The sequence below is a fragment of the Lissotriton vulgaris genome, chromosome 9 (genome assembly GCF_964263255.1).
Source record: "Lissotriton vulgaris chromosome 9, aLisVul1.2, whole genome shotgun sequence".
In the NCBI taxonomy this organism is placed as follows: Eukaryota; Metazoa; Chordata; class Amphibia; order Caudata; family Salamandridae; genus Lissotriton; species Lissotriton vulgaris.
In genome coordinates this window covers 144,482,954-144,627,132 of record NC_141697.1, presented here as the reverse complement: position 1 = coordinate 144,627,132, position 144,179 = coordinate 144,482,954, and the positions used below count along the sequence as shown (strand labels likewise).

Genomic DNA, 144,179 nt, shown 5'->3' with positions numbered 1-144,179 from the left:
CGGGGCTCACGTCGCTGGAGGTACAGGTGCAGAGGCGTGCAGGGGGATCACCGATGAGCACGATGGCCAGGGTGCTGGTCGGTAAGGCAGTCGCTGGGCGGCAGGAAACACTCCGCCGGCGTGTTGTTGCGCCGCGTACGCTGAGCAGGGCGCACTGCAGGGCTGCAGGTGCTGGCTCGCGTAGGGCAGGGCGGCGGAGAGCCTGGCACGCGATGGGGGGTGGTAAGACCACCGTCGTCGCCAATGTAAAATACTGACTTGGGCCTATACTTAAATAACTGGAGGCCACACGTTGTATCAGTTAGTGGTCAGTATGAAAAACCGCCACGCCCAGAGCCCTGGGCTATTTATTGCTAACCTAGCGTGCCCTCCGTCTCCATGTAGGGCGAGACCACTTGATGCATGCTTGAGGGGGCGTGGAACAGCAAAGGCACTCCTGTTCTTTGGTTGCCGTGGTTGCGCCCACCTCCAGCAACATTACAACGCCCTCTAGAATCTTGGAGACTTTTGATGCGGTCTGCGCCATCTAGGAAAGTGTGACATCATTCTGGGCTCCGCATGAACGAGCAGGGAAAATGATGTCCGAGATGGGGGGGAGGGAGGATAATTCTCTTGACCCCTTACCCTGTGCGAATACGCATGCGTACTAAAACAGCGGGAAAGTCCAACAGTCTTGAAGTCTACCTGATCCATCTGAAAACTTTCACCTACCAAAATTATTTATTTATTTCTCCAGGGTATGTCTACGGGATATTTGAAAATCTCACTGAAGATCTCTGAACTGCTGTTAAATATGCCCTAACTTCTACATTGTCAATAGCTCAAATCTCCCTGCCAATATAGTCACCGGGAGTACAATACCGGTATAAAATCGTGCTACGGCATGGCAATTTGGAACCGCTCATTATTGTTTATGCATGTATAATGCTTTCTTCAGCTAAAAGATTATTTCTAATACCTTAAAATTCGGTATTTTAAGTACTAGACTTTGACGAACTAATACTATACGGAGCACTAACGCCAGGGCGATGCAAGTCTGCCATCTTGTGGTTAGTTGTAGACATGGCTTTGATTTTCATTTTGTAGAATGTTTGTATTTGCTGCCAACTATTTCCAGTTTCTCCCCTTATATGCACATCTTAGGTTTTTCACATTTCAAGTTTTTTAACTCCTATATTGTGTTGTAATTTCAGGTACTGAGAGGGACGGCTATATATAAAAGTACATGTACTTAATAACAACCTAAAATGTAGGCTCTTGGATACAAGATAATTCAGAAATACTAGGTAAGTCATTAAGCTCCCCAACCTTCGAGTTAGCTAAGCATTTGGACTACAGGTGCTTATTTTCGGGATAGGTGTTACTTGCAACTTATTTCCTCAACCTCAGAGGGGCCAATATCTTGTCGCAGAAACCGGTCTAGATTTACTTGTGTTCCTGTCCAGAGAGAATGTCACCCCTCACTTCGAACAGGACTGTTCCTACAGGAGCAGGACTAACTCTGATATGAATATTGCTGGGGCATGTTTGAAGTGGGACAGCAGGCAAAATTATGGACTGGAAAAAGGTCCAAGTAATTACACTAACTGGGATCAAATAAATCATTCCAGTTTCCACCTATCCAATGTTTTATTCAGAAGCAACCTCATTAAAGTGCAGAAATTAAGAAAGTCAATGATAGAATCTCGAGGATGGGTGAGAGTGGATGGAATGCATATTCTTCGAATGGCTGAGAGGTCAAGGAGCTGAAATACAGACAGTGCCCAGAGTGTGTAAGGGGGGCATGTGGACCTTTCCTGCACCTCTGGGACACTGTTATATTACATAAGGGCCCACGGCACACCTTCTGTAAGACTGCTAGCACTACTACACATACAAAGCACCTCTATCTTAAAGTTTTCCACCAATTGCAAGGTGGTGCACAGTTAGTATGCTCCTTGAATTTTCCTGTCTGGAGAGAATAAAATGAGCCGCCCCCCTCCAGGCACCCTCAGCAGGCATGTTCAGTCAGTCACTGAACCTGCTTGCAGGGGGCTCTCTGTTCCCTCACTGGAGTGCAGGTGAGGCCATCTGCACAGAGAAGGACAGGTAGGCTGCTTCAGGCTGTCACTCTGTCATCTACTAATGCTCTGCCTGGGCATGCATTGATGGTAATACAGTGCACTGCCCTGGTCTTGCACAGCGTGCTAAAGGTGCACCGCTGAACAGACTGGTGTTTGACACCTATTGGTATCTGAGCGCTTTATAGGTGGTTTTAACATAATATAACATATCATAACTGTGGCAGTGCACCCTTACAATATGCCACTAAATATGATATTCCATGATCATTTAAAGGCCATTTCGAGCTATGCTCACAATTTAAATCCTTTAGAACAGTTGGGTTAAGATTACAAATAGTTAGCCTTTTACCAATCTATGCCATGTGGTACCCTGAGCAAACCCCCGGAAAGAGGACGGCTAAATCTTCGTTTACATGCACAGGAGAGGTAAGGAAGAAAATCTGAGATATGCTTGATCAGTCTTGTATTGGAAGTCCAGCAGGCAGCCAATCTTCCGGCTCATCATTTAATCATTCATCATTTGTCAGTCTGGATAGGGTCTCAGCCCTCATTCCAGTTGGACCGGCATGACAGGAGATCATCCTTTTTGATAGCCTTTGGGAGCATGGATGGGGGAGCTAAACCCCTGCTCAAAGTTAGCCTAATTTAGCCCAGTGGGTCTAGTTAACATTTATGCCCCTAGCATAGCAGATATGCTCTGCTCATGTCAGCAACTTTGACTACTGTTCCACTTGTCAGCACAAACCATGAAGAAACACCACACACCAGAAAATAATAATGCGCGTTAACCCCATTGATGGATGTCTGGTAGAAACTATGTAAAGAAGACTGGTTTATAATGAGGATAGCAATTGAAAGAGTACACTGGAAGTCTCTTCTACGTCAGTGAAGACTTGGAGGTATTATGGCCGACAGTTAAAAGAATATCTGCTAAACAGAACACATTTCGAAAGGTGTACATGGAAACTGACCCTACAAGATTTAGGCCAAGGTGTGATTTGCGTCGATTCACTCTACATGAGCTGAATGGAAGGACAATATGGAGAAATTCAAGCCGAAAGCACCTAAATACTTCAGGGCTTATGTTATTAAATAGTAAACCCAAATGAGGTGCAGGTAACTGGGGCAGCCTGCCGCTCTGCACTTGCGACGTGGGTCACCGATCCGCCACAACGAATGGGGGGGTTGGGGGGGGGCGAGGCAAGGTTCGGGCCCCAACTGGCCCACACTCCCCGATACCATTTGTAGAACCTAACCTGCTCGGGTAACAAAGCGCCTTACATATCGCCACTCATTCCCTTTGGCCGGCTCGGGGAGGACAATTGAATTGGCCAGAATCACAGGATGTGCGAGTGAGCATGTACGCACAATACTATTGTAAATAACGCCACATTACAGTTATTACCCCTAAAACAGAAATGGGCAGTATGCTAACCTTCTGCTACCAGGTGGCAAACACGCACTACAATTCCGACCACCCGTCAGAAATTACGCGGCGTCTTATCAGCACACGTTGCCTGTACGATCACCTTTCTGTGAAGATATATGCACCCGAGTGAAACCTTCAATGCCCTGCGCAGTGCTCCCAGCTCCTGGGCCCCCGGTGGGTAGTGACCAACCTGACCGCGCCAAGTGCCTCCCTGACCAGGTCGCACTTCCGGCCTCAGCAGCAAGAGGGCGCGCGTTAGGAGGGGCCACCCATATAAACCCTTCCTAGGCCCCACCCCTTATCCCGCCCCCTATGGCTCGCGCCGCACCACCCCCCCACCCCGAGGATCGGCTGCCCGGCTGCCCATGGCCATACTAAGGGGCCTGCCCTCCTATGGGGTCCCCTGCAGGGACCTCGGGCATCCTGCATTCCTCCAAGGTCACACAACATTGCACCGCATGAATATATATTTTTACATCACAGCGGGCATCCCGGTCAGCCTTTTACACTGGAAGCACTGCGGAGCGTAGGACGGAGCTGCAATCCAGGTCAGTCTGTGATACCACAGCAAATCAGCAATGCTGCTCATATTTGGCATGTTTCCGCTTCCCTCTGGCACGCCTTTGAGCCCAAGTATCTTCAGAGGCGTCCATTCACTGTACTGTTGTTAGGGTCACCATTGGTGCAGTCTGTCCCTCTTGAATCCTCAGATTTCGCACTGGCTTCGGTGGCGACTTCGGTTCTGGTGCGACTCCCTTCACCAGTTCCCTTAACATCAATGGTGGTGCCAATTGCAGAGAATCATTCACCTATAGTGATATTTGACTCTGAGCCAGCTTCCATCATGGCCAGGATCTTATCCCACTGGAGTGCAGCCTCTAGCCAACCTTTTGTTTCCATATAAACAACACCACAGAGAAGAAAAGGGTCCCAGGGATGTTTAAAGACCTGCCCAAGTTTATATCCCCTCACTGTATATGACAATACATACAAAAAACGGGGGTCTAGTATAAGGCAAATTGAATTTGCTTCCACAAGGCAGGACTGTTTACCAATCAGTCAAAGACAAAAAATCCCAAAGAGCCTATATAAGATAAGACAGTGACTACAATCCACACCATAAGTGATTGTTGGTGAGACTCACAAATATGTACATAATTAGTGGATTATATGCTACATAATTACACTAAACTCAATGCAACATACACTCCAAATAATACCACTCAGTGCCACATAATTACACGCCACATAATTACACTCTACTGAATACAACATACACTCCAGTAACAATTCCAAATTTTAATTGAAAAAATGTCTCTTCCCCTAATTAAAAACCAGAACAGTGCAATAAGGCAGTTGTTAAACAAATAAAAATAACTGCCACGAGGAGCCAACAAGTTTCAGCCTAGAGGGAAACGAGGTCCCAAGGCTTTCTTCAGGGCCTCTGTTCTACACCACTATTGCTACCGCCAATGTGTAAAAAAGCAAAATATATAAGGTGCAGGAGGTTGGCTTGTGTACGCACAAGGTTAATTCAGTGGCTTTGCGGTGGAGAGTGTCCAAATCCCTGAAAGAAGGGTGCTCTTGTGGGCAAGGGGTCGGTGGTGATGGAACTGACTTGGTGGAGAGTGCAGTGGGCTTAGTGGTGTGGTTGAGACGACCAGAGTCATGGGTTCCAGTAACCCTGCGGTAGGGAGGTTTTAGGGTAGAGTGTGTAGGTAGGCTACTGATGGCTAGTGAGGGTGCCCTAGAAGACGAGCTGTGAGGTCTAGAGGGTTTGGCCGGGGGGGGTGTCAGTCGGCGTGGGAGTTTGGGTAAGTCGATCAGCGTCATGAGTTCCAGTATCCTCACAGTTTGGTGGATTAGAGGTAGCGGGATTAGGCTTAGGGGTGTGACTAAAACAACCAGAGATAGGAGTTCCCTTATCCTCCCAGAAGGGTGGATTAGAGGTAGAGGGTTTAGGGAGGTTACTGATGGCTTGTGTGGGTAGGCATATAGACGGGCTAGGCTGTCTATAGGGTTGGACTAAGGGGATAGTGTCAGGATCCATAAGAGAGGGAAGGGAATGTGGAGTGGAGGTAGTAGGTATAGGCTCGCCGGCGTTGGTAGGCGCTGGATGCATAGTAGGGGTGCTCTGTCGGTCTGCGTTTGGAGCCCTGTCATTGGTGGCTGGAGAGAGGGCGTGTTCCCTTGGAGGTTTAGGCGGGGGAAGGCACAGGGGGAGCGGGGATGCAGAGGGGTCATGTACATGTTTTTTTAAGGAGAGGGAAGAGGTCCACAAATTTGTTGAGGTCTTTTGTTGAAGCTTGGATCAGGATGATGCCATTTTTGTATAAGGTGATGGAGAGGTGAGCACGCAGGATTGCGGAAGGTGCAATCGTGAGCTTGCTGCCATGAGGAATGTTCCTGGTATTATGTACATTGAGAAGGTTCAGGAGTGTGTTGCGCCAGATGGCCGTTCTCCTGGAGTAAAAGATAAGGTCGTTGATGATTGGGCCCTTGTCCATGATGGTACGATGGTCAGACACTAGGGTCTCAGGGTGCCTTTTCAGGATGGAGTGTTTATAGGATTTGGCTGCGGTTTGGCCCCTGTGGTGCCTCAGAGGCATTCGCTGATCAAATGCCTCCTCGCCCTGGAGCAACTAGGGCAACTGGAGCAAACTGTGGTATTGAGTGCACGCACTCACCGGGGACTTGAAGTCTTGATCTTGATCCTTGAGCCTTAGGCTGCTTATGTTTGCAGGAGGGTGCTGGCGTCCATTGGAACAATGGGGTATCTCTGGACAGACCCCGTCTTCTGAGCAGCCGGCGGAATGCAAGAACAAGTGCAGGAGGGGGGCCAATGAAGCTGACAAGCAAGTGGGGGACACCAGGGGGGCCGTAAACCACACTGAGAGGTTTCTCAAGGCTCACCTACTTGTTATAGTAAGCAATACCCATTTGAATAAGTTCATCCTGTCATGATAAAGTCTGGTGAACGAATCTTAATGTGTTGACCTCCATAGCTTCTGAGGCTTGCTCAGCACTCTGAAATAACCGAACGGCTGCTAGCATCACTTTATAAAACTTACAAGTGAATAGTAAGCCCAGATTCAGAAATCTATGTCAAGTCACAAGCCATTTTGGTTATGATTGTCACACTCTGCTAAGTGACCTCAAAGCATCATCACTTCCTCCTGACCGGGAATCAGGTAGATGGGTTCAAAAAGAAAGTGATGACAAAGATCTTCCCTACCATCAAAGTGGTCAAGCTGACAGACAGCTTGTTGAAATGTGAAATGGAGCTGTAGAACAAACTGAGCAATCTACTTGCATTCTTAACCTACGACTAGCAACAAAGGGCAGAGAACCGCTTCTAAGACAGTACGCTTGCAGCGAACCATGGCCTCAGGTCTGACCTGAACATACTGCACACTGTATTTCATCAGATCAACAAAAAGATGGTCCTCCTTTAGTAGGCATGCCTCAATTATGACCAAGTATTACGGACATTTCACCTGACAGAGGTGATTTGTTTTTAGCAAACATGCACATGAGCCTACTTGAGTAATTCAAAATGACCAGGCAGAATCCTCAGACTCATTGACACTATTGTGTGAGGCAGAGTCTGTCCCAATCCAATATAGAGACGTATCACTTTATACAATCTAGCCCAGAGGAGCAGTCAAAGAGTTAAGGTAACTTTTCTATCCAAAACTAGAACATAGGCCAAGGAGAAGAGCATCCTAACACTGGAGCAGCAACAACAACAAAAGTAGGTTTGAATTCACTGGACCGCGCCACTGCACAGGGTGGAGCTACAAGGAAATTCTAGATCTCATGATATCATGTAGCAGATTGGTGTGCCGTGACCGAGGACACACCAGAGGACAAGGTAACAGGTTTTCAGGAGGCCCTGTATCCATGATTTGGACACCTTTTCCCTTGCCTGTTGGGTAAAAATTGCACTTAAGGGCAGCTCCATCTGCACTTCAATTTTTATTGCTTTGTACAATTGTGTTTATCTTTCTGCTTTGATGGTCAATGTGTAGGCTTGCTGAATACCCCTTTCTCTCCCTCATCGGGTACCCGTTTTCTCACACTTTTTCTTAGAGATTTTCCGCCGCTATGTGAATCTTCCCTTCCTGGTGACATAAGGGTGCTGGTGACCTGGCTCCTTGTTAATGTTCCTGACCTACTTAATTCCTCCTCCCAGGGTTTCCAGCCTGTACATCCATGTGACGACTGAATGGTTTGGGTGTCTTCCTGTGGTATCTTCCCATTTTGGCCTGTAAGAGACAGTTTGGTCATGGGACCAGTACCCTTGCATCCTCATTTCCCCCCAACACAATCCTTCTCAAAACCCTTTCTCCTCTTCAGTTCTTTTAACCTACTGGTATATACCCACAGTATTACCTTCTACCAGCACTGTCACTTAGGAGCCCAATTACCTCTTAGGTGTGCTCCAGGCGGGATGTTGTAGAGCATGCTACCCACGTTGCCTGCACCTAGTACATGGCCGAGGGTCACTCACCTGCGGCTCTTGGTGGAGCTAGTTGGATCTTCTGCTGTGACTGCTGGTATCCAGTGCAGTTCATGGGCAGCTCCTCTGTCACTCTTTGATAGCCTCCCAGAGTATTTACTATGGCTTTGCTTTCTCTTTGTATGCTTTTGGTTGGTTACTCTTCCATCACTCCTGGATGGACTCTTTAGATCACATATTATTAATGCATGTAATCACTGTATGACTGTGGGTTGTTACTCTTTCACTCTTGGTAGAGTGTATAGAGCCTGCAGTACGGCTACTCTTCTCCTGTGCATGACTATTGCTTAATCCGTGACTCTCATGGAAGGATTCTCAATAATTTGCCTCGTCTGTCTGCCTGTTGGTTGCTCATCTTCTGCTCTTGGTGGACACTGTAGAAAATATAATTTGGTTGTCTGTAACTTCTGCCAGTTACCCCGAAGGTGGTGCGCCCGTGAGGGGTCATTTTGTCCTTCACACGTTTTCTCACCTGTTGATGTACTGTATAACTTGTTTTACAGACATAGGTTCTTTTTTGACTGTCTTTTGGAAATCAAAAAAAAGGTTTTCCTTTTTAAAAAAAACTTTAAATAGAGGGCGATATACAGTAAACACCTCCAGAGAAGAAATGGTAATGGGAAGGTTGTTGTAGCAGAAGAAACTGACGAGGAGACATTCTTTCCGCGAAAAAGAAATAGATATACTATTCGCCTAAGAGACAAGGTTTTTGTTGTTTTGATGTAACTTATGCAAACCTGTAGTTTGACGACCTGCAGCTCTAGGGTGGACTCTATAAAGATTTTACCCAGGCTGCATGCCTGTAGGTCACTCACCCATCATTCCTGGGGTGACTATATAGATCATCTGCCTCAACAGCTTTATCCAGAATTTATTGTGAGCTTCCTCTCCGATGCCTCTGGGTGGACACTATAAAGACCTTTTCAACCAAGCACAACAAGGTCATGTGCAATGCATAACTTCTATCTCTACTCGTGCACAAATTACCAATTGATGGGCAGAATGCAGAACAATGTCATACATTCACCCCAGTACAGAGATCTGGGCCTAAATCCATCGTTTTTTTGCTCACCATGCAATTCTAGTTTGAACTCAGCCATATGCAAATCAGTCTTGACCCTGTGCCCAATGGGAACAGTCCAGCCAGAACTGCCAGGCCAGGTCCTCCCTGGACTGGAAACAAGCATCCTAGGACCGCTTTCGGGATTTCACCCCTCTTAAGCCAGGATAACTTGACTCCAGTGGCATGGAGAGCACGGGACACACGTCTGGGCATACCCATTCCACAAGGGGTGACGAATGTAAAAATAACAATTGATTGACAGAATGCAGAACAATGTCATACATTCACCCCAGTACAGATATCTGGGCCCTAAATCCAGCGTTTAATGCTCACCATGCCATTCCAGTTTGAGCCCAGCCATATGCAAATCAGTCTTGGCCCTGTGCCCAATGGGAACAGTCCAGCCCGAACTGCCAGACCAGGTCCTCCCTGGACAGGAAAGAAGCATCCTAGGACTGGTTTAGGGGTTTCACCCCCCTTCAGCCAGGATAGCTTGACTCCAGTGTCATGGAGAGCACAGGACCCACGTCTAGGTATGTCCGTCCCACTCGGGGTGACAAATGCAAAAATAACAATTGATGGACAGAGTGCAGAACAATGTCATACATTCACCCCAATACAGAGATCTGGGCCTAAATCCATCCTTAAGTAGTGGAGGGAAGGGCTTCTATGGAAGTACGCAGGCATACGCTATAGGTAACAGTGGTCCATAGGAGAATTAGGCATTCTCACCTACCTGCGTCTGCTATAACCGGAGGAACTTATCAACTAAGCGCTATATAAATGCAGCTATAACTCAATGCAGTTATGATTTCAAAATGTCATCTGCATGATTGCTCTACAAGAACTTCAACTAGTCAATAGATGCAAACCACAGGTGATTGGGAAGGTTCATCATCGACATTTTAAGCATGAAAGCTGTCCACAAATAATGGGCTTTTAGGCAGCACTGAATTTGTGGGGGAAAAAAAGAGCCAGCGCCCTCGTCAGGAGCCCACTACAGTAGCACCACCCATTGCCTATGCAAGCGCTGCCACTGACGGTACCAACACAAGTACTAACCATCACACTCTTATAAGTGTGGCAATTCAGACTATTTCAGGCCACCGAAGCTATAAGAATGCCTTATGCAGCAGGTTTTAGTCATTTTTAATGTAAATTGAATTAATAAAAAAAACTATTGTTGTGCTCATCTCTAAATTAGAGAGACAGTGCCACCATGTGGCTGACTGTCATAAGTGCACATGTGTTGACAATTTAGCACCGTAAACCACTGGTTCAAATTAAGCACTGCCTGTAGACAGGATCCAAAAAAGATGTCAATTAATTGCGAACCATGAACTATTCATCATAATGGATGCCCCCTTTCAGGTTGGGTCACTCACCTGGAATCCCTTGAACATGAATGATCTCTTATCCCCACAACCTGTGGAACTATCACAGTTGCACATTGGCTTCTTTCATTTGTTGATTTGAGGGACACAAGTTCTCATCAAGAGGGTCAATGCCATGACTACCACATTTTAGATCCACAAACAGGGAGCAAGAGGTAGCTCTCAGGAGCTCTCCTCAGACTCTTGTGAATTATGGAAATGAGTTCATAATCCTGGAGTTAAAAAGTAGTACAGCAGAGAATGTCAGCAGAAGCTTAAGACCAGGCCCTTAGTGGGCGAGGGACAGATGTGCATAGCTTATTTCACACCTGGGGAACACTGTTGATGGACACTTTGTCACCACAGAAAACGAGAAATACCGTCTCACCTCCAAGTGGTTCCAACCTTCTCGGATGGGGCAGTAACAAAAGGATGGCAGGAGGACAATTTAAGATGGTTTTCTTTCTTTATGTCTGATGCTGAAAGTGTTTATAAAGATCAAGTCAACTTGTTGCACCTTTATGGTAAGATCCCAGAAATGGGTGAGGCTGCATTCTTTTCTGCTCAGACCGAATTGGGCTATTAGAAGCCATTCCCTAGCCAATGTTTCCAACCTTGCAAACCAGAGAAGACAGAAAACCTTAAATCATTATGTAGCATCTTTAAACCTGGCTAGGCAAGACATCTGGGTTGGCAGAGAATTATTGGGAGATTCTGAAAGGAGTAAAAGGGAGTTTAACAAAAACATGCTGTCGACCCTGGGACAGCTTTATCTCTTATAAAAGGCAAAGTTCAGCCTACAAGAATATTCGGGAGCTGTGCATCTGGCAATGATAGACCCTAAAAGGAATCTGGCAGGTGAACAATCAATCAACCAATCGGGGTTTGTAAAGCGTGCTAATCACCCGTGAGGGTCTGAAGGCGCTGGGGCAGGGGGTGGGGGAGTGCAGCTCCGGATCATTTGAAGAGCTAGGTCTTCAGGTTCTTTCTGAAGGTGTGCAGGTTGGGGAAGCGTCTGATGTTAACTGGGAGCCCGTTCCAGGCATTGGCTGCGCCGTGAGAGAAGGTTCTTCCACATATTCTGTTTCTGCGGATCCGGGGGGGTCTCTGCCAGGGCCAGGTCGGCGGAACGGAGGTTCCTTTTGGGTACGTGGAAGGAGAATCTCTCGTCGAGTTATTTGGGTCTGATGTTGTGGAGTGACTTTTAGGCGTGGGTGAGCAGTTTGAAGGTTACTCTCTTTTAGACAGGGAGCCAGTGGAGGTCTCGTAGGTGTTGGGTCATTTGTACGTGCAGTGGGGTCCCAAGGACAAGTCTGGCTGCGGTGTTCTGGATAGTTTGGAGCTTGTGTAGGAGAGTTCTGTTGACTCCGGCATAGAGTGCGTTGCCGTAGTCCAGTAGGCTGGTTATGAGTGCATGGTGATGGTATTTCTGCAATCGGGGGGGGGGGGGTATTCATTTGAAGGTCTAGCGGAGGATGTGAAGGCAGTTGAAGGTGGTGGAGAACAGAGTTGGTCTGGCGAGTCATGGTGAGGGAATGTCCAGGATGATGCTGAGATTCTGTGCGTGGTCGGTAGGGGTGGGTGGGCTCCAGAGGGCGGAGGGCCACCACGTGTTGTCCCAGGCAGAGGTGGAGGGTCCAAGGATGAGGACCTCAGTCTTCTCCGAGTTAAGATTCAGGCAGCTATTTTTCATCCAGGCTGCGACATCCTTCATTCCTTCCTGGAAGCAGAGTCTGGTGTCTTCGGGGTTCTTCGTGAGGGAGAGGATGAGCTGGGTGTTGTCGGCGTATGATACAATGCTGAGCCCATGCTGTCGGACGATGGCGGCAAGGGAGGCCATGTAGATGTTGAAGTGCGTGGGCCTTGATTTTCAGATGGAAGTAGGAGCTAAGTTTGTTGCAGAGTTCTTGGTATGGTGTGATGTCTGTGGCTTCACTGGGGGGTTTGGTGAACTGCTGTATGAGGTCGAAAAGTGTTTTGCGTTGGTGTGGATTTTGTTTCCGATGAAAGTCCGCTTGGTGTCTCTTATCCGCTGGTGGTATCCCTTCAGGGCGTTCCTGAAGCTGTTCATGTCCTCCGTGGGTTTTCCGGTTCCGCCAGGTTTTCTCGAGGTATCTGCAGGAGCGCTTGGCTTCTTGGAGTTCGGTGGTGTACCAGGCAGCCTTCAGGGGGCGTTGTTTGCCAGGTTGGCGGAGGGGTGCAAGTTTGTCGGCGCAGCTGGAGATTCAGCGGTGGAGTTCTTTGGCTGCAGAGTTGGCGTCTGTCGTGGCGCAGGGGGGGTTTAGGAGGAGGGTGGTATTGAGGTGTTCCTCTGTGATCTTGTTCCAGTTCCTATGTGGGGGGCGCAGGGCGGGTTTGGGTGCGTTGGTGGTGTTGAAGGTGAAGTGTAAGCAGTGGTGGTCCATCCAGAGGGGCTGCGTAGGGTGGCTGAAATTGATGTTTGTCCCTCCTGCGATGATGGGGTCGAGGGTGTGTCCTGCTCTGTGAGTCGGTGTGGTGACGAGCTGCTTCAGTCCGAGAACATTACGTTTGCTTTTCACATTGCTTGTGATAAACCGATTTCTAAATGTGTTATTGTGAATGTTGCTCCCCTTGTCAAGATTGTCCTAGTCTTCGACTTTGAAATACTGTCTTATGCTGACAATACACAGTTTATAATCTCCTTTGACAAAGATCTGACCAAAGTGAAAGATAGCTTTCCTGACAGGATGAAAGCTATAACTGCTTAGAACACGGAGAATTGCCTCTAGCTGAACACCAGTAAAACAGAGATTCTGTTGTGCAGTAAGGCCCAACAGCTCTGGGCCCCCGATCTGTGGCCCATAGAATTAGGCCCGACTCCCAAACAGGTAGTCAAGAACTTGGGCATCCGATTTGATTAATCTCTCACCATGAAAGAACAGGTTCTGTCTATTATAGTTACCTGCTTCACATGATGCGCTTGCTGAGGAGAGCTTTTCCTTTGAGGAGAGCCTTTCCTTTTTCCCACTTTCAGCAAGGAAACCCTTGGTTCAGGCTCTTGTTATTAACCGTCTGATTATGGCAATGCCCTTCTGGCCTCACCAAATGAGACATTGCTGTCCAAGCTGCAAGTTGTTCAGAACCCTGCAGCCTGTCTCGTTTGTAATCTTCCTTCCGGGGCTGCGTCTTTTCCGCTCTTGCGCTCACCACATTGGCTGCCGGTTCAGAAAATAACTCTTTTGCGAATCTGTTGCCTCACTCATAAATCTCTGATGAGGAAAGGTCCCAGCTATTTATTTGCTAAACATATTAATTATAGCCCAGTCATACTTCTATGATCTAGTGACAAATCCCTACTTACCCTTCCATGGTCAGAAAGTCTCAAACAGGGGGCAGGTCTTTCTCAAACCTTGCCCCGCTCTACTGGAATGAGGTGCCATTGCACGTTTGCTTGTGCGCTGATCATTTTAAGTTTAGGAAATTACTCGAAACAGTGCTGTTTTAATGCTTAGATAGATTCCAGTTGCCTTCAACCTGCTCTGTGCCGAGACAACCCTCCCGGGGTGATTCGTGTGCATTTTAAATTAAATTAATAATAATAATGTTTCCGCCTATAGGAAAACATGCCTCTTATTTGGAATTGCATGAAACATTGCCTAGACTCATAAATAGTCAATTCAGATTAATGGACTACTGTGATACAAGACCAGAACTTAATTTGTGCTAGTGGTTTGAAGGTTTCTGGTGGGATGCAAGGCGCTCATTTTTTGTGACTGAAAAAGAACAGGTTCGAGTGAGATTGAGAAACCGGAAGTGTAGGTGGTAGAAGAAAGCAGCATGAGGTGGAGAATCAATACTAGTTAACCCTGATATTCGCCAACCCCGGCATTCTCCACCATAAGCAGTGGCCTTCTAAGCAAATTTTGGTCCCGAGCATTTGTTTATTCATCATCATTATTATTATCATTATTATTATTATTTTACAAACTAAGCACTGCATGAGACTCCTATACTGGCTATTTGTGTAATCACACATCAACCAGATGAGTAGGTCACATTCAGATGTTCTCAGCTCAGGGCCCTTTCTTTCGATTTTGAGTATTGAATAAAAATAGCTCCTAGAAACACAAAGTGGCAGTAATAGGTAAATGTTCGTGGTGGAACAGGATCTAGACGCTGACCGTAAGCAAGCACAGATCAGAGGCACCAACCAGGTTTGTCCTGGGGCAATGATTTTAGCTTCCAACTTTAGTCCTTTAGGTCCCAATTGGCCACAGGAGTACACTTATAAAGCCTCCCAGGACCCCAGGAAGGCACTTAGACACCCACATTGTGTAAGGTAGAGGCAAAAGCAGAGTCCATTCCTGATCAGATGGGCAATCGCAGGAAAAGGCCTCTTGCAGTTTGTTGTGTCCCTGTAGTTTGACAGGAGGTCGGCCTCATGACCCTTGAAATCCTGGGTATAAGTCCAGCCTTCAGTGCTCTTCTCAGGTCACAGACAGTAGGGCAGTCCTTCTTCTCAGGTCAAGTGTTCTGGCTTCTGGTTTTGAGGGTGCCACTTTTAAATCCAGTGTCAGCCTGTAGGTTGGGGGACAAACCATTTGTCTACTGCTAAAATGGTTCTGGTCAGTTCTTCCCTTTTCCCTGGGTTTGGCTCCTGCCTGGCTACTGAAACAAAAGGCGAGGGAGGCAGGGTATCAGGTTCCTTTATGTGTGCGGGGCAGATCCCTTTAATGTGTAATCATGGCAGGGCACAGCTAACTCCCAACTATCCTGTCATGAAGACCTACTCCCCTGTACACTCAGGCCCTTTGTCCACTGTCTGGTTCCAATATACATTTCTCAGTTGGGGAGACGTCAACATTCCAGGGGCAGCTGCCAACTTACAAAAGGCCCAGAAACTTTATGCCTGGAAATACCAACTTTATCAAAGTAAAAATAAAAACAATGATGGACGGAATGCTGAACAATGTCAAACACTCACCCCCAGTACAGAGATCTGCACCTAAATCCATTGTTTTTTTTGCTCACAAAGCCAACCCAGTTTGGACCTAGCCATATCAGTCTTGACCGTGTTCCCCACGGACACAATCCAGCCCGAACTGCCAGGCCATGTCCTCCCTGGACCAGAAACAAGCATCCTAGGACGGGTTTCGGGGTATCACCTCTCATCAGCCAGTAAAGCATGAATCCAGTAGCATGGCGAGCACAGGACCCACATCTGACATCTCCGTCCCACTTAGGGTGACAAATCCCCCCAAAATTTGAAGGACGGAATTCTGAACAATGTCAAAATCTCATCCCCAATACAAAGATCTGGGCCTAAATCCATCGTTTTTTCCCCTCACCACGCCACCACACTGGGGACCTAACCATAAGCAAATCCGGCATGACCCTGCTCCCAATGGGAACGGCCCAGCCCGAACTGCCAGGCCAGGTCCTCCCTTAACTGGAAGCAAGCATCCTAGGAGCGGTTTTGGGATATCACCTCTGGTCAGCCAGGACAGCTTGAATACAGTAGCCTGGCCAGCACGGGACCCACGTCTGGGCATCCCCATCTCACTTGGGGTGACAAATGCAACAAAAAAAACAACTGATGGACTGGATGTTGAACAATGTCAAACACTCACCCACGTACAGGGATCTGGGCCTAAATCCATTAGTTTTGTTTTCCTCATCACGCCTCCCCAGTTTGGATCTAACCATATGCAAACCAGCCTTTACCTTGCTCCCCATGGGAACAGTCCAGCCTGAAATGAAAAGCCAGGTCCTCCCTGAACCAGAAACAAGGAACCTAGGACTATTACGGGGTATCTCCCATATCAGCCAGGATAGCTTTAATCCAGAGGCATCGCATGCATGGGACCCACGTCTGGGCATCCCCATCCCACTTGGGGTTACAAATGCAAAAAAAAAACTATACGATGGACGAAATGCTGAACAATGTCAAACACTCACCCCTAGTATAGAGATCTGGGCTTAAATTCATTGTTTTTTTGCTTACCAAAAAAAAAGGTTTCTTTTGCTAGGTCAATATGAAGTTTAAAAGTGCAGTTTAGGCTGCAATGGCAGGCCTGAGACATATTGGTACAATGAGTCCTACGGTCCACCAACAGCATTTAATTTACAGGCCCTTGCTCCAGGTAATGTCATATATTAGGGGGCTATAAGTAAATTAAATGTGCCAATCATGTATATGCCGGTTTTGCCATGGTTAAAGGGACAAGCACATGCACTTTACCATGCACTTTACCACTGTTTAGATGAGATAAAGTGCACAGAGTACTATGGCCTACAAAACAGGGTTATGTAGCAATAGGCAAACATCTGTGGTGAGTCTGCAGAAAGGGCAAATTTCCAACAAAGTACCACTTTATTGGCCATGTGTACAGTACACATGCTAAACTGACATCTCTTGATTCACTCATGTCACTTACCAGGGCACTGGAGATGGGGAAAAGCTCATGTATAACAATTATTACCTTAACATATTTCAATGCAGTGATATAATCTAATATACTAAAGTGAAACAGGCAATAACATACTTTTGGTCCGGAAGAGTCTTTAGCATGTTCTACAGACCTTGTGCCGTACCATTTACAAATACATCTTTTTATGGCTCGACTCGTGCTTTGGCCATTAGAGGCTAGACTGGCCCCTTGCTCGACTCTTCCTATGAGTTTGGTGACATGCCCAGGAACAAGGAATATGATTTTCTCTTACATTATTTTTAATCAGAAGTTCAATACAAAAAACATTAGAAACTACAACGACCATGAACCATCATTGTAAAACCACCAATCAACAATACCCAAGTCATAACAATGCCATGACATTTCTTTTTTTTCATTCTATTTTTATTCAAATTCCAGTACAACCAACAACAAGTCTGTTACGCACATTTTCCGGTGTTCTCTGCCTCGCGCCTCCCCTCCCACTGCCATCCTTTCTTTACCCCTATAATTATCCAAATTATTAGTAGACATCAGCCATAGGTGGTGCATGCATGACAATCAAATTATCTAATGCTAATCACAGGTTATATATACACACATCCCAGGTCCCCTTCCTCTTCTGCACATTCAATGCATCTTTTGAGTGTCCCCATGCCCCTCAGTATCCCCCCTCTCTCACCAAAATCTTCCGTAATGGATCCCTAATTTTTTAAGTCATTCTGTAGTTTTTCATGTCTTCTACCCATTTTTATATGTATTGCCTCTTCCAGACACCACTCCCATCCGATGGCAATAAGCGTTTTTACCAGGAGCAGGGCCAATTCAGGAATTTACATTGCATTTTCGCTTCCTTTGGCCATCCCACAGGACCCTGTAATGGTTGGCGAGGCCATTATGGCAGCGAAATTCCCACCACCTCCCACACCACCTCCTCCACCTTATGCCAATATTCCAAGACGTTCGGACAGGACCAAGCCATATCTAGGAATGTTGCCCTTTCCGCCCCACATTGGCGGCAGTCCAGAGATCTAGTTGGGTAAATTTTGGCTAATACACTCGGGGTCAGGCATGTGTGGAGGAGAACATTTAAAGGCATCAGCTTAAACCGGGCATTTCCAGACACCTTTGGCACCAGCTTGGACGTCCTTGCCCATTCCTTGTCAGTCAACAGTTGTTCCAGGTCAACATCCCAGTCTCGTCAACCACCGTAATCAGGTTTAGGATAGTCAGATTTCAGTGCCCTATACTTCAGCGTAATCAATTGGCATCTCTCACCAATCTGTAGCATGCTTTCCAGTATATGAGCCGTGGGAGGGGCACTGGGGAAATCCATCCATATCTTTCTCGCTGTTCCAGCCAGTTTAGCATACTGAAGGAACTGCCCAGGGCCCGCTCCAAATAAGTCCTGCGCCTCCTGAAATTTAATAAAAGTATCCATTGGGTAGAAGTTACCAAGCAATTCTCATCCCCCTTCGGTCAATTCCAGCAATCGTCATATCACTACAAATGCAACTAAAAGGCTGCAAATCCTAGATAGTTGAGTCCTTGGCAAATGGAGGGCACCTGACAACCCTCTTAAGAATCCGCTACGATATTAAGGCAGTCTGTCTAACAATGTAAGGCACCGAAGACCTCTGAAGCACTGACCATGACTCTCCATTACACAAACCCCTCAGTAATCGCTTTTCCCAGTTTTCTTCATCCACTAGCCACTGTGTTGAATGTGGGAAGCCTAATAATACCATTCAAGGTTCAGTATCCCCATGCTTCTCTTTGAAGGGTCTCCTGTGCAACCCTAAGGTGCACCCCAGCCCAGACTACTGATAGCAAAATACAGTTAAGCTGCTTAAATACTTCAGGCTTCAATGGGCAAAGAGTGTTCTCAGTCATTTTTACGTTGAACATTACATTTGATGTTTTTCATTTATGCCTTTGTATAAATATGATCTTTTATAAAATGTTTGCTTATGGTGATCTGTCCCTTTTGCATTATATTATGTTATGAATTGTTTTTAAAAGATAGCATTTGTAATAACTTGGAGGAGAATATCGTGGAACAGTGCATTGATATCTTGTGTTTTTATTAAGAATCTGATTTTAATAGCTTTTTGAAACATTGGAAAATAAACATTTATACTTTTGGATTAATTGGCCAGTGTATGAGTGTGTGGCAATGGTCTCAGTATTGATGCATGTGGTATGATTATGACCAAAATGGGGAAAAAATTAAGATTGAAGATAGTATAGACAGCTCGGCAGCATTACCATCTTGGCTACCACCACCCATCCCATAATTGACAGTGATAAGGTACACCAGAAGCGCACTGATGCATGCAGCCCCTCGAACACTTTCCCTAGGTTATAGGCATATTGACGGTCAGTTGCAAGGGCAATCTTAACTCCCAGATATCAGAAGGCATCAGTTTCTGGCCACTGTCCCAATTCAGGGAGTCTCTCCCTCTCCAGCCCGAAGTTCACATTTGTCCCCCAGACTCATCCAGTAGTTGCAGTAAATAAGACAGTGATGTTCGGAGCACCTTCAGATAGAAAAGAGCATCATTTGGTGTACAGGACACCAAAAGTGCAGTCTCCCCAACTGTGAACCCCCGATCATGCAAATCCCTCCTGATTCTGAGTGCTAATGACTAGTGCTAGGGCAAACAGGAGTGGGGACAATGAGCATCCCAACCGCGTGCCCTATCCCACAGTCCAAGGTCCCGACACCGTACCACACATCCGCAAACGCACCTTGGGTCCCATGTAGAGCAATCGCGCCCAGACACAAATGTTTGTACCAAATCCCATCTACCAGAGAACTTACATCAAAAAAGCCCAGTTCAAGGTGTCAACCACCTTTTTGAGGTCTTTCGCACCAGGGTGAGCTCGTCATCTCGGTCCAACACTGAGTGCAGTACATGAGTGAGTTTCCTCAAGTTCATAGCAGTACTTTTGCCCGGAACGAACTCATAGTGATCTTCATGCATCAACTGTCCTATCCCGCTTGCAGTCTATTAACCAACACCTTACAGAGGACTTTGGTGTCTATATTGATCATAGTTAAAGGTCTATAACAGGTCGGGTATACAACCTCTCCACCCGGCTTGGGAAGCATACAGATCACGCCTAATAATGCCATGAATAGCTATCTTGTGTTTTTTTCTGTTGCTGCTTAAAGCTCAGATAAGTGCTATATATTTGGCTTGATTTATTACGTACATCATATCAAGATTTGTTTTTTCTTCGTTTGTTTATGATTACCGGCTTTCTTTCATACTAGCAACCTCGTGTAAGGCTTGCAGAGTCCCATCAGCCACATCATCCTTTTTCCTGCTCAAAGGGGCGAGAGGCTGTATCGATGGTTGGAGGCATGCCTTCCACGCTGGGACCGGGGCACATTCATTGTAACATTGCTTCTGATGTTACAGTGACGACTATTTCAAACTGACTGAGGGTATTGTTTTGGCGAACCCAATTTGCTACTGGTATTCCTTTGTGGAGGTGTAGAATTAAATTCATGGCACAGCTTTTAGGGAGACTGTAGGCATTATTTGTTCCTTGTATCTCTCTCCCCTTTTATGGCCTTGCAGCTGCTATCCTGAAAGGTGTCTATTCTTGGCAATGCTTAGAGCTTTAGAGCAGTTTACATTAGTTCTTCTCAAATTGTGTTGCTCGTACCGCTCCTCTCAAGCTATTAATGCAATGGTGCATGATCAAGTTAAACAGTTGGTGGCCTTGGTAGGAAAGCCATTGTATTCCAACATACTAGGCCTGCAACATCCACACAGTCATCACTACCCAGATGGGCAAGAGTCTGTATCAAAAGGAACAACCTCCTTACAAAGCCAAGGGTAAAAAAATAATGGTTAAGATGGCCCTTCAAAAAATTCAAAGAAGTGTTAACCAGGGCACAATAAATCCAAAGTCAAAAGCCCATGAGCTTCTTTTTTCCTACTGGCTAGTCTAATTCGGATATCTCGCTTGGAGACCGGAAGATCTGAGGCTTGATTTTGTCTGAATCCATGGTGATAATGGAGGCTCTGACGACTTAGCGGTAGAGGTGCAGAGATTAGATTTTGCCCCCCCCCCCCTTATTCTGGAGCAGAGGAAAGAGGGATTTTGAGGAGTTTCAAGATATTCAGACTGATTCCCTTCCTTTAAGCAAAGTTGTTCTGGAAGGCATATTCTTCCCAAATGAAATTGGGCACCTCCGGTCCGGACTAGGTATCTTCTCTAAGGCAGCAGCATACATGCCAACTATGCTTTGACACTGCCTAGGCAAGGAAATCAGACCTCACTTGTCGGTGAAGTACCCACATTTTTCCTTAAGTTTATGATCCCATGCACCTCAAAATTGGCACCAATATATCTGCCTTCCTGAGTACATTTTGCAAGGACCTGAAGAAGGACAGGGATCAGTCTTGATGTTTCCTGCCAAGACAAATTGCGGATCTAGCAGATCTGTTGACAAAAATCTGATCTGCCCCTGACTCAAGTCTCTCCTTCGCAGCAAATTGTTTGTACAAACCCAGGCTGCAGGGAATTTGGAAAAGAAATACAAGACCTTATCCTCAAAGGAGCAATTACTAAAGTGCGATTTGAAAAAGAAATTGCTTCTGAACAATGTCTTCTTAGTACAGAAAAAGCCCCAAAAAGTGTACAGCTGGGGGGTTAAACTTGAGGGAATTCAGTTGTTTCATCTCCTACTGTCACTTCAAGAGGGAGAGGACCCACATGCACATTTTTTCTTGAAGCAAAGGGTTTAAATGGCATATCTGGGCCTGAAAGATACTTCCCTGACTGTCCGAATTTTTCCGCCTCACTGTCAGTTCCTTCAGATTACTTAAAAGGACCTGACTTATGAATTTGCATCTCTCCCTTTTCAATTATCAACAGCTCCTAGGTGCTTAACAAAGCGCATGAAGGAAGTGGTTGAGTATCTCAGAGCCTTGGGGAACGGAATAATAATTTACCTAGACAATATAATAATCATGTTTCAGACTCAAACCTTCCTCTGGCGCCCATTGGGTGTGACAGTATATCTTCTTCAAAATCTATGGTTCAGTATCAATGGTCCAATTTAAGAGCGGGTTCCAACAGGGGGAATAGAATTTTTAGAATTCAAGATAAATTCAGTGTCCGTGTCTCTGCATACCCTAGAAAAATAAACCACAACCTTGAAACAGGAGTTAAAGAAAACCTTAGCCCACAAGCACATCTCATTGAGACATCTGAGGGCCGTATTATACATACGGCACATTTTCCTTGATTGCGCCGGGCGCACCTTTCAAAATGTGCGCCTAGCGCAATCAAGGAAAATACACCATATTAGGGTACAGCTGTGAACTTGCGCTGTCCTGGGGGCAGTGCATTCATGTGGAAAAATGCGTCACCAACCTGCACTTTTAAAGGTGATTAGAGTTTCTCCTGCAGGCGGGTGCAGTGAATGACTGCACCTGCCTGCAAGGGGATGTATGAGGGGGTCCATGGGAACCCTTTTCCCCCTGACAAAGGGCTGCAATCAGGGGGTGCACCGACAGTGCGCCGCCTTTTAGGTAGTGCACTGTCAGTGTGCCTCCTGAGAGCTTCTTTGCCTCTGCACCTGCGTCTGTAATATGGCACTGGAGCAGAGGCAAAGGGGTTCCCTCATTTGCATGGGGCCATTGAGGGAACGCTCTCTTGAGGAAGCGCTGGCGCTGTATGTGGACCAGTGCTTTCAGTATTACAGAAGGGGACGTACAAGTGTCTACTGCACCTTCTGTAATGCCAAAGTGCCCTGGGGGCGCGCAAAGAGGGCGCAAACACCCCTTGTGCCCTGGGCCCATCTATAATATGGCCCCTGGTGAGAATTGACAATATCTTTTCTGCATTGATTCAGGCAATTATCCCAGGCCACTGTCATTATTGCGCTCTTCAGAAACTGAATTCCTCCACCTCTGGAAAGAAGAAATGTATTGACAGAATCTGGGCAAGTTCTCTAGTGGTGGTTAGGACATAGGGATGCCTTTAATAGCAAGACAATATTTTGATAATCCTGATCTGAACATAGAATCTGATGCCAGCAAGTCACTCTGGGAAGCCAGATGTTGGTTCTTCTCCACATGAGCTAAATGGTTGGAGAAATAGATGAATTCCCACCTTAAATGCCTCAGACTCTTGACAGGCTTCTTTGTGGTCTGGTATGTAAACAGGTTGGGAGGCCCCAACTTGAGAATGGAAGCATAACAAGCCATGGATGTTTGGCATACTGCCTCCAATGCAACATCTCAGTCCCAGTGGAGTAGAGAATCTAGTTGCCAATTGGCACTCCAGGTACTAGAGGATTTCAGCGATTGGAGGATTTCATGAATTCTCAAAATAGTTCCTCAAGATTGATCACTCACCTGCCAAAGCTCTTCATGTGGCACCTGGATCTAGAAGCTTTGGGCATGGATGTGTTCTTTCTGGGCTAATCAGGACATCTTCCCAGTCTGTGATGAGTCCTCATGTATCCTCTCAAATGAGACAGCAGCAAGTTCACCTCATTTTGATCATCCATATAGAGAGATCACAGGTTTTGTTTCTGGTTATGCTGCAGTTGACCGTGCATCCTTCAGAGACAATTCTTTGCTTACTACATCTTCTGATGAATTTGCAATGGCAAAAACACCCATTGATTGTAAACGGTCAACTTCAGTTGATGGCAATGAAAGTCTTTAGAAACAATGGGATGTTAGGGGACCTTTGATGGAGCCTTCTTTCTACATCCACAAGGCTCAGACTGGTGGAGATATCAATCGACCTGGAACAAATGGTCTGTTTGGTGTCTTGAACAGGGGTAGGAATCCAGGGTGATAGATTAAATGCACGTTGCTATTTGTTTTTAGACATTAGCAGATGCTGGGATTGCATACAGAACAGTGATCCCCTAGAGATCAGCCATTTCGTTGGGTATTTCTCAGTTGATAATAACTAATGCTCCCAGCGTTATGTTTTTACTGATTTTTACAGATATAGACAGAAAACAATGTGTTTCCTGTCTGCATTTATTTTAAAAGCATAAAAATAGTGAAAACGGTGCTTCTTGTGAGAGACTCTTCATGTTGTCTTTCATGAATTCCAGGCAACAGCTAAGCAGATAGACAGTGTGGGTAGTTAAAAAACACAGGATTTGATGTCCTTAAATACAGGCATATGTTAACATATATATATATATATATATATATATATATATATATATATATATATATATATATATATATATATATATATATATATATATATATATATATATATATCTACTATTTACCTGTGGGTGGTGTCGTATATTGGCATATTTGGCAGCTTAATTTGCTAAAATGTGACAGGCATCAATGTATAAGTCCATGTCTAAGAGTTAAATAAATGTGGAAATATACAATTTTATACCTCTATTTATCCCCAAAACACAAAATAAAGATGGATAAATACAAATAAGATGGCCAAAACAATAAATATGGATAAATACAGAAGGACATGTTAAAAAAGATAAATACCATAAAACCAGAGGCCCTAATAACAACCCAGTAGGGGAACATAAATTGATCACAAAACTTAGGTAGGTGTTAGGTAGACAACTCCAACTGAAACACAATATGAATATCTGTGGCATAGACAAGGTTCTTTGGGTGCTATAACTATGACCTTGTGTCTAGGTTTTCTGTCTTGCAAGACAGTGTCAGATGTTAAAACTTAACATTTGGATGGTAGATATTTTAATCCCAAAGGGGTAACATTTATACAGGCTTGGAGAACAAAAACATGTACTAGGGCTATGTTATCTTTAGGCTTCCCAGCATAAGCCTAAACTGTGTGTGGTTAATTGCATGAAAGAGTATAAGGGGAGAATGAATGAGTTCAGACCCCGTAGAACTACATAACAACATATTTCCTTTTGTTAAACCTTTTCATCCAGTTACTAAAGATACCACAGCCAAATGGGTGAATTGGAATATGTCACTATCAGGAATAAATGTGATCAGTTTAAAAGCTGATTCTACTAATGGAGCTCTCGCCTCAAAATATGTATTATCTGGAGCACCTCTGGAAGAAATTATGAAGACAGCAGGGTGGCTTAGAGAGTCTCCTTTTAAAAAAGTTTTTTTTCAAGCCAGTCTCATCACTGGTCCTACAGGTAGTAGCTAATATTTGATTTAGCATAATCCTTCCCTACGGTCCTGTTATGGGATAAAAATAGCCTCGCTTTTGCGTCTAAAAGTTTTAATTCTGTTAAGGACACAGAAGTGAGGATTAGTGCACCCAGAATGATGCAGCCAGACTGGACATCATACGTTTTTAATGCATATGATGAATGATTTCCCATCTTCGTAGATATTTATGTTGCTGTAGAATGGATGTAGAATTAAAAATGATTTTTCTTACACTTGTTCTTGTAGGGAATTAGGTGAAACAGGATCAAGTCTACTCCAAGGACTAGTTGTCTTCACCTATTGCAGTAAAAAATGATGTCAAATGTGCTGTTATTGGCATTGTTATGGACTTAGTTGTAGACTGATTGGCTCATACCATGAAACTTATAGTTTTACCCTGATGTGTAATGGTTATTGTCATTTTAATATTCTTTGGTATAGAGCTGCTGATTAAAAGTAAAGGACAGACAGAAAGCCTACTTCTCGCCTCCATGAAATGTATTTCCTGGCTTGCCCACCTCTACCAAAAATTCTAGGAACAAACTTGGAAGGCACAAGCATGAGTATGGAAATTCACTCTCTGGAATTCCAAGTTTTCAGAGCTCTCAAGTTGCCTAGATCTTCTTCATTACAACAGGAAACAAGCATTGGCAAACCCATTAGGTCTCAGCAATGCTCGAGCTATTGGCCTTTTCAATGTAAATATGAATGCTCCTCCTAATACAAAAAGCGATATGACATGGCCTTCGCTGACCGTATCATATCGCTTTTTCAGTGACTTTCAGTCATGCTAAACAGCAGATGTGCTGCTAGACAACATAGCTAAAAGACATTCACACTGACAAGGCCAATAGATCGGGCATTTCCGAGATCTATTGGCTTTGCCAATGCTTGTTCAGTGTTGACGGGGTCTTGCTGAACAAATGTGGAAGTGATAGTGAAAAAGAGTTGAGGAGCTTAGAAGTGAAGTACGGATGTGGCGTAACAACCACAGCTGCCCACAGGGGAACTAGGTTCGAAACTCGGGATCAGCTGAACAGTTTGTGGTTCTGGGCAAATCACTTACGCTTCCCCCTGTGTACGACAATGAATGTGTCATTGTGTAATGTAACTGGTGAGCACTTAAAGCACTTCAATACCATTGGCTAGTGTTCGCGCTCTGGCAGGACGGAGCAAGCGCACCAGTACAATCTGATCATGCAAACAATAACAAAATAAACAAGTGCTGTTCATGTTTTAACAACTTTTTAAGAAATGCATTTGTTTATGTACATGTGCATGCATTTTAGTGGTATGTTGTGTATGGGTACAAGTGAGAAAACCTGAAAACACAAGTACTCCTAGGGAGTGCTTGAAAACAAAGAAAAACATAGCTTTGCAAAACCAGGAGAGTGCAAGGAGACGTGTACTTGGTCCATGGGCTATGGGAGGTCCAAATCCAAGAAGAGGGCATGACGCTTGCATGCCATGACGAATGGCATCAAAGAAAATGAGAGCGATGCTGAAGTTTACCAATGGTAGATGGGCTGGCCGTAATCTCACTGATAGAACACAACACGTCTCTTTGAGACAGCACATGCGCTGGCTAGCTGAGACCTAACAAAAAAAGGGTACCCTCAAGAACAGTTGATCTAAAACTGGCATACAAGGTATGTGCTACTTTGTATTTCAGGTCACCTAGTGACACTCAAGTATCTCAGCAGACTTTAGTAGGAGGACAAAATAATAACACTGTTTCAACTCTTCCCTACAACATACTCACTGTCCACATTTCATAGTTTACTCCATATAGCATTCCCTAAGAGTACACACATTTCCAGGTGTTGTGTTCATGTCGTATTTTTCTTATGCAACTTGCCTGAAGGCAGCAGATTGGTGCACATGGACAAAGACAAGCATAAAGTTGGGGCTGGGTTGGGGACAGTTAATACATTCTGATGTAGTGCTCATTAAAGAGGTGGGTCTATAACTCTTCCCTAAATTATAACAGCTTTGGGGCAGCCCTGGGGCATATGGCGATATTGGCCCAGATCCTGGGTGTACAGATGGGAAAGTCTTGCGGTCTTGTGGCTTTTTTTTTTTTACACTTCTTAGTCTGCAGTCTGATGGTTTCCTGGCTGCGGGTGTGCCGAGATCCACCAAGGATAGTTTCTCACAGTTGTCAGTGATTCATAAAGTTGTTTCGACTATATGCTGATCTAATCCGTAGCTTGTCTGCTGAGCGCACACACCGAGTGTCACACGTGCCAATATCATTACCATTTTATCAACAAAGTGTGTGAAGGAGGTACATGCCTGTCAAAATACTGACATTAGCAGTAGAGTGTGTGTGTGAGAGAGAGATAATGTGAAGTGGGCGACACAAAGAAGTGCATGCAGGAAGACAGCGTCAAAAGAAAGTCGTGAAGAGGAAGGAGATAACGTGTGAAATATACAGAAAGACTGGATGGAATGGTGTAGGGAGCAAAAGGGCATTTGTATCCAAGAGTGAGAGACACCGCAGAGCAAAGTGACGGGAAAGGGAGTTTATTGACATGGACCACTAGTCACTTACAGACATTGCAATTTTCAATTCACAGTATAATCTTCTCAGTATGGAAACATTTATAATTAATCATACAATCATAGTACTAATTGACGTCATACTGATAAGCATTGGAAACACCAATAGATCTGGATTGTTTAAGACATATATTAACTGCGGTGTGATATGTTTGGATGCTTTGATTTATTAGCGACTAAATGTCACTCCGAGTGTCTAAATTTTGACTGCGTAGCATGCCACTTCTATGCATGGTTAAACTATAGAAATGTCACACAAAAGCGGTCTGAAAACTTGGCACCTACGTTGCATAGTCTCACACACACGCGCGATGGCATGACATACCTCGAATTATAGTCTTCGCTATTACCTGAGATCTACGTTCTGAAAGTGATTTAACAAACGGGGGCTTTCGGTTAAGTTTTAGGAATTTTCACCGATGGCTCTTTCAGTTTTCACAAAATTATTGTTGGGTATCACTACCGAGAGAAAAATTATAGTTTGGTATTGCGAGGTCAAGGTTACTAAAACTCAAATTATTCCAATAGCGATTTCGAAGATATTTAAACTTTTAAATATTATCTTCGACGTTGACGTCGTTATGTAAATGAGGTGCGGCCACCTGAATGCCGCGCTGTTGTCTACATCCAACATGGCTTCCCATTGTAATTTAACCGCGGTCTAGTTGTTTGTTTCAGCAGTCAGCTAATCAGAGCTAGGCAGCAGTAATCGTGTACCGAATGCTGGCATGCGCCCGGTTACACATGTTGTATTTGGGATGGGATGGCAGAGGTGGAAGCTGTGCGGCGGTGTCTGAGAGACTTCTCTCTCGAGGCTCGGGGTGAGGCCACATTGATTGTCAGTCAGCTGTGGGTCGGAGAAGAGTCCTTGCATGGCAGCACGGTGCATGTTGTCGCTAGAAGTTTTAATGTTGTTCCTATTATCCTATATCCGGTCTTATCCCTTCCTATGTATATAGAGATAACTCTAATGACTAGTCTCCTATGTGACTTTTAGAGTATATCCATGTGTATCCCTTCCCTTTGTATATAGAGATAACTCTAATCACTAGGACATGCAGTAGTCCGCTTTGCTCTCTTCCATTCCTATGTGACTTTTAGAGTATATCCAGTCTTACCCCTTCCCTATGTATATAGAGATAACTCTAATCACTAGTTTATGCAGGAGTCCGCTGTGCTCTCTACCATTCCTCTGTGACTCTTAGAGTATATCCATGTGTATCCCCTCCCTAAGTAGATAGAGATATCACTAGTATATGCCTAGAGTTTATCCATTTGTATCTCCTCCTTGTGTGATTTTATCTCTTGTACATTTGCAATTTTTTCTGTTTGTACCTTTTTTATAACGCATGTAATCCTAAGTCCGTTTGTTTTCAACTGGTTCTTATGTAAGTCAAAAATTTGCAAATCTGTTTTTCCGATTGTAACCATCAGTCCTTATGGTTGAAACTGGGTCCTATGTAAAGCGCTCTGACACCTTCGGGTAAAGTTTGCGCTATATAAAATCGCATAAATAAAATAAAATAAAAATATTGGCCCACAAGTTCCAGCGTGCAAAACATTCCTGCTAAAAAAACAGATTAGGCTGAAGAAGATGAAGTGGCACAAATATGAGTGGGGTTCACTAGCTAAATTGGGGGTTTCAGACGCATTACAGCACGCACAGCTTGCGATCTCACATTCTAGGGCAGAGGTCTTCAAACTGGGGGACTGGTCCCCCTGGAGAGGGCTTAAGTGATTTAGGGGTGGTGGGTGCCAGTCTCTGGCCAAGAGAAGCATTATCCTTTGTTAAGAAGTTTAAAGACCACTGTTCTAGGGTGACAGAGTCTATGGGCTAGACTGCCGACGTTGGTGCTGGAAACCAGGGTTCGAGCTTCGGGGTCGCGTCCACATCCTGTGATTCTGGGCAAATCACTTAATCTCTCTGTGCCTGAATGTGTAATGTAAATACGGTGCTCATGTAAAGCGCTCCAATACCTCCGGGTCGAGTTCGCGCTATATAAATATGCAACAAAGAAAACTTCTTAAGGGTTCACTTGCTTAGGTCTGTTCTGCCAAGAGTTCTTTTGTGAACTCTCAGGCTTCCTGTTTCCAGGCATGATCAGATCACCTAGTCCATGTTTTTGTCTGTGTGTGTGTGGGGGGACTTGCAGTCTTGTGTAAGCCATTATAAAGCCACGACTTCAATTCCAAGAATTCAAAGAAAATGTCTGTATTGTTTGACCTACCCAAGTATGGAGTAGGGAAAATTAAGATCTCTGTATTTTGACTATACCGTCTACCATAATATCTTTTATGCTATAGATTAAGTTAATCTTACTGTTATTTTATCCACGTGTAATTCACTTTTCATGACTTATTTTATTTTTTATTGAAAGAGGCTCGGTTGGTTGGCTCATGTTTTCTGAGAGTCCGCCGATGGTTTCAGTGGAAAAATTAAAGGTGTCTGAGGGCTGACCCATGTATGGTTTCCACATGACTCCATGCTTTCTGCACACTACTTTTCCAGTCAAAGGTTTTATTTTTCCAAGTCATTCTTTTCAGGTGTATTAGTCCAGCTGGTTGAATTGACCTGAATCAAGAATACATCCCCCGAATTGCACTGACTTGTTACACGATAGCCCACGACAGGCAACCAGGTGTCTCAGTAACATGGAGTTGTTTGGTAACACTAGCTACATCGCTACTAGGTTTCCCCGGTACAGAAGTGACAACGTAAGCCAGTCTTTTTTTTCATAGAATTCATAGATACAACTACAAGTCCCAGAATTATTATAAAAAAAATAGACTAGTCTAACTAGTCAAACATGGACCTGGGAAACTTGCCAGCTATGTAGCTAAAGCATGCAAGAGTGGTGGCGGTGGTCCTGGAAGGATACTTTGAGATGTGGCTTATTAAGGATTACCTGATGGCCAGCTGATGGGCTGTAAGCAGGGTCGGATTGGGATCACAATTCGGCCCGGGCACTGACGAAAAAAGTGGCCCACATTCAAGAGGCGTGGCCCATATTTAAGGGGCGTGGCCCACATTCAAGGGGCGTGCCCTTTCATGAAACACCATTTGCACAGACAAGGAATGAAAGTGGGAGGATACTGTTCTTGCACACGACACAGGGCCAAGGTGACAATGGCCTACATGCTGAGCAACTAAAAAAAATAGCAAGGCCCCTTTTTGTCACAAAATTATTCCAGCCCTCCAGCACAGGAGGACCTGAAAAGCAGCAAAGCCCCTGCTATTACTAACCTACTCAGCCCTCCCCAGACCTTCAGCTCAGGAGCACATGAACAGAGGTAAGGCCCCTGCAATTAGTAAATTAATCAACCCTCCAGGCCTTGGGAAAATGTCCTGGCAGGGGAGCACAAAACACAGATTTCTGGGTCATCCAAGGTAGCCAGGTAGCCAGGGGGGAGGCTGAGGTGAAGCTGGTGCATGGGAAGTGCCTTCCCAGTGTGTTCTGGCAGTTTGAGTATTTAACATTTACTGTAGTATTACCCTTGTACCTGTGTACCCTTTTGTAACTTGCACAAGTCACTTTTCTCTTGTAACACACTATTTGCTACCTCTCACTTTTGTTTGCTTTAGATACTTGCACAAGTGCCACCATTGCCTACGTAACGTTTGTTCTTGTGCTGGAGTGTCTGCCATTAATTGCAGTATTATACCTCTACTTGTATTTTGTACGCTTTTGTAACCTGCACACATATCTCTTTTTCCTACTGTAATGTATCGTTTGCTCCTCTTGTATTTTGGTTGCTCACTATTGTCACTTTTGATTCATGTAACTTAACGTTGGCTTTTGTAATTTGTCCACTTATAATTTTCTCCTCATGTATTATTGCTGTTCCTAGTGTGAAGCGCTCTGACACCTTCGGGTAAAGTCCGCGCTATATAAAATCGAATAAATAAATAAAACAAAAAAATTCCAAACATCACCAGGCCCCCACAGCAAGACCCATTCTTCCTCGCCCACTATGCCCTGAATGTGAAGGGCTGTGGGCGAGGTGTTAAGACTAACACCGTTTCTGGGCTGCATGGGCGCCAGGGGGCCGAGGTGCAAATGGCTCAAAGGCCTGAGAAACACCTGGCCCCCTGGAGGCCGATTATTGCAAACAATCACCCCTCCCCAGCCCAGCCTCAGCTTGATTGCTTGGCAGGGTAGGGGTGAAGGAGAGCCCACAACTGACAATCGCTGTCTGGCCGCACAGCGAGGCTGCTTTCATTTTCTCAGTCTCCTTCTCTGTGCCCTCTGTGGGCCGGTTTTTTCACCCCTTTCCTAGTCCACTCTCTGTGGACAGGGACAGGGGAGAAAAAAAACGGCCCACAGAGGGCACTGAGGCACCGGCCCTTCGGCCCATTCCCGAATGCCCGCCTTGCCAATCCGCCCCTGGCTGTAAGGGCCCGCGGAGAGTGTCCAAGGGCTAGTTGAGGATGTCTGATGGTCTATACCAACAAGCTGAAGGGTTCTGAGGTTGTCAGAAATAGAAGTAGGTAAGCCACTGAAAGCACAAGCCTGAAGACTGGCTCTGGCTCAGCTCGAGGTCCTCTTGGTAAATCGAGCTCATAATGAGACAAACTTTCATGTGGCTTCTTCCTGCCACCCTCGCTCTAACCTTATGCACAAAGAGGTAAAAACAAAGCATTGATGTTTGAGGTAAAAGGAGAGACAAAAAAGATACCCATGTAGTGGCTGACTTGTACTGTGTGAACCAGAAAACCCACATTAATCGCGGTTTCCCTACTTAATCAAATTGTGTGATCTTCTTCGGCAAATATTTTATTTTACCAAGCCTCCTTTTTCTTCACTATTGCCTATGAAAGCCCGTTCAAATACGTGAGTTCAGAATACAAGATGCACAAAGACCTGTTTCTTAATTTTATACACTATAATGTAGCTGTATGTTTAAGAATCTAGGCCACATTCAGGGCTTAACTGTCTTGCCTCGTAGTTAACGAATGGCACTATCTTCAATATGGGAATGGGAACAGAATGGTTCTGAGTTTATGTTTAAAAAATATCACTTTTAATAATTTACTTCGCCGTGCTGTAATGTGACATATGAATGTCAAATTTTCAAAATGTTAAATTCACTTTTCTGAACTTTGAAGAGACTTTGTCATATTTTCCATGATGTATTTTGTATGATTTACATGTCAGACATTCTTAGGGCTTGGCTCGTGCATGGGCTCTAAGAGCCAAGCAAGACCCTAGGCTCAGCACGCCCTGTTAATTTGCTGGCTCACCCACCTCTAGTCAGATGGGCTCTGGGGGCCGAATGAGAGTCCATGAGTAATGGTTCAGGGAATGTAAGATATAGCTATGGGCATCTAAGGGTTGTTTAAAGTTGGTACTTTCCTATGAGGGGCAGACAATTTGTAGTTGCAAAATAGGTAAATATCACGTGACATATTTGGGTTGCACACACTTTTAATTAAAAGCATGGATGTATTTTTCCCTGCATGCAAAGGGCTGTTGAATAAAACACTAGTACTGGCTTTAGCTGTTTTTCCATGACATGGAGCCACTTGGCAGCTAGGAAGATAGACTCTGAGAATAAATTAAGGACTGTCTGATAGATGTTGCATTAGCTTAGAAGAAGGTGATTGTCGCTGAGGGTTGTTAGGCAACTGAGAGGCCCCGGTGGCAGGTTGTATGCCCCCAGGAGATGCTTAGTGTTTTTCTGGTTAAGATGTTGGTCTAGGAGAGTCTATGAATGCTGGTTGTCTCAAGTTAGCCAGTTCCATTCAAGAGTAGGTCATCCAAGTCCAGGTTTTTTGTAGTTGCATCCTTGGGCTTGTAGTCTTGTTCAAGCCACTATAAAATCAGTGCTATAAACCCCACAATTCAAAGAAAATTCCAGAACTAAATAACCTACTCACACTCGGAACAGGGAAACTTGAGAGCCTTCCGGTTGACATTTCTACAGTTAATAGAAATAGCTTTCCTTACTGACAGTTGTTGACTGGCAGGATCATTTGATATTAATGGAAGACGCAAGAGGTAACTGTTGTAATGGAAGTCTAGTGGGCGTTGTGTAGGTTGTAAGAACGTTTATTAGATGTTTGTTACAAGTAGGTAACTAGATCTCTAATCCCCACCTGCTGCTCAGCCCATATCTCCAACTGACATTCCAATCCTAAAAATACTCTCTACATTCTAGATGACCTCACACGCTGGCTGAGAATCAGGGACTTGGAACTCTAAGGAGGATGCATTAAGATACAACAGTAACAGAGTGGTTTTCTTGCGGGAAATCCCTGTAGGCGGTAACCCTCTGAGAATCGAAATAGCTGAAAGATTACGCTTGACTTGTAGCCAATAATTGAGACCTGCCCAAATTCCAGAGGCGGCTCTATACATCTCTGGGAAGAGACTGTCTAAGGTCGCATTTGAGTGGTGCCGTTAGAACCATCGGCTTCTTTTAGTATCATTAAATGTGATGTTTTATTGAACTGCCTCGAACGAGTGGCTGCAGTATCAGCATCTTTCCTCCTTTTGGTTTAAATTCTTCCCGACAAACAGATCATCACAGGTGATCAGAGATGGGGCCACATCTTCAGTAGTAGAACCTTGCCATAGGCTCCTACTGTCATATGTCATATGTAGTAATTTCTTGATGTGTTGAAAGCATGGGGATAGATTTTCATGTCTGTGTGGACAACATTGGAAGGTTCTGCTACTGAGTTGGTATTTCCATCATGATTCCGCATCCCTGACGGAGGTATTGTTGTAGATTAGAGAGTGGCTTGTAAAAAAGACCAGCAAGCAGGAGTTGAAATTGTTGGGGTTTGTTTATTATGGTCTGGCATGACAGTGGAGCGGTCACTAGATAATTATTTGAGTATCCAGAGGAGATGGGCATTGGTTCCACGCACATGTTGGGAGTCAGCTGTGCAGATTTTGATTGGATGCATCCACAAGAAAATATGCTTGCCCTCCACACAGCTGTGATCATTTTGTTAATTTCTCCACGTGCCTGAACTTGAACTTTTAGGGGCACACACATGCCTTTGCAATGTTATTAAAGTGTCTTAGATAACATATGGCGTTTCTCTCTGCCAGCAGCACTGCTGGAGGAGGGCAGTCAATAGCGTATTTTTAGGTGTGGCTTTAGAGTGCATTCATAAATCTACCAATTGGCATTGCCAATGCGTGTCCTTAAAAAGCCTGGAGAGCACATACCGTACTGATTCCCCGAGTGTTTTGGACATCAGTGCTTCCATATAAGTTTAAATCCATGTGTGGTGTTCGATAGCTGGAGGAACCAGAAAGGGCAGGTTAACCTGCTAGGTTATGTTGTTGTCATATACGCCTACTCCATAAACTTCAGCCTCTGCTCTCTGAAGCAGACAGAGCCAACATTGCCAGAGCCACACCAGACTGCAGGCTCGATTACTGTAGTACCATTTTTGTAGGCACCCCATAGAAGTCTAGGGCGCTTAAAGAGACCTCAGAATATTGCTGCTCAGGTGTAATTGGATAAAGTTGCTGTGTGCCAGTCAGGCTCATACTGAGAACTTCATGGATTCCTGATTGCAAAGAGTATTTACAGATCCATACTAATATAATAAAGAGAGAGCCCAAACCCCAAATCTTTGAGGCGGGTAATCTCAGGAACCACAGCACCAATCACAACACCCAATACAGCGTTGGAAAGGGCAGTTGCAGCAGAAGGACATAGGCTATGCAGACGCCCACCATATACATTTAAAAGCTAAAAGAACCGTGCCAGCAAAGTAGTCCCTTGTGGGCGTGTCTGCGTTGTGCTGTGGGCGTGTGGCGGGGGCGTGACAAACGCTGGGGGCGTGTGGTACGTTCCGCCCTCATGCCATGTCTCATATTGTGTGCTAATCCCACCCTGTTCCCTTTAAATACCCCTGCACTCCATAATCATATCCCACCCTTAGTCCTTAAAATACCCCAACACCCTTAAACACTAACCCATCTTAACCCTATAAATATACCCTGTACCCCAAAACCCGAACCTATCCCTAAACCCTAAAAATACCCCTGTACCCCAAAACCCAAACCTAGCCCTGAACCCTATAAATACCCCTGTACCTCAAAACCCAAACCTACTCCTGAACCCTAAAAATACCTCTGTACCCCAAAATCCAAACCTAGCCCTGAACCCTAAAAATACCACTGTACCCCAAAACCCAAACCTACCCCTGAACCCTAAAATACCCCTGTACCCCAAAACCAAACATAGCCCTGAACGCTTAAAATACCCCTGTCCCCCAAAACCCAAACCTACCCTGAACCCTAAAAATACCCCTGAACCCTAAATATAACCCTGTACCCCAAAACCCAAACCTACCCCTGAACCCTAAAATACCCCTGTACCCAAAAACCAAACCTAGCCCTGAACCCTAAAAATACCCCTGTACCCCAAAACCCAAACCTAGCCCTGAACCCTAAAAATACCCCTGTACCCCAAAACCCATACCTATCCCTAAACCCACCCCTGTACCCCATGACCCAAAACTATATCTGAACCCTTAAAATACCCAAACACCCCAAAACATATACCTCAGTACCCCAAAACATATACCCCTATAATCATACTTACCTTATCCAAACATTAAAAAAAAAATGCTTTTACCATTCATGCATTTACAATGAATTTAGTTGTAAATGTATGCGTGGTAAAAGCATATAAAATGTAATGCCATGCGTTATAATGGCATTGCGGAGTCATGGTACTTTCGTAATGAAAGTATGCAGATTGATGGTATGCGGAAAGAAAGTTGCGGAATAATGGGTGTTTACCCTCCCCCAGTAAGTACATTGGTGGCACGGCGGCCCACATCTCCAGCAACATACTCATATTTTTTCACCACCCATTTGAAAAATGCACAGGCGTCTCTCTTATTGATGGCCAGCACCGACATATACTTCTAGAACTTGTGGCGGGAGGTGTGTCTAAAATTGCGAACTTTAGAGCTGGGGAGCTACGTTCGAATCTCGGTATCAGCTCAACATCCTGTGATTTCAGGCAAATCGCTTTGTCTCCCCGTGCCTACCACAAATGAATGTGTTCTTCTGTAATGTAAATTGTGCTCATGCCATGTTGTCAAGTTCGCGCTATATAACATTGCAAGGAAAAATAAAGTAGGGAAACTAGAGTTCACACACTACTGAACGTGCACTCTTAAGTGCATCAGCAGTGCACTGTGAATCGGAGCGTTTCACAGGCCTGTCACAGATAAGAAATGCTATCAAAACGAAAGCCTACAAAACAATATACTACTGGCCGGCAGCAATTCATATCCTGACAACATCGGGACGGGCTGCTAGTTAGTTATAATTGGTAAAATGTTATATTTGGATTGTTTTGTAACTGGAAAACTAGATCCAAATTATATTGTCCACGCATGACATTGAAATCCCAGAATATGCACCTGCTTGCAATCCCTAAATACTGCACCTATTTGCATGAGATTCCTTTTATTCCTGGGCTTTTTTTGTTGTTATTTTGTGGTCATGCTGGGATACCTATGGCTTATAGCGCCCTACAAATCTTTTTTGTTTGGCGTGGAGGTGCAATCTCACAGGTTTGTACTATCTGACAGACTGCGCTTTCCTTGCTGGTAACAGTTGGCTAGCAGATCAATTTCCCAGGGCTCACTAAACTCTGTCTGTGGCAATAACCATATAGGCAGCATGTTCGGTCTGGGTGCGAACAGCTGACCAATTGCATTTCCGTTGCTGGCAATAGTAGACTCTCATTGTATTGTTTGATGGCTCAAACATGCAACAGACTGTGGTTCCCTCCCAGGAATTAGAAGACTTCCTGCTCAACCTTATCATCCTTAAATAGCATACAGTATACACTTCCTTTAGTACATTAGTGGACTGGCAGCCAAATCTGTTAGTGCTCTTTGTTTAAAAAATACAATTTCATTCTGTTGGGATGGGAATGTTCTTTGCATAGTGTGCAGACGTATTCTCCTACCCTGAGTGCGTGTATCTGGTACCCTGGCTTTTAAATGTGGCCCTAACATCACACCAATCTAGACTGCATGCAGAGTCCTAGGCCTTTTCCTTGACATGAGTGATGTCCTGGATCTGTCTTGTAACCTGCAGGGCTGCTTCAAGTCCGCCCTCATTGTACGGGCAGTGGACTACTGTCCCTGTCATGTGTTCAGCACTTGCAGTGGTGTTTGCAGCGTACTGTGTTTCTGTCACTGAAGTGGAGGCTTTCTGGCCCATTCGTGTAACGTTCAGCTTCTATGCGCTGTAACCCATAACCTTAGATCCAACAACTCAAGTGTATGTTGTGCATGTTTGTGTGTGTGTGTAGTCGTTATGGTGTGTATGCATGCATGGTGTGCATGAGTGAACCAGAGTAAAGGAGGTGTGTGTGACCCATTTTGGATACCTTGTGCACAAGATGGAGGTGTGGTTGTTTTCCCAGACAGAGCAAGGGTATTGCTGGCATAGCTGGAGACCCGCACTGAAGTGGAGAAAGAGGAGACAAGGCTTCTCTAAAAATTATATTATGCCTTTTGTTAAGAACACATGCTTATTAGTCTTCCTGGAGCACTGCCAGTTGGTGGATGGGGGTGGGTTAAAGTGTGATACTTTACTCTGGAGAAGTGTGGCTCAATTATTAGAGCGGCAGACCCTGATGCAGATGTCTAGCCCGGGACCAGGGTTCAATTCCCCGCCTCGGCGGGTCTTGGGCTTAAAAATTCCACGGACCTGATCATTCTCGCCTCGGTGCCTATTCCAATCATGGAGTCCCACTCTGCAACTCCGGGCAATAGCTTGCTTAATCTCCACAACGGCCCCCACAACGCTAAGGATGCCTGGCCTCCAACTTGGGGGTGCCCAGGAGTGGACACCTCACAGGGAAAGCCAGGATGGGCTCCACAGCGGTATTCGTACAAGCGCCTTGAGACCCTTGCGGGTGAGTAGTGCGCTACACAAGTATCAATTTATACTGTAGTCTCTGTAGTTCAAGGTGAAAGGACCTTCTCTGGTGATGTCAGCCTTTTGTCTTTACCTGATCATTCTTCAGTGTGACTGTTGACAGCCAAGTGCAGAAGCTTACAGCTGTTTGTGCCTCTGTGGTGGCTGCTATGAGGGGCTTCACTCTATGCAAAGGCTGTACTTGGAAGTCGGAAGAGGACATTTAAAAGGAGATCCAACCAGAACCAGTTTTGATAGTGCCAGCAGTGAATCCCATATTTTGAGTGTTTTTATTGTCTAAAAGTAAGACCCACTGACCCATTTGTTGTTCCAATTAAAAATGTTTTATGCTCAAGTATTAGAGTGCTCAGGAGAGTACGTGGAGGGATGCTGTACAAAGAGGGCTGGTGCTGGGCTAATGGCTGGCATCCCAGAGGAAAGGGGACAGAAGCAAAGCCCACCCCTTCCTACAAGAGCTGCTCACTTTTCCTGAAGGGCCTATATAACATCAATTCTGCTGAGAGAGGGAAGGAGTCTTGTTGTGAACGTATCTAGGACCCTAATTAAATATTCCCGATTCATGCCCTTATGTGGTTATAACAAATCATATCCTTATAAAGGCATAAGAATCATATCCATATTCAGTCATAGCCAGTGCAGTCCAAATACGGCAAGGTTACTTCCCTAGACGCCTAGAAAGTATAACGCGTTCTTTAAACAAACCAAGCCTCCAGTAGCCCGGGAATCCCCCCTGCTTCTGTTTTGATTTGTCCTAGAACTCCTGAGAGTCCTGAAAGAACTGAAAGTTCTTAGTGACGTCTTATGTCCAACCTTACGTCAAACTCGGCACCTTCCAGGTATAAATATACCAGCATTTGCCTTAAGCAAACACACGGTGGTTTGGAGCAGAGCGGCAATCTACTTACCCAAAGCCCTGCTGATGCGAGTGGCGAAGGAAGCCGACCCTCCCATTTGACGCTCTGAGAGAGACGCTGTCTTTTCTCCTGCCGAGAAATCCAGCTCCAGTGTTTCCAGTCACCCTTGCGGGTTGCTGGGAGATCGAATCCTGAGAAAGAGATACAAGACATCCTTCATTCTAAAACCAAGGTACGGAGCTGATTAAATCCTTAGAGAATTCTTAATTCAGATTCTTGGCTAAACTAACTTAATTTAAACTGCAGCTCACTTACTCCTTCCCACGTACTAGGCTTAGGTTAGGTACACCGGGGTAGGCGTATTTTAGAAGCACCAGTTGAGTTTAGTCAACTTTTATCATTGTATGTGTTGTATATATTTTATCAGTTTTAAGTATCATATGGCTCAGAAACCATATAAATGCTTTTACAGTATTATTTCATAATACTCCTTTTACTGTACGCACTTTACTTTATGACAAGTATTGCAATTGTGGCAATTCACTTCTCTTGCATGAGAAAGAAGACTGCTCAATAAATAACAACTTTTATTGAAAACGCCCATCTCTCTATTTCTCTGCACTCTGGTGAAACTAAGCATGCACGATTGACTGAGTGAAATAGCTATCTATTGTTTTCACACGACTCTGGAGATATACTCCTTATTCTGGAGGGAGCAAAGTTGTCTATTCAGGAAAGTTAACTCATTCCTGTTCACTCGAGAAAGTTTCTAGTGACCTCTGCGCTAGCTGGCATTCATAATTAGGTCTAACATATCCAAGACCTAGTCAACATCAGTCCTACGTCTAAACTATCATTTATGTTATTCCAATGCGCAGAGCCTATTGGGAATATAGGAACTACACTACAGTCTGCCATCTGTGCAAGAGAAGTGGCTGTCCAGGAGAAGTGAGGTGCTGCGTGACCCTGTTGCATGGGATCGGTGGAAGAGGACGACTGCTGCGAGTCATCTGCATGTATGGTTACTGAGGGCTTCAGACTCTCCTGTGTGATTCCTTATGGGAATTGTGAACATTGTGGGGTGACCTGAGCCAATGTGCCTCATCTGAGAAATGTGGTGTAACCTAAGCCTATGTTTCATATCCCTGAGGTGTCATTTGATCTGCTTAACTGTTACTGAGCTGTTGAAGATTACAGCATAACCTGAGCTGCTGCACCCGATTTGCGAATCCGTGGCATGTCCCAAGATGTTGCATCTGCCAGTGCCACCTCATGATCTAGAGCAATCAAGATCGCTGCATGCCTGAAGCCTTGGCCCAACATTGGACTTGACCAGTCTGTGCTCTGCATAAACTTCTGCTTCAGCCTGGCTGTGCTAGACCGCACAGATCCAGACCCGAACATCCCAAGGAGGACTACACCAAGCACTCTCTGGAGCAGCCAGTAAGGGGATCTAGCTCTCCCTAGGCAGCTGTTCCCTGTCCACAGCCCTATCTCCAGACGCCACCCCTGAGGAGGCTGAGGATTACTGCAGGCTTGTGCTCAGCCCAGAAGATGAAGGGCGTGCGAGCCCTAGAAGAGCAATGAATTCAATGAAGATGTGCCAGCCCCTACCATGGAATGGGAAAGACTTGAGGGTAAAAACCAAGAGAGGTCTATTTAAAACTGTGCGCTTACACTAAGTTATGGGAGTAATCTGCCTCTAAGCCAAATCGTGGTAAGTACCTGACCCTGGTTGGGGACCACCTTGACCATAATTGGGAGCGGATTTTGTCGCAGGAGGAGGCAGTAATCTGTGCCTGGACACTAGCATATGTTCATGAGTAGTATTAATTTCTAGTGTACATTAAGAGTACTTTTCTTCTTTCAAGAAGTACTTCTTCATCTTGAAAATCAAGCCATAGGTGGGAGAGTCTGTTATTTTATGGAAGTGTGTTTGTTGAGTGCTGAGCTGGACTAGCCCCAAACTACCTTCCTGAAAAGCCGGTGACTGCTCGCCATCGCTAGCACTGAGAGTCACCCAATTTGCAGAGCCATAGCAGGATAGATACCATGACATCGGAGGTAAACATTCTCATCCCCTATGGTTGAGGTCCAGTAGCACCTGCATTGCCCAAGGTCAATGCAAGCAGGGTCTGGCAATTGATGTCTAGCGGTGTGAAATCCTGCTAGTTCCAATGTACAGCATTGGTGTAGTATTCCAACTTGAAATCATTTGAAAGTATACAATAATATGTCTGGTACAAGGTTAGCAGGGGTAGAGCCTGACACCATGTCCTTGGATCAGTTGAGGTACTTGTTTCTGGATAGAAAATGGACGGCTCCCAGGAACAAGAACAGGTGTAATAAATGAGCCACTCTTGTGATTTAGGCACCCTACGATGACCCTCACCACCACCATTTATTTGACTTTAGTGTGTTCCTTAATGTAGGATGGTCCTGCATATGCCTGCTTCTCTTCTGTCCTGTAATCTTGCTGCCTTTCAGTGGGAGCTGTTACGGAGTGGAACAGTCTTGCCAAGAGCAGAGCGTGTGGGATGTGCATTTGAAGGTGTGATTGTATTGTGCATTGGTGAGAATTATGAGTTCTGCCTATTGGCTTTGACATTGTTTAATGTCATTCAGTTTTCTGACTTTACCGTGTTTTATGGCAGTGCTTAGCTTTGACATGCTTTCAAGTCATCTTGCTTTTCAATTCCATCTTGCTTTGGGCCTTTCTGTGTGCATGGCCTAACTAAAGCCATTTTCATGACTGAAGCTATTTTCTGTACTTGCACGTAGCTGCAAAGTGGGGAGGGCATCTCCTGCTCTCCCTCCTGTTTTTCACACTTTTCTGACTAGTGAAAACCGGTTCTTATCAGAGGAATGTACATAGTCCGTCTCGAAGCCATAGTAAAGGCCTGATCAATCGATGCAGTTGCCTTGGAGCAGACTGGTACGGGCTCTCATGAGAACGAGGGGACGAGGCTTGCTAGAAGCTTCGTTATGTTTGGATTTGTATTAAAAGGGGGAGCCTCCTTATCTAAGCTCACGTTGCCATGGTATGATGGAGGCATAGCCCTTCCGGACATCAAGCGCTACTACTGGGCCTCACAGTTGAGTGCGGTCAACCATGTGACGTATTCCCCGGGCCCCGTTCCTGCCTTCGCAATGGACAAATTACTGTTGCCGGGTGGCAACTTCAACAGGGCTTTGTATTCGAAGGAGCCATTCCGACTCCTGAGTGGACCTACAAAATGTGCTGTGCGTGCGTGGAGAGATGCGACTGTGACTACGGGCTGGGGTGATAAGATGACACGGCTGACTCCATTGTATGACTCTGAGAGATTGGGCAGCCTGTGGCGGTCGAAAGGGTTTGATAGATGGAATATGATCGGTATTAGCAAGGTGGAGGATCTCTGGTCCAAGGGTGCAGTTAAGTCCTTTGAGGCCCTTAAGGTGGAGTACCAGGTTGACGACAGGGAATATTTTCGATATCTTCAGGTGCGCCACGCTCTGATCTCTGTGTTCCCTCCCGGGACGGAGATTCCCCAATCGTCGCCGCTCGAGGATCGTATTCTGGATGGCCACGTGCCTGACAGTACGATTTCCTTGATCTATAAAAAGCTCATTAATACCAGAGCTGATCTTCTGGTGCGGCTTCGGGCCTCCTGGATCGCGGACGGCCTTGAGCTAGACGACGAGGATTGGCAGATAGCGATTGCCTCCCCTAAAGAGGTGGCTATTCCAGTTTGCCTTCGTTTTGTGCAGTTGAAGATCCTCCATCGAGTTTACATGACTGGTACGCGTCTGGTCTGAATGGGATACTCGAGTGATGGATTGTGTAAGCGTGGCTGTGGCATGAGTGGCACCTTTCTCCACATCATTTGGGAATATCCGGTGGTATCCGCTTTCTGGTCCAGAGTGCATGACATTATGGGGCGGGTCACCGGGGTCTCTCTTTTGCCTGAGGCGCGTCGTTGCCTGCTTAATGTCTGGGAGCCTACGGACTGCACGGCCGCTCAGACCTTTTGGGTAACTCTTGGCAACATGGTTGCCAAGAGGAACATAGCGCAACTCTGGGGTTCTCATAGACCGCCTGGGATAATAGCCTGGAAGGAAAACATGGACTGGTGCATGTTTCGGGAGAAGACGGTCTATGAGGCTCGGGGCCGTCCCAGGAAGTGGGGTAAGATTTGGTCACAGTGGAATGAGTACCGTGGAGATATCTGCTGCCCTCCACTCGAATACACCGCTGATATCCCTTTGTCCCCGTAATTGGCGTTCCTGAAGACTGACTGATAAATCTTATTTGTGATCCTCTTCACCATCCCCCCGCCCCTCGATAATAGTCACAGATTTTTTTGGGAAACTGACTCCCTCCTCCTCTCCGCCACACACCCTAGATATTGCTCTTACCATGTGAGTGTTTGTGTTGTTTGTTCTTGTTTTCATAAAAATTATAAAACGAAACCTGGTTGATCCTTTCTTTATGGTGTTTTGATGCCAGTGCACTGACATGTTGCGATTTATGGCCTCAATGATATACTGTGTTGTCTGGTATCCAGACCTTTTGTCATAGCGGCCGGCCCGATTGGGTTGTAGGCAGACGCTGTGTACTGTGCAATCTAAAAATAAAGGTTTAAAAAAAAAAAAAAAAAGGGGCAGCCTCCACTGGTCTGGTGGAAGTTTGGGAGTTTGGATTCCGAATGAGGGCAGACATGCCTATCTCAGACGGAACTCTGATTGCTGAGCTCTGATCCCCGGCTGTGTGAAGACTTCCCCCGGCCGGAAGTGGGCAGTGTATGCATCAGGTGATGTATTGAGTTTTGTGGTTATTGCCATTGTGATGTGAGCCAGTGGCTGTGATTGTTTAAAGTTTTTTCTTTGTGGTGTGGATGGTGCACATCCAGAGTGATCCTCTACTCTGTATATATATATTTCTGATCTCTTGCAGGACGTCCAGTGTATCTTATTTTTTATCAGTTATTGCTTGTTTATTAATCAGTATAATTATTGATTCATGCTATTTAGATTATAGGTTTGCTCAGTTATTGATTCATGCCTTTAGAATTTAAGTTTGCTACATATATTTGAATCCTATGAATTTATCTGAGACCGCCTTTGTTTAGAGAGTATTATGTAATAAACCCCAAGCCTTATTCCAAAAGTGATAGTCTTTGCATTTTGTTAAATAAAACCCCTTTTCAAAAGGTGCTTTTTTTGTGTTGAAGTCTTGCTGTGCCAGGGGTGGTAAGACATGCTCAAAAGTGTATATTATTCAAAGGTGCAGTGGTATATTTGCCTCCCAGGTGGGAGTGCAGTGATTGGGTGTGGCTTATTGGCGAGAAGCCACATTCAAAACAACAGGGAGGACCTTTTGAGTCACATTAAAGACCAGTTAGAGAAACTGGACTGGAGGGAAGAAACTGTGGACTCTGGGTATTGTACAACGATAGCAACCCAAAAAATGTTGTGGTATAAAGCTCGCTTGGCCCAGTAACACAGGTTTCCCCAGGCACACCCAGTGTCTCTAACCCAAATTTGTTTTGCAGTGTTTTCCTCAAGACAGTTACTGCCTCCAATTGCTAGATCATCATTGTCACAGACTCCAGGGATTAATACCTTGGGAGGCTTACATCTAGCTCAGACTCTGAACTTGCATTTCTCTTCGCCAGAAAGCTATGCCTGATGAAGAGAAGGCTATGCAGCTTTAACGGGAGAAGCTCAAATGAGCTAGTGAGGAATAAGGTGAAAAAAGGCGGGTGAGTCCGAAGGAATGGGTACATCAAGAGAGACCAGTATTTACAATGCAAAAGGTCTCGCAATGACATTGTTTTGAGCTATTGGCATTGTAAATGTTTTTTTCCCCTTAGTGAAGCACTGATCAAGTAATGGCGTTGTAAATGATAGCTACAAACAAGGGAGGGGGGGGGGGAGACAGCTGGCTGTGTAGGAGAGGAGAGATGGAAAGGAGCAGAGATGCTAAAGTGGAGAAGTAAGTGTTGGATTTGTTAAATTAGTGTGGATTTATTGATATTAGGAGGCGGATGAACTGAGCGAGCCCACATATATAGGAGCCTGTGTGCGCTGCTTCCTCTTTTCCATCAGTGTTTAGCATTTAAACATGTGCTTATAAGTGCATTTGCATGGAGTCTGGTGCACGGCAACATGGCGCTGTCTGGTGGTGACATAAATTAAGGGGTGAATATAGGGAAAGATGGCTGGTATCGTGTGAGCCTTAATTGTGTATGCAATTGAAAACTCTTGAGAATGATGCTCTGTGAGGAGCTTTCAAGGAACGACAAGTTGCATCTTCCGTAGACGCGCTCTGTGGTGGGGGAGGAGGAGGAGCGTTGAAGCAAGGTAAAGGCACTCAGAGCGTCCATAAAGTGCGTGCAAAGTAAAACAAGATGCGCGGCCGCAAGAGCAGTCTTCACTTTTTCAAGCACTGCACTCCTGCAGGGTGGATGCCACCACAAGCACGAGTGCAGTGCTTGAAAATTTGAAGAGCGACGGCTACAGGTCCTCCTATGTAGCGCATGCGCGCTGCGTAGGCAAGACCTAAAAAAGGGAGTCTGAGGAGCAGTAAAATAGAAGGCAGGGAAAGGAGAGAGAATTAGAGAGTGCGAGGATAGCTTTGGAGATAGAGAAACTCAGTATGGCACTGGGGACATCTAGGAAAAGTGATTGCACTTTCAACTCTACTGGAGTAAATGCCAAGGTTCTAAAAGAGCTTGTGCAAATGTATGTTGAGGCACAAGCTATTTTGGGATGGTTCTAAGCCCTGAGACTGCTTCTAGAGTGCAACTTTACATTTAAATCGGGTTGTCTTGCCTTCAAGGCGCTGCATTGTAAGAGCCCAAAGTTCCTCAACGACATGGTCACAAAGCATGTCCCTAGGTGCAACTTACGTTCTGCCCACTTACACCTACTGTCCACCCCAGCCGTCAAACTCAAGTGGCAGGGAGGCTGTAGGTTCTCCTACCTTGCTCCCAAACTTTTGAATTCTCTACCACTGACAATTAGGAGCTGCGACAACCTTCTGGGCTTCAGAAGGGCCTTGAAAACTTGGTTGTTTAAGAAAGCCTACTAACTGCCTGTACAATGCAATTACACAGGATCAGCGCCATGAAACCTTTGGGGACCGTGCACATTATAAGCTTCTGTTAACATATAACATAACATAACTTTGAGTGATGTGTCTGAGGCAGCCACCTTCTGAATCGCTTGCCTATCCAAGGTACAGCAGTCCTTGGAAGGATGGCTGCAGCTGAGAAAATTAATTTTGAGTGAATAAAGGAAGCTTTGATGAAACAGTTTGGACTGAAGTCAGCTCAGTACCTTAAGAGGTTTAAAGTTAGCAAGAGCGAGAATGAAATGTAGAGGAAATTGATAGCATGGAATGCACAAGGCATAAATATGTACCCTGAGAAGCATAAGGATTATGCCTACCTTACACTTCTTAGGACTCAAATTCCTATGCTTCTAGAAACCCATTAGCTTAACTCTGAGGTGGAATACGTGGAGGGGTATGCCTGCTTGGGCCCATTTAAAAAGCGGCAAGTAGTGTCAGACACACAGGACAGTTGGACCATTGTATTATGCCTTCTGGATGGAATTGAAACCTGCTTAATAAACACTTAAACAACAAATATTGACGTTGCGATATTTTTTGAGAGAGAAATATGGGCACTGTCATGAATGGCCGAATGACCAAATCTCCCTCCCCCTCAAGCCCCCCCAAACCTGAAATAAAACCATGAATAGGAACTACACTGCTAATGCAATGAGGTATTTAAACGTAATAGTTGTATGCAGACAGCAACACCTAACTCAAGAGTCTACTCTTAGTACTCCCACGTTCATCACAAGCACAGTAGAATATATTGGATTTTGGGGAGAATGGAGTAGCTGGTGAAATTATGTGACACAACTTTTTTAAACATATTCCTTTCTGATCACTCGTCATTACATGCTTGGCCCAAAATCCTGGTTAGGTCTGGGGTACTGACCGATCGAGCCTTCATCTCACACATACAAAATTATACTAGGCGTTTTTTTTCAGAGCAACAAGGAGACCACAGAAAGTAGAGCAACAAAATGGGAAGCATATAAAATGGCCCTTCGAGAGGAATGGATCTCCCAGGCTTGGGGAGTGAGGATGCAGTTTGACCTCACACTTCTTGAAACCGAGAAAACAACGATAAACTTAGAAAGAAAAGGTAGTATTTGACCCAACTAAAACAAAGCAATAGAAGGCACAAAACAACAGCTTAAAGAAACCTGAGCATATAACTTCCACACCCACTATAGACCTTACTTTTCTGGGAGGGTGACAAATGTAGCCGGATGTTGGCATGGTTATTAAAATGAGAAAGACCCCACACACCTATTAGGAGATTGCACCAGGAAGGAGAACAGGACACAATATCCAGGGAATTCATACATTACAAAATGTAGGGAATTTTTGGAAGGGATTATGCTCGACCTAATAACTTGTCAAGAGCAGAGGTTCTCAACTACTTAGGCGAGATGAAGCTCCCTGGGCTGTCACACGAGCAACATGCCAGCCTGAAGGTCTCGCTCAGTGTAGGCGATCTTGCGCACGGCATACCTGCTGACCTATATTGAGAAATGCCCACAGTGCTGCTAGATAAATTACTGAGAGTTTTTATGGAGGCACAGTAATTGGGTTGACTCCCCTCACACCCCCTCCCCCCCAAGTTCCCAAGAGAGCAGAAATTATCATGCTGATTCCCTAAGTGGGATAGTACCAAACTTTGGTGTTAGCATATCGACCCCTGTCAATGTTGAAGACATGAAGATCAAATGTGATTTATTCCTGGCAGGAGTACTTTGCACAAAATTAGGCAACTCATGCACATTATGCATTCTCCAGACACCTCGGCAAGACAACGATCTGGCGAACCTGGACATAGATTGCACCTTTAAAACAGTGTGCTGTGAATATAGCTCGCTCCTCATAGAGCAAATGGGATTTGGGTCTGCACTTCTGTATGCTGAGCTGAAGGCAAGGGTGCACTTGGGGATCTTGATCTTAGACTGCTGGACATTGGAGAGGGTCCCACCAGTATTGCCCTTTCTTTCCTATGCTGTTTGCGCTTGATGTGGGGACATTGGCCTGCAGACTGAGAGAGGACATGCCCCAGTGGGGCATAGAGTGTGGGCTCACAAAACACTTTGTATCGCGGTATGTGGATGATGTGTTGGTTTACCTAAATGACCCTGCACAGTTGGTGCCCCTAATCTCAACTGAATTGGAGAATTCTGGTCACATTTTGGGATTAAAAACAAACTGGAGCAAATGTAATTTTTTCCCTTGGGGTAGACTAGGTGGGCTGAATCTGGGAAGTGATTAGGAGGCAAATAAAAAATAAAAAGAAGAGACAGAAAAATGGAAAAGATAGCAAAAGAGCATATCATGATCTGTTTGAAACCTGGGTTCATGGTGTGCTGCATGACTGGAATCAGCAGGTGACCGGAATGGATGAAAAGGATTTTTATGCTCTTAACTAGTTGATGCTTACCGAGAGACTCTGCCAGCTCAGGTAGAAAGTGACCCAGAGAAACATGCAGTGTTAACTGATAATCTAACATTGTTAACAAAGGACTGGATCAGAATGGCCGTAAGCCAAAGGCAGAGCGGAACTCTCTACAGACTAGGCCAAACCAGGAAATAGGCACCAGGGCAATGTCCGAGGTTCCACGTAGAAAGGGAGTTTGTTTCCAAGTTGGGATCAACACAAGGAGAAGGCAGGACAGGGTGGTTCTCCCAAGCTCATGGTGATTGCTTGTCATAGGTGCCACAAGGGGGGGCATTGTGAGAGAGGCAGGTGAAAGACTCTGCAGCAGCTGTACCAAGGATAGTGAATGTGTTGACTTTAGGTGAAGGAACCTGAGATGGCCTATTTGCACTCAGCCTCTTGGCTATGAGCATCTGGGAGAGGGACCTAGATGCCTTGAAGTACATCCAGCCAAACACAATGGTGATTTTGATGGAATCTAGCACTGTTCCAGCAGTGAGAGAAATACAAGAGCTTACAAAATTATGGTTGAGAAGAAGGACCTCAGGCCTGAGGAAATTCTCCCTAGACCAAGGTGACACAGGTATGATATCCATTTAAGAGGACATAAAGTACCTGATTGCCAAACTTGAGGTAGAAATCGTTGACAAGTCTGCATTGTTTAATGTAGTGGTGAAACGGAAGCAAGGTGCTGGATGTCTCTTGGGCAATGAATTGAGTTCCCATGGTTTAGCACCAGGATTAGCTACCTGAATGGCTTGAGCCATGTCAGCACTGTTAACTGGCACTCCAGGCGCATGTCCGTCTCAGGAAGAAACTGGGACCATTCCAGGTTTTTCCTGAAGCAGAGCAAAGTAATAAGCAGATCAGAGCAGACTTCTGAGAAGGCTCTAGCTGTGGGATCCATTGCCTATATCCAGACTGCCAGGAGGATCAGACGCTCAAAGCTGACCAGGTGTTGGAGTCTGAGTCTGTGCCAGAGCTGGAGGGGTTGTTAGGTGCAGGACAACTTACCCAGGAGGTAATTCTGACAGGCACAGGTTTAGTGCCCTACACATGTGGGACTTCGGAAGGAAACCCAGCAACAGTTAGAAGGGATCTTGGAGAGGCGTGTCTCGATGAAGGAGTTACCTAGACTCCCTCCCCTCTGGACACGACTTGGGCGACGGGTGAGATGGAGAGCTGTGCACCCACCCAGTTGTTTCTTATCCGGTACCTGCACACAACACGCTGCACCTGCGTTGCATGATGCCACTGTCTCCCACATGGCAACGACCCCGCCCCCCCTTTAGCATAGAGGACTTGATGCTCATTGCCCATGATCATGTTGGACCCCTGCCACCCAACCCCCACACTGGCTTTCCCCGGGAACCAAGGACACACGCCCATGTACACATACGGACGCAACGCTTGCTTCCTTACACCTTTGCATTTTCTTAGATTTTTCTTCCTTTTGCTGTTTCCTTTCTCCTCTTAGTTCTCATGGCCTTCCTGTCTTCCTTTCTTTTTGTTCTTTAAATTTACCCCTCTCCCACTTGTTGGCCAAGTTTCGATGTCATGGCAGTTTTTCTACTTGACACGCTTGTTAAGATGTTTTGAATAGAGTATCGTAAATACATTGCCATTTGACTCAAAGCACCTATTTACGGGTCCACCTTAGATGACACACCTCATACCTGCTGTTAGACGAGGGCTAAGGGAACCACGCACATACAAGGCAAGGTCATATCATATCACATCCATGGACCCCAGGTTACATTCATACCTGAACTACACGGCTGTACACTCTCTAAAGCCTTTCTACCATATATATTGCTCATACCTGTTCAAGCAACGCCTCGGATATCACTATGTTCTCCCATTGCTTGACATATTCTCCCTTCCCGATACGGACGTATTGCTTAATAGGGAGGAGGCTCCTCATTGAGCTTAACATGCCCCCTTGAGAATGTTGATTTACTTCTTCTCTCTTTCCTCCCTTTGCCTTACAGGACGCGATGTATGACCAATGTCCCAAAGAACATTATTATTGCTTATGATCATCTTTGTAAATTTATGGGATTGTTTGTTGCATTTCCTGATTATTACCTTGGCATGTACTGTGACTTTGCTCTGAAAAACTAATAAAAGATATTAAAAAAAAAAATAGAAGGGATCTTGGAGTGGTGTACAATGAGCCTGTGAATCCTGAACCCAAGTTTATTTATTTTTTGTTTTTGTGGTCTATAGCACAAACTCAACACAAAGGTATCAGAGCACTTTACATGAGCACCAGTTACATTACACAAGGTCACATTCATTTTTGTTAGGCACCGGGAGCTTAAGTGATTTGCCCAGAATCACAGGATGTTGACATCGAACCCAGTTCCCCAGATTTGAGATCGACTGCCCTAGCCTGTTAGACCACATCCTCTCCCCAAGTGGACAAGAGGTTAGTGGCTCCACTAGTGCACATAAACCTCCTGTTTTCACTTGTCCACACAGTGCCCTTAGAAGGACCCTTGGGCTTTAGATATACCCATGATAGGTTGGACCTTGTGATTTACTGTCCATGCATGCAAAGAGCCACTTCGACGTCCTCTACAAATGGTCTCACTTGCCAATTGAGAGGTAAGTCAAGAGGAACGCCCAAGGCATTGTTAATGCCTCTGCTCGGAGTGTTACATTTCAGCAGCTAGGAATAGAAATTGTCGGTTCGTTTGACCCCCTCAACATTAGGCAACAAGTTCATTTTGGTAGTTCTGGAGAGCACTGCTGGGGTGGTCTTTTGAATGCAGGAGCCACCTTGCAGTGCAGACACAGGGCAAGGAGGTGGTGACTAATTCACAAAACTATAGAATGCTAACAGATTGTTAATAATGTATATGTATATATACTTTTAACAGTAATAATGATTTTATGATTTTTTTAATGATGTTTTATATGTCTTGTATGTTGTTGCAGTTTGTGTGTCTGTCTTAACATATTCACGAACTGTGATATAGTGTAAAGTGTAGTAATTGAATATTTATGTATAAGTTGTTTCTATTTATTTGTGTGTTTTTGTTTTTTAAAAAAGCTACATGAAATGAATTTCATGTTTAGACAAAATGGAATTACATTTTAATTTATAGTCTGTGGTGACTTTATTTTAGTGCTCATGTGCCCTTTCTTTTATGAGGAAAACTCTTCTGCAAAACCTGTCTAAAGCAGAAGTCTGGCCATCATTAAGAGGAAAAGGGCCTAACGACGAGAGAAAAATGGAGTAGGCCTAAAATGGCATAAATTGGTTGCTTGTTATTCCACAGGTCGGAAGACATATCGTTCCTCACTAAGTTGTTCTTTTTCCATTTGTATAGAGCTGAGCATCACAGAATCCCTGCCCTCCCTCAACGGCCCTCAAAAGCCTTTGCAGTTTTACCGTGATTGGATCTGTCCCAATAGACCTTGCATCATCCGCAATGCCTTCAACCACTGGCCGGCACTGGAGAAGTGGACCTTCTCATACTTGAGGTAAGGACTAACCTCGGGCTCCGGTCTAGATGTTGCTGGTGTAGACCTACCTCCTTACTGAGGTCGACTTGGCTTTCCGAGCCATGCTTGTTAACCAACAAAAAGTATACAAGAATAGGTGTGCACTAAAAAAGAAATGCGAATAAACCCTGATGTGGTTATCATTTCCATCCATGTCTTTGGACAGCTGTCTCACAGGAATCTGAATCCAACCAACATTGCTACTTACTGGCACCTCTACTTTGCCATGTGGCCATTCATTCCCCCCAAGACAAAGCTCTTTAAATTTAAAATGTAATGTGTAAAGTGTTTTTTCAGTCATTTGGCACAATATGGCCAGGGTCTGCCCTATGAAAATCTGTCATGTCACTGACTGCAGGCCTATTAGCAAATCATGGGTTTCATCACACAAAGTCATATCAAGCAACTTTTTCCCACCTCACCCCACTTCAGGGCTGCACAGCAGTACCACAAACGTTCCAGAAAGTGTCCTCTCCTTAGAAGCCAACCATCCTTTTCAAACAATTCAAAGACAATCAATCAATCAGAGAACTTGTAAAGCGCGCTACTTACCCGTGAGGGCCGCAAGGCGCTGCGGGGGGGGGGGGGAGGGGTGCTGCTACTGCTCAAAGAGCCAGGTCTTGAGGAGCCTCCTGGAGGTGAGCAGGTCTTGGGTCTGCCATAGGTGGGTGGGGAGGGTGTTGGCGGCGAGGATGGAGAAGGATCTGCCGCCGAAGGTCGTTCGCAGGATGGCAGCAGGGGCGAGGCTAGCGGAGCGGAGCTGGCGTGTGGGAGTGAGAAGTTGAGTCTGTCGTTCAGGTAGGCTGGTCTGGGGTTATGGAGTGCCTTGTGTGAGTGGGTGAGGAGTTTGAAGGTGATCCACTTGTTGACCGGGAGCCAGATCAGGTCTCTAAGGTGGGAGGTGATGTGGCTGTGGCGGGGGGACGTTGAGGATCAGTCGGGCTGAGGCGTTCTGGATGCGTTGTAGTCGTCGCAGGTGTTTGGCCGGGATTCCATCGTAGAGTGCGTTGCCGTAGTCCAGCCTGCTGCTGACGAGGGCTTGGGTTACTGTTCTTCTTGTTTCGGTCAGGATCCACTTGTAGATCCTGCGAAGCATGCGGAGGGTGTTGTAGCAGGAGGAGGAGATGGCGTTGACCTGCTTTGACATGGAGAGTGAGGAGTCAAGGATGATTTCTAGGTTGCGTGCGTGGTCCGTGGGTGTTGGAGCTGCTCCCAGTGTGGTCAGCCACCAGGAGTTGTCCCACGCAGAGGGGGTGGGACCTAGGATGAGGACCTCCATCTTGTCCGGGTTTCTTTTTCAAGCGGCTGCTCCTCATCCACTCGGCGATGGCTTTCATTCCCTCATGGAGGCTGGTTTTGGCGTTGTGTGGGTCCTTGGTGAGAGAGAGGATGAGATGGGTGTCATTAGCGTAGGAGATGATGTTCAGGTCGTACTGGCAGGCCACTTGTGCTAGGGGGGCCATGTAGACATTGAACACATGAAAGACAGATGCACTTCTATCTTCTGGTTTCTTTGATTGACATATTTGTCTCTGGTTGTCTTGTTTTTGATGAGTAAAATTAACTTTTGTTTCACCTTTTCTAAATTAAATCTTTTTTTTAAACTTTATTTCGGATATGTTTCAATCCATAAAAGCACAAAATCATTACATATTTCATAATTAAAACACCATAACATCTATACAAAGTAGATCATAATTCATAAATCATACACTTTTCTTGAAAGAGTAAGTAGACAAAATCAGTACCACAGATAAAGTGCAAGTAGTGCCCACGTACGACAAAGTGCATTAGTGCGTTAGACTTCAGCTAATTCATAATTACTCATCTAAACATTTTCTTAATCTCAGTTAGTTTTAAATCTTTGGTGGATCTTGACAACTACAGTCCTAACATATGCCTATATCTTTCTATTTTTTAAAAACGTTATTTTGGCCAATATGACCATATAAGTGTATGTATGATACAGTACTTTCATTCGATTCAAAGATAAAATAGTAAAAGGAAATCCATTCATCTCCCAGGAGTGCATGCCTATATCAAAATACCCTTTATCTCAAAATGGCACAACCTTCTGAATGCTTAAACTGTTCAACTTTCCTGCTCCAACCTACAGTACAAAAAGCAGACACGCGGGTGTGAGTTTCTCAATATATCAGAAATTAGCTCTCAGTTTATAATGATCTCTCCAAAGCTTTGAAAACAGTATCCTCCAAGACTGATTGTTCAGCATTGTTTGGCCATTGAGTTGAACTCAACTTTATTGGTAATCGCTCCCCTGCAAGGGTCTTGTGTATATATTGCCTCTAAATGAACATTTCTTGCAGTGCAAAAAATCCCATTGCCGCTCTTTTGCCAGTTTCCGCACTTGCTACATTGTCATTGGTGTCGGTGTGACGTCACACCTAAGTGATGCTCACCCATCTGTTCTTGTACCATCTGTTCTGATGGCACCCAACTATACAAAGACAACTATACAAAGCCCATATGTGCTGAAAAGACACACCTTTTACTGGTATATGTTGTCTAACTGCTGTTTTAAGTGTCTCTTTTTCAGAACATCCTATCAGAATGCTGGGAAGATGGAGGCATGCTAGATGAAATGACTAGCCACGTTTCTCCACTAGATGCCAAAAATATAAATTTCTCCATCATCTGATTGGTCCTTTTAGACAACACAGCTGATACCAGCATCAGCCTTTTCATTAAACTCTCCAAACATTACACACAAACTTTCTATAACCCAAACCGTTACGAGCTCAAGAAAACTGCAGCAAGTGAAAAGAATCTCGGATATGCTGAATAGATTCTTGATAAGGATGCTTGTAGCTCACCTTTCACAAAGCAGACACACATTTTTTTTTTGCGGTGGCCACAGTTAGGCTGACGACATGTGTAGGAAGAGAGATGCTGAACTGCTCCATTGGTTGCTTCCTTGGTCTTTTCTCACTCCCAAAAGTTTGCCACTTACTGAATTTCTTCACTTGACCTTGGTTCTCTTCTACCTAAAATGTCAGTCGTAATGTCCTCGAAATCCACAGTTGCTTCCTTGACTAAAAGATGCTCGCAATGGGGTCCTGAGATGGGCGGAGGCTAAAAGCAAAGTATTGACTGGCAAAGAGAGCAGTGCACACGTAAAAAGCCAATAGCGTCTTTGCGGGCCGAAGTATTACTCTTTTTTTTTTTTAAGCAAGCCAAAATGAGAACAACACACTAGTTCATCCCGATGGGCCACATCCAGCATCCCCAGATTCGCTAACCTTTACTTGTACAACATGGTAAGGGATTCAATGCAACCCAATTGGGAGTTAGATAGAAATGTGGTTATCAATATACAAAAGATAATCTCACCCGTATCAGCAGTTGACCTCTCTCCCTCTCCAATACCCCCCCCCCCCCAAGAACTTCCTGATAATTTACCCTACAATCCTTCATCTGGAAGAACACACCTTTCTGCATGGATGTGCCTCTAGAAGTTACAAAAGAAATGTGACCTTGAGGTTAAACTGTTTAAAGTTGAGGTTCCTTGGTGGTTATATAGTTTGACAGCAAGAAAACATTAAGCTAACATGAATTCAATGTTTAAAGCAATGACACAGAATATTTGTAGTTATTGAACAGTAAATAATGTATATGTGAAAAATGTCCTTTTTAAAACTGTAGAGTGACATCTTTTTTCAAGAAATATGTTTCATACAGAATGACACTGCACATATCGGGATAACTTTATTCCCAGTCTGTAACCTCTGCAGAATGCTAATGATTGCTGTGTTGATTATGATCATGTATACTTTCAAATGCCAATAAAATTGTTTAAAGAATGCTGTGCATGGAAAATGCTATATCTACCTTTAATGACCACAACAAAGCCTAAATCATTGACAACATCAATTTTTCCATCATTTGTGTATTGAAAGATGTTTACTGTTGCCCTAGCAGTCCCTTAGTTTGGAATCAAACATCACTGTACATCACGTGCCAGTGTGGATCTGGGTGTAATCTCTCAACTGGTAAGGTGTTAAGAGTGCAGTGATACTGAAATATTCACCCATCTTAAGATTTCCATTAAAAGGCTGTGGCAGGGCTAGATGTTTTGTGCGTAAAAATGGGATTGGAATGAGGTGGGCCCCTAAATGAGGGTCTCTTGAGAACTCTTATTAATGGTGTCTGTAATGCCTGGTTTCTTCCCGAGAGTCTCTCTAGCACAGTCACATGGCGAGAGAGGCTGGTGGTAGTACCAGGGCACTGGGGTGAATTCCTACCTCCTTCCTCGTCATGGCCAATAGGATGACTGTCGACCTGTATTTGTCAGACTTTTGACTGGTGAGTTACTGGAGCTGGGCAAAGGAGGGAGAAGACAAGAAGCCGGATGTGGGAAAGAAAGAGAGAGAGAAAGAGCGAAACAAGCAAGAATAAGGACAAGGAGAAGGTACAGGAAAAAGGATAAAGTGCAGGGATGAGCAGCAGGGACATATGTTGACAATGTTATTAGACAGAACACCACTACGAGCATTCAGATGAGTTTAGATGCACAAATGAGGCTTTGGTGAGCAGTGTGAGATGCAGACACGGTGTGTACGGGCAAGGTATGGCCTTGGTGGGCACTGTGCGAGGATGGTACTGATTGGCATGGGAAGATATGACCCAGTGGTCCAGACTGAACTTTCCCTGCACAAATCTGGCATTGATGCGTAAGGTGAGGAGATGTCACTGCTTGGTAGTGTGAGACACTTGCACTAGTGGCCAATGAGAATACCCTGCCCTCATCTGAGATGAGAGAGCAACAGCCTGTAGCACAATGACAGTTGTGTACTTTTTTTAAACTTTATTTTCCAGTTTTATACAGTCATAGTCAAAATAGAAAGCATAGAGCGAAACACAGTACTGGAACAAACATAGAGAAATGCAATATGGTATGAAATACAGGTAACAGTCCAGGGCGTCAGTGTACAACGGAATGTGGGGGATATGTGCAGGCACAACATCAGACAACCAACAGGGCTGTCGCATTGCCAGGAGTGGTCTTTTTCCCTAGCACCCTCACATACAAACAATGATAAAATATTAGTGCACATAATTAAAGAAAACAGACAAGAAAAAGCATTCAAAACATGGGGGCGCAATGCCGCTCCATGCTCCTAACCGACACCCTCTGGAACAATACCATTGGCAATCCGAGTGTCCGCTTCAGTGCGGACACTCGGAATCAAGGAGAAGGCACTGGAATGGATCATCTCCTTCCTCGCCGGAAGGACACAGAGAGTCCGCCTCCCCCCGTTCAGATCAGAAGCCACGGAAGTCATCTGCGGCGTCCCTCAGGGCTCCTCGCTCAGCCCCACCCTCTTCAATGTCTACATGAGCCCCCTTGCGGCCATCGCACGCCAACACAACCTGAACATCATCTCCTACGCCGATGACACCCAGCTGATCCTCTCCCTGACCAACGACCCCGCCACCGCCAGAGCCAACCTACACGAAGGGATGAAAGACGTGGCCGAGTGGATGACGACCAGCCGCCTGAAACTGAACACAGACAAGACGGAAGTCCTCATCCTGGGCTCCTCACCCTCCGCCTGGGACGACTCCTGGTGGCCCCCCGCCCTGGGCAACGCACCCAAACCGACAGACCACGCACGCAACCTGGGCTTCATCCTGGACTCCTCCCTCTCCATGACCAGACAAGTCAACGCCGTCTCCTCGTCCTGTTTCAACATCCTGCGCATGCTACGTAAGATCTTCCGGTGGATCCCCACCGAGACCAGGAAGACGGTCATCCAGGCCCTCGTCACCAGCCGTCTGGACTACGGCAACGCCCTCTACGCCGGAACCACCGCCAAGCTCCAGAAGAGACTCCAGCGTATCCAGAACGCCTCGGCGAGACTCATCCTCGACGTCCCCAGACGAAGCCACATCTCCAGACACATGAGAGACCTGCACTGGCTCCCGATCAACAAAAGAATTACCTTCCGGCTCCTCACCCACGCACACAAAGCCCTACACAACCAAGGCCCGACTTACCTCAACAGCCGCCTCAACTTCTACGCTCCCAAACGCCATCTCCGCTCGACCAGTCACGCCCTCGCCGCCGTCCCCCGCATCCGCAGAGCGACAACAGGAGGAAGGTCCTTCTCCCACCTGGCCGCCAAGACTTGGAACTCCCTCCCGACCGACCTGCGCCTGACCCAAGACCACCTCTCCTTCAGGAATAAGCTCAAGACCTGGCTGTTCGAGCAGTGCGGACTCCCCCCCCCCCCCCCCCCAAGCGCCTTGAGACCCTCCGGGTGAGTAGTGCGCGGTATAAATGCCTATGATTGATTGATTGATTGATTGATTGAGTGCGCTTGCTAGTGATGTACGTTTTGTACGGTCCCCAAATGTCCACAGGTCTTGAGGAGCTGGGCACTAATGTGGCGTATTCTTAGCAATTTACATTACAAAACGCCAAACTGCGAAGCCATGACTTTACTGAAGGGACCCTCCTGGTACCCCATAGCAATGCCACCTCGCGTTTGGCCGAGAGAAAACCAAGCGCAGCCAATTTCCTGACTTTCCTGGGGAAATTTACCACATATCCCATCAGTGCAATCTCCGGAGTGGGGAGCAATGTCATGGAAAGGACGACCCCTAGTGTGGTGTGCACCTGAATCCAGTATTGCTGTATTTTTGGACAAATGGAGCCGAACATTTCTGGCAGTGGTGGGATCTAGCGGGGTCTATCTTGTGGGACCATGTGGGGGTGTGGTACAAGACAGTTGTGTATTTGTTGATGGCAGGTTTCAAAGGAGTGTTCTTAATCCTCCCGGGCTCTTTACTGCACATTTGCCCTTAATCCATTAATCCAACCCCTATTCACAGAAGGATGACTGTATTTTCTGTCTAGTTCACCAGGTACATTGATGAGCAGTCTTGAGATCTTCGCTTTGCCGTAATGTGGCTAAAATATTGTGGATGCTTCTGGGCATACCATGTTTTCTTAGTTCAGAAAATTTGGCATCCTGGTGTACTTCCATGCTTATTTATTTGAAAACTGCATAAAAGGAAAATTAGTATACACCAAATCTTTATGTTGGCCAGGACGAAACTTGCACAATCTAACTCAATGCGGAACCATTTCAAAGGTTGAAATACGCCAGACAAAATTATAGGAAAGTGTAAAACCTTTGAAGAAATACCATGCACATCTTAGGGAGTAAGCACATGTAAGGAAAAGAGAGCACCCTTTGTGCTTGTGGAATAGATGAGAATGGTGGGAACTCGGGTTAAGATTTTGTAGTAAGATGCCTTTTCATTGAGCTCTTCAAATGCTCTTGAATGTTTGTTTTTAATTTACATCGGTTTCCTTTTTCATAGAGAGGTGGTGGGTTCCAGGGACGTTAGCGTGGCTGTGACTCCCAATGGTTATGCCGATGCTGTATACGGAGATAGGTTTGTCATGCCAGAAGAACGGCGGATGACCTTCAGCTCCTTTCTGGACATCGTGGAGAAGAAGGTGACCCGGCCAGGAGTATTCTATGTCCAGAAGCAGTGCTCCAACCTGACTGAGGAGTTCTCCCAGCTCATCGATGATGTTGAGCCCGATATCCCCTGGATGACTGAAGCCTTGGGTACAAGCACAGAAATATCTTTTTTTACCTAGATTTAGCTCACTAAAGCTAAATGAATATGCATGAGTTATAGTCTGGGTCATTGCACTAGGGATTCCAGTTTAGGGTGGAAGGGTTGTATCAAAGTATGGTAAACAGCACACTAATGGAATTTGGCTGTCCAAATTATCTTTATCTGGAAGAGCCTTGTGGAGGAGGTGCCACAGGAACATTATGGTTTATAATGTATGAGCTAGTGATGAGTTGCTTATCAATTTAAAGGTGTTTTTCTTGTGACAAACCTAACTTTTTTTGCAATGAATATTTGATTCATGTCATCTTCAATTGTAGTGTCAATATAATATTTTCAATACAATTATTTAGGAGTTACCTGAAGGAAATTGTTGCATGCTTTGACCAGGCCGTTGCTCCAATTGAGGGGCAGTTCCCACAGGAATCCGACAACAGTGGACCAGTGAATGTGAAGGGCCCTCACTCAGACCTCCATTGGAGACTCCCTTGTTGGAATACTGCAGTGCACACTGGTCAAACCCTCCAGGATTTCACGATTTGGAAAATAATTTGCAAAGTCAGCAGTTTTGTAAAAATCTTCCTCTTCTAACAAAAATGCCTCCGAAATTCCCAAATTTGACAAAAAAATAAATAAATCCCTCCTGCGGTCCTCGCGTGCCCCATGGGCGGCAGTTCCAAAACTTGATCAAAGTTAATGCCCACCCCCCGGGGCCCGCCGTCCATGGGGCACCCGGGAGCATTACTTTTTAACCAGTTTAGGGCTCGCTGCCGACATGGCATGCAGTGGACCCAGAGGGCATTTTTTATCACGTTTTGGCTGAGCAGCCTGCCCGAAACTTGATAAAATTGAATGCCCCCTGGGCCGGATGCATGCCACGTGGGCCCAAAACTTGAATAAAAACTAATGCCCCCTGGGCAGTGGGCCCAGAGGGCATTATCTTTATCAAGTTTTGGGCCCGCCGCCCACATGGCATGCGGTGGGCCCAGAGGGCGTTTATCTTTATCAAGTTTCGGGCTCAGTAGCCGGCCTGAAACTCAATAAAAATCAATGATACCCGGGCCCGCCGCATGCCCCGGATCCCCAAACCTTGATTAGAAACCAATGCCCACCGAGCAGCATGCTCAGGGGGCATTATTTTTTTTTTATTATTTAAAAAAAAACAAAAAACTATATTGCACTTGTATAGTACACAGCGGAATGCCTACAACCCAACGGGCCGGCCGCTAACACAGTTCGTGATTCAAAATGCAGCATTTCAAAAATAGACATTAAACCATCAGCTCTGTATAAATCCTAAGAAGGTCTCTGCGAAAGAAAGGTGCATCTCAGATATCTGTATTGACGCTGGATGAGGTTTTTGATTTTACTTTTTTTTTTAAAACAACAACTTTCAACTTCAAACGTTAGGAATAGTATTATGATCTTGCATGAATCAACACAGTCTGAGTTACAAGTACCTCTTGGGAGAGGCCTACTCTAGTTCCATACCCATGTGCTCGATCGTTCCCCACTAATCTTACCCTTACATCCACCCCCTGCCTCCCACTTAGCAATTCAAATAGGAGATCCCGTACAGTAACCTTGGCTTCCCCACTCCTCGCTATTCTTACTTAGTTTTACCCCTCATCCTCTTCCTCGTCGGAGACATCCTGATCATCTTCCAGCAAGGGGTTACAAATTTCCCCCCTGTACACATTCCATTTCGTCCAAATCTTATTCCACTTCCCTGGGCAGGCCCGGTTAGAATATACTGCCCTTTCCGTTACCATTACCCTGTCCATATTTAGACACCATTGTGACTTGGTCGGCATGTCTGCCGCACCCCAGCGCTGTGCGATGTCTCGTTTTGCCACCATCAATCCTACCGTGACCCAGAGCTATTCATGTCTGGAGAGGTCAGTAGGCTTCCATACGTTTAACAAGCACCTTCGTGGGTCAGGCAACAGCGACAGGTCTAACGTTTGCGAGATTGTGCGGAGTATCTGTTTCCAGTATTCCCGAATCTTGGGGCATTCCCATATGGTGTGAAAAAATGTTCCTTCCTCCCCTCAACCACGAAGGCAGTAAGGATGTGGTATCCTGTGGATGCGGTGTAGCACGGTCCTGGTGTATTAAACCCTGTGTAGTATCTTGAGTTGTACTAGCCGCAGTCGGGCTGAGATGCCTACTTCCTTAGGGGACCCAAGCGCCTCATTCCACTCATGTTCGTCCATTTCGCTAGTGTCACCCTCCCATTTCGCCTTTAACAGGAGTGTCGGGTCTGGGAAGTTATTAAGCAGTTTGCGGTATGTGAGTGATGTTGCCCTTTCTATCATAAAATCAGTAAGGAGGCGGTCTTCTAACGGCGAAGACTCAGGCAGCGTCGTGTCAGGGGGCAGGGCTGCGAGCAATGCATGTTGTATCTGGATGTACCTGTAAAGTTCCCTGTCATCAAGGTCGTATAAGTCTTTTAGCCGGTTAAAGGGTATCACCCCGTTCCTCTCCTAGAGATCACCCACCGTGGAAATCCCTATAGTGTCCCAGTGTGTAAAACCCTTACTGTTTCTCATGTTGCCCAACATCCGAGAATCCCACAGCGGGGTCATTTTGGTGATCTTCCCTTTCCAACCCAGCGCTGCTGTTGCTGTATGCCACAACTGTACTGTCAGTCTAGTGGGCCCTAGTAAGGCACGAACTTTACGGTGATCATATAATGGACCCAACAGGCTGTTCGTGCCCAATTGCGCCCTGTCGGACTGGAACGCTGGCTCAGTTTGAGGTGCGTGAATCCATTGGTTGATCGGCTTAAGGTGTGCTGCCCAATAGTTATTGTTATTGTTATTGTGGATTTGTATAGCGCCGGGTCACCTACAGGTCTCAGGGCGCTTTGACCACAGAACATAACATCCGGGATATCGTATATCGTATATCGTATATCGTATATCGTATATCGTATAGTACAGTCTTAAGTTAGGTAATGCGATACCACCGTCGTACCAGCCTCTGTGCAGCTTGGATTGTGCAATGCGTGCAGGGAGGTTCCCCCATAAAAGGTTAGAAACCAGCGCTGCCACTTTCTGGAAAAACCTAGGGGCTACAGGATAGGGTGTATTCTCGAGGACATATAAAAAACGTGGCAACGCCATCATTTTATAGAGTGCAGCTCTGCCCAGGAGTGTCAACGGAAGACCCGACCAGAACGTAACATCTCGTTTAAGTCTATCCAGGTGAGGCTTCAGATTCCTATTCATGAATTCCGTTGGATCCCTAGTGACATGAATGCCCAGATATTTAAACGACGAGCCCGCTATCGCTAGTGGGCATGCCTCACCAAGGTTCGGGCCTGCCCCTGCAAAACATACAGTTCCGACTTATTCCAATTCAGCGTATAGCCGGAAACGCTGCCGTGTGTGTCACAAATGTGCAATAAAGCCGGCACTCCGCATTCGGGGTCAGTTAAATAAATCAACATATCGTCTGCATATAAAGACAGTCGATCCTCCCATCCCTCACTCCATGATATGCCCTTGAGGAGAGGTGAGGTCCTTATGAGGGTCGCGAGGGGTTCCAAGGAGATAGCGAACAGCAGGGGTGATAAGGGACAACCCTGCCGTGTGCCCCTCCCCAGCGGGAACGTGCGCGAGATATGTCCATTAGCTACCACGTGTGCCATCGGGTCAGTGTATAATAGTTTGACCCACGCAATAAAGCGGGCCCGAATCCCAAGCGCTTCAGTGCCTCAAAAAGATATGCCCATTCCACCAGATCAAATGCCATTTTAGCGTCAAGCGCCAAAATCACTGCTGATGCGCTGATAGAATCTGCTCTAGCCAGCACGCCGTGCAGCCTTCGCAGATTCAACACTGTGTTTCTGTGTGGCATAAATCCGGATTGATCCGGGTGTATAATCGACGACAGATGGGGCAGGATTCTGGTCGCTAGGAGTTTAGTCAAAATCTTAACTTCGGCATTTAGCAAGGATATGGTGCGATAAGAGGAACACTCATCAGGCGGTTTGCCCGGTTTAGGAATAGTCACAATGGTCGCCGCTCGCTGGTCCGGCGGAAGAGAACCCTTCTCTAGACATTCCCTAAACATTCCCAGTAGATGTTCACTGAGGGTCCCAGGCACTGCTTGGTACCATTCAATGGGTATGCCATTGGGTCCCATTGCTTTACCCGGGTTTATTGCCCGAATCGCCAGTTGGATTTCATCGGCAGTGATGTCCGCTTCCAACTCATTTGACGCTTCCGGTGACAATGTTTGGACCTCGATCGGAGCTAGGATGTCTTTGGCCATCTCAGGTGTGATCACACGTTCCGGGGTGTACACCCGCTCAAAGTGGGTCGCGAGTAGCTCCGTGATACGTCTTGGGTCTGTGTGTACCGCCCCATGTTCGTCTTTCAAGCGTTGGATCCCCCTGGAGTTACCCTCCCATTTATCAAGCCATGCCAACATTTTCCCAGCTTTTTCACCCACCTCGTAGATTCTATTTTGAGTGTCGGTTATGTGCCCTTTTACTTGGATGCGCAGGTGATCGTTGTATAGTTGTTGTTGAAGGGTAAGTGCGTGAAGGGTTGATGGAGAGGGGTGCTGTTCATGGGAAGTGGTCCGTTCCTGTAAAGCCACCTCCAGATTAACTAACTCCTGTGACAGCTGTCTTTTATGACCCGTGATGGAGTTAATGGCTTGTCCCCGCAGGACCGTTTTATAGGCTTCCCAAAGTGTCTCGGGGGAACTTACTGAGTGTATGTTTTCTTGGAAGTATTGCTTTGTTGTTCTTTTAAGGGCCTTGCGAACCTGTGGGACCCTAAAGTAGGTAGCGTGAATGGGGTAGATGCGTTTGCGTGATCGTGCCTGAGAAGAAAGTGTTAGCGTGAGTGGCGAGTGGTCTGAAATCCCTCGAGGGTGAATTGCCATTGTGTCTATGTATTGGAGGCCCTCTCCCAGCGTCAGGTAGTGGTCAATGCGAGAGAGACTGCCGTGCACAGCGGAGTGAAAAGTGTATTGTTTCGTACCAGGGTGCAAATGTCTCCAAATGTCAGTCAGTCCCATGGCCGTTGCAAACCGCTGGAGGTAGGGGACTCCCCCCGCCTGCACCGGCGTGGGGTGTCTATCAAGTTGTGTGTCCATGACTGCATTAAAGTCCACCCCCAGGATGATCTCACCCTCGGGGAGAGTCAGAAGGAAGTCACCTAATTTTGGGAGGTGAACCGAGTGCATTGCCGGTGGGATATATACTGAGACCAGATTAAAAAGTTTCCCCTCCCACTGCCCCTGCAAGGCCGCAAAGCAGCCCTGGTCATCAGTCTTAGTCAGTAAGGGGATGAAACGTGCGTTTTTCTGTATCAGGATAACGGTCCCCCTGGAACCGGACGTGAACTCAGAGTGGACCAACATTTTATATCCTCGCCTATCCAAGGCCTTGGTAGCCCCCCCCCCCCCCCCCCCACTAGATGAGTTTCCTGCAGTAGGGCTATGGTGGGTTTTTGTCTTTTAATTGCAGTCAGTACCAACCCTCGTTTGACCTTGTCCCCAAGACCTCTCACGTTCCAAGACAGCAAACGTAAGGGAGGGCACTGTGACTCAGGGTCCACCACCCCCCTTACCGGGACAGAATTATCAGCCATTAGGTACTACGGGATGCATGGTGTGTTGACCAAGAAGTGGGTCCGGTATGGTGGCTATGCCGGTGCATAGCGAAGAGCTAAGGGACATCACGGGGGCTTACGATCATTGTCTATCCCACCCATCTTGCATTGACTCATACAGAAATTCCAACATTGTCTTCGACCGTATATATACATTCCTAACTGTAACAATACAACCCCCCCCATCCCCCCTCCCTGCTACCCTGCCTAACGGACTTTCAACTGCCCGCCCCCCCAACTGAGCAGAGTGTTTAACCCATCCCGCAACCAGAGTACTTGCGTGTAGGGGGAGAGCGTCTCCCCGAGCAGGCGGCATCCCTGCGTGCTGTTGGGGTGTTTCGTGCCAGTGTCCAATTGCAGCTATAAAACAGTGTGTAAATGATCAGCGATTGCCCTGTTCATGAGAATTGGAGTATGGGGTTCATTCTTCACCACCGGCCCCCGCAAAACCACGGGACGGAGAGCTCTCCGCTCCTCCACGCCCTGACGTTTGTGAGCCAGTTCTGCTGTCGCCTCTGCGATCCTGGTTAGACGTGTGTCGCCTCCGCTGCCGGTCCACATTATGCCACCCCTCAAGCCAGTCCCGGGCCGCTTCTGGAGAATCGAAAAACCATACTTTTTTGTTCGCCACCACTCGCAGCCGGGCCGGAAAAAGCATTGAATACGGCAGTTCCTTTTCCCTCAAAGTTTTCTTTACCTCCAGGAATGTTCTGCGCTTTCTAGAGACCTCTGCCGTGTAGTCTAGGAAGAAGGCAATTCTTGAGTTCTGTATTTGGATCGGCGGCGCCACCCTCGCGGCCTGCAAAATGGCGTCGCGGTCCCTGAAATTGAAATGTCTTGCCAGTATTGGTCTAGGCGGACCACCTGTCTTTGGTTTGCCCCCCGGCACTCTGTGGGCCCGTTCCACTGAAAAAAAGTTTGAGAGTCCTTTGGGCTGGAGTCTGGTTTTGATTATTTCTTCCACATATAGGTCCATGGCGCCCTTGTCTTCAGATTCCGGCACTCCTAAAATTCGAGCGTTATTGCGCCGGGAGCGCCCTTCTTGGTCATCCAACTTTTCTCGGAGTAGTTTGTTATCCGTTTGTAGCCTTTCCATCGCCGTTTGTAACTCAGACACGTCTTGGACCAATGATTTAGTGACAACCTCCACCTGCTTTACCCTTTCGTTCATTTTCTGGAAGTCCGCCCGTATCAGGGTGACTTCCGTGGCTGTCGCTCCTACCGTTGCCTGCACCTGAGCCAGCGCCGCCAGAACGTCCTCTAGTGTGGCCTTCTTCGCCCCCTCGGATTCCGACGTTTTCCCCGCATTCTTGCGCTGTTCTTGGGGAGGAGTTTGTCTCTCATAAGCGAATTTGTCCAATTTGGCCTGAGTAGTGCTATTCCTGGGGCCTCTGTTGGACATGGCTTTGGTCATACGATCCTCTCGGACCAACGCAAGTCCGTGATCAAATCAAGGAGGGCCGGTGCTTCGTTGTCTTGCTGTCGTCTGTGGGAGGTCGCGTTAGTCGACCGTTGCAGTAGTAGCCACCTGGAAGGTCTCCAAGACCGCAGGTCTTTATCGCTCCGCCATGGCGGGCGGCTCCGCGGGGGCGGTTGCTGGAAGAGCCCGGGGAACAGCGTGCAGCCAACGCCCAAGATGGCGGGTCCGGCCGCCCGAGCCCCGGCATTATCTGCTGTGCCTCCGGGCGTGATCACACGAATATCCACTGCCACAGGCCGTCTCGGGGTCCCGCTTGTATTACCGGGCCGCCGGAGGACGCTTACGGATTGTCCTGGCAGTGCGTCCCGGGCACCGGTACATCCGGCCAACCACCGCCGCCAAAAGGTTACTTCCGGCCGGGTCCCAAGTATACTCGACTCCGCTGCCTCCAGGAGAGCGCTAGGCCCCACCTCTCACCGCTCTCTGCCAAGCGATGTCGCGCTGTTTCAGGATCTTCGCCGTCACAAAATTGGACCACCGGGTGCTGCACGGCCTCTGGGTCCGATCCACCCCTTTAAGCACCTCGAAAATCAGGATAAAAATGACGGATTTCAGTGGGAAGCCACCTCGTCACGGGAGCCTCTCTAAGCTGCGGCCGCCATCGTTGGCTGCTAGCCACGCCCCTGGGGGGGCATTATTTTTATCAAGTTTTGGCCCGGCTGCCCAGGGCACACGGCGGACCCAAGAGACATTTTTTAAAAATCACATTTTGCCATTTGTGCTGCAAAAGGTGCACATTTATGATGCAAAATTTGTTAGTCCATGCCGCAATAACCTAGAGGGTCTGACCAGTACCTACTGACAGCTGGTATCCGCATTGAAAAAGGGGCGTTATTATTGTTGATACTGTAAAGGTGCAGTCTCAGCCACCACGCACATTGAGTGCCTAGAAATTTTGTGAATCTTTAATCTGTCTTATCTCTGATCTTGTCAAGTCTGTAATGATCTAGAGGTATGTGGGAAACTTTGATCAAACACTGAAGAAATTATTAGTTGCAGGTATTCGAATTTGGTTGTGAATTCATAATGTCCCAGGGTCATCACCGTTGCCTTTGTTTCCTCCTTAGGAAAGAAACCTGATGCTGTAAACTTCTGGCTTGGGGAGTCGGCTGCAGTAACATCAAGTAAGCACAGTACTCTCTTGCTTTGGTAATTGTATTCAATCAATCAGGGTTGCTACTCACCTGCAAGGGTCTCAAGGCGCTAGGGTGGAGGGAGGGGGCGTCTGTTGAGTGCTGGGTTCATCTGAAGAGCCAGGTCTTGAGGTCCTTCTTGAACTGGAGCAGTTTAAGGACTTTGTGGAGGGGGAGGCCGTTGCAGGCCTTGGCTGCGGGGTAGGAGAAGGACTTTTCTCCTGTTGTGGTTTTGTAGATGCGAGAGATGGTGGCCAGAGAGAGGTCAGCTGATCGGAGGTGTCTCTTGGGTGTGTGGAAGGAGAGGTTGTTATTAAGGTGTGCTTGTCCGATGTTGTGGAGTGCCTTATATGCATGAGTGAGGACCTTGAAGGTTATTCTTCTTTCGATGGGGAGCCAATGGAGATCGCTGAGGTGTTGGGTGATGTGGTTGTGACAGGGGATACCTAGGATCAGTCTGCCAGCAACGGACTGTTCTGGAATTTGCGAACATACCAGTAACACTCTGTCAATGCACTATACAGCAAATTGTGGTCCAGGGCTAATAGTGTATTTCGGCAGTACACCCCTGTAGGTCAAGATTAGTGAATAAAGAATAACAAAAGAGTATTATTGCCTGTAGTTTTCTGATCTGTCACCTGGACCTACACAAATTTTATAAAATCAGTATTGGAATCCTTAAGTATGTAATTCGACAGAAAATGGGATGCATGAAACCTTAGGATTAAACCTATTCAAATCACTTCCAGTTATGACTTGCCACCATACATTTCATATGTACGTCCAAGAGCAGCCAGCCAACATGAAGGAGGTGCGACGAGCTAGCAATACAACAGGCTTCCTTTAAAGGTGTAAATTGTGCAGAATAGCAATGTCCTCATGCATTGTAACATAGGAAAACACATACATGAAAAAAGTGAATTAAGCATCATCATGAAAAAGGAGCCAGCTGACTCCACATACAGGACTGCTGAGCATTGCACAGAACTTACCCAGTCTCAAATATGCCTTACGCTAACCCTGTATAGGTCTATGGTATAACGGCAGCATGAACCTATAGTGAAGTTTTGTCAAAAAGGCGCTTCTAGAGATGACACAGAGGATGCTTAGACATAGTTTCCCACCATTTGTGATTCTGAACATGGTCCGAGAGTGGTAAAATGAACTTCCATCAACAACTGCTCACCTCAGTGCCATCCCAGCCCATGTCGAGGCACTTGTTGCGGTATGCTTCCTACAGAGAAGCAGTGGAATCAGTGCCGGCATTTCACAAGCTGATCGATCCTGATGCTGGCACAGCGCCCCAACAATAGCAAGCAAAATATTCAGCACGGAGAGTCGAATTGTGGCACGGCTGTAGTACCCTGTGAATTGTATGTAGAGGATTCACTGCAGCATCTCTGCAGCAGGCATTGAATTCCTTGCTGTACAATTGGTGATGACATGTTCAGTACAGACGATTGGGCGCCCATTACGAGAAGAAACTAGATGTGGTGGTGCAGCTGGGGAGGTAGACTGATACCTGAAAGTGAATGAACTCGCGTACAAGCCGACAAAAGAGGTGTTTGGAAGGAAGGGGAAGTTAGATCCAGGATTGTGGGGCAGCTCTGTATTGTGTTTTGGGTTCATGGGGGGAGCCCTCTGCTTAAAGAGATGGAAGAGCAAGTGTACAGTTTGGGGAGAATGGGGATAACACTCGTGAATGCGCTAAAATGGTGACCTACCCTACTGTCCTAAAATCACTTGAGACCACTTTCCACATGTGCTTAGAACACCTGTTGTATTGCCATAACAGCCTTCAAGAGACATTGGACATCGATTCGTTGTCCCTACTGCTGGCTGGCAGTTCACAAGTCATCTATGATGCCATTGGACACATCATGCATTTGCCTGTCATTATACCCGGTGTAACATATACCAGCTACACCTTCTTACAGTCACTGAAGGTAGCACACCTCTTGGAAATGATGGCAACATGCGACTGCTTGCTGAGTATTTGTGCTAATGCAGGTCTACAGGTATGAAATGATCAAGGGCCCTTTGACAGTAGGTGGTGCATACATTTTGCTTAATCACTGATATTTGGTGGGTGCACACTCCAGAATGTGTGGAGGATCAGACTGATAAATGCATGTAGGTGATAATACCATACCCTAAAGCAAATCCTTTACAATGACTGTACCTACCCCTTTTAATCATTTCTCTTGACACCCTTTTGGTGGTTTTCTACAGAACTTCAACAAAGGTATAACTTAGCTCACATAAATTCCTGTGGCAACATAAAATGTACATTAAGTCTCTTGTAGTCATGCTTAAGGTTCCTGGATCAGACTTGTAGAGTACAGCGATACTCCCCTAGCGGTAGCGTGCAAGATTATTATGGCTTGTTGATTGTTGCACAAATTTTCACTGCATCCTAACATACATATTGGCCTCAACCTGGAATCCTTCAACATGCAGGTGCTGCTGAGGCGAGGAATGGGACTAGAGGGTGCAGGCAGGAACAGTTTGGTGGCATCCGTTTTCATGCAGGCTTCTCTTCCCCAGGCTTGAGTCCTGCCATTGACATCTGGCCGTTGTGTGCCTTTTATCACAAGTGACTTCTGCCACTGGATCAAATATGAAATAGTGACACCTTTGTCAAAATACCCTCTCAAGGCCCTCCTTTGACTGAACTGGGATGTGCTACATCAGCCAATATATACACAAAGCACACCAAAAGGACCCACCCACTGTTGTGTTATCCAGATGTTTTAGGGGTCACACTTGCTAGAATTCCTGGCTCCAAAAGCAAATTGCGATTTTTTTCAGAGCAAAGGAAAACTGGCATGTGTCTGTTACCTCTCCCATTGCCTGGTGCTCTTGTAGACTAGAAGTGTAAGGAGTCAGACAGACCTGTCAAAAAAATCGCTTAGGTGATTTAGCAAAGCCCTCCTGAACCCCAGACTAGCTCACACACCTGTTAGAATTAAACTACATTAGATACCAGGCGAATGCAAATTATCATAATAATAGCCCTGTAACTAAACATGATATAAGGGTGAAAGCTAGATACACCGCAAACACTGTTCGTCACACATCCCTAAGCTATTTGTAAAACATCTGATTGTATCGCATTTAACCGGCCCACAACTTGATGTATTTAATTTGCAATGTTTCCTAATGCTTACAGTCCTGGATCTCTCCCCCTCCTACACCCCTCCTCCCCGGCAATACCTGTATGTCCCAAAATGGAGCCCTAACTGGTCAGTCCGCTTGTGCCACTGCAGTTGGTGGAATCTTTTATACCATTTTAATGCATGAGGGTCAGTGGAACGAGTGAGTGCCTCTCACTCGGAGTCTGCATTTGTTACACAGGAGTATTAAGAGGCCTATGGCAGCTTCTGCTTTGTATTCATTTAATTGTGAGCACAATGCTTCCACAAGGTCAGCCTGCAAGCTGATTTCTAGATAGCGTTAAATGCTGCAGAGAATGCAAAATCCTTGTGCAATGAGCAGCAAAAAGATATGAATTCATTAAATACAGTTTCTTTTAGCAAACATTAAACCCTCCTTACTGAAAATCTGATTCGATGCTGTATAATTTGTCATGCGTTCAAATCCGTACAGTGCCCATACAAGGTCCATGTTAACATGCTTCAAGGCATGTGACCCATATATAAAAAGCTTGCTTACATACAACACCGCTCAGATCACTTTCAATACCAAATAATGCGCTACTTTGGAGTCTAGAAAAGTCTGTTCTGGATTGTCATCAGTGCTTGTAGCCTCTGCAGACATGTACACTAAACGTAGTTGTGTCCTTTCCCCCTGATGTCTTTAATAAATACCCTCACCCTGCTGTTCACGTAACTCCCTAATTGAGATCTAGATCAAATGTTTAAATTTCTGTACCAATACGTCTGACATGCAGTATTTGATTCGTTAAAGAACCAAGTTTGGAGAATGGAACCTGTAGTGACAGGTTTCATTAATTTGTGATTCTGTCTTTCCCAACAATTGCCAAAGATGGTGAGGAGGATTAGAGGTAAGGTAGACTATACAGTTAATGGCCTATGTCCTGGCGAATGCCGATGACCGTCAAAGGTAAACCCCTTGCTAAAAACATGCAAACACACTTGCATAAGAATTTGACGATAAAGTGGTAGTAATTATACCACTCCGAGGGCCAGATGTAGGTGGCCCAATACCGGTCCGTAACGGCCGAAATTACCGAATTTCGGCCGTTACGGACCGGTATTGGGCATTTGGGATGTAGGTGGCCTAAATTGCAAATTCGGTAATTTACAGATTTAGGGCCAGATGTAGGTAGGCATTTACCGGTCGGTAACGGCCGAATTCGGCCGTTACCGACCGGTAAATGCAATTTGAGATGTAGGGCCCTGTATTTTACAGAATCGGTAAATTTACCGATCGGTAAATTTACCGATTCTGTAAAATACCGAATCGGTATTTTTTCCGATTCGGTAAAATTGATATGTAGGTGGGACTCTTCTGAGTCCCACAAGCATTACAGAATCGGTATTTTACCATCAAAAACTATTTGATGGTAAAATACCGATTCTGGTGTGCATGCACATGTGTGCATGCACACCTGTGCCATATGACAGGCAGACCTGCCCTTAGGGCAGGTATGCCTGCCACATGGAACCCAATCCTGTTTAGGGGGTGCCAGGGGGTGTCAAAGTGACACCCCCTGCACCCTTGTGAAATTCGGTATTTACCGATTCGGTAAATACCGAATCGGTAAAGCCTATTGATTTCTATGGGCTTTGAAGCCCATAGGAATCAATAGGCTTTACCGATTCGGTATTTACCGAATCGGTAAATACCGAATTTTACCGATTCGGTAAAAGGGAACATCTGGATTCCCTACATACCAACCCCTCACATTTACCGAATCTTAATTACCGAATCGGTAACATTCGGTAATTTTCGGTAATTAAGATTCGGTAAATGTTACTTACCTACATCTGGCCCCTAGTATTTTAAGGAATCGATAAATTACAGATTCCTTAAAATACCGAATTGGTAAATTACCAAATTTGCAATGTAGGGAGCACTCAAATGAGTGCTTTTCCCATTTTAGGATTCGTTATTTACCACCAACGATAAGTTGGTGGTAAATAAGGAATACCTTTGAAAATGCAAATCTGTATTTACCGGTTCGGTAATTGCCATTCAATCCTATGGACCTCCAGGCCCATAGGAATGAATGGCAATTACTGATTCAGTAAATACTGATTCGGCAAATACCGAATCTTACCGATTCGGTAATTTTTACCGATTTATTTGCTACATAGCATTTACAGATTCTAAAATACCGAATCGGTAAAATTCGGTATTTTAGAATCGGTATATATACTTTACCTACATCTGGTCCCCAGTCTCCAAATTATGGGTGCACTCTGATATTTGCTGCAAGGAAACTCTCCAGGTTGGGATGTTAGTGATCGGGAAGTAATTTGGAGACTGGCAGTGGAATAATTACTACTACTGTATCATCAAATTATTATGCACACTTACAGATCATGCAGGAACAGAGTTATAACAGGAATTATGATTGCCATTAATGGTCTTGTATGACTCTACTCCCAGTTCACTTTGCAGCCCTTAGGAAGTCGATAGGCTACTCGCCATACGACGAAACACGTGTTGGCTGCTTGTTCTTGGCTGCTGTTTTTGTATCAACGTCATATGAATTACAGGATGGATATGGAATAAGAACACTTGAGAATAAAGAATACTTGAACATTTTGACCCTTCTGAAATTTGATGAATAATATTTTGAGTGCTCGGGACTCCTCCTTTGTTTATGATGACATTCACCCCTATGCGGGGGTTTATGTGTTGGGGTTGCTTGGTAGACAACCTTGTTCTAGAGCACCAGTTGATCATATTATAAGCATTACTCAGATCCCAGACATTTGGTGAGCTCCCTTTGTCAGTCTGGCTACCCCTCCTTTTGCATATATTAAACTTGTATTTAATAGATTTTAAATAATGTAATCATTTTAAATTAATATCTTATTTAGTAATTTAAAGTAAATTATAACATAATTGTGATTGATTTAGATCTATTTTCTAAATTGTAAAAAAAATAAGCAAACTGGTTACATTTTTGGGTGTTTATTGTTATTATTAGGAACAAAGATAAATGTACATATTCGGGATTTCAATATTAACTTTTAAATTAATGTTATAATTGGGGCAGCTTTTTGTTAATAGAAATGGAGGTTAGGTTAATGTGTAATTTAGAAAAATATAGATTTAAGTGAAAAACTGGGTAAAGGAACATAATAACTATGATGTTCAGAACTTTATTGCAATTTTATAAAAATGTTTAAAATGTTTTATACGTCACTAGCAGTAAAAACCATAATTTGACAGTAATCTGATGTTGGAGAATTTTGAACAAAATTTTAAAGTGTCCTCATGATAGGGATACCGCTATCGGTTTTTTAATACTTTTTTAAACAGTTCATATGGATACCATATTTGTACTATGACATTGTTATGGTTTTAAATAACTTAAACAATAAAGATTACTTACAATCATTCTCTGGAGGTTATTCCTTCCATCTCGCAGGATGAGTTTTTACTGCTGAGTGGTAAAGTTAAATCTGGCTCTCCTGTAGATCCTCTGAAGCCTACCCAGTTCAGGGACTCCCTACCTGTGCTCCTGGCACCTCTGTGCCAGGTAGTTAATACATCTTTTTCCACAGCTGTTGTTCCTAAAGTATGTTAGCAGGCTAAGGTATTTCCTCTCCTTAAAAAACCTTCACTGGATCCGGCTAAGTTGGAAAACTTTCGTCCTATATCTCTCCTACCATGGGTAGCCAAGATTGCTGAGGCTCACACTAATAACATCTTAACAGGGATCTTGAATATTAATGGCACCTTGGACCTCTCCCAGAATGGTTTCCGCGTCGGTCACAGTACGGAGACCACTCTCCTGGCTGTGACCGAACATCTGCAGACCATTCTCGATGCAGGGCACACTGCGGCACTGATACTGCTTGGCCTCAGTGCCGCATTTGACACGGTCTCCCACAAGATTCCTTTACGTCGTCTGGAGGGGTCCGGTGTCATTGGCCTAGCTTTTGGAATGGTTCAGATCTTTCCTGTCGGTGAGAATATTCCAAGTGACTGCCCCCCTCCCTTTCTCTCCAGTGTCAAGTCCATCGGCAGGGTGTGCCTCAGGGCTCTGCTCTGAATCCTGTACTATTTAATTTGTATGTTCTACCTCTTGCTGCGGTGGCTAAGGACAAAGATCTTCCCATGGTCTGCATGACGACACGCAGTTGGTTGTGGCTCTCTCTGACAACTCCACACAGGACACCTACAAATTTACAAGTGGCCTGGAGGCAGCCGCGGAGTGGATGACCGCCAACTGCCTCCAGTTTAACGCCAATAAATTTGTGGTGTTGCTGGTGGAGAAAGACAAGGGACTATGGAGTGAGCAATGGTGGCCCAACACCCTTGGTAGTGCACCCACCCCAAAGGCGGTGGTAAAAAACCTAGGGGTCTGGATGGACTCTACACTCCGCTTCCAGGAGCACACCAAGAAAGTGGCCGGCACTTGTTTCGGCCTCCTCCGGGAACTAGTGCCCCTGCGGGGGTTTTTTAATCCACTCACCCGTCAGTTGATTGTCCAAGCGGCTATCTTATCTGGATTGGACTATGCCAGCTCGCTCCTCTTAGGGGCTAATCAGGCAGAGGTGGTGCACCTGCAGCAAGTTCAAAATGCAGCAGCCAGAGCCCTGCTGGGGCTCCCACAAAGCTGCTCAACAGCCGGTGCCATTCAGCGTTAAACTGGTTGCCTATGGCCAAGCGGATCGAATTCAAGGCTCTCTGCTTGACCTTTAACATTTTGAAGCTTGCGTCTCCTGGGATTTTAGCCAACTTGCTGGTACCTTATGTTCCTAAGCGCCAGCTGCGCTCCTTGGGGCAATACTTGGTTGCTGTCCCTCGAGTGAACCATCTCCGTGCCAGGGGATGGTCCTTCTGCTGTTTGGCAGCCAAATTGTCGAACTCCTTGCCCTTTCAGATTCGCAATCTGGATAGCCTGCTGGCCTTCCGAAAGGCCATTAAAACATACCTTTTCCCCATGGCCTAGTTTTTAGCCTCTATGTTACACTGCTTTCAGCGCGGGATGCCTAGTTCTTAGCCTCTATGTTACACTGCTTTCAGCGCCGGGACGCCTCTTCGCTGAGGCAGATGTGCGCTATATAAGTCTAGTTAACATTAACATTAGCATTAACAAAAATGTTCATTACAAAATTCTTTTTTTAATTTTTCTTTGTAAAAAGTTACAATATATTCAGTATCATTTTTATTTTATTTTAAATGTATATACGTTTACATACTATTATTAAAAATAATTAAACATTTTTAAGCTGACAGTATTTTTGTACACTTTTTGTATTAGCTTTTTGGAAAATTCAGTTTATTGACATTTCTTTAATTTATTCTGTACATATTAGAGTACAAAGTTCAATTTTAAGACACTAACTACACAAAAGTATCTGCAACAATCCCTCTGGATCCCCATATATAAGAGCCTGGCCCTTGTTCTCAACTCCGCTTAATTCCCTGTCCTCCCATTGTGAGCATTCAAAAGTCCCTTGTCGTGTTGCATTGTCTCTCCATCGTCCGCTTGCTTTGTTTCTTGTGCATCTCCATCCCTGCACTTTTATCTAGTTGAATAGCTTCAAAGGTCTTACCTCGGGGAACAGATCAACTCTCTCTTTTCTTTGCCCATGTACTCTAGCACGGATGGCCAAAATTAACGTATGGATTTCCACCTCCCTTCTTTCTAGGAGAGAGGCCATTCGCTGTGGTCTCATATTCTGCAGCGCCACGTTTGCCAGAGGAGGCTGGTTTCTTTTATCCCACATTCTGGCCAAAGTGACCTTGCTATTAATAGTAATTGGTCCATTTATTTCCAGTCTCCCATGGTTAATGTCCCAGTGCTAATTGTATAGTGCCAACACCTACCCCTTATTTCCTTGGTAGGATGTCCAGTTTCTCTCCCAGTGGAAGGGGTCTGGTCGCTGCCTCCTTCACCCCTGGCTGTAGGATCAGTGTCTTATTCATGTGATCCCAGCCCAGAAGCTCCACCCCTCCCTCTCTCCTCTTACCCCTTCACTCCTCATCTTCTCTGCTTGGTGTTGCTCCTTGTCTGCTGTCGCTGGCATCTGTAGCGCCACTGCACCGCAGACAGTGAGAGACCTCCTTCCTTCATCTCTCACCACCACACTCTCTACTCGCGTACTGCAGTGCCGCTTCATTCTAGTGGGCCGTGGCTGCCACTATCTTGTACCTTTTGGAAGCCTCCCGAGGGGCATGGGTTCGGGGCTGCAAAGAAGCTGCCAGGGTGTTGCTGAGTTTGTTTTGTTGTTGTGGAGGTGTTCGGACATCCCCTAAATCCTTCTTCAGTTTGTCCGGACACCTCTTTATTACTTTCATCACCGACCCCCCCCCCATATTTTTAAACTGACATTTTGGTAATTTTTAAAGTTATATTTTTTATTCTATGTTTTGGTGGGAGATATATTTGATTTAGATATTTTAACCTACTATATAGTTTACATTTGATAAGTTTATACTAAATATTTTGACAACAATACTTTTTTACCAAAATATTTTTGTTGTCGATATTGTGACCTAAAATCACAGTAGCCGGTGAGACAAACCTCTGTTTTAATGCTCACGGGTAAATCACATAGAACATGATTTATACATGATCTGTCATGTTTTAAGTGTGTTTTGTTGCACTTTGTGAACAAATGCGTTATGTGGCCGCAGTGGGCTGAGCAGTATACTCCGCTATTTATCAAAGTTTGCTTTGACTGAATAAATAATGAGGCTCATCTAAACAGTTGGGTGGTAAAGCAAACATTGCTTTATTTGGGATGTGAAGTATTACCTCTTTTTAAAGAATTCAGGATACAATATGCCGTAAAACCTGCAGAGCAGTGGGTGAAAATGCTGCAAGAGCATTACATTGATAGTAACTTAAAGAAGTACTATGTCAATTTCGCATTACTACAAGGAGTCATCTGATTCTCACACATTTCCTCCACTCTAAATGAGGTTGTAAGTGTTTTTTGTCAGGTCTAAAATAGACTCTTTATTGTAAATTTCCCTGCTGCTCTGTTTGGAGTCTTGAAATATGAACTTAATCTCAGGATCCAGATTTTATGGAGTGCTACGGTTGACCAGAGCGTGTCAGGACAATAAGTCATCATCTCTAGTATCTCCAGTATCTGGTTCTTTCAGGATCTTGGATGTGCGGTTTTACCTTTTCGTCCGCCTTTGCCTTTCTTGTTTTTTTGTTTTTATATATAACTCTATATTTCCTATGTTCTTCTTCTACCCTCTTTTCTTCTTTCTGTCTAAGTGCACAAAGATCATTATGAAAACTTGTACTGTGTGATTTCCGGAGAGAAGCATTTCCTGCTACATCCGCCAAGTGACCGCCCCTTCATTCCTTATGGTGAGTGGCCACGCCCCAATTGCAGGTTTTTATGGGTATAAAGCTTTGCCATTGTTACTGAGATTTGAGGCAAATATTCAAAGTAAGCCTTTTACTTTGCATGTAGAGAAAGAAGGGATTTCTAATTTTTTTGCTTTTTTTGTAGTGTAGTTTGTTAGTTTTCTTAAGTTGGCAACCAATGTGAGGAAGGGAAATATTTATTTTCTTTGTTGTCATAAACTCCCACTGTTGTAATATTTTAATGCAAAATATAATGACATGGATACATTGAAGATACACTCCGGTGAATTCCATAGCACTGATCTAGAACATGACATTTACTGTGACATTTGGTGGTGCTGAGCTCCAAAAGCTGTCCATTTGGTACCTTATCTGCTTGCAGTTGCTTTAATGCTCTGCATGTTGTGGCAAATGCAGATGGTTTTGTTTTATATGTATTCCTTTCCTCAGAACTTTACACACCTGCAACATACTCTGTGTCTGAAGATGGATCTTTCCAAGTCATTGACGATGAGGCTGCGGAGCAGGTAATGCCTGGCTGTGTTTAACTAACTCTGCATGCTGATGGTAAGTGGGATGAGATAATAATTTCCCTCTTGGTTTCCAAGTTTCTGCCTGTTGCCTGGCCATCCTGTTATGAGTGTGTGTGAGACAACAGTGCACGTTTCAGTGTAAACTTTAGTGGTATAGAGTTCCGCGCTGTGGTGGAGGTTGTTGAGTACCCATCTGTTTGGTAAATCAACATGTACCGTACATTCAATTGGTTTCCTGTAACTAGTTTTTGAAATAATTTCACTAGTTCTGCGGTTTACTTAATAGCATTACTTATATTGTCAGAGCTTGCACAAGGATTTGTAGTCACCCCCGGCTAAGTGACATTTTGGCGACCCCGCCATCTGTCATTCTGCCTCTTTTTTTACTCGTATGGACAATCTGCCTCAACAACCTTCCACCTCCTACTACGCTGTTACTCTGCTGCCGCCCTCCAAAGCTGGTACTACAGTAGGAGAGCACATTGGGTATCTAGGACCTGCCCTCCATACTTCAGTTGTTTTCTATAGATTTGCATTTACAACTGTAATGTAATGCCACTATGACATTGATGATTAATACATTGTGATTAAGATAAATTAGTTTTGCACCGGAGACAAAAAAAAATATTTCTTAGTAAGGCTATATAATAGTAAACAAGAGAGCAACTTAATTTGGTGAGTCAAATGTACGTCATTGCTTTGTTCTACTAGGAGAAAGATAGTGCCCAGTGCAGTTTAATCTGTCGCTCTGCACCACATAATTGTTTCATGAGCACCATTCCATTTAAGAAATATTTAAAGGCAGGGTTATGGGACATGGGAAATTTTTCAGGCATCTATATGGGATAAACACTTTGCCTTAGTCTAAAAGGGATCTGGTATAAGAGGATCTTTCTGTTGCACTTAAGTAGAAAATATTCAACTTAAGATAATGCTTTTGTTGGAAGGCTTTAAGCTTTTGGTGTGGCTCACAGGAAGGGCTAGTAGTGACGATTCATGCAACGTGCCTCCTTGCCCTTTCAGGTACCCTGGATCCCGCTTGATCCACTGAACCCAGACCTGCAGCGGTACCCATCCTATGCACAGTTGAAGCCCCTACGGTGCACGCTGAAGGCAGGAGAGATGCTTTACCTCCCCTCGCTCTGGTTCCACCATGTCCAGCAGTCTCATGGCTGCATAGCAGGTACGAATGTTGGGCAAAGCAGTCTTCACCCCACAAATGGCCGCTCAAGGTCCTCTTTTTAGGTCTGCCTTAGAGGCAGCTCTAGGTGTCTTGCAAGCCACATGTAATGACACAAAATCATCAATAAAATACGTACACTTACATACATAGATTGTGTTTGTGCCAGCCCTCTTCATACATTGGTCCGTCCAACTTCGTTCGCATTTTGCTTTCTCCTACCACATACATACAGCATGGCGCAGTGGGTGAGCCCACGTCAGCGATTGGCTAATGTGAGTGATAGTATTTTGCTTCATTACTGGTGAACATCTGCTTAGAATGAAGTGCACTTCAGCGTCCAACCGAGGTTAATGTGTAAAATAATAAGTACCAGGGCCCAGTGTTTTGCTTAAAAGCCGGGGCTGGAGCTGTGGAAGGTCGTTGGTTGTTGACATAGCATTTATTCTACCTCCTATCTTTTTCAACCAGAAGCAGACACCCCTGTCCCTTTTTTCATCTATCCTTGTCCCTTTATCACAGTTTTTTGCATCTTCCTCCATCTTTGCCGTTTTTGTTTTTTCTCTATCTTGCTCTGGATCAAAGCAAACAATCAAGCTGATGGACGGCGTGAATGTTTGACATTGTTCAACATTCTATCCATCAATTGTTCTTTTTGCATTTGTCACCCCAAGTGGGATGGGTATGCCCAGACGTGGGTCCCTTGCTCTCCTTGCCACTGGAGTCAAGCTAGCCCGGCTGATGAGGGGTGAAACACCAAAACCGGTCCCTGGATTCTTGTTCAGGGAGGGCCTGGCCTGGCATGGCAGTTCGGGCTAGCCTGTTCCCCTTGGGGTACAGGGTCGAGACTGATTTGCATATGGCTGTGTTTAAACTGGAATGGCAGGGAGAGCACAAAAACGATGGATTAAGGCCCAGATCTCTGCACTGGGCTGAATGTTTGACATTATTCAACATTCTGTTCATCAATTGTTCTTTTTGCATTTGCTCTGGATCAAAGCCAGTTAAGGAAAAATAAGTGCTAGTAGGCCCCACCTGCGACCGCCTGCAAAATATTCAGCACAGGTGACAGGGCTGGTAAGAAAATGCTTTCTGTTGCCAATTCTTTTCTTATTTCTATTTTTTACAGCCAAATTTGTGTGTTTAAAGCGTGTTTTCTGGCTAGAGTAATTCAAAGCCAATAGTGCATTTTCCTTGCACCAGTAAGAATGATAATTTGCTATGATGTACGTTAAGATAAAAAACATTTTAATGCCTCTATTCCTGTTGTAAGTATACCTGCCTGCTAGGAAGCACGCCTGCTGTTCTATTAAAGTTACATGTGATGAATATTTTTTTATATTGCAAGCATATACCTAGACTTGGACCTATTGACTTTGCCAAAGCTTCTTGTACATGATTCACAGTGGAGCTCAAAATTGAAAATGGTTATTTCTTAATTGTATGCCTATTTTGTGTTCCTCTTTCTGCAGTTAATTATTGGTATGACATGGATTTCGACATCAAGTACTCGTACTTCCAGCTCTTGGAATCTCTTTCGAAAACAGTGGGGCATTTGTGATGACCTGCAACCTGATGAAGCGTCTTGTGGTTGGCAGAGCGCTTGAAATGAGAGATTGTCTCCCAGCATGAAGTAACGGATCATGGAGCCAGAAAGAGAATAGAATCAATGGAGGTCCTATTTTTTAAACCTGTTTACGCTCATCTCCATACAGAGAACAAGAGGTTTTACCAGTGAGTGCAAATTTTTAATTTTAGCCTCAAAGTTTGCAGAGCTGACTAGCTCACTCACCTGCGTGTGAAAATGCTGCTACCTTGTTTTTTTGCAGAAATATTTTCTGGTAAAACTTTTTCTGCTTGGATTTTCCCTCAGAGCCTACTTTTGAAGAATGTACTTCCTGCAAGTACACTTTTGCAACCTTTCTCAAACTTAATGTAGTTTGCAAGATTTTGAAAAAATAAATCACAAAGTCTTCGGAACGAAATCTTTGCAACATCACTCACCCCAATAATATACATTAGCTTCATAATTTCAGTGCACTCCGCCCGCTTGGATTTGTAGCCTGTGGGTCTGATTTCACTGACTCTTTGAAGGAAACCTGGATATTAAAGTTTCAAATGGAACTTTGTTTACATCTGTATAAAACCCCTGTTGTACCACTGAAGATTATGGATAACAAATATTGATGTTTCGGTATTGAATGGTACTAACTGGATTATTTGTTTACAACTAGGGTTTCACTGTTTTATACATGTATATAAGAATTTTCCCTTTGGCACTCAGTTTGTAGCACTGTAATATGGAGAAGTCTGAAATTCTGACAATTCCTTCAGCTGCATAGGCACCCACTCATCACCTGTTATTCCAAGATGGTGAGAAAAACCTTCCCATTCCTTAATGATGTAGGAAATCGACTAGTTTCTCTCAACTGGCCCTGCCATTCCTCCAGCATCACCAGAATCGCAATGAAGCGGGTGTCATCTCCCTCAAAGATGGCATCTTACTTTGGACAGCAAGCAAGGCTGTCTGAAAGCACGTGTGCCACTCCTCCATATTGGACAGGGAAAGAAGCCAATAGTTTGTGTTATCGTCGTGCCTTTTGTCATGCCTGGCCATCACTAGAGCCTAATCCCATCTCCACCCTGGTTGTTTGACCTCCTCCCGCCAGTCTTTTCTGGCTTCCAATTGTCTATCATACCTGTAAACACCTGTCTACTGTCCACTGTCTTGAACTTGGAGCATACACAATGCATTCACTACTGCCAAGCCATATCTATTGTACGGTGGTCGGTACAGCTTCTCTTGATTCCATTGCACCCCCCATCCAAACCCACCCAAGCCTGAGGCACTGGTTCCTTGGAGTCCACCTCACTCATCAAGACTACAATTGAAGTCAGCACCTGCTGAGGCCATCTTCACGACCAAAATAAATCATTAGAGGAGAGAAAATCTAGTACCACTACTAAACCTAAAGAGTTTTTCCAGACCATTTAGAGCTACTGAATCCATCCACTACGTCATACTCCCATCGAAAAGCAGTATGACAACCTGACTAGTATCCTTGTGACAACCATCCTCAAAACTATTAGGTTATCGCCTCCAAGGTACCGTTTCATGCAGAATTGGGTGATGATTCTCCAAGTTACTACTTAGCACTCACTCCTTACGGGTGTGTTATATTCATGTATTATTTCATCCGTAGTGCACCAAGGGAAGGGGAAATCCCCCAACCCCCTTAACCGAGACCGCAAGTGATTTCTCCATAACAACAATTCACTACCCGAGCACACACTAACTCGTTATTTAAATAACAAATCAACATTTATGACACATTTCTTGTATTTCTTCTTGGTCTTTAATTTTCTTTCTTTCTTGCCCAGCCAGCCAACACGTGTTTCGTTGTCTAGGGTATTCCCCACAACTTCACCTCCAAGTTACCTTTGACACCACTCCTAGAGTGCAGCCGCTTTCTTGTCCTTTCCACCCCTCAGCCCAATTAAAACAAATTACCTCAGACTATACCTCACTGAGTCCATCCATAATTGGTCATTCAACGCGTCACCCACACAATCCCAGCTTTCCTTGGAAAAGAATCTGCAGTGTACCTCAGCTCTCACCCCAGGCTTGCTGCATATACTGTTATCTGCCATCATGGTCTGTGAGATTTCAAATAGGTTAATCTCCCCTCCTGGTACCCTTTAGAAACTACAGGTTCTCATTGTATGTATGTATGCATGCATACATAGATTTTTGCAGCGTGAATCTTTCTGGATTCACTATGCTGTGCATATTCCGCGGTCTTCTGGTTGGGTCCGGATTCGTAGTCTTTTCTTTGTTTTTTTGGGGTTTTTTTTTTCGTCGCCCAGGTGGGCGTCGGCGTCACCCCTTCTTGGGTGTATTTCCGGTGACGTCGGCATGCTTCCTGCGGAAGCTCCCACCCTTGGGCGCCATCTTCAGATTCTTTTTTTTCCGCGGTCGGGTCTGGATCGTTCCCGTTGGGCTCCAGACATTTTTGGAGAAAGTACTAGGAAAAGATTGAAATTTGAGAAGATATCGAAGGAAGAAGACTACGAAAGACTTCGCCGAACACGGCCCGGCGAAAGGAAGGAGAATTCATCGAGGACTTCGACGATCGTCGACGTTCGCGTGGCCAGGGAGGCCTAAACACTCGATGATGGACAACACGCCGTTCAAGTTCTGCCCTAACTGCCATCACAAGTTCGCGCAGAGAGACCAGCACCCGGTTTGCAACCTTTGCCTACCGGTAGACCACAGAAGCGAAGACTGCAACGCCTGCTCCGTCTTCGCCCCGAAGACCCTTCGTGTAAGGAAGAGCCAGAGGGTAGCGCACGCCACCCTCAAAGGAAAAGGCCCGACGCCATCGCTGTACGAGCTGGGGATGTCCTCGGAGGAAGAGGACAACGCTGCCGCCGAAGACGACAGCTACACGGTCGTAGAGACAGATTACATGAAGACATCTGATAAGGTAGGAGACTCGTCGTTCCCCAAGAGCACGAGAGACTCCGAGTCTCGAAAAAACGAGGACAAGACCCCGAAAGCGCCGACGCAGAGACACCTCACGTCCGCGGCTACCCTCAGGCCCAGCGGATCCTCTGAGAAGGAGTCCCTGGCGCCGAGAGCTGCTGAGCAGCAGAAGTCGCCGAAGATCGTCCCCGAAAAGGACCGATCGACGTCGAGGGAGAAAGACCCTAAAGCTTCGACGCCGTACAGGGACCCGAAACCCAGTTTGACGCCGAAGCTCTCGCAGCCGAGCCAGGCGCCGAAGAGAGTGGCCGAACAATCCGGCGCGGACAACGCGGCCGAGATGGAAAAGAAAAAACGGCGACTAGAAGCCGAAATGGAAAACATCTTGCAGCGGAAAAAGGATTTCGACGCCAAGATGAGAGCCTTCACGATTCCCCACAAGACCAAGCCACCCATGCAGGAAATGGTCGAGGAGGAAGAGGAACAGGTCGAGAAACATGAGCCTGGCACCAAAATGGTCGACGACCAGGAAGAGGACGAGAATCCCTACGAGGCTTACAGCTATGAGGAGGAAGAGGACAGCAGGTTGGACGCCGAGTCGGCCACCTCTGACCCGCAGGAGGAGGATTACCTGGATGTCGACACCGAAAGCCCAGAAGAGGCGGTCGACACATACCCCTCGAGGCCATCGCCGCCAGACGACATCGGAGCTTACAACTCGGTGATAAGGTCGGCGGCAACAGCTTTCAAGCTCAAGCTCGACGAGGAGAAGCAGAAAGCGGACTTTCTCCTCGAGACATTACTCCCCACGCAAACAAGGAGCCAGTATCTCCCTATGCTCGACAGCGTCTTGGCGCAGGGGATGGAAGCATTCAGGGAGCCCGCAACATGCAAGGCAGTCACTCCCAGAACCGAAAAGAAGTACAAACATTCATCAAAGGACCCAGCCTACATTCGAGGCGTGGTCTCAGCTGACTCCATCATCACAGCCACAGCAAGGAAGAGAGCTAACGTGGCCACCACTTCTGGACCTCCTCCTGATAGGGAGAGCAAAAGGATGGACTTAGTGGGCAGAAGGATCGAACGGAATGCCGCGACCCAATGGCGCATGGCTAATTCCAATGCCCTCATAAACAGGCACATGTACCAGATCATGGAGGAGCTAGGAAAACTGGTGAAAGACCTACCCCAGGAGGCCAGGCAGAAGGCCGAGAAACTGGTGGAAGACGGGAAGAATGCGGCAAATTGTTGCCTCAAGACGGCCCTGGATGGAGCAGACACCTCCAGCAGGCTCATGATGATGGGTGTCACGGAAAGAAGACACGCATGGCTCAGAATCTCGGGCTTTAAGCCTGAGGTGCAACACAGCATCTTGAACACTCTGTTCAACGGCGAGACGCTGTTCGGGACAACAGTTGACGAAAAACTCAGTCAACTAAAGAAAGACAATGAAACTGCACGATCCATGGGAGCTTTGCAGTTCAGAGGCAACAAAAGGGGCACCCAGTCACGGAGGCCCGGCGGAAGAGGTGGAAACCAGCCAGGTACTTCACACCAGGCTTTCCAACAGACGCACCAGGCTGACTCGCAGGCGCAACAGAGTCAACCGAAGCAGTCCTGGCAGTACCAGTTAAGGGGCCAGTCCTTTCGAGGGAGAGGAAATGGACGTGGACAGCATAAAAGAGGGGGCCAGCAGCCCGCCTCTAAATGACTTCAGAGACACCCGTGTGCCCGCCCACAGAAAGGATCCCGGGGGCAGCACGTTCAAAGGGGTCAGGACACAATGGACAACTACCACCACGTAACACCAGTGGGTGGAAGATTAAGATTCTATCTCCAGGAATGGAGAGAGATCACATCAGACAAATGGATTCTAAACATCATCCAATACGGGTACTGCTTAGAATTGGAAGGGAGACCAACAACCAGGAGACCAAGGCGAAAACCACTAAGAAACGAACAGCTACAGCGGCTTCAGGAAGAAGCGAGAGAGCTCCTTCAAAAGGAGGCCATAGAACGGGTTCCCTTCAAAGAAAGAAACAAGGTTATATACTCAACGTATTTCCTCGTGCCAAAGGTCGACGAGACAATGAGACCCATTCTGGACCTCAGGTTCCTGAACACATTCATAAGAACACAAAAATTCAAAATGACCTCCCTGCAGGAGGTGCTACCGCAATTGCAGATTGGGGACTTCATGGTCACGATAGACCTCAAGGACGCCTACCTGCACATACCAATGAACGTAACGCACAAACATATGCTCAGGTTCACGGTCGGAGACAGCCACTACCAATTCACAACACTAGCCTTCGGTCTAAAATGAGCACCGAGGGTCTTCACAAAGTGCCTCGCGGCAGTTGCAGCGCACCTACGAAGGAAGGGAATACACGTATATCCTTACCTGGACGACTGGCTAGTGAAAGCAAACTCGTACCAGAAATGCAAGAAAGACGCACATACAGTGACGAGAACGCTGATAAACCTGGGGTTCTCCATCCATTGGAAAAAATCATCAATGGAGCCGGAACAAGTAAAGATCTTCTTGGGGGCACAGATCAACACCTTGCAGGGCAGAGTGTTCCCCAACAACAAGAGAGCAGGGGCCCTGGTGAGGGAAGCTCGCCTCTACCGGAAGGGACAAGCTCGGACAGTGAGGACTGCGAGCAAGATCTTGGGGATGATGGCAATATGCATCCACCTGGTACCAAACGTACGACTTCACATGAGACCCATCCAAGAATGGCTCCAGGAACAATGGTCACAAGCTTCAGGGAGTTGGGAGGATGTAGTGGTTGTGACGCACGCAGTGCAGAAGGAAATTACATGGTGGACCATGGAGAACATAGCAAAGGGAAAACTTCTTACACCCCCAACACCAACAGTGACCATCACCACAGACGCATCCCTGATGGGATGGGGCGCTCACATGGAAGAGCTCAAAGTCAGGGGTCTGTGGACACCAGCAGATGCGTCAAAGCACATCAATTATCTGGAATTGAAAACAATCTTCCTTGCATTGAAAGCCTTCCAAACAAGACTGTACAAGCAGAGGGTTTTGCTGCAGACAGACAACACCACAGCGATGTTCTACATCAACAAGCAGGGTGGAACACAGTCAACAATGCTTTCGACACTGGCGCAGGAGATATGGAGATGGGCCATCCCCCTCAGGATAGACCTACTGGCCATACACCTACCAGGGAAGGAGAACATTCAGGCAGACTGGCTGAGCAGACAGACATCAACATCCCACGAGTGGGAGCTCAATGCCAGGAGACGGGGGAACGCCATCAGTGGACCTGTTTGCAACACACCAGAATGCCAAAGGCCAAAGCTTCGCATCCAGACAACCCGAAGAAGGGTCCCTTGGGAATGCCCTATGGATAGATTGGTGCGGGACATTTGCTTACGCTTTTCCCCCGATACCACTGATACACAGAGTACTGAGCAAGTGCAGAGCGAGCAACATGACCCTGATACTGGTCGCACCACAGTGGGCCAGACAGACATGGTACTCGCAGATCATGGAGATGGCACAGAGTGCCCCCCACAGATTCGGCAGAAGAAAAGACCTGCTCTCCATGAACGACGGAGAGGTACTGCACCCAGAGCCAGAGAGCCTGAGCCTAGTGGCGTGGCTCCTGAGGACATAGAATTCGCACACTTGAGACTGCCTGAGAGCACCCTCAGGGTCCTTCGGGAGGCACGAAGGCCCAGCACACGGAAGTGCTACGGGGCAAAGTGGAAGAGATTCACAATATGGTGCAGGAAGGAGAGACTCCACAATAAAATGAAGGAGGACTCCACAGTGCTAAAATACCTCAAGCACTTACTGGAGAAAAAACTCAGCTCGTCCTCCTTAAGAGTCCACTTGGCAGCTATAGTGGCCTACACAAGGGGTGAGATGGGCAGGAGCTTCTTCTTGTCACAGGTTGTGAAGAGATTCCTGGAAGAAGCGAAGAGGATCGCACCACCCGAGCGGGTGCCACCACCGGCATGGAACTTGAACATAGTCCTGACGGAACTCATGAAGGAGCCCTTTGAACCGCTCCACAAGGCCTCACTAGAAATGCTGACCATGAAGACAGCTTTCTTGGTTGCAATAACGTCCCTACGCCGAGTGAGCGAGCTTCAAGCGCTAACTCTGCAGGAACCATACATACAAATACACAATGACAGGGTTGTGATGAGGACTGACCCACACTTCTTGCCAAAGGTGGTGTCCAGATTCCATATGAACCAGTCCATACAGATACCGAGTTTTTTCCAAAAACCAACAAATAGCGCAGATCGAGCCCTTCACACCCTAGACGCCAGAAGGGCGGTCATGCACTATATCGAGAGGACAAAAGGACACAGGAAGACAAAGCAGTTCTTTGTGTCATTCGCCAACAGTTTCATGGGTAAGGCGGTAACAAAGAACACTATTGCACGATGGATCGCGCAAACAATCAGACTCTGCCACAAACGGGCAGGGCAAGAACTAGCAGAGGGACCACGTGCCCACTCCACTAGGAAAAAGGGTGCGACAATAGCCGTCCTGGCTAATACACCCATACAAGACATATGCCTGGCGGCCACATGGGCTTCAGTGCACACATTCACGAAGCACTACTGCGTTGATGTTCAAATGAACAAAGAAGCACAAGTTGGACAAAAGGTGCTCCAGCACATACTCAAGAACCAAAGCTCATCTTCCACCCAGCCGCCACAGAAATGAGAAACCGCTACAAAATCTATGCACAGCATAGTGAATCCAGAAAGATTCACGCTGCAAAACGAATAGTTTCTTACCTGTCGGTGTAGTTTTGCAGCTTGATGATCTTTCTGGATTCACTAGCGAACCCACCCACCTCCGCCAGAAAGATGAGGCTGGAGAGAGAAAGAGGTGGTCAAAAAAAAAAAAGAAAAAACAGAAATGACTTTATATACAAAGCGGTTACAAGAAGTTTCACCTACATAGAACATTGCCATCACTTCGGAGACGAAAGAAACACGGAAAAAAAGAATCCGAAGATGGCGCCCAAGGGTGGGAGCTTCCGCAGGAAGCATGCCGACGTCACCGGAAATACACCCAAGAAGGGGTGACGCCGACGCCCACCTGGGCGACGAAAAAAAAACCCAAAAAAAACCAAAGAAAAGACTACGAATCCGGACCCAACCACAAGACCGCGGAATATGCACAGCATAGTGAATCCAGAAAGATCATCAAGCTGCAAAACTACACCGACAGGTAAGAAACTATTCGATATGTAGTATGTTCATAGCACCAACCTAGCCAAAAGGGCACAGCCCTGTATGGGATCAAAAGCAGGGATGCAATCAGTGAATGACTAATGGGGATCTGGGTTCTTCGGGTGGAGGTGGAATGTTACTTTGCAGTGATAGTGTTCTTTGAAGAGGTGGGTCTTCATTTCTTTTCTACACTGGTGCAGGGTTGGGCGGTCCTTATAGATATAGGGATGTTGGTCCTGACCCTTGGTCCATAAATGGACAATGCGCATTGCCTTGTTTTTTCTTTTTTGGACTTCAGCTCCAGTTTGATGCTGTCCTAGCTCTGGGTGTGGTGAGAGCCACCCGAGGTGGTGAGCTACTAGGCAGGTGAGCCAGCTGTGATGGCTTTGTAGACATGAAGCTGGTTTTAAAGATGGTGCGGAGTTAATGGAGTTCCAGCATGGTGGGACTGATGTGGTCATATTTCTTTAAGCCCTTGATGTGACATGCAGCAGCATCTACCAAACCATTATTGGGAGCTAGTAGAGTCCAGGAAGCTATGGAGTGCGTTGTAGCCATCATCCAGGTGCTGTCCCTTCAGTTGTAACACTTTGACAATGTCCTTCACCCCTGTCTTTTGATGACATCATTGCTTCCTGGGATGAAACCTCACCATGGCTCATGAGAAGGTAGCCTTCAAACTAATACACTCTCTGCAAACTTTGTAACCGCACAAGTGATCAGGAAGATCCAAGCTACTAATTGTGCCCAAGCCACATAATCAACTGTTTCTCATCCTACCTGAGCGACTGATCTCTTTAGTTCAAATGCATTCCTTTCATCTACCCAAGGTGCCATCCCTTGAAGAGCACTACACTGTTTCCCTCACCCCAAAACTGTTTAATAGGTTTATGATCTCTAATGTCATTTCTTAGAACCCGGAGGCGCTTTTCCCCTCTCCTTTTGTTCTTAATCTGCCCCATCTCAAAACAGTTTCTTTCGCACGGTTGGAAAATTCCACTCCATCTGAGACTAGGTAAGATGCGCTTGTCTGATACTAAGTGGGACATTGGCACCTGCTACAACCTTGGGGACCCAGGTTCTCCACTTGCTTAACGGTCCTGTTCTGCATCACCGGTGGCTAACCTATGAGTGTCCCACCCCCTCCTCACTCACTCTGATTGCTCCTGACAGAATGAATGCCTTCCACCCAACCAGATGCCTCGGCGCAGCACTACACATCAACCCTTCACTACTTGCTGTGGCCATTGGCATGCGCTTGTACTTCTTGTTTAACAGCTTAAACACTGTTTACTGGGGTATCCAAGAGTATCTTCTCGACAGGTTCCAGGTCATGCAGAGTATGGTTATATCCACTTTAAAGAAGAAAAGATGATATCTCCACTCAAAGTCCCCTAGTTGTACATTGAGAATTTACCTCAAACTCATGCCCAATCTACCAACATATCTCCTGCACCGTGCCCATCTGAAAGCCAACCGCCAACTTCTGCTAGCTCCCGTCACAAGGCACATCATAAGGGGCGAATGACACAGGCCCTCGTGATCTGAACAGGCTTCGTCTGGACACTAAAGCCGCCCAGTCCTTTGCTACAAGAAAGCTATTATGACCATTATTTTTCACACTATCTCTTCTCCGTCCTACAGACTGCCCATACTAACTCTCTAGCTTATAAACTCCAGCACTTCAAGGCCCACTATGAAGCCCTCATGATACCTGCTTTATCACCTGCTCAGAATTTTAAGTGTGATATTAACTTCATCTGTTACTGGATGTACTTCTTGCTTGCGCCTTGGGGCGATTCAGTTTGTAGTGTGCAGTGTAAAAGTGTAATAAATTAAACAAATAAATGTTTGAATATGAAGCTGGATGTTGCATATATGTGCAATATAAGAACTAGTTTTGTAAGGTATTGCAGTTGTCCTAAAGGAACATCCTGGGGAGAGGATGTAGCCTTACGGCTAGAGCGGTCGACCTCGGAGCTGGGGAACTGGGTTCGAGTCTCAGCAATGACTCTCAACATCCTGTGATTCTAGGCAAATCAATTAATCTCCCTGTTCCTAACAAAAATGAATGTGTTCTTGTGTAACGCAACTGGTGCTCATGTAAAGCGCTCTGATACCTGATGTCTTGTGTCTAGTTTGCGCTATATAAAACTTAAAAAATAAAAAAAAAAGGAACTACATTAGTTACTTTTTTCTCAGATCTCAATATAACTGAAATTTTGCCTCCACACGCAGGAAATTAATAGAGCAATGAGGTTCACCCTTTTGGAATTTCTTACTGGTTCAGAAGAAATACTTATAACTTGGAGGAATTATCAGTACTTTTAAGTAGACTTTTACTCCTTTTATAATTAACTGTAAAATATTGTTTTATGTCAAAAGCCTATTATTTTATTTATTTTATGCTGTTGCAGTTCAAATATAATTTCTGTTAAACTTGAATTACAGGGAAATTAAAATATATTTTTAAATTAAAAAGTTTGTGCGTTTTTAATTTTTCTCTCACTTATCTCTCAGTCTTCCTCATGAGGCTCTTTTCTCTCATGGCTGTTTGTCCTACCTATGTTATATACATTATGCTATGTTTCTCTCATACCCCTTATGATGTCTACGTTATTTACATCTTAGCGATCTCATGTGTTGCCTCTCATCTTTTCAATTCTTTCGACTCTGGGTTTTATGTTGTATTGCATTGTCCTAACTAAGGATGGATAACAAATTATAATTCTGGTGCCATAATTAAGCAATATCCTTCATTTTTCAGTTTCATCTATTTACAGATGTTTTCATTTTTCTTTCACCAGTCATCTCCCTGGTAACGTTCTCCTGTTTGTGCAAGCAGTATTGCAAAGGAAAGTACAAATTAAGATTACATGGACGGATATCTACTAAATATCCAAAGAAACAAAATGGAGCGAGCGCCTGTTTACCAACTACCACCAATCATAACATGCCTTATATCATCCAACAATTATAGAGGTTTTATTTGCAGGTTGATTTTAATCATCTAACATACCATACATTTAAATTGAATGTATTCATACATAAAATCAAAAATCTATAAATCATATTTTATAATAAAAAAATATTCATACTTCTTGAAGTCCCCTAACACCCATACCTCATTCATCCCATATAGCACCAAGGAGTTTCTGTTGTTCCCAATAACTTTGTGCAACGTTGAAAACGTTGAAAAGGCTATACTAAGGTCTGGGATCTCATGAAAGTAAGCTTTTAAGAGTTCACTCCAAAGCAAGGTTTCCATAGAATGACTTTTATTGAACCACCTTCATAAGGACACTGTGCATTTGTGACCGAATATATTGATGACTAAGATAGTGTGATCAGTTTGCAATCATTAAAACATTATATAAATTAAATATATATATATGTGTTTATGTGTGTGTGTGTGTATATATATATATATATATATATATATATATATATATATATATATATATAAATGTTTATCTCCCATTTTGTTAGTAGACGTGACGCAATTTTTAAAAGGCGTGTTAGCAGCAGAGCTCACCATGCGAACGTGTATAGCATGTGAAACCTACCTTGTCTTGATGAAAGACAGCAAGGAAGGTAATAGTGACTTCTCCGGTAAAACAGAAATGCGTGCGGAAGAAAGCCACTGAGGATGGGGTGGCTTGCCTTGGGAGGCTCACCCAAGCACTATGAGGTTTGGCCGCCACTTTTAAGTCAAGCCTGAGCCAGCGCGCATGCGCTGCGAAACCTATTTAAGACGAGTAACGAATAGAAGCCCCACCCACTCTCTGCCCATGTTTGCCATTGGCGTGTGTCATTGTCTGTTCTAAATGCTGGCTTTTGATTCATCAATAGGCTTGTTAGTCCCTCCTTAGTACCGCCTCCTCTTCATTTTCACCTCCCATGGCGACGGGCCCCTTTACTTCGTGTTACACAGTACATGTTATTTAGACTGTGAGCACTATTTTCTTTAATGAGGCTCTCCTACTGCCTTTTCTACTCCCCCTTCCCTCCCGTTGTCCGTGCCTCTCCCCCTCCCCCTCCTCCTCCGGCACTCCCGTTGTCTGTGCCTTCTTGCCCCGCCCTCCCTCCCTTTTTCTGTAATGACTATCATTTGCAATGCAGTAGGTCTCGTGTAAATGCGAGTCCTATTGTATTGCAAATGCTTGTTATCAAGTTATCTCACACCTGACCTTCAGAAGCGCGTGTGATAATTTAATTCAGAGATGCCCTGTTCTCGTGCTCCTGCGATCCCGAGTCATACACTCACCGCTGGCATAGCCGAGTGTAGGGAATACATGCGAACGCTCCAAATATACCAGCGCCAGGAGCAGAGGCTGCCGGGCTTCGGCCCGCTATACGGTCAACTAGGTCGCTTTAAATGCAAGTTATCTGCTGAAGTTGCCAAGGAAGTCACGTAGTGGGGTCTAGCAGAGACCACACTACCCGTGGAGTGGTGTGGCTCACTGGTTAGAGGCGGCAGACCCGGGAGCAGAAGTCAGCCGGGACGAGGGTTCAATTCCCGACGCGGCAGGGTCGTGGACTTCGGTCAGCGGACTCGATAATTCTCGCTTCGGTGCCTACTCTAATCAGGGGTCCCACTCGGCAACTCTGGGCATTAGCTTGCCTAATCTCCACAACGGCCCCACCAACGCCGGGGATGCCTGGCTCCACCTTGGGGACTCCCAGCAGGGACCATCCCACAGGGAAAGCCAGGACGGGTTCCCCAGCATTACACAGCGCCAGGAAACCTCCGGGTAAAAGTGCGCTTTACAAGCTCAAACATAATAATAATAATAGCAGGAAGTTCGAGTGCTTTATGGATTACTTTTGAGGAAGAGGGATCCCTTCAGCGTCTTCAGAGGGAGGAGGGGACTCTAGGCGCAGGAGAACAGTGGTAGAAGACAGGCCTGCATCGGCATCCTGAAGACATCTGAACACAGCCTTGTCTTCTGATAGAGTCCTCATTTTATGAAGGGAGTGTGGCATTTTGAAGAGAGCTCAGCATTTCCAGAAGTGTGTTGAGACATTTGGAAAATCAAAGTATTCTTTCCTTCCAAAGAGAGCTTTTGCCACCTCAGGGAGCTGATTCATTCTGAGAGTGCCCAGCTCTCGTGTAGAAATATTACATTTAAAATAATCGGGCTGTCCTTGCAAAGAGGGACTTCTCGTACTGAAGAGAACGTTGCATTCTGAAGAAAATCCAGGCCCCTGAAGAGAAAATCCTACATTAACCTATAGTCCAGAAAATGAAGGAATATGTTCCGAAGGAAACCCTTTTTTGAAGAGAACTGTACCATTCTGTGGAGAAGATGTGGTGTAATGACCTGACCAGCCAACTTTGGAACCGGGGATTTGGGTTTGAGTCTCTGCGTCGGCTCAGCATCCTGTGATTCTTCTATTCACTTTACCTCTGCAGTACTTACATGTAAAAGAAATGTGCCCTTGTGTAATGTAACTTGTGCTCTAGTAAAGGGCTCCAATACCTACGGGTTGAGTTTGCGCTGCTTAAAACTGTAAGAATAAAACCACCATTTGCAATACAAAAGGTCTCGCAATCATGCGGGTTTAAGCTATCGGCATTGTAAATGACAATGCCTTTTATTTATGTTTTTTAAAAACCCAAACATAAATAAAAGGCATTGTCGTTTACAATGCCAATAGCTCAAACTCGCGTAAATGTGAGCCCTGTTGCATTTCAAAGGCTTGTTTGTGTATGGAACAGACCAATTAACACAGTAGTGGACGCGTCTCTATCGGGCGCTTTGAAAACAGTCGTCAATACCATGGGCATTTGGCAAACGGCTGACAGAATTTTTGTCACAGTTCTCACAAAAAGCGTACGTGTTTTAATGAGGTGGATATCAGAAATTAATCAAAAGTGAAGGAGCGGAAAGTACAGACATTGATTTTTGCATGTAAAGATTCAGAAGGATATTATTTGAAAGTTGGTTCTGAATGTTATTTTTATTAAGGAGATGGTTGAAAGAGCTAATTGCAAAAATTGTGGCTGTCTTATTGGTACACATCAATGCAAGAGGAAGGAAAACAAAAAGGTGGGAAATGTTTGAGCAAGAGCAAACAATTGGCTAAGGATGGTGAAGGGGTAGGAGAGAGCGGTCAGTGTTCCATAATGAGGAAAGGTATCCTTTGCGACAAGCAGACATCTCAGCATAAGCCGTAAGAAGAGTGTTTAACTGAGTATTTGATGGGAGTCAGGAGTCTACAGATCACAATTAATTTTGTTCTTGATTTGGATGAGGAGGATCCACAAGGCAAGAATGTTTTTTGGCCACATGCCTTAAGACACCCCAGGAGTGCAGATTGGTGGCCTGCGGGTCATGTAATAGATTATATTAAAGAATGGATTTGTAAGCCGCTAGAAAGGACAATACGAGGCATTACGAAAGCTAACTGATGAAGACCTATTGCAGAAGACAAGGTGTATGTTATAACAACATTCGATCCAGAGTTGATCAGTTTCTTTTATTGGATAGGAAAGGATCCTCTGATAGGTTAGAGACTGAGCGTAATCAGTGCCAGGACAGGTTTTTGAAAGCGTTCGGACCATTGACACATATTGTGGATATGCCAGAGGAAGCACAGACGAAAGCTGTAATTGGCCATATAGCCTTACAAAGAGGTTGGAGCCAGAGGGCTACTTGGGTTTTTTTCTGTGTAATGTCAAGCGCTTTTTGGTTTTATAGATACGCAAGGCAGTGTTTATGAAAATATGTCCAGCATTGGGTGATGTGGCAAAATGTAACACTGGAGAATATACAAGAAGCATTTTCTTTGGAAAAGGTCTTCAGTTCAATTCAAATATCTTAATGTGGTCTAATTAGATCATAAAAGAATAAAAAAACAATTAAAGCATATGTAAAAAGCACAGCAATATACAAAAATCCAAAAAGTTGGGGTAAGTAGAAGCCACTAAATGCGCTAAAAAGGAAGGTTCATCAACCTTAGACCAGGCCTTGATCACCCCACAATTCCTAGAAAATAATAGGCGAGGAGGCTGGACCACTACAGAAATTCTAGAAAACAGTGAGCCATGTAGAGAAAGAGACAGAAGTCTAAGGTCACTGAGGGGGGAATCAGCAAGATTGTAATCCAGAACCCCATCTCTTAGTGATTTGGAAAAAATAATCCAATCAATGTGGCTCGAAGTACCTCGCCCAACATAAGTGGGTATAGTATTTGGTTTTAGGCTTAGGGCGTCAAAGTAAAAGATGAGATTACATTTAGCCAGCAGTAAATTAAGTTAATCGCCAAAAAGACCATGTACAAAGTGGATAAGAGGAACCCCCAGCCTCATCCTCCAGCCCACAGATATTTTCCTGGGAGAGCTGACAGGCCTTTAGGTCAAAATCCCCAACATAACCTCAGTACAGCCACCTTGACTGTTACTAATGTATTTCTCAATATCCTTCAGCAGAGAGCACGCTAGATCAACGTTGGTATGGTCAAATACATTATTATATAGATTTATCAGCAATAATCTTGTTTCAGAACATTGAAACAGGCTCATATGGTAGTATACTGAATCACAATTTGACCATAACACCTCTGCTGGAAATGCAAATGAAATGAACGTTGCAAGACCACCCTTCACCCTACCCATGTTACTAGCCACCGCTGGAGTGTCAAATAGCATACCTGGACACATAAATAGGGTCAATAAGCAAAGTCTCTTGGAAACATATAACAGCATGGCGTCCAATGAACCTAAGCCAATTATGCCTATCCCATCTGCTAGCTAAACCAGCAATGTTCCAAGAAGCTATGGAAGGTGATTGCTTTATATGGTTTTCAGTGTCCTCGGTGGGAATGTGACTGCAGCTGGAAGGCACAGGGGGCATAGATTCAGTATCAATCCCAAATTGCACACACTCTACTGTTACATCACTTAGACCCAAGGCAGTATCTTCGCCAGGTAGTCAGTCCTGTTGATCTAGTTGTGAAAGAGAAGGAAACCTGTTAAAGTTTGGAAAGATGGGACCGGATGGTAAAGGAGTGGGCAGACGGCCCTGAGGTTTATACAAAATAACCGAGTGCGAGGGCCTCGATAGCAGTTGACGTAAGGTGAACAAAACTGATACCTGAAGTCTTGGGTCTAGTTTGCGCTGTATAAAACTTTAAAAATAAATAAATAAAACTTAACTTGGACAAGCCACACTTCTATCTTTAAAATACAGTCACTATCGTCTGGTTTTGGAGTATTACCCACTCCGGGAACTCAGCTCATAAGATGAATCTGGTTGTGACATGGCGCGAAACCACTGAGTTGGGTGCTTGCCCAGTGGACCACCTGGTTGACTAATTGCTCATGATCCTCCCGTGAACTCCTGCTTAATGGGGGTACATTTCTTAACATCATAACAAAAGGGGTAGCCTACGGGGGCGAATGCAACATGCGGACCCTAGAGAAACCTGTGCACTGGGTTGGGCCAAGGCTCATGCTTCCAGAGCCACACAGTCGAGCTTGCTGAGCCCGGTCCTCACTAGTGTCTCCAGAAGATATTTGCGGATATGCCCGTGCTACATGAATATGCCTGGCTGGACTAGAACTACGGACTGCACCCTTAATAGCCTGGGAGGACTCAGTCATATCACCAGAAACTGAGGGGCCAGGTCCGTAGCGAAGCCTGATGGGAAAGATAGGAAGGGTCTTGCTAAATGTTGCGCCAGCAGAGTGTCACTCAACTTAGCCAAAGCATCCTCAACCTTACCCAATCTGCCTATAATAGGGCCCAGTGATGCAGTAAAATACGTTATTTCACTTTTACACATTTCCCCGGCTAGAAACCGCAAAGAATCCTGCATACAGCTCATTATTCGAGCACTGATATCACAGTTTGGAGTTGGGGTTGGTGGCACGATAGGTGGGTCTAGATGCAGTCTTTTTGATTTTGCATTCCTGTCCAATCTCTACCTCTTGCCCCCTCTACTATTAGTTACCTCAGAATTAGTCAAATTAGTCTGGCAAGTAGATGGCAGCATAAATAATTAAATAAATCCGTATTTGTAAAGCGCAAACTACGCACCCTTACGGGTCTCGTGGCCGTTGTGGAAATTAAGTGAGCTATTGCCCAGAGTCGCATGGTGCTGAGCTGCCGCCGGAGCCGGGAAGTCAGCTGCCCTGGCCGCTGCACCACACCTCTCCACTGCATAAATGGTTGGTCTCGCCCCATGTTACCAAGATGCATCTCAGTAGTAAGAGCAGTCAAAGATTTAGAACCAGTGGGGATGGCCAGTTGTTCAGAACCCAAGGTTTGCAGAGGAGGATCTGTGCTGGGAGGAGGGGGCAGCATGCTGAGGGACACATGTTTCTCTGGAAGAGCCTGAGATAGCTCGGAATATGGCTCGGGCACAGAAGACAAAGACTGACACTGTTCCGCCAGGTAATTTCCCTACTGATGACCCCTACAACACGTTGCAGAAAGCCATCTAGGGTGGAACCTGGGTGGGTTTCATTTCCCCATTAATGCTCATGACTGTAGTATAGTGTAGTGCTAAGGAAAGCTCAATATTCAAATCAAGGTGCTGTGTCTCAGGTAACCAACAGTTCAATAAACTGGGGTTAACAACATAAAATCAGTACCTTTAGATGGCAGATTTAAGGGGAGTGTCCCCGCCCCAGCTCCTCCTGCTGCTGACGAGCACAGAAGGGCCAGCTCTTAGCATAATAGGCAGAAAATACATGAGAACTGGCCCATTTACGTAGGCGCAATAGCATGTTGAATTGACGGCTTAGTTGCGATGGCTGGAAATGGTTGATTGGTATTTAAGTCAGCCCTAAAAACTATGACGGTTTAGCAAACTTTTCAAGACGCTACATGCGCTTGGGCGCACCTTTAATGGCCGAAAACAGGTGAGCATTCGGGGATTTATGTATATATTTAAAATGTGTTGACCAGATGCCCAAGTAATAGAGGAGTATGTGATATAACAGAATATGACGGCTTACTACTAGGTAGCGTAATGATTATATGGCATGGTTCGCTGAATATGGGCTGTAGGTGGTGAAGGGTTCCCTATTCATTATTGTTGAGTCTTTCCCGATGTACTGTACGGTAAAACCAAGCATGCACTTGCATCAGTGCTTTAAAGGGGCCGGTACTCACTGGTACTGAGTACCGGCACTTTTTCATTTTCTCCCCTTGAGTACCGGCGCTTTACCTAGAACGAAGAGAGTACTGGTAGTCATGGAGACCTGACTTTAACCCAGGCAGTGCTTACTTCATCACGTAACTGATACCAGGGCAGCACCTTTAACAAGCACTGCATGGAATTAATCACAGGAGCTCACAACCAGGACACAGTGTGAGCTGCTTTAGAAGTCATCAGGGCAGGGGTGTGTCTGCAGAGTGATTAGCTTATCCATTGAACTTTCACAGTGGGCTGAGAGGGGGCTGTAAAATCTAATGGGTGGCGGTGGGACACACTGTTCATGATGGAATATTTCCTGGACAGAACAAAAGAATGTTTGATAATGCTTTCACCATCGCCACACTTCTGAATTGCCTACTTGCATGTGTAAATGAGAAGGGATCTTGTTACCAAACTTTCTGATCTTTATTTTATCGACCTTGGACAGATGGTAAGTCTAGTGAAAAATGTGAAATGCTCTTTAAACAGAGATGTTTGCAGCCGGTGTTAAACTACCTGGGCCTACATGCCACATGGATGTACATGGCTGTATTTTTATCAAAAGCCAGTAAATCTGTTGCATGGCCAGGTATGTGTGTGTTATTCACAGTCATGGTTGCAATTTCTTGCACACTGTGATTGAATGCCAAAAGCAGGAAAAAATACATTTTCATTTATTTTGCGTGCCCAGGTGGTCGTCTTTATAAGTTACGTGGTACAAGCACAGAAAACACATTTAATTTGTAATAAGCCCCATCTACTAACCAGGACTTCCGCCTACCTCACCCACAGGATCAATAAAGCCGCTCACTCGAGCAAAGAACTATACAAAATAGTAAATGAGTTCACCTCTCCGCAGGTGGAGCAGTCAGCATTTGTCCCCACTGTACAGTGGGTCAGCTCACTCGCAGCCCACTTTGACAACAAAATCAAGATGATCTATTCCAAATTTGTTGCCCCTAAACCAAATATCCCTCAAACCGGAGAGCCCCCCCCCCCCGCTACCTCTCTACCCCAGCTCATACCGAGTCCCCTTCCATTTTGGAATTTGAGCCCACTACAACAGCGGAAGTGTTAGAAACTCTAGTGAAGGTGAAATCGGGCTCCCCTACAGATTCTCTGCTTCCGCGCAAGTGTAGCAAGATCTTCCCATCATTGGCCAGCTCTCTCACCAACATCTTTAATGCCTCGTTTGATCTAGCCTCGTTCCCCAGTTGCTGGAAGGTGGCTCAGGTTAAACCTATTCTTAAAAAACCTACCAGTGACCCCACTATCCAGTCTAATTACAGGCCGATCTCGCTTCTGCCCTACTTTGGAAAAGTATTGGATCACTTGTTAACAAGCGAGTCTCAACTTTTATTGAAGAACAGGGGCTCCTTGATCCCTCGCAGTCGGGGTTCCGTGCTGCCCACAGGACGGAGACTGCAGTAATGGAGGTAGTGGACAACATCCGTCTCACCCTTGATAGAGGCGAGTCTGCTGTCCTTATCCTATTGGATCTGTCGGCAGCCTTTGACACCGTCTCTCACAGCATTCTTCACCAACGACTGTGGGAGATTGGTGTCGGAGGCAAAGCCCGTGCTTAGTTTGAGAGTTATCTAGCAGACCGGCACACATACGTAAAGGTTAACACCCTGGAATCTAGTAAGATCCCCCTTTCCATAGGAGTTCCACAGGGATCTATTCTAAGTCCCCTGCTTTTCAATATGTATCTCACCCCCCTGGCCAATATTATAAAATCTCACGGCTTTTCCACAGTGTCTTACGCGGACAATACCCATGTGTTGATTACCTGCAGCTTAGATTTTCTTGACACCCGTTCCAGATTTCAGAAATGCATGATCTCGATCAGGGACTGGATAAATGCTAACAAACTTCAACTCAATTACAGCAAGACAGAAATACTGCTGTTTGGTAAGGCCAAGCTGATATGGTCACAAGATTGGTGGCCCCAAGAACTGGGACCCTGCCCAGAGCCCAAAGAACTGGTACGCGACCTGGGAATTATGATTGAACCCACCCTTTCTATGAAATCCCACGTCAATCAAGTCTCTCGCACCTGCTATGGTATCTTGCGCAAATTGCGTAAAATATTTAAATGGCTTCCCCTTGAGTCTAGGAAGCCCCTGAATCAGGGGCTCATCATCAGCCGCTTAGACTACGGCAATGCCTTGTTTTCCTCCATTAGCGAGTGTCTGCTGACCAAGCTACAAACCCTTCAAAACGCTGCAGCTCGTTTGGTGCTTGGGCTGTCCCCTAGGTCACCCTCTCTGCCCAGTCTCAAGGAGCTACACTGGCTCCCTGTGCGCCAAAGAAGTCACTTCAAGATACTTAGTATCGTCCACAAGCTCCTTTCTGGCATAGGGCCCTCCCACTTAGCGAAGAAACTGGTGTGGTACAACCCCCCCAGAGTCCTAAGATCCAGCTCCAAATCCCTCCTGGTCCAGCCAAGGGCCAGGACTTCGAGAAATGGATGCCGGGCTTTTTCCTATATAGCTCCCCTACTCTGGAACAAGCTGCCCCTCCATCTGTCGTCCCTATCCAACCATCTGGCCTTTCGGAGGGGTCTGAAAACATGGCTCTTTCCCAACTAATCTGCGCCACCTCTCTTGAACTCATGGTTGTTGTCTCTCTCTGCTAAGCAAAGAAATCCCTGTACCCAGGACTCAAGTTAGCAATTATCTAACGGGCATGAGAACATTTTCACTAGAATCTTCTATTGTAAAATTCTGGATATACCTCGATGCGTAAGATCAAATTGAAGAAATTCTTTGCGAATAAATAAAAAAAACTCTGACACATTTCGAGGGACCAATCTAAAAAAACCTTCGACATTTTGACCACCCATGGCCACAATAGGTCCAGAAGTGGCTGTGTTTGAGGAAAGGGTCCTCCGTGAATATTGAAACATTTGAAAAATCCCAGGAACATTCCAGACAAACCAATATGACTACAGATGACTGGAAGGCAGTAAGGTCACTGGAACAGAATAGTCTGCTGACTATAAAATCAGCGTACAAAGGGATTGCGGTCGTGGTATTAAATACCAGGGACTAATACGCAGAGGTACAACGTTTACTGAGTGTACGTGCAAATTACCGCCCCCTAAACAAGGACCCGGTTGATGACTTATCAAAAATGATTCAGAAAATGGTGAGCAGAGCCAAGACCAACAAATGGATCTCTGTGAAAGAAGCGGAGTTTCTGGTGAATGATACATTCAGGACTCCCGCACTTTATATCTTACCAAAGATACACAAACCTACCCGTCCTCCGCCCAGCAGGCCCATAGTGTCGGGGATACAATCTATTCTGGAGCCCCTCTCGCAATATGCGGATTATTTCCTCCGTGAAGCAGTGGTTAACCAACAATCCTTTGTAAAGGATACCACTGATGTTTTAAACATCTTGGAGAATGTCCCCTATGACCCTGACGTACAATGGCTGGCAACCATTGACGTTGAGTCTTTGTACACGAGTATCCCCCTGGACGCTACGCTGGTGGCAGCAGCGCGCGCCCTGGGGGACCTTGAGTGGTTCTATGACGTTCCGCAATCGTTTGTCATGGAATGTGTTGAAGTGGCTTTGACCCGCAACTATTTCATGTACAAAAATCAGCTATATCTGCAGACCTCTGGCACTTCTATGGGGGCCACTATGGCCCCCAGCCTGGCTTGTATATACGTCGGCCAGTTTGAGGAGCACATCGTCTATCCTGATACCAACCCCTTCCAGAGTCAGATCTGTCTCTGGAAGAGATATATAGACGATGTGCTCTGCATTTGGTCGGGCTCAGAGGAGTCATTGCTTGAGTTTTTTACTTGGTTAAACTCACAAGATCAGAGCTTGAAGTTCACCTGGTCCTATAGCCATACCAATGCTACTTATTTAGACCTAGATATAGAGGCATGTGGAGATGGCTCGCTGAGCACACGAGTACACCAAAAACTTACTGATAGGAACTCTCTCCTACTGTATAATTCATACCACCCGAGGGCCCTTCGGGATAACCTTCCAGTGGGTCAATTTCTCAGATACCAAAGAAATTGCTCGGGAACAGATACGTTCATTGAACAGTCTTGTGACCTTACTAAGAGGTTGGAACAGCGTAATTATCCCCGTAAGATTGTCAAGAACGCAAGAAAGAGGGCGCTCAATACCCCTTGTAGTGCCCTACTTGAGCATAGCAATAAAGAAAAAAAGGATTGCTTACCAGTAGTGATGACCTATGAGCCTATGGCCACCAAGATTAGGCAGTCAATCAGAAAACATTGGGACTTACTGAGCAATAAAGATTTTTCCATGCCTCCACCTAGATTTGCCTTTAAACGGTCGAGTAATCTTAAGGACAGGCTTGTCCACACCCGGGACCGGGTGCCTTTAAGAAATGAATCCACAACGGTACCGAAGGGACATTACCCTTGTGGTATGTGTTCAGTGTGCCCCCTGACCAAAAGATGCGGCAGTGTTATGTTATCCACAGGAAAGGAATGGTTTTTAAACCAATTCAGCAACTGCAACACCACCAATGTGGTCTATAGGTTACTATGTAGTTGCGGCCTACAATACATTGGACTCACTACGAGGAAAATAAAGGTCTGCATACAGGAACACCTAAGTACCATCAGGGCAGGAAAACTGACGACCAAATTGGTTCAACATTGCCATCGAGAAAAACACAGCTTCACATGGACAGTTTTAGAGACAGTGAAGGGCAACCCGACCAATATTGAATCAATTTTGATCACAAAGGAAGCAAAATGGATCTTCAGAGAGGGCAGTGATAGGCGGGGCTTAAATGAAATTATTGAGTGGAATAAAGTTAAATAGTCCACTTACCGTTCCAACGTGTCAGTCTCGACTCTGCACTCTGTTAACCCCCCTAAATTGTTAAATTGTAATGATGTAAGGTCCAGACAACTATACTTTGCTCTTTCATATGGCTTGAACATGAGAAATTAAACTGGCAACAAAACATTGTGAATCTTGGTACCTAATGTGCTTGGGAATCACAATTTTGTCTTGCAAAACATGCATATACGGGAGGAGAGTATAAATGGCCCGTCACCAGTGTGGTGCGCCACTCACAAGAGTGTTTCTGGTCACTACCAATATATACTGTGTAGTATCATGACTTTTCCCCTTTTTTAGACAAAAACAATCAATTGTCAAACCCCCCCCCCCCTCTTTCCCTCGCCTTTCTTTCTTTTTTTATCAAATTAATACTAAGGATTTGATGGGGACAGCATCATGGGAAAAACCTGTTTTTCACCTCAAGAATTTGAGTACATCTTGATGTTTTATGATTAAGTACATTTCGAGACCAATAACCTAGGTAAAGCTGAGGCGATTCCTCAACATACACCTATTCTAAGATGGCCCCCGCAATTGGTTTGTCAGTGAACAGGGCGAGATCTATTGCTGATGGGGACTGCATCATGGGAATAACCTGTTTTTCACCTCAAGAATTTGGGTACATCTTGATGTTTTATGATTAAGTACATTTCGAGACCAATAACCTAGGTAAAGCTGAGGCGATTCCTCAACATACACCTATTCTAAGATGGCCCCCGCAATTGGTTTGTCAGTGAACAGGGCGAGATCTATTGCTGATGGGGACAGCATCATGGGAAAAACCTGTTTTTCACCTCAAGAATTTGGGTACATCTTGATGTTTTATGATTAAGTACATTTCGAGACCAATAACCTAGGTAAAGCTGAGGCGATTCCTCAACATACACCTTTTCCAAGATGGCCCCCGCATTAGTCTGTTAGTGAATAGGGCGAGATCCATTGCGAAAAACGCCACGCCCATCTAGATCATGTGACGGGAGTTCCCGATCACATGATCGGTTGGTTTACAATTTGGGCGATCGCGTACATACTTTAAAAGGCGCAAACGCTTTCCCGGCAGTGTTCCTGGAATGATTTATGGTCTCGTAACGAAAGCTGTACGGTAAGGAGGGGGGCCCATGGAGGATGCTTTTCCCGATGCTTTTCCCTGTGTTTATATCTGTATCGAGGGAGAGTCAAACATTTGGGTGAGGGTGACGCTGTCAGAATTGTACGATGTTATTAAACATCGTTTTTCACTAGGAGAGATATTAATGAGGTACGAAATAAACCAGAAAGGGTGTCGTGACCTTATCAGTATACCAGAAAACTTTAAACCGTTATGTATTAGGACATGCTGGGTCCTGAGATACAACATTAGCTAAGTTAAAATTTGGTTAAGTCGGACATTAATTCTTGGCACAACTAGGTCTGACGTTATGGGACATTCAGTGTTGAAATGAAACATGGTTTTTCCTTTTGGGTATAATTTGAACCAAGAGGGACTACGATTTTAGTGAAATACAATAGTACATCACGGCAATAGGACTGTCTTGGTAGGTCAATCCTGCACTAACTACATCTGAATGACTTACAGGTTGATACTACAATCGACAGTAAGGCAGAGAATTGTCTGATCAGCTGGTACGAGTGAGCATGGCTGATCCAGGGTAATACTGCCCTTTATTCTTTTTTCGCAGTTATGGGAAACTGGTGGAGTACAAATTTGGTTCAGAATGGGTCCTAATTGTTTTTAAATTTTGTCTTTTCAACTCGGCAGCTTCCTGTTTTAAAGATGTCTGAAGCGGGTGCAGCAACAGAGTTTTAACCCTGATGAATCTGCCATAAAATCTATTGGGCAGTGAAACATGTCGGTTGCAGGTAGTGGTATGCGACAATAAGCTACCAGCCTTTTTAACTCAGCAGTGCATACCTCATTCAGTAATAAAGTGGTATAGTAGGTGTGACTGCTGATTTTACTTTCACTCTGCATTGTTTTGTCACGTCTAGGAGCTATGCTCTGAGCTCCTTGTTCTGCACCTTTTTCTTTTTCTTTATCTGTTTCACAAACTTCTGTTATGACACGTTTATCTAATTGGAAAAGGAATGGCTACCTATGATGAGAAAGGAGCTAAGCATTTGGTAACCATCTGACCAAGTTCCCCGAGGGTGTTCGCCCGTGAGGTGCCTTCCTCTCCGCCACACATTTTTTCCTGTTTCAAGTGTTTATGTGTGGGTGTATGTATGGTCTTATTAGGGCTGACATCATAGGTTGCGCCGAGTTGAATACACAGTGAACCCCCCTTATTAGCGTTCACAAACATGGTGTTTGGTTGGGACAGTGGGGCATTAGAGACAATAGATACCTAAACATGGATTTAAGAAGAGGTATATCCAGAATTTTGCAATAGAAGATTCTAGTGAAAATGTTCTCATGCCCGTTAGATAATTGCTAACTTGAGTCCTGGGTACAGGGATTTCTTTGGTTTGAATTTCATTGAGTGGAGGGCTTTCCCTAATTGTACCCGCTTTTCCCTCTAAGCTCCCCTTGCTATTATATCTCTCTGCTAAGCACCTTGAGACCTTTTCTGGTGAATCGTGCGCTATACAAGAACCTATGACTATGACTATGACTTTATTTCATAGGTCATATTTCGATTCAGAAAGAGCATCTAGCCATTTATAATGTGATTTTAAAGCCTGTTCCTTTTCTTTTTAATATTTATTTCATCAACAAATGCAAATGCAAGAATGCATTTGACATTCAGTATAGTAGGTGTAAAGGGCATATACGATCAATTACTAGCTGATTTAACTTAAATGGGATCATGGTGTATATTTTTATTACAAATAGTGCAGCCAGATCAGCCCAGTAGAAACGTTATTCTTTTTGATATCACATCTGCAGCGTAGTTACTCCTTCCACCACTCCTTTTCAACCAACATCAAATGGAATGTTTTTTTTTTTTAACCTTTATTTGTAGTACATGCAGTTACAGGTATGGGCCTACAACCATCCCGGCCGGCCGCTAAACAGAACTGGAGTAAAGCCAGCACTATATGTAGTTATAGCAGTTCGAAACCCAGGATAAGAAAAGAACAGTGCATAGCTTGGAATCATACACAACAGCAGAAAATCAGGATTCAAGAGGTTCATTTTTCAAATGAGAAACTAAGGAAAGGTGTCGCACATTCGCACACAGTCCCGCAATAATGTGCAAATCAGGATATCAGCAAATAATAGTGATATGAAGGAATCATCGGGGGGCAAGATATACAAAGCAGGAGAAAGGTAGGCACAGCCCCATCGGGTAGCAAGTCTAACCCCCGCCCCTCAACACCAAACATACCGCAAAGAGCATGAGCGACGACGACACTAAAAAGGAAAGAAAGACTAAAGGGCCATAGAAACAAATATCGATCGAAACACCCATCCCGCAACCCCCACCCTGCACACCCGCAGAAGGCCATGGCCTACCCCCCCAGCAGCGTGCCTGTCGCCCTAATAGAGACCCGAAATATAGAAAGATAGAGGAAGAAAGCGAAGAAAGTAAGCGGAGGAGGGCCCTCATCGTGCCGCCCGGCCCCGCCCTTCACCCCTACACCACGGAAATCCCAGAATAGAAGTAATACTGTATTGGAGAATAACAAACCCAGAGTATAAGCATGATGAAATATCGATCGAACATACCCACTACACCGTCTGCCAATAATATTACCAATAGACCATTAACCACATCATCCCTGACCCTGTCTGGCAGTGGCACCGCCAGAAGTCCTCTCGTTAATTAATTTAGAGCACAATCCTGAGGGTCCAAACAGTATGAGCGGGTCCGGCTGGGGCGCAGCCATGGAAGAGTACAATAATCCAATCCCATCAAAGTATAAACAGCAAAGATCAGACAATATCAACGCCGGTCCCGGGAACCTTCCAAAGCTCACAAACAACAACGCCATCAAGGAGAGAAAAGTCACACAGTCCAGCCACCGCTGCGACACGACCAGGCCAGTCCAAGAGGAAAAACAGCGCTCGACCCCCAGCCGCCAGCTGAACAAGTGTCCCAAGGAGACATCCAGACGAGCAATCGAGTCGGCCCGTACGGGCACGGGAGCCCGGTCCTCAAACGGCCCCCAGTGCCCCCGCGGAGCCGAGACTTCCTCCATGGGCTCAGCAGCAAGTTCACCGGCAGTCCCTTGGAATCGGGGCGTGGCCGCCAAGGACGGCGAAACAGCAATGGCGTCCATTCTTCCGCCCAAGTCTCGAGCATGGCAAAGCATAGTCTCGTGCAAAACTGTTAAGGCAGCTATCACGTCTCGGGAAGTGAACTCCTTTGTGTGTTGCGGGCATCCCGGCCCCATCCGTACACCGGCCGTCCGACTTGGACTCGGGTCGTAGAGGAGGGCACCAGCCGCCATCTTGATCCAGCCGGCCCCGTCCCTCTTCACCACACTCAGGGACTAGGCCTTACCATGAGGGCGCCACGGGATGCGTCTCCAGGGCAAACAAACTGTGGGGCAGGCTCCAGAAAGAAGAGCCACCAAAAGGCTAAAGTCCCAGCCGGGCCCCGGGAGTCGCCCGCCTATATCGGGGGCAGACCTTGGCTATGCCCGGGCAACAAAGTTTGGGGAGGGGGCAGGAGTCATGCGCCCCCTCCGATCCAGTGCCACCCCACTGCTCCTCAAGGGTCGCCGACAAGCGGACCGAGTCTTCACCGCCAGAAGCGGTCTTTCACGTCAACGGCACCCACCGGCAGGCCCCTTACCGCCATCGACGGCCGTTGATGCTACAGCTGCGGCCGGAGGCCCCGCCGAGTCAACGCCCCGGTCTCGTCACCGCGTAGGCCGCGGAGCAGACGGGGAGAGTTCTCAGTATCCGCTGCACACCGGAGCTCCGGGAACAAACGGTAGGTGCTCGTTTTCCTTCTCCTATCAGATTATGCCTTCGCGGCTCAGGATAGACGTCAGGATAGATGTGTAGGGCGAAAGGGCTCGTGGAGCCGAGCGACTATGCGGCCATTTCGAATGCCTGCTTGGCTCCTCATCAAATGGAATGTTGAAAGGCCGAGCCACCAACAGCAATATCGCATTTCTCATCCAGTGGCAGGGAGAGAGAGAGAGAGTATGCTGCTCACTAAAGTTATACAAAGTATGTCTCTTCAAAAGCTACTCTGGTTTCCAGGTTGACAGAAACACCCCCTAGTGGCGAGAATGAAAAGGGTGCCCATGAATTGCTCGCTTTTTGCAGGTGCCCATTCACCATTCGTGAGAACCAGAAAGCTGAGGCCCTTCCCATAAGTAAGTGAGCTTGGGGTATCCTAAGTAACAATAATGTGGATAACTCTGGAGATTAATGTACTTGCTAGAAAGATCTGTGTACATTCTAATCAAAGGTTCAACTTACCATAAAATTGCTCAGAGAATCAATGTGTCTGCTGGAAAGCTCGGCACGCAACATGTAAATCACAGATTAGGTTTTTTATGTAGATCGCTTAGTTGATTACTGCATTTGTTGTATAGAGCCTTGAGTTACCTGCAGGACAGAAGTTAAGATCCTTGTCATATAGCTTAGTGAGTTATGACCCTGCAGCAAGGACCTGCCTGCGAACAAGAAGGCATATATTTAGAACATTGCTGTTTTTTCCCACAATCTTTTCTGATTTTGAGGTTGCGAAAAGAAAGGCTACTTTGGGTAGTAATAAGCACTTATTAGTGAGTGCCATATATATAGTTATTAGTGAGATAACTAATGGACAGATACATCCGACATTCTAACAATGCATGCAAATTTCGTTCATACAACCGTGGCAAGGTCAAAAAGCTAAACCCGCCCCTTGTCCCACCTTAGCACCGCCCTCATGCCCGCCCTAAACTCCTCCCACTGCTCCTTTTGCTGAGGACCTGCACTTATGTTTTTCCATTTAAAGCACTGACTTGCATGAGATCCGTTAAACGTGTTGCACAAGTGAGGTTTCGACAATATCTAAGTGCTGCACATATTTATTTTCACCCCTTACATAGCTCAAGATGACTGGGAAAATCAAATAGGAACAGTCTTGATAGCACAATCTGGAGGGTCCAATTAGGCCGCTCTGAATTCGATCTGAGGTATGTGTTCCCAAAATAGTACCTGTGTCTCTCCACTCCTCCACTTTTCCTTCGCCTTTTGTATAAGATTTTTTTTTATTGCACGATTTGTGGTTTATTTGTTTGAAAGTAGACAGCTGCATATTCTAATTAGAGATATTGGGCGATTTTAGTGTTAATCCACGGGTTAATACTCTTCGGTTTAGGGTTTTCCACGTTTGTGTAACAATGGCAGCAGCAGTGGTACTAGATATCCCTGACATAAATCATGTAGAAAATACTGACCCTGTTGAATCCTTTCTATAACATAGGAAGCAGGTGACCGTATTCATTGTGGAATTCGATTTTTTGGGTCTACAGAATTAACGTACAGAAACCATGCATGGATTTAAGAGTATTTGATTGACAAATCTTTGTTAGGAATTGAGGACAAATACACAATTGCTTTGAGGGTAAGTAAATGAAACTGGTTAACCCGTATGGTAACACTATTGAAGTGCTATGCTATGCTATGAGTTTTGTAAAGCGCACAGCTGCCCCGGCTAAGGGGCGTTCCAGTGCTTGCAAATGCAGCTGTTGACGAGGTAACTGAGAGAGAGAACAATGGCCTATAAGCTTGGAAAGAGATGGGTTTAAATGGCTTTACGGAAGGCAGTGTGATTGTTGATGCTTCTGATATAGACAGGAAGAGAATTCCAATGTTTCGCTGCAAGGACACGGAAAGTGCGGCCTCCCGCTTGCACTTTACTCACCCAGGGGACAACAACAAGATGCTGGCCCATGGATTTTTTAAATTTACGGGTGGGTATGTAGAGTGAGAGAAGATTCAGCAAAATATCCGGGAATGAAGATACAGGATTTTATGAGCGATGCAGAGAGACTTAAACTCAATGCATTTCGCCACAGGCAGCCAATGTAATCTGCAGATGGCGTTAGTTGTGGGACAGGCTCTAGGTAGGCCAAGTAGAGTCCTGGCGGCCACATTTTGTGCCCTTTGCAAACAGAGGATCTCAACTTTATTAGCTCCTAAATAAAGTAAACTGGTGGAGTCCAACCTCGATAGAACGGTGGCCTGGATAATAACCTGACTGACTGTGGGGTCAAAGAAGCCTACCAGTGCAGGTTTCCGACACCGGTACCAGCTACGATTTTGGTGTGGACCTGAAAGCTAAGGGCCAAGTCATCCCATACTCCCAGGTTTTTGACCGCCTGCTTAGGGGCGGGCGAACAGTCGAGAGTCGTAGGCTACCAAAGCTCGATCCACAGCTCAGTGTCTCCCCACCAGCAAGACCTCAGATTTGCTCGCGTTTAACTGGAGACAGTTGGCAGTCATCCAATCTGCTATGGCTGTTAAATCACTCCTAAACTTAAGCGCGTGCTGCGTGGAGTGGTCAGATAGTGCCACCACAAGCTGGGTATCATCAGCATAGGATACCACAGTTAGTCTTCTGCTCCTGGCTAGTGCGGCTAATGGTTGGACATATAGGTTGAAGTGTTGGGCTCAGAGCAGAGCCCTGTAGAACCCCTTGTTTGATAGCGTATGCCTGAGAGCTGAAAGGAGGGGCAGACACTTGAAAAGTTCTTTCAGATAAAAAAGAGGCAAACCAGCCTAGGGCTGGGCCCTCAATACCAGCCTCTTCCAAACGCTGCAACAGAATATGGTGGGATACAGTGTTAAACTTAGCGCTTAGATCTAATAATATCAGAGCTGATGTATGCCCGGCATCTAATGCCTCCCTCAGATGTTCGGTTACAGCTAGGAGGGCAGTCTCCGTACTATGGCCAGGGCGAAACCCATTCTGAGAAGGGGCAAGCAGGTTGTTATTTTCTATGAATCTTGTAAGAATGGAATTGATATAGGACTCTACGATCTTGAATACCCACCACAGGAGAGAGATAGGGCGAAAGCTCTCAGATTTTGATACATCCAGAGTAGGTTTCTTTATTAGAGGACCATCATGGCTCGTTTTCAGGCCCTGGGGACTACTGCCGTAGACCCGGACATATTGATCAGTTTACAAAAAGGCGAGCGAAGCAGAGGCACTTATTTAAGGAATTGCTCTGGTTTAAGAGGGTCTGCAGGAGAGTCTGATTTAACTCTCTTGCAGATCTTATGCATCACCTTTTGAGAGATTGATGGGAAGACAGAAACTGGAGGTAGCATGAGCCAATCTACAGGGCCTGCAATGGTCTTGGTATGGGAGAAGGTCCTGATGATGTTCTCAACCTTCTTAATGAAGAAGGAGGCAAGATCTTCACATTGCGGTTGGAGAAGAGAGTGGAAGCTTTGGGTTGTCCTGCAGATTTGAGATCTTTAAGTATCGTAAATATGTATTTAGCAGGATTGCTGCTATTTCTGATCTCGTCGGCAAAGTACGCTGCCCTTTCCCTCTGGATGGCACTGTGGTAGTTTTTAATGGCTGCCTGATAATGCCCCTTCAGAACTGGGTCATAGTCTCGTCTCCACGCCCGGTCCAACCTTTTGCAGGCTTTACGAACAGTGGCCTGATTGCTATTATACCATGGGCTGGATTGGCTATCATGGCTCTGTGACCACTTGACAAGGATAAGAGTGTCAAGGGAATGCAGAATCCAATCAAATAAGGCTTTTCCGGCTGCATCAGGGTCATCCAGCATGCTAGGTGTACTTCTGAGGAGGAGGGCATGAAACTGTTCAATGTCGAGTTTATGCCAGGGGCGTTTAATGACCGAATTCTGGGCCACCCTCTGAAGGGGTTTTGCTCCCAACAGTGTCATGGGTACCAGATAGTGATCAGACCAACTCATAGCGATAGGCGGGTTTACGGTAAGGGTGGATAGTTTGGAAAAAACAGGGTCTGGCAGGTGTCCAGCAGAATGGGTGCAGCCTAGGACATGTTTTGTCAGCTGGAGGGGGGCAAGATCTGCTCAAAAATGGTCTATTTCACAATCATGTTTGTTATCCATGTGCAGGTTCAGGTCACCAATAATACTTAAGTTGTCCGATCTAATAGCCAATATGCCTGCTGCATCAATCAGTGCATCTCTGAACTCTTTGGAGGGGCCTGGCGGGTGGTAGACTAGGAACCCAGACATTGTAAAGATGGCATTTAAGGCAATCTTAAAAAGTGTACACTCAAAGCCCGCTGGGGTCTCCTTAATAAGAGTGCAGGTGTAACTGAATTTGAAGATAATAGCTATGCCACCACCTCTAGTCCCTCTGTTAAGAGTTGCAATGTTAAACCCCTGAGGCACAGCCATGCCAGGCTTGGCCTCCGTGTTGGCCGTGAGCCGTGTCTCTGTGAGGTAGAGGATGTCTGGTGACTTATCTTGCAGCAGATAAGTCACTCATTAGTTTAAAATGCCGCTCTTTAGTTGAGTGCACGTCCGCTAAGTGCTTAACTAAAGAGCGGCATTTTAAACTAATGAGTTTGACAGTGTACGTAGAGGGAGGTAGAGGAGATGCGACAACCCATGAGTAAAATCCACACCTTCTGCAGCAGAAAGGGCCCTCAGGCAGGACCCACTGGATGTTCGCATAGACTGACCCTCTTGCTGATAGAAAATAGGTTGCCCCAGGAGTAGACACGTTTGTTGCTGGCCGAAACGGCAGCATGTCTGGCGTCCCCCAGGCGTGGACAGGCGCAGATGGGCGTGCCTTAGGCGCGCCGTCGGTGCACCCGCTACGCACGTTCGCTGTGTGTCCGCTGACACCACGGTTTAAATGGAGAGAGCAGCAAGACTAGACCGCCCCCTCAGACACCCAGAAGTGTGGACCTGGTAGGGAGTGGCCAAAAAAATTATTGAAACGCCCTCCACGCAAACGGCACTCAGCCGCGGTGGAATAGGGCACAGTGCAGACTGTAGGTGAGATAAAGTAAGATTAAGGAGGCTAAAAATTATGCAAAGAATGATAAGCCCACACACATCTAAAAAAAAAAAGCCATGTTTGTCAAAGTGGCAGCAGCCTCACCGAAGTCGGGGTCTGGGACACTCAGTCAAGTGTTATTACACAATACCACTTACTCTCGAATATCTCTAATTTCCCCCGATTTTGGCACGTCTCTTAAGTGGGTCGGTTTTTACTATCTTGAAATATCAAGAGATAAGGATATTACTGAATTACAAAATGTGCACACCCCTTCTCAGAATTATCTGAACCCTCCTAAATGAGGGGTTGATGGGTAAGGGTGTTGTTTTTTTGTTTGTTTCTGAACGTTTGAATGATATGGCATATTTGTATCTACGTCAAAAAACCAATATGAAGCACTTGTTCAAGCACATTTTTTAATAGTCTATAGCAATAACACAATGTGGAGAGAATCCTTGACACTGATCATTTACTAGTGAGAGTGATTACAAATGCTGTCAGAATCTCCTATGGGGATCCAGCGAGTCCTCAATGGATTCGAGGCATTCTGCGAAGAGCATGGCCTTGAGATTAACACTCTCAGGACCAAATACATGATCTTTAATCCCCCATAAAAAACACGCCCCAACCCGTGTATTGGTGCAAATAGGTTAGAAAGGGTCCGAACATTCGAATACTTAAGGGTCACCCTGAATGAGAACATGTCTTGGGGTCACCATCAAATAAAATCCCAACTTAAACTGGCCCAACTGGCGGGAGGAGTTGTTAGCCTTATAAACAAAAACAAATCCACCGTCAAAGCGATTGGTCCCCCTTTAGAGATATATAGAGTCCAGGCCAGGGGAGTGGTTATGTATGGAAGTGAACTCTGGGGCCACATGTGTAAACGTGAGCTGGTGACAACTGAGAACAAATTCATAAGGCAGCTTCTATCACTTCACCCTAGCACCCCCTTGTTACCGATGAGGCTTGATCTTGGACTGAGGCCACTCGATGGATACCTGGGTGCCAGGCCCCTAATTTTTTGGCGCAGAGTCTGGACCACACCAGAGCTGGTTCATTATAGGACTGAGCTCCAGGAAATTCTCACCTATATGAATGTGGGGAAAATCCCCTGGTTTCAATATATAAAAAATGAGCTTGGGCGTCTGGGACTAGTTACTTTGTGGTCTGATCCCGCGATAGCTTGCCCTACGGTCTCTCGGAAGCAGTTGCTTTCACTGTATCACGAAAGCAAAATTGCGGCACACAAACAGGGCATACAGTCCGGTACCCTGACTGATTCTTTCTTAAAGACCAAGGATACTTATAAGCTGGAGGGAATACTAGATGTTATATTTCCAACCACCACCAGGAAACTGTATCTACAGTGGAGGTACGGAAGTTTACCAATCCGAGCTTGCACTAGTAAATGGACTGAGCCCTCCTTGAGTCATTGCCCTGGGTGTAACTATGAGCAGGAAACAGAGCTGCATATTTTGTTCTTTTGTCAAACCTATGTGCAGGCAAGAAGGCACTGGATCGTACCGGCCTGTAAAAACCGGGGCTTTACCCACTGTTTGCAGGCATACAGGGTTCTCAAAACAGATCTATTTGGTATGATCGTGTTTGCCGTAGGTAAATATTTGTAAACTTTTTGGCAGAAGAGAAGGCGCTTATTACCCAGGGCTGTAGAATAAATGTTTAACTTTAACAAATATTAACATGTAATCAACATTTTAATAATCTTATCGCTTTTATGGACTAACTAAAACTCTGTGTATGATGTCATGTATTAAGGAATCATGTTGTTGTTCTTATGACTTCAGATTAATTGTCCATGAAGTAATCTACTGTTTTATTGTATAAAGTGTGTTTTATCTTTTATGGCAAATGTTGCCGAAATAAAGAATCTTGATGATGATGATGATTACAAATGTCAATATAAATATGCAATAATGTATGACAACTTGAGTCTTTGATTTGGCCTGTAAACAATGGATAAACAATGTTTTTTGTACAATGTGGTCTATTGTTAGGCAGTCAAGAAAAATGTTAAATTTGTTGTACTGTGCAAAAAACTATGGAGAAACCATGTACTCAGCAATTATTGGTGTGTGGCGATTAATATATATTTTTAATAGTTTGGCTTACATTGTACTTATGTGTGTAGGGATGAAATGTAAACGATACTGTTTGAATGAAATAGTAATGTAAGCCATGTTTGTATATGTTTGTAGACTTGAAAAAGCCCATAACCGGGCGAAATGCGTCGGCTGCACAGATTTGTTTTCTTCAGTCAGAAGATCTTGAATAAAGAATTGGAAAAATTAAGAAAATCACCTCCATTTGTCTATTTTTGATTGTATAGCACAATGCTGTAACTCAAATTTTTGTTTGAAGTTCCCTCTCTATTGTGTTTTAAGAAATCCTTAGTATTAATGGCTTAAATTGGTGGCTAGCAATTTGAGGTGGGCAAGAATCAACTTTGTACTCAAAAAAGCATAGCACACATGGTAGTGCGACAAACGGATCCCCTAGCCGCTATTACTTGCTTTGTCGCTAATGCACATTTTGTGTTAAATACACAAATGCATTGGTAGTCAATACCAAAACACAGACAGGGGGATTGAGGTTGTTGAAAACTACTGCCATCAGGACCTGGGCAGCACCCTTTATTAATTCCCTGATGTCACTTGGATTAAACCATTCATTCTAACATAATGGAGAAACAAATGCCTGATATGGAACCTTCCAGTATTGTGCATGTGTGATACTACACTTCTCTCGGTTGTCAATACTTAATTTCGTCAAAAATAAGTGCCAGATCCCAAGGTACTAGATAGGATTTTTATTTATTTAATGCGATTTTATATAGCGCAAACTTTACCCGAAGGTGTCAGAGCGCTTTACATAAGAACCAGTTGTAAAACATAAGGACTTAGGATTACATGTGTTATATAAAAGATACAAACAGAAAAAAATGCAAATGTACAAGATTTAAAGTCACACAAGGAAGAGATACAAAGAGAAAGAAAAATTGCAAATGTACAAATTGTAAAATCACTCAAGGAAGAGATACAAATGATATACTCCAAGAGTCACATAGGAATGGTATAGAGTACAAAGGTCTACTGCATATACTAGTGATTAGAGTTATCTCTATATACATATATATACACATAGTATATTTTCTCTGGTCAAGACCCAGAAAAAAACAGAAGAGCAGAGTTCCATTAAGTGGGGTCGGAGGGGGGACGCAGTCACAGCACCAAGGGAGGGTGGGAGGTATACAAGGGTATGGAGGAAAGGCAAATCAGAAAAGGAAAGAAACATTTGAGGATCGTCAAGGTGGAAATGAGGGTAAAGGACGAGGGAATGGACAAGATGGCGGGTCGGGGTCCAGAGAAAAGGGGCCGAGAACAGCAGCAAAATGGTGGCCAGGACAAAAGAAAAAGTAAAGAAGTCCATGAGAGTCCATGGCAGGACAGGTCGCTCCGATGAAGAGTGTTCTCTGGGGGCCTGGGGTGGGTATGTTCCGGAAGGGGCTGTGGTGTGCCAAGCAATATAGGTCGGGACTGGAGGGTAGGCATGTCCAGGGTTAAATCGCAGGACCGCCATCACTCACTGCAGGCTCCGGTTTCCACAAGCTCCGGTTTCCAGCCATGGATTACACTGGAGCAGTTCCTCGCAGACTACTCGCTGCAATCACCACTTTTCCTGGTCGGAGGGGGGGAGAGCCGCCAGCTCAGTCTCCACAGCAGCGAGGCATCTCTGCCGAATCAGCGGCCATGTTGGTAAAGGCTCTGTGGGCGCTCCATCCAGAAACTCGGAGGGTGCAAGCAGGCCATCCAGATCGTTCCTGGGGTCCGCAATGCGTGGATACAGGGGCGAAATCCTTGAGTAGGGTGGCGGTCGGATGGAGAGAGCCGCAAGTTCAAACTTCACAGCAGTGAGGCATCTCCACCGAGCCAGTGGTCATGATGGTAGAGGCTCCGTGGGCGCTCCCTCGAGAAACTCTGCAGGTGTGTTGCAGGCTACCCGGATAGGTCCATGAGGAAAGGACAGCACCGGAGTGCAGGCACAAGATCCACCGTTGGTTAGGCGGCAGAAGGGGGAGGGAGACCGGGGCAAGTGCCAGAGTCTGTTCCCTTTCGGAGGAGCTCCCGGCTGGAGCTCCTCACCTGGCGGTCATCAGTGCTGCAAAAATGGCACTACTAATGACACTACCAGTGGCCTGGGCACAATGCTATTAATATTTAGTGTATATGGAATTGCTAAACTGATGTGTGCTGCTGAAAATAGGCAGACACCGCCACCATGTGCTTGGAATTACGTGCTGGTGCCAAGCTCCGGAAAATACCGGCACAAATTAAGCACTGTTGGTTGGTAACTGGTCTGTACACGAGGGAAGCTTGCACTCCTGCTGACTATGATAAACCCATTCTGTGAATGCTGGGTTGCTTCCGCTGCTGCTCTCAGTTGTTGCCTGTTCTATGCTCATGAGATTTTCACTCCTGCTAACTACGCTGTGCCTATTTTGTGAGTGCAAGTGACCTGTGCTGATTTTTGCACAAGGTAGGCTTGCACTGTTACTGCTGAGCAGTGCCAGTTCTGTGTGTGACTTGTGCTGCTGCTGTCAGCATACCTAATTTGTGAAGAATGGAGGCTTGCAGTGCCACCGGGCCAGTGTGTGTGGTTTGCACTGCGTCTGTCAGCATGCCTGATTTGTGTGTGAGGGAGGCCTGCACTGCTGATTCTGTGCTGTACTTGTTCAATGTGAGACAAGTTTGCACTGCTCCTGTCTGCCTCTCTTGCCTGTGCAGCTCTTGTTCCGTATGTGATGGTAACTTGCATTGCTGATGTGACTAGTGTATCACCTCATATGTGCACGAGGAAACCGTGTCATGCTGCTGCCAATGTTGTACTTCTGTTGTTTGTTTAACTTGCTTTACTGCAGTTAGTACTGTACCCAACATGTGCCAGGGCATAGCAAGAGAGCAATGTGCCGTTAAGCATAGGAAATAGCCATCATCAGAGGCGCAACTAGAGGCAAATTTCGAGGGGGGGTGGAGGGGTTTGTTGGGTGTAAGAAAATATTTTGAGATGCAGGGGCTCTAAGAAGAGGTGAAAAAACAACAAAGCCTCATCAACAAACAAATGGTCTTATAAAGTCCTATGAACTGGGTGCGGCTGTGTGCGCGCCCTGGAAGCTGTCTGAGCCTGGGCGGAGCGGCCACAAGGGGGCGGGGGCTGAGGCCCTTTGAGCGAGTGTGACTAGAATTACAAAACAGGGAGTAAGAACATACATAAGATGCTATTTTTAAACCCAGTGGCTTGTCTGTGAATTCAATTGCTTTTTTTGGAACAATGGCTAACTATGCCCGCTTTGTACAACATAAAAAACGCCTCCCTCCATTTTTAGTGGACCCTCTCCAAAAAACGGGACATGACCTTAAAACTGTGTTCCAATCGCTGGTTCTCTCCAGACTGGACTACTGCAATTCTCTTCTTACTGGCCTCCCCAAATCCCAACTGCTCCCCCTTAAATCTGTTCTCCATTCAGCAACTCGTTTCATATATGGAGCCAAAAGAAGCGACCACATCACACCCATTTTATCCACCCTCCGTTGGCTTCCCATCGAGGCAAGATCTATCTACAAGACTGCCAGTATCACCCACAAAGCCTTGCACTCCTCCTCTCGCTACCTGGCGAATAAACTGAAACTCTCTGGAAGCTCTAGCCCATCACATAATGCGTAAAATGTATTGCTTGAACCTCCCACTTTCAAGAAGGAAAGATCGATGGCCCAATCCTTTTCAGGCAACGCAGTGAGAATCTGGAACTCACTTCCGGACCACCACCTCAGCTCCAGACCACCACCTCTTCCCCGGCCTTCAAAACTGACCTCAAAGTTCTCCTCCTTCAAAGACACTTCCAAATTTAATGCAGGCCCTCTCAATTATCTAAAGGAAGTCCTTCCATTATAGGCAATCATATTCTCCATGACTATAGAAGTCCCTTCCCAGTGTGTTCTTGTGGTTGAGTGTCTGCCATATATTGCAGTATTATACTTCTACCTGTATTTTGTACTCTTTTGTATCATGCACAAGTCACTTTTCATCTTGTAACATATCGTTTGCTACCTCTTGTATTTTGTTTGCTTTTTATACATGCACAATTGCCACCATTGCCTTATGTTACGTAACCTTTGTTCTTGTGTTTGAGTGTCTGCCATTCATTGCAGTATTATACCTCTACGTGTATTTTGTACACTTTTGTAACATGCACACGTCATGTTTTCCTCTTGCAACATATCGTTTGCTACCTCTTGTATTTTGTTTGCTCTTGATACATGCACAATTATCACTATTGCCTCATGTAACGTATGCTTTTGTAACATGCTCACTTCTAATGTTCTCCTCATGTATCATAACTGTTCATATTGTGAAGCGCTCTGACACCTACGGGTAAAGTCCGCGCTATGTAAAAACGCATAAAATAAATATAAATAAAATAAAAAATAGAGACTGTGTTCTACTTGCAGTAGTCCTACTTGACCGCGTTGTGTGATCTTGCACATATCTAATCATCTCGTACAGAAAAATTCAACAAGCAGGCCTAAATGCCTAAAAATAAACCATCAGAAAGGTAAAACGCCTTTAAAAAATATTGAAACCGAGCTGGGGTATCTGCTTCTCGCCATGTTTCCTCTATATAATCAAGGCAAATGCATAAATGAATGTCGTATGCCGTGGGAATAAACAAATGTAGGAACTGAGCCCGGGCGTCCCATTCAAATAGATCTAGGAAGGTGTGTGCGACCCCACCCCCCTTTTGTAGATCTTGGTTGACGGACAGCTGGTAAAAAAAAAAAAAGGCACCTCCCAGCTCTCTGTTCTCACGTGCACCCTGATCCATTGCGTCGGGCGTCGATTGGATTTCCTGATACATTGGTTGCCCTATTGCCCTGAAAGTCCAGGCTGCTGCTGGGGAACTCGCACCACCGCCAAACTGTCTGTTCTACGTGCAGCCGGGTTCTTAAGGAGGGCCTTGCTCCCTGCTTCCAGAGTCTCCATGGCTCCCGTGAGCATGGGGATCGCCCCCTCCTCCAAGTGCCTGTTTGATGACCCTGTGCGGATCTCAGTGAGTGGCCTCTCGCCGCTGCAGGAGGTCACACTCAGGGCTTCTTTCACTGATGAGACGGGGGTGCCTTTCCGATCCTCCGCCCAGTTTAGGGCGGACAGCAGCGGGGGGCTGGACCTGACTAGCTCCCCAGCCCTGGGGGGCAGTTACACGGGGGTGGAGCCCATGGGGCTGGTGTGGTCGCTGCTTCCAGAGACCCCACACAGGCGCCTGGTGAAGAGAGATGTCCTGACCCCCTTCTTTGTGGACTTTGAAGTGTACGAGGGTCACGACCCCCCTGGTCAGCTCCTTGCTCAGGTCACCAACGAGCGAAGCTTCCTGCGAGTGGGGGTGCAGAGGGTCCCCGTCCGCGAGGGCAAGGTCAGAGCAACCCTCTTTGTGCCCCCTGGTGAGTTTGTGTACTGCAGACATCACTAAACTGCGAGTGGTGACGTGCCTGGTAGTACATCGCACATTAGTTTTCTAGCTCTTTGCATGAGTAACTCAGCCACTGACGGTTGTTTCTTTGCATTCTGGGATTTGTAGTGTTTATCACTGTTTAAAATTAGGACTGCAAGTCCCAGAATGCAATGATATCCCCTGGGTTGCATGAGCTACCAACACATGATCTGGACCTGGAAAACTGGAGCGGCTACTAATATAATTATTAATTGCCACCGCTGAGAGTTGTGTCTGTTCTCCTCATTTTTGCCCAGACCTAATTCTACCTCCTCCCCTGCGGCGTATTTATGGAGTGCACTTTAACACACAAGGACGTCTAAAGGCAGGTTAATGTTTGTGGTATCAACTGGGTAGTACACATTTTATTGAGCTAGAAAGACTTGGTGAACACGCCGGGATTCCACCCTGTGACCGGACACAGAGATTGCGTAATTAATGGATCTTGTTTACAATGATCACCTCTAGGGTGCCAGAGCCTCATCCAGTACCAATGACACAGTGCTACACTCCTGTGGTTTAGTTTAACCGCCTAGTGAATTCTGGGGGTTGTAGTCCTGCTGAACTGGTGGGAAACTACATCAGTGAAGGGCAGTGCAATAAAACTGATTGTTTCAGCAGCTATGGGATTGGGATTCCACTTCCCACCACCACATACCATGGAACACTGTGACCTGTGATGAACACGTAGGGTGCTCAGATAGCTGTGTGAGCTGTCTGGTCTAAGAAATTATTTGTAGGGATATTTGGGCACTGATAAAATTGTTGGGTCTAAACATCATGCCAAGCATTAGCTAGAGATTGACCGATGTGCCTGACCCACTGAAAACGGACCCTCCCCTTCACCCAAAGCCTGTCAATCAAGGCGCTCTGCCAGTAAGCACTACCGACCACTTGATGTCGTCTTTAGAAAGATCATGTGTAGAAACGCAAATTGTCGATTATGTGGATATCACAACTAATCTCTAATCTCTATGCCATGTGATGTGTGTCTGTCCTACAGTCAACGAAGCTAGAAGGACACTTTTAAAAACAAGAAGCGCCTTGAGACCCTACGGGTAAGTAGTGCGCTCTATAAATGTCTTTGATTGATTGATTGAAAGAACTCAACATTCATAGTGGTAGGCAGACTATAACCCGCTGGTGGTCATCAAACATATTCATTTGTCGAGGGGCAAAGTTTTAAACTCTGATTGACTCACTTTTAAGAAAAGCGGATATTGAACCTGCAAATATGGTTGCAAATGAGTTGGAAAATTCTGTACATACCCAGATATAATGATGCACTTTTTTGTGAAACTGTTAACTTGTATTTTAATCATTTTTAGGTCTCGCCTGTCGATGCGCATGCGCATCGAGCAAGCGAGAGTATTGGGACTTATCCACTCTTTCCCCAACTTGCAAGGAATCGTGGCGATTCCTTGCAGTGCCCGTGACTTTTAAGCTCAATGCGCATGCGCATTGAGCTTAAAAGCGCGTGCACGTCCGTCTTGTTTTACCCGCTCCGCCCCCTCCCCTTCCCGCCGTGTCGCATTTCTCCTCCCCCCTCCCCTCTCTTCCGTCCGTCTTGTTTCTTTAATTTAACCCGCTCCGCCCCCTCCCCTTCCCGCCGTGTCGCATTTCTCCTCCCCCCTCCCCTCTCTTCCCTCCGTCTCGTTTGTTTAATTTAACCCGCTCCGCCCCCTCCCCTTCCCGCCGCCTCTCCCTACCCGTCTAAATGTATTAGCTATTTTTTGATATTTCATTGCAGCTAGACTTTTGTTTACTCTACAAACTGCACATTTCCAGTTACCGATGTGTAACGACCTTGGCCCGTATTACATAATGGGTTCACTGTTCCACTTTGCGCCACGGCACACCTTTAATCAGGCACACCAGGAACAAACAGGAACAATGCACCCTATTAGAAGGAATGCGCTGCTTTTGCTCTGCCGGTGTTTGAGCACACGCATTCTGGGATGAATGTATTACATACATGGGGGGCTTATGTGCAAGCCTCTTGCGCCGCCGGTTCGTCACCTTTCCACACATTACAAGAGACCCACCGGCAGCGCAAGGGGCTTCTAAATAAGCCCCATAATACCTTGGCCTCGTGCGCTTGTAAACTCACTTCGCACCATTTAAGCTGCATGGGACGTCCGAGCGTTAGTGGCCTGGGGAGTTTGGTGGCAAACATACATCACCCTCAACCCCTCACCCTCAACCCCTCACTCACCCTCACTCTCACTCACCCTCACTCAGCCTCAACTACTCCCCCTCACCCTCACTCACCCAAAACCCCTCACCCTCACTCACCCTCACCCTCACTCACCCTCAACACCTCACTCACCCTCACTCACCCTCACCCTCACTCACCCTCAACACCTCACCCTCAACCTCACTCACCCTCACTCACCCTCACTCTCACTCACCCTCACTCACCCTCACTCACCCTCACTCTCACTCACCCTCAACCCCTCACCCACCCTCACCCACCCTCACTCACCCTCACTCACCCTCACTCACTCACCCACCCTCACCCTCACTCACCCTCACCCTCACTCACCCTCACCCTCACACAGTGCAATAGTTCTCAGACCATTTCAGTTAGAGCTTTTAGAAATGTTTATGGCTTTTTTTATTTGTAATACTTTAGCATTGGCTACAGGAAACAAAAATGCTAAACATTTACAAGAAAAACCCATAAACAATTCTAAAAGCACTAACTCTAATGGTGCGAGACCTATTGCATTTCCAATGCTTGTTAGTATTATGCTTGTAAAAAAACAAATAAAGAATTGTCGACCAAGTGTAGAAACGGATTGAAGTAGCTCAGGAGAGAAGTGCAATCTTATTATTAAAGAGCAAAGTCTGCACTAGACTGAACTTTGTCACTCGTTATTTGCACACTTGAACCAACTTGATTAAAGCCAGGTAAAAGATTGACAGAAATGAACAAGGTTTGTGTGAAAAGGCTACAAGAAAACAAGTTGACCCCATATCACAGAGCCTGTTCAGCCCCCTGACATCCTATCTCCCTGTAAGCTATGGTGTTCCCACGAGGCTAACTTCTTGCCACCCCCCCCTGCCCCCTCTTAAACATACCCCTGTGAGTCAGTGCACTCACTCCTGAAACCTCAGCCTGGATTTTGGTGGGACTCCAGTTCATTTTGAGTGGTGGATCTGTGGGCTGTTATAGAGTAGAGTATCACCGTTGTGAAAAAGCATTATGGAGGATTCTCAGACAACTGGACTCAAACCCACTGAGTTGCCCAGTCGTGCACACAAGAAGGTTGATAATCTAGAACAGAAGCAGACAAAGCTTGATAACAAATGACTAACCATTGTAAACGGCAACAAAGATTTGTTTATTTAAATATTTGTTTATTTAGGTGTTTTTATTAGACTGTGTGTATCACCTTGCTATAATTAATATACTGAGATATACAAAATGTACAGTAAAAAGAAGACCTGAAACATACCAAGCATTGGCAAAGCCAATATGTCTTGTCTTTTGGCTTTGCTAGCGCAGAACTCTCAGCTTTGCTTATGGCGTTTAGCTTCAGAAAAAGTTTAAAAAATGGATGTTGACAGTGTTGAAAAGCATCAGTAAAACAGTGAGACAATGCAAGCGAACCCAAGCGTTATTATAGATAATAGCAGCGCTCTACAAATGCAGTTCCAATGCAACTTGATTTACGCATATATGCAGGTCATCATCACTTATGCTTACACCTATGTCTTGATGCCCCAGTCCTTTTGTTCTTAGTTAATGCCCTTGCTGACTGTTCCACTGGAACAAACTGCCCTCGAACGATGTGGCCCACTGAGGACAAAACTGGTCTTATGTTGTTTGTGTTCCAGTTCAGAGACAACCCTGGCAATTTGGTCTGGACTGCTTCAATTGGAGCAGGAGCAATACTGATAAGAACATTGGAATGTTGAGCACTCCATTAAAATTAATGAAGTGCTCTGGGCTTCTAATGGCTGATAGAAGCCTCGAGCATCAACATTCCAATATTTAACAAACAAAGGCTTTACGGAGCCCAAGGAGTTTTCAATTTCCTTGGGCTCCGCGAGGCCTTTTTGTTTTTACACAAATTAGAACATTCGTCCCTATAGAGGCGGAATGTTCTAATAGCCTTAGAGCGCTCCGTGGGCTCTATTGGCCATTAAAGGCCTGTTCCCTTGTTAAAGGCCCGAGCTGAACGCTGGAGTGGGCCTTTAATGGCCGGTAGAGCCCTAAGGCTATATTATAATACTACTAGATCTAATATGAGTTGGCACAGTGGGCAAAAATAATGATGTGTTTGGATGTTGCCCTGAGGGATTGCCAGTGGTTAGACCAATTGAAAGCATTCTTCCAATTACTTTTTGTGTGTTTGTGTTCATGTACCATTTCACGACAGCAGAGGTCTGTCTTGAAATTGGAAGGAAAAAAATGAATTTCTTCTAGTTCGGGCTGGACTGTTCCCATTGGAGCAGGGTCAAGACTGATTTGCATAGAACTGGGTCCAAACTGATGTGGTATGGTGTGCAAAATAAGATGTGTTGGGATGCTACAGAGTAATTACCAATGTCTGAGATTAATTAAAAAATTCCATCCATCAATTTTAGTATACTTTAGTATGTTGTCAGAAGTAAGGGTGCTGCAGCACTGTTCACAATAACCATGCTGGAGTTTAGAAAATGAATGGGCAATAAATATGCCGTTATTTTTTTTCTGTTCATATTTGCTGGGCTTCAATACAGAGGTCAAATGTCAGGCAATTCCTTTTGGCAAATTACTCTATTCTTTTAACAAGGATATTGGTGTATATTTTCCCTAATATGTAAACCGAGGATTTTGTGAAGTGAACTATGTTGCAATCTTGCAAATTTAGAAAAGTTTTCATTTTTTTTCTAAAACATAATAACGTTTAAAAACCTGTAAATCAACTGTACAGATGTTTCTGGCTATATCAGCAGTTCGGAAAGCACAAAGGAAGCACATCTTTTTGTCTTTCTAAAGTGTGACGGAAACAAAGATTTTAATAGGATCAAAATAATTCAAGACATACCTATTACCTGAAACACAATTTCCTCACTTCGTTTGTGTTTTTGATCAGTAAGAAACTGGATGTCTGAGGACATTTGCTATTTCAGTGGAAAATATGTGGTTTGTAAATGTTATGGTATTTAAATTTATATCTAGGCGCAACAGCTACCCAAACGGGTTTTCCGGCGCCCTGCGGAAACAACAGAGAAGAAAGAAACTACTGATTAAAAAGCCAGGTTTTAAGAGACTTACGAAACAGTGTAACATTCATCTGTGTGCGAAGAGACAACGGAAGAGCGTTTCACAGAACAGGGCCCAAATAGGAAAAAGAACGGCCACCCATACAGGATAGTCTGATCTTAGGTGCCTGAAATTTGGCCTGAGTAGTAGATCTTAGAGTGCGTGAAGGCAGATACGGGTGGACTAGATTTTGCACGCACATGGGTGCCATGCCGTGCTTGATTCTGAACATATAGTTCAGCGCTTTAAACTTAATTCGATTTTCAACTCTTAACCAATGTAGGTCCGTCAAGGAAGCGGAAATAGAAGCTGTTCTCGGAGTTCAACATAGCAGTCTGGCCGCGTAGTTATGAACTCTCTGTAGCTTTTGTGTCACATCTTTAGTAGCTCCAAGATCGAGGATTTACCGTAGTCCAGTCCGACAAGTAACAAGAGCCTGGACTACGGTTCTCTGGGTAGGGCTAGGGAGCATCCACACAATTTTTCCACACAATGATACTGCACTGCCATTTATTAGTGATATGTTTGCACCACCAGCTACATACTACACCATTACATTTTGTACACTTGTTGTTTGTGTGACATTTGGAATTTAAACAATCCCTCTGACTTCAGTGATGTAACATTGAAGGCCGCAGCCCCAGTTCTGAAAAGTGGTCCAGCATCACTGACCACATTTTATTACTGAAAGTAAAAAAAAATGTTGAAGCTGAATTCTTAAAAAAATTATATATTCAGCACTAGAAACGATGAATAGAAAAAACAGCCTTCCTTCTGACCCTACACTATGTGCCCCTGTCCAAGGCGCTTTAAGGTAGTACATATTCAGAGCTTGTATCTTGAAGCCAATCTCACTTTAGGGCATCATGTCTCCAGGGAATCCAGCTTATTTTTGCTAATTATAGTGATAACAAAGATCTTGCCTTACCTTGATAACAACTACCATCTTCCTGCTATTCAAGTATTGGGTCAGTCCTGTGTAGATTATGTAAATGCCTTCTGCCTGGGACTTTCAGACACCCTCAATCAATTCAGCACGTCAGATCAGTTCTTATTCATTTGCACTGGTTGCCGATCAAGAACAAGCATTGGTAATTAATAAATAGCTGTTTTGATCAATCATCGTCTGGTAGAAGGAAAAATTTCCCTGAAAGATAACACAGGAGTGGAGAGGATGTGACAAGAGTGGAGAGGATGTGGCACAGCGGCCTCGAGCTGCTGACTCAAGAGCTGGGGATCCCGGTTCGAATCTTGGCAGCACCGCACAACAATTGTTATATGAAAATGCTGAAATAGTAAAAGGCAAAACTTTATTAAAATATAGTTCCACCTAAGTGGATGTTAACAGTATTTAGGCAGCGAGAAACTGATGAGAAAAGCAGAAGACAAGCATGGGTAAATGCAGAAAAATATACTGCAGCCAATAGAAATGGAGGAAAGGTAAAGTGTCACGCACAGGAACCAATGAGAAGTCGGGAAAGTGAGGCGGCTGGATGGAAGGCCCTTTTAAGTTTTTATTAAAAACAGTAGATTTCTCAAGCACATCCAAGCGCTGCGCAGGCGAAACATAAAAATGATTCTCTTTCCGGTTATGATAAACAAGGTCCCCCAGCTTCTCTCCTCTAAATTCACAATGTACCAGCTGGCCAGATCCCTGTGATACTAAAACACTAGGCACAAGTCTTTGGAGACAGAGCGTTCTCAGTGGCCGTGGCCAGGTAATGGACAGGGTTCCCAGCAACCTCAGGTCCTCCTCACTTTTGCTCTCTTTCTGCAAGATTTTAAAACCCCGCTTTTTTAGGGTGGACCAGCCTGTTTCCTTAGAACTTTTTCATGTAGTATTTTCTCTCAGTTCCATAAAGCTTTGGTGTATATGCGCTTCATAAATAACAAAAAACAATTTTTATTTTTTATTTTTTAAGTAGCTGGAAACGAATTCCTTACATATGAGTAACCATTGCAGAAGTAAATGTGGGCCCACATAAACCTACAAATACAATGAAATCCATATCTGGGTATGCAACATAGACCTGTATTATGAGGGGCACTGCTACCCCATCATCGTCACCTTGCGTACATTCCTCTTTGTCATCTCTGTGTCCTGTTCAGCCTTCCCCAGCCTGCTTTCCATCTATCTTGATTTCCCCATCTAACCTGGTCTCATTCCCCCCCCCTCCCCATTACAGACTTCTGCCCACTCCTCATGTCTCTATACCCTCCTTCCTCTCACTCAGTCTCTGTCCTCAACACCCCTAAATACACTGCTGGGTTGTGCCTGTTTCTTTCCACTTTCTGACTGTCTTTTTTTTTTGTTGCAACTCTTCAGCTAGAATCTTGTCCCTTAATTTCTGCTGAGGTATCTCTATGACCTAAGGGTTACAGGCTGACTTACCAGTCTGTTGCAAGGGTTCATGCAATCAATGCATGGTCCCTGCATTTCCCTGATGGAAGCCCTGTGCCATGCCTTATGGCGTTGCTAATGTGGCTTTGCAGTTCCTTACTGCACACACAGCCCGATTAGAACTTTCAGTAGCGTTCCTGGTATTGGCTTTGCACCAGAGAGTTGCCACCTCTCAAAGTGCACTCGCCTAGCCCCTGCCAGCTGTAGGTTTCTCTTCCGGGGTAACGCTCTTCAGACAGTGCAAACGAGAGCAATCGGATATATATTGTTTATGTACTCATTTAAAAAAAATTCAATGACCATGCCTATCTCTTCCTATACCATAGGGCCTGGTCCATTCCCTGCTGTCGTTGACTTGTATGGCACTGCCGGAGGTCTCCCAGAGTACAGAGCGAGTCTGCTGGCTAACCGAGGGTTTGTGACCTTGGCGCTGGCCTATTTTGGTTTTGAGGATCTTCCAAAAGGCGTGGACGAGTTCCACCTGGATTATTTTGGTTCAGCTGTGGAATTTCTGAAGAAGCAACAGCAGGTTTGATTGTTATTTGTCTATAAAATTGGGTTTGCCTTGTCCCTTCATAGGCTTGGGTTTCCTTCCCTGCTGAACTTAAACCTTAAACGTATACGCCCCAAGCCTGTCCTAAACCATTGAGACATTTTGCATCTACTGGCAGTCTTAGGAGGAGACCATCTCCCTCAAGTATGAGGGCTGGAGAACTCTTAGTATTATTCCAGGAAGGCTGGATGCAGTCCAGATTTCAAAGATAACCAGGGACTCTGTATGTCTTTCATGTAGATTCAGCATATGTACATTATGGGAATATCTTGAAACTCTTACATGGATCCTTCACTCCTGGAGCCATGTTGGGCACCCCTGACTTGGACTGTAAGTGTTGTGCTTGGTGTTAATATCTCAGTTAGCTCGGCGATCAATGTGAACTCTCTTGTTGCTTTACGTTTGAGTACGCAAAGATCACCTTCACAGTTAGCTACCAAGTTGTTTTTTTCCGGTGGTTCGATTGAGTTAGTGATCTGCATGCAAAAGCTCTCTCAGTTGTCACAATTTGCCTTGGTATTTCATGCTACGTATTTGTTGTGTACAAAAATGCATGTTCCTCCTTGAGGGTTGGCCACTTACTCTTGACCATATCTCTTAATGGAGAACACCTGAACTTCCATTCTTCCTTCATAAGAGCAGTTTCCATCCTTTGGTTTACACCATCCATGGTCTGAGCTCAATTGGTAGATGCACCAGCCATTGTTCTCCTTGAAGTTGCCTACATACAGTTACACTGCCAAGTTAACTTTCACATATTATATTATCACTATATATATATATATATATATCTTTTAAAACATGAAAGATCTTTAAAATGTTAAATCACTTTGTCCCACCTGCAGTAAATGCAGATATCTCTGTACAGTTAGCAACTGAGGACAAGTTCTGAGATTTTACAGGCAACATCCTTGGGCCTTTAGTTCAGCCTTAGACCCAGTGCAGAAATATTCAAAACGCAAAGTAATGTACTTTAGTTTCTACTTTTTACTTTGCTTTCGAATATGCTAAAAAGAAAAGGTAACCTGATCTCAGTAACTGATTTCAGTGTTATAACGTGTTAGCCATGTGCCTGTGAATTAATTTTGGCTTTGTAAAAGCCGAGCACGTGTTTGGCATTCCCATCCCTCTTTTTTCATTGTAAACCATGAATGTTCAGTTGGTTGTATTTTAATTTTGACCTCTTATACCTTTTTTCTTTAGGTAAAGCTTTCTGGGATTGGTGTTCTGGGTATCTCCAAAGGTGCTGATCTGGCTCTCTCTATGGCCACGTTTCTGCCGGGGATCAAGGCGGCGGTCAGTATCTCTGGATGTGGTGTGAACACCCTTACTCCTTTGCATGGTGATGGGTTCACCCTAGCGGGTCTTCCTTTCAGCCCGGACAGGATACAGTTTACTGAAGACAATGTGATGAATTTATTGGAAGCTTCCGAAGACCCATCGGACCCCGCACACAAGGACTGCCACATCCCCGTAGAGAAATCCTCTGCTGCTTTCCTCTTCCTGTCTGGTGTGGACGACCAAAACTCAAAGAGCGTCTTGTTCTGCCGGGATCCCATTGAGCGTCTTCAGAGACATGGGAAGCAGGTGGAGGTCCACAATTATGACGGGGCAGGACACCTCCTGGAGCCTCCCTACTTGCCCGTGTGCCATGCATCGTTTCACAAGCTCATGGGGATGCCTGTGTTGTGGGGAGGGCAGCCAGAAAAACACGCCCGGGCTCAGGAGGATGCTTGGCATAGGATCCAAACATTCCTCTTCCGTCATTTGCTGGACTCCAAGGATCACACTCTCACACGCCAACATTTACCATCATCTCTTTGAAGAAAAGGGATATTCTTGGAGACACCCTTAGGGTATTTTAGCAAACTGAGCAGTGTGAAGGAAGACTAAAAGCTTAATGAAACTGAATAGAAAAAATCTCTGTTTCCAATAAAACTGCATCAACCTTTAAAAGTCAGTAGTCTGTGCCGCTTTTTCTCAGATCACCATGCTTGAAGTGCTAATCTTACAAAGACATTCCCATCAAAAATAATCTTGGCTCAACCAAAGAGTAAAGCTGGTGCCTCTCATGTAACATGTATATCATAACTACAGCAGTAGAAAAATGTGGAGATTCCAAGGTCAAACTAGCTTCTGCCTTGTCAATGAGACTGAACCAATCCTGCTCTAGGCTAGGATGATGATCCGTGCTTCAGAAATCACATCTACTTGATTGAAAGGAAATTCTTTGGTGGCCCTTGTAATGGTTGACCATCTCTTTTTCATAGGACCCGTACCCTCCAGATATGCCCCCGCCGCCCAACTACTCTAGACATGCAAAATCCCCACATTTGAAATCACCAGAGATTCAGGTGGGGTTAAAAAGGCCATGTTTATTCACCACATTGTATAAACATGACAAGCAATAACATGCATATCTAAAATCACAAGTTATAACATAACTACATTTATGAGCATATCAGCTCCATCACCTTCCCAACCCTAAGGGAGGAACACCATCTGGTTCGCATCTCGCAACTGGGTATCCTACGCCAAGTGCCGTGCACCTGCCCCTTAGAGGGGTGGGTCCCGCCCTTCTATCCATGTCCGCCATTACCGGGGCCCACCTCTCGACCACCAGGCTGCCCCGGGTCGCCCGGGAGGCTCGAAATCTGTCGCCCTAGCCTCCCCAGCCGGTGGTCACTTCCTCCCAGTGGAGAGCTTGCCATATCCCCCCTCAGAGCTGGCCTATGGAGCCCGGCAAGCGGGCTCCCATCCATCTTATCTGAAAGAGACACGTTAGTGATAGATTCCTTACCTTAGAATATCCCCAGGCGTCAGACTGGATCCGGAAACTTTTGCGTAGCAATACCCCTGCGCGCAGGTAGGCGTCGTCTGCGGCTCCGCGTCCGTCGTCGGCGTCGTGAGCGCCGGGATGACGTCGTCGGAGTACTTAGACGGCGCCCATGCGCGCTGACGTCAGTTCTTCTTTTTTCCGCGCCAGCTAGCGCAGATCCGGAAGAAGCTCTACCCCCAGTCACTTTTTGACTGAAAACTTTTGATCCTTTTTGATCTCTCTTAGTCGACTGTCTCGACTATCGGTGCCAGGGATGCCCGGGTTCAAGCCTTGTTCGAAGTGCGGCCGACTCATGTCGGTCACGGACCCCCATCGCCGGTGCCTGAAGTGCTTAGGCCTCGACCACGACGATCGGACCTGCGCCGACTGCCGGGCCCTGACGTCGAAGGCTAGGCGGGAGCGGTCCCGCAAGCGTCTCGAGCTGAGGCACTCGGCCCCGCGCCGCTCCAGGTCCCGGTCCCGGTCCCACGGGAGGTCGAGGGACAGATCGCGTGGTCGGAGTCATCGACGCTCCGGAAGTGGACACCGATCGTCTGGTTCCAAGTCCTCAGGTAAGAGGCATGAGAGGTCGGAGCGACACCATCGGTCCTCCGACCCGCCCCGACGCTCGCTCGATGCGGCCGGGGACTCGGGCGACACCGCCCACGCGGCTCCGCGGGAGTCGCAAGCGTCGCCGCCTGCCCCACACCTTCGGGTCCCTGGGCACGGCGCGTCGCATGAGGAGGTCGAGAGGTACCTCATGGCCATGAGGGCCCTCCCTCCTCAGTCGGTTCCCGTGGCGCCTTCGGGCCGATCGGCTCCGTCTGGAGGTCCTTCCGGGTCGGGCGCTTCGGCCCCGACGACGTCGGGTGCTTCGGACCTGGCGCCGCTGGCGACTTCGGTCCCGGCGCCGCGCGACCTCGCTGGATCCGGCTCCGGATCCGGATCCGGGACCTCGCCGGTCGACCTTACGACCTCACCGGCGCCGTCCCTTCAGGTGTCGTCCCCGGCAGCCGATGTGGTTGCCGCCCCCAATGTTTCCTACGGTCCTACTCAGGAGTCGGAAGGGCGCCACTGGGCGCCGATTCCGACGGCCTTTGGAGAATTCTATCTCCACGAGGAGGCCCTGGCTGTTGATCCTGGTCTCCAGGAGCCAGGTGACGAGGAGCAATGGGAGGGGTCCGAGGACCCTCTGGCACGTGATTGCCAGTCAAACCAGGACTGGACATATGAGCTTGGGGAGGCCAGTGGTATTGACACCTCGCCAGACACTGGATTTACGTCGCCCCCGACTGTGGCTTCGGAGGCGGGTTCTGCTTACAGCGTAGTGTTGACGAAGGCAGCTAAGGCCCTGAGCCTTAAGCTCCCCGTCGCGGCCGTGAGGACTAATCTCCTCACCGAGGTCCTCAAACCGCAGTCCGGCTCCGCGGAGCCCCTCCTGCCGTTCAATGAGGCCTTGTGTGACGTTCTTCTGGGCACTTGGTCCAAGCCCGCCACAGGCCCCCCTGTGGACAGGAACGTGGCCAGACGCTACCGCCCGGCACCGGGCGACCCATGCTTTTTGTCCACCCATCCCACCCCCGAGAGCCTGGTCATCCAGGCCTCTAACTCCCAGACCGCATTCCCGTCGGCCCCGCCCGACAGGGAATCCAAGAGATATGAGCAGTTCGGGAAGAAGGTCTTCTCGTCTGTGAGCCTAGGGCTACGGTCAGTGAACACCAACTGTCTCTTGGGCCGCTACACCCACACTCTGTGGGACACGGTTGCGGAGGTGCTGCCACAATGCCCTGAGGAGGTCAGGGCTAAACTCAGCCAAACCCTTGCGGACGGCCGAGATGCGGCACGCTTTTCTATCCGGTGTGGGCTGGATACAACGGACTCACTGGGCAGGGCGATGGCAACGACGGTGGCGGTTCGACGCCACGCCTGGTTGAGGTCCGCCAGTTTCTCGGCCGATGTCCAGGCCACCCTCCTGGACATGCCGTTTGATGGCCGTCGCCTCTTCGGCGACAAGGCAGACCATGCGCTGGAACGTTTCAAGGACTCCAGGGCCACGGCCAAGTCCTTGGGCCTTACGGCCCCACGCCAGCAATCGGGTGCCTTTCGCTCCTTTCGTGGCCACGGAAGGGGCGCCCCACCACGTACCGTCAGCCACGCGCCGCAGAATCTTCAGCAACGCGGTGGCGGACATGGGAACCGCCGTGGCGGTGGTCGGGGCCAGCGGCGGGGCCAGTCCACACCTCCCTCAGCAGCCCCTGCCTCAAAACCTTCCTAGTCCGAGTTTTCAGGCCCATGTGACGCCTGTGGGAGGCAGGGTTCGCCATCACCTCTCCCACTGGCATACAGTCACTTCGGACAGGTGGGTGCTGCAAATTGTCCGAAGGGGCTTCTCCCTCCCCTTCGAGTCATCCCCTCCATCCATGCCACCTCAATACCACCGTGTGTCGGGGGATCACTTGCAACTTCTGCAAGAGGAGGTTTCGGCCCTCTTGGCCAAGAGGGCCATCGAGCGCGTTCCTGGGCCAGAAGTAGGACGTGGTTGTTACTCCCACTACTTTCTGGTACCCAAGAAGGGCAAAGGGGGCCTACGCCCTATCTTGGATCTGCGGAACGTCAACGGCTTCCTCCGGACGGAGAAGTTCAAGATGCTCACTTTGGCTCAGGTCCTAGCTGCCCTAGACCCAGGAGACTGGATGGTAGCGTTGGACTTGCAGGACGCCTATTTCCACATCCCCGTCCTGCCGGCCCACCGGCGTTACCTACGGTTCATGGTGGGCCAAGAGCACTTTCAGTTTACCGTGCTCCCCTTCGGCCTTGCCAGCGCCCCGCGGGTGTTCACAAAGGTGATGGCGGTGGTCGCAGCCCATCTGCGCAGGCAGGGGGTATCAGTCTTCCCCTACCTCGACGACTGGTTGTTGAAGGCGGGCTCGCCCCAGACAGTCGTCAGCCACCTCCAGACTACGGCCGACCTCCTGCACCTGCTGGGGTTCTCCATCAATGTGCCGAAGTCACACCTGTGTCCCTCTCAAAAGCTCCTCTTCATCGGAGCGGTTCTCGACTCGGCGCAGTTTCGGGTTTACCCACCCGAGCAGCGGGTTCGGGATATTCAGGCCCTGATTCCTGTCTTCAGGCCGTTATCCCGGGTCTCGGTCAGGTTGACGGTACGGCTCCTGGGGCTGATGGCCTCCTGCATCCTTCTGGTGCGTCACGCCAGGTGGCGGATGCGGGCTCTGCAGTGGGACCTGAAGTTTCAGTGGGCCCAGCATCAGGGCAACCTGTCCGATCATGTCCTGATCTCGGAGGGCACTGCGAAGCAACTGCAGTGGTGGCTCACGGACCGCGACTGGGTCAGTGGCAGACCCCTCTCCCTACCCCAGCCGGAGCACGTAGTTGTGACGGACGCGTCCCTCCAGGGCTGGGGAGGCCACATGGGAGAGGCGGAGATCAGAGGCCTCTGGTCTCCGGCGGAGTCCCGGCTCCACATCAACCTTCTGGAGCTGCGGGCGATTCGTCTTGCACTGAAAGCATTCCTCCCCTCTGTCAGGGGGAGCGTGGTGCAGGTGTTCACCGACAACACCTCCGCCATGTGGTACTGCAACAAACAGGGCGGGGTGGGGTCGTGGACCCTCTGCCAGGAGGCTCTGCGCCTCTGGCAGTGGCTGGAACATCAGGGCGTGACCCTGGTGGTTCAACACCTGGCAGGCTCTCTGAATGCCAGGGCGGACGAACTCAGCCGCAGGTGCATGATGGATCACGAATGGCGTCTGAACTCGGATGTGGCGCAAGGTCTCTTTCGACAGTGGGGAGAGCCTTGGTTAGATCTATTCGCCACAGAAGAGAACGCGCAATGTCAGCAGTTCTGCGCGTTGGAATTTCCAAGGCGGCACTCGCTCGGAGACGCTTTTCGTCGCGAGTGGAGCTGCGGTCTGTTGTACGCCTTTCCGCCTATACCACTTCTGCCCAGAGTGCTGAAGAAGATCAGGCGCGACCGGGCCCAGGTCGTCCTTGTGGCTCCGGACTGGGCACGAAGATACTGGTATCCCGAGCTACTCAGCATGTCAGTCGATCCCCCGATTCGTCTGCCTCTTCGGGAGGACCTTCTGTCGCAGCAGCAGGGAACGGTCCTGCACCCGAACCTGTCCAGTCTCCACCTACAAGCTTGGAGATTGAGCGGCGGCAGTTGAGGCCATTTGACTTGCCTCCCGAAGTCTGTGATATCATTCTGGCAGCCAGGCGTCCCTCCACTAAGTCGGTATACGCCTGCCGGTGGAACAGATTTGTGGCATGGTGCACAGCAAAGGCTGTGGATCCTCTCTCTGCACCCCTTTCGGAAGTGCTGCTCTTTCTTCTTTCCCTTGCCCAGCAGGGCTCTGCTCTGGGCACTCTTAAAGGGTACCTTTCTGCTCTATCAACCTTCTTGAGGCTACCAGATCAGCCTTCTTTATTCAAGTCCCCTATTGTGAGTAGATTTCTGAAGGGCATCACGCACATGTTCCCTCCTGTTCCCTTCGTGATGCCCCAGTGGGACTTGAATCTGGTTCTCACCTATCTGATGTGTGCTCCCTTTGAGCCGCTTCATAACTGCCCTCTTCGTCTCCTCACTCTAAAGACGGCCTTCCTGGTTGCCATCACCTCTGCCAGGAGGGTGAGTGAGCTCCAGGCTCTTTCTTCTTCTCCACCTTTCCTGTCTGTTCATCCTGATAAGGTGGTGTTACGTACACGGCCTTCCTTTCTGCCCAAGGTTGTCACGGCCTTCCACATCGGGCAGTCCATTACTTTGCCCACCTTCTTTCCGCCTCCGCACCCCTCGAAAGAGGAAGAGAGGCTCCACCGTCTGGATCCAAAACGTGCGCTCTCCTACTACCTAGATCGCACACGCCAATTCCGGGTGGATGACCAACTCTTCGTTGGTTACGTGGGCGCGAAGAAGGGAAAGGCTGTGCACAAGAGGACCATCTCTAGGTGGATCATCTTGTGTATCCAAGCATGTTACTCCATGGCGAGGAAGGAGCCCCCAGCTGGATTGCGGGCTCACTCCACTCGGGCCACGGCAACGACAACTGCCCTGGGCCGCGGTGTCCCCCTGCAGGACATTTGCCAGGCAGCTACGTGGGCCTCGCTGCACACGTTCGCAAGACACTACTGCCTGGACAGTCAGGTCCGGAGGGATGGCTTCTTTGGCCGTTCCGTCCTCCAGGACTTTCTGGTGTGATATTGGTTCGCAGACCCACCACCGGGGTTGGTATTGCTGGGGTATCTATTCTAAGGTAAGGAATCTATCACTAACGTGTCTCTTTCAGATGCACAAGTTACTACTTGTGTAACGATATATCTGTAAGAGACATTAGTTAGTGATAGATTCCTTACCGACCCACCCATCCTCCCCGTTCTGCGAACCGATATCTAGGGTTAAGGTCATCCCCTTTCAGGGCCCTAGTTTCATGGCACCAGTGTTAGTTCTATCATGGCTCTGCGTATCTGGCGCGGAAAAGCTGTGTTATCAGAACTGACGTCAGCGCGCATGGGCGCCGTCTAAGTACTCCGACAACGTCATCCCGGCGCTCACGACGCCGACGACGGACGCGGAGCCGCAGACGACGCCTACCGGCGCGCAGGGGTATTGCTACGCAAAAGTTTCCGGATCCAGTCTGACGCCTGGGGATATTCTAAGGTAAGGAATCTATCACTAACTAATGTCTCTTACAGATATATCGTTACACAAGTAGTAACTTGTGCGTTTAGCCACTATTTACTGATCGCAGGTCTCTTCTCCGCAGAACGCCCCTCAACCCATTAATCTAAGGGACGGGTGGGTGGGAGTTTCGGAAAGCCGGCCCGGATCACGAGAATGGCCAGGTGCCGGCGTTAGCAGTCAGGTATCCAGGAGTGATAGCGGAACCAGAGACCCCAGCCACAGGAAGGTGACCCTAAATAGTCCCAGAGTCTCCACCCCCTGATCCTCGGGTCACGCGATATCGCTCGAGCGGAATTCGGTCGGCTGGACGCCGATTGGGCCGTCCGCTCGACCAACCACCAGAGACCAGGAGCGGGCGGGGTCCGGAGAGGCCGGGTCCTAAGTGCGCGCGTCGCGATTCTCCGCGCTTGTCATATGCCACTTAAGTTTGGTGACATACCTTTCAGGGGTTGCCAGCGATGGAGTGGAGATCCTTGTATCTCAGTCGCTTGGTATAGTCATCCAACAGGACTCTCCACTGGAACTTTGATTGTCGACTTGAAACGTAAGAAAGGAACTAACATAGGAAACATTTCAATTGCAGTGAAGCCAATGTGGTTCCACAGAAATGACGGGGATTGTGTTGTCTAAGCCCTGTGGGGTTTATTAGCAATTTAGTTCAGGTTACAACATAAATCAGCTTGCAAAATTGCAGCAAATATACTGTCAGAGCATACATATTAAAATAATCTTTCAGTCTCAATTTATATATAATGAAGGAGAAAATGCAAATTAGGTTCCATAAAGGGGCTTCCCTATTCTAAATAAAGCATCAAAAGTGACGAGGGGGATTTCTACGGGGAAATTGTCAGCAGCAGGTGAACCAAGTTTAAGTCTCAGGGGAAAAAGTATGGAGGCTCAAGCATGAAGCGCAACACCTGAGCAGAAGAAATTAGCAAAGTTTGACAAGAGGTCTTCGCTCAGCAAAGTCATGTATCGGTCTATACGAGTATTTACATTTAAATAGCATTTACTATTTTTTCATTGACTTATTTTGTCGTGTTACTCATCCGAATATAGGGTGTCAGAGTGCTTTACATCAAATACATTATCAATAAATCATACAAGTTGCTGTGCAATGTTTTCCAGGTGTCACAATGTCATTTTTCAATTTTTTTATTTTCATTTTCAAACATACAACAAACACGTACAACTACATGTCGACAATCCCCAGCATAGTACCACAGGATTATCAGCGTTCATATTGTACATCAAGATACAGATATGCAGTAGAGCAAGGCAACCCGTTTTTAGGTTTCGCCTGGGGCACGGAGCGTAAGCTCCGCCCCCAGAGAAATCTCTAGTCTTCAGTTAGGGACTCTTGAATACGCCCCTCTGTTCCATTGGCTAGCTCCATAAATGGAGGCTAGCCATTGGAACAGAGATCTGTCCGTCAAGGCCGGACCAGATTCGGGGGAGTTCCCGACATTTTTTCCCTCTCCACCCACTTCTGTTCGTCATCACGGTGGTGGGTGTGTGTTTTTTTTTTGGAGTCCGCCTGTTTTCTTCTTTTGCTAAGTGTCTGTTGTTGGAGTTGGCTGCAAGATTCGAGTCGATCAGGTAAGGAGCATTTTGTTTAGAAATGTGCGTGAGCCGTGATCCTTCCCCCCCCTCCCGCCGTCCGTGTCCTCTCCCGCCGTTCGTGTCCTCTCCCGCCCCCTCCCGCCGTCCGTGTCCTCTCCCGCCGTTCGTGTCCTCTCCCGCCCCCCTCCCGCCGTCCGTGCCCTCTCCCGCCCCCCTCCCGCCGTCCGTGTTCTCTCCCGCCTCCCTCCCGCCGTCCGTGTTCTCTCCCGCCCCCCTCCCGCCGTCCGTGTCCTCTCCCGCCCCCCTCCCGCCACCGTGTTCTCTCCCGCCCCCCCCGTGTCCTCGTAGGTGCTTGTTTAATTTATTTGAGTACCAGTTGCCCAGAATAACAGGCTGCTGAGCCAACGCCGAGGCTCGAACCCGGTTCACCAGCTCTAAAGTCTGCAGCTCTGCCCCCAGGGCAGCCATACTAGGACACGAGGCGTCTTCCCGGGCAGGGGGCTGGTGACCAGTGTGAAGAATGAGGATCTATGAATCGCTAGACTCGAAGGGAGGGGTGTACATGTCCGGGACAGAACAAATGTAGAATGAGGATTAAGAGATCAAGGGCGGTCGAAAGCCCCCACAATTAAACGTAACAAAGTGAGGGAAGAAGGAGGAATAAATATTGGTATGGGGGAGGGAGGGCAGATGGAAAGCAGACGGAAAGCGGACTCGAGAAAACAATGTAAAATAGGGTATAATAAAAACAATATGAGAGACGACATCCAGCTATACCATTAAATTAATACATATTCGCACTTTAAAGAGGAACAATGTAGGGGAAAATAAATCTAACGAACGAGCTAAAGAAATGAAGGACAATGGATTAGATAAAAAATACACAGAGTGAGTTGGGATTTGGTGTGACGGAAACTCGTTTTGGAAAGAACAAGAGGAGAGGGACAGAAGGACGAATGGAGAGTGGAATAAAATAATAGGGCAGAGTGGGAGGCAAGAAGAGAAGACACAATCAAGTGTAACGTGTAAAAGCGAGGGAAAGAATCAAGGTAGAAATGGAAAAAGGGGGAAAGGAAGTAAGAATGTAAGGAAGGCTGGAATAAGAAAATTGTAAAAATAACGGAGGGGCGAAGGAAAGAAGGACGAGCAAAAGAAGGGAGGGGGTGAGAGGTAGGGGGAAGAGGAAATGGGAAGGAGGAAGAGGGAACGGAGGGGAAGAGGAAAGGAAAAGTGAAGGAGGAAAACACAAGTGAGTAAGGAAGAAAGAAAGAAAAACAGGAAGTAAGCATGGGTATGGAGTAAAAGAGAGGAAGGGTCGAAGGAAGACTAGAAAGGAATGAAAATGGAAGGAAGAAAATGAAGGAAGGAAGGTGGTATCAAGGCAGGAAGAAATGCTAAAAGAGTGGGGAAGGACGAAAGAAAGGTTTTGGTCGTAGGTGAGGTATAGAAATGAGTGAGGAAATGAAAGTAAGAGTAAAAGAAGAGGACGAGGAAGGAAGGACATAAGAAAGAAAGAAAGAAAGAAAGTGAGAAAGAAAGAGAGAATGAAAGAAAGAAAGCAAATATAAGAACATTATTTTTTAGAGAAGTAAGGATTGACAAAGTATGGGTAGTGGTTACACTAGCCATGCATTCACACTTTCCTAAAGGAGAACCTTCGGGAGCCAGGGCGCCCATGCGCAGCGTGATTTGCTTGGGAGTCACATCGGATGGGATTTGGGCTGTCTGCTGCCGGACGCGTGTCCGCGCCTCGTCAGGGTGTGCTCTGAGCCCCGTCACACCAATGTTTGCTAACAGGCTTAGAAGTATTGGCAGGTGCCTATGCCCCCGGAGTGACAGCGGTCCGGCTCCTGAGCACAATGATTTCCACAGCCTCGGCCGAGGATTTGCCGATAAGCATCCGGAGCCGGTGAAGTTATGAGGGCTCGCGCCTGCCGAGCTGACAGGTCCTGTCACCGGCTTCCGCCTTACAACATGTCCCGCTGTCCGAGGGCAGCCCGCCGGTTAACTGAGGGGGTCTGTCGGGCGATGACCGGGAAAATGGAACATAATCAGGGAAACCGGTTCACAGCTAAACTGTTATCGTGATTTAGCAGCCTCTACAGGGTACTGCCCGTACACGCACCTTAGCTGTGTGTGCACTGTTGCAGCCTTTGCGCTTCGATCGCTGTACACCAGCGGTCTTCAATCTGTGGGGCGCGACCCCCAGGGGGGTCGTGGAGTCCTGGGAAGGGGGTCGCAGATTCTGCAGAGTGCAGTTCCTGGCATTGGTCTGAGGGTGCTCAAGGCGGAGGCCTAATTCACACCGAGGTGTGAAACACATCAACGCCTCATTAGCAAGTAAAAGGTCTTTTAAAGGCCTCTCAAGTACGTGACTGTGTGTGTGTCCCTGAAGCTGCTGTTTCAGCCGGGCTCACATACACGAGCTGGGGGGAGCTGGGGGGGGGGGGGGGCTGGCGGAGTGGCTGTAGTTTAGCCCTTTGAGTTCAATGGATGTTGTGCACCTGGAGCTGTGGGTCCCATGACACGTCCCCCGCCCCCAGCAGGGAGGCACAGAGATGCCCTCCCATGAGCCGGAAAGGACGACAACGCAGAGAGATACTGATCCCCACCCCCATGAGAGAGGCACAGAAAAGGTGGGTGGATGAATGATGGGTGGATGGATGGATGAAAGGCTGAAGGATGGATGGATGTGTGAAAAGGTGGGTGGATGAATGAAAGGGTGGATGGATGAATGATGGATGGATGGATGGAAGGATGAAAGGGTGGATGAAGGATAGATTGGTGAAGGATAGATGTATGGATGGAAGAATGAAAGGATGGACGGATGAAGGATGGATGGATGAAAGGGTGGATGGATGAATAATGGATGGATGGATGGAAGGATGAAAGGGTGGATGGATGAAGGATAGATTGGTGAAGGATAGATGTATGGATGGAAGAATGAAAGCGTGGACGGATGAAGGATGGATGGATGAAAGGGTGGATGGATGAATGATGGATGTGTAAAAAGATTTGGATGAATGAAGGGTGAATGGGTGGATGAAAGTGTGGATGGATGGATGTATGCATGGAAGGATGAAAGGGTGGATGGATAAAGGATAGATTGGTGAAGGATAAATGTATGGATGGAAGAATGAAAGGGTGGACGGATGAAGGATGGATGGATGAAAGGGTGGATGGATGAATG

The 144,179-nt window shown here is 46.2% G+C and overlaps 2 protein-coding genes across 2 annotated transcripts; both read left to right on the top strand.

The window, feature by feature from the left end:
* Window positions 1-28,322: 28,322 nt before the first annotated feature.
* Window positions 28,323-92,703, top strand: JMJD7 (jumonji domain containing 7). Its single transcript, XM_086937228.1, has 9 exons — window positions 28,323-28,414; window positions 52,250-52,403; window positions 59,775-60,028; window positions 68,219-68,275; window positions 78,690-78,785; window positions 79,236-79,312; window positions 80,342-80,501; window positions 81,971-84,256; window positions 90,244-92,703. The coding sequence occupies exons 1-8, from the start codon at window positions 28,357-28,359 to the stop codon at window positions 82,057-82,059; spliced, it is 945 nt and encodes a 314-aa protein (XP_086793354.1). The 5' UTR covers window positions 28,323-28,356; the 3' UTR covers window positions 82,060-84,256; window positions 90,244-92,703.
* Window positions 92,704-122,082: 29,379 nt separating this feature from the next.
* Window positions 122,083-132,869, top strand: LOC147689748 (acyl-coenzyme A thioesterase 1-like). The gene is made up of 3 exons (XM_086937225.1): window positions 122,083-122,652; window positions 130,687-130,889; window positions 132,117-132,869. Exons 1-3 carry the CDS (start codon window positions 122,196-122,198, stop codon window positions 132,735-132,737), a joined length of 1,281 nt encoding a protein of 426 aa, XP_086793351.1. The 5' UTR covers window positions 122,083-122,195; the 3' UTR covers window positions 132,738-132,869.
* The last annotated feature ends 11,310 nt before the right edge of the window (window positions 132,870-144,179 follow it).

Coding starts and splice junctions, on each gene's coding strand:
- JMJD7 (XM_086937228.1), top strand. CDS start 28,357: ATGGCAGAGGTGGAAGCTGTGCGGCGGTGTCTGAGAGACTTCTCTCTC. Junction 60,029..68,218: donor CTGGATGACTGAAGCCTTGG/GTACAAGCACAG, acceptor TTTCCTCCTTAG/GAAAGAAACCTGATGCTGTA. Junction 80,502..81,970: donor GTCTCATGGCTGCATAGCAG/GTACGAATGTTG, acceptor CTCTTTCTGCAG/TTAATTATTGGTATGACATG.
- LOC147689748 (XM_086937225.1), top strand. CDS start 122,196: ATGGCTCCCGTGAGCATGGGGATCGCCCCCTCCTCCAAGTGCCTGTTT. Junction 122,653..130,686: donor AACCCTCTTTGTGCCCCCTG/GTGAGTTTGTGT, acceptor CCTATACCATAG/GGCCTGGTCCATTCCCTGCT. Junction 130,890..132,116: donor TTCTGAAGAAGCAACAGCAG/GTTTGATTGTTA, acceptor TTTTTTCTTTAG/GTAAAGCTTTCTGGGATTGG.